We start from the raw sequence: 141,539 nt of genomic DNA on the forward strand, positions 1-141,539 counted from the left end.
TTAGGTGTGCAAGGTAAAGCAGAATCAGAGAGGTTGGGAGCCTGGCTCAAGGGCGCACAGCAAGGCCCAGCTCTGTGTTCTTTTCAGCCCCTAGTTTTCCCTGGGAGCAGGACCCAACCCACAGCACATTCTAAGCCAATTGCTCTCAAGTTCTAGAGAATTCTAGAGCATTCGAGAATCACCTGGGGAGCTCGTTAAAATGAGGATCCCAATCTCTCCCCAGCCCTACAGCATCAGAACCTCTGGGGTAGAAGCCAGGAATCTGCATTAACAAACTCCTGTGACTCTGATGCACATCTGCAGGGTGCACCTGGAAGACTGCTGCTGCCAGATGTTTTGGAATCACTTATCAAAATTCTAGTGCCCAGGCTCTACCTCAAACCAAGCAAATCATAATCTCCAAAGGCAGACCAGGATAGCAATATACTTTAAAAATTTACTTTATCATAGTATAATATACATCCATTAAAATGTACTTATTTTAAGTGGAAATTTTAACATATTTGACCCACGTAATCACCACTACAGTCAAGATACAGAACTGTTAAAGTATAGTTGATTTACAATGTTGTGTTAGTTTCTGGTGTACAGAATAGTGATTCAGTTATACATATATTCTTTTTCATATTCTTTATCATTATAGGTTATTACAAGATATTGAATATAGTTCCCTGTGCTAAAGTTGAGTAGGGCCTTGTTGTTTATCTATTTTGTATGTAGTAGTTAGTAAGATACAGAACATTTTCATGACCCTGAAAGATTCCTTTGTGCCTCTTTGCAGTTAATCTCCCACCCTAGGAAACTGCTGATTGGTCTTTTTTTTTTTTTTTTCCCAAAGATTAGATTTGTTTTTCTTAGCATTTCTTATCAGTAGAATCACACTGAATGCACTCTTTTAAGTACATTTTGAGCAGCCATTTCACTCAGGACAATGGTTTTGAAATTCAGCCCTTTTATTTCACCCCTTTTTATTGCCAATTAGAGTTGACCCTTGAACAGCTTGGGTTTGAACTGCATGGGTCTACTTCTACGTGGATTTTTTCAATAAACATACAAGAATATATGTGTAGAACGTCGCATGCCATTCTTATTTTGAAGTGCCTATCCTTACATAGGCATAAGGTGAATGATACTTAATATAAAATCAATGTGTTAGTTTTCTTACTGTTTTATGACTTTGCTTTCAAAGAATTGCATTACTGTGGAGTATGCCCTCCTCCCTCCCTCCCTTCCCGCCCCCCCAACCCATAATTGGAGAAACTGTGTCAGTCTATACTCACAGGTAAGTGATTTTTTTTTAAATGTGATGTTTCCAATACTGTATAGACTTGTATGCCATACACATTTATAGGCCAGGCTACCATGACACAATTATACTGGTTGCACTAGGCTACCTACCATAAAGCAGTCTTATTACTGCTGCTTCATTATCAGTGCATGGGTTGTTGTGGTTGTAAACAAGAAAGAATTTGTTTTGCACGTTATCTTTTCATTTTTGATGTTGAGTGTTGGTAATACGTATATAACATCTACAGTGTTTTGTATCACGTATTTGGGTAGGTACTTGCAGATGGTTCGTCTTGTAAATAGTGCAAACTTATGTACTGATAAATACAGGACAGTATTGTAAAAGGATTTTTTCTCTCTTCTGATTTTCTTACTAACACTTTCTTTAGCTTACTTTATTGTAAGAATACAGTATAATACATCTACTGTAGAGAATATGTGTTGGTCAAACTGTTTATGTTATCAGTGAGGCTTCCAGTCAACAGTAGGCTCTTAGTAGTTAAGTTTTGGGGGAGCCAGTTATATGTGGATTTTCGACTGCACAGGGGGTCTGTGCCTCTAGTCCCCACGTTGTTTGAGGGGCAGCTGTATTCCGCTATGCGGATGTACAGTGTACAGCTCACTTATCCCCTCATCAGTATTTGAAAGTCTCCCCAGGTTTTTCCAATGGATGAACAATATTAAGAAGCCTTGCTTTGAGCTTCAGGCTTTTAATATATAAGCCTACAATCCTGTAAACTCATGGTCTTCTAAATGTGATCCTGCCAACTTCACCTACTGAGTGTGAGAGAGACAGAGATGAGTGATGGGATCACGCCGTGCCTCCCACAGGGTGATTCTCCCAGCCAGTGTGCCTGCCTGGTGGTTTGGGGATCCCAATGAGGAGGCTACAGCCATGTCTTTGCCCCTGCTGTTCCCTTAGCCTGAAGCACCCTTCCCACTTTCTCCAAGTGTCTAAAGGATACGGACTGGTTGCTGCTCTCAGCGTCCAATTCCTCCCCCTGGATTGCTGGTCAGAACCCTAACAAGTATGGCCAAGGGACTAGTTAGTTCGGATAGTTCAGGATGTGCTGCCTGGGTCAGGGTGCCCTCTGCTCTTCTCTCAGCGGCTCAGAGCCCTCCTCCAGCTGGTCTCCCTATCCCTCCAGCTCCAGTCCATCCTCCACTTGCCACCAAATTCTTGTTGCTTGGCTGTGACCCTGTCACTTGGGCTGTAAGAGGAATTGTTATTATTCCACCCCCTCCTGCCCCACCCTGCCATTCTCTTCTCTTGAAGCTGATGCCAGTGGGGTGAGGATACACCCCCTCAATCTGGTTCTTATACCCCTTCTTCTTACCCCATGAGGATGTAGACCAAGATGCCACTGCCCTGCATAACTCTGTTGGATGTGCTCCAGGTGAATGATGCCTCCTGGTGGTGAAGGTGTGTATGTTGGGTGAGAACAATGGTATGATGGGTGTTTGTCCAGACAGGGGTAGGGGGGTTGGGTCTTCCATCTCTGGGGGTTACAGGAGTCCAGGGCCCCACTCCATTTACAGCTTCTGGGAACCACAGGAAAGCACTCACTGTGGCTGCCTCATGGGAAATTTGAGTTACTGATTAGCATCGGCTCCCAGCTGGGCAGGCAGGGACCTTGCCCTGGGTGAGGCTGGGATGGTTTCCTCTCTTGATAAGAAGGGACAGAGCTGGGCTCTAGCAGGAGATCAACAGCTCCTTGGCCTTATGCCTGCTCCCCAGGCTACCACCTGCCCTAGGTGAGCTACATCCACTGGCCCACTGATGAGTTTCTTTTTGGTGCAACCAGTTCTCTGAATACCTGTCAGGAAACTTCTCAGTTTAGAGAGCCTCTAAACTGGCTGAGGGTTCGGGATGCCTTCCATCTCTGCAGAAGAATAAGATTTTGGAAGAGATTCCCCTGGTATCCATGCCCCTTTCTTCCTTGGTAATACAAACATTGATTTTTAAATGGACAGATTGGCCCACCAAAAATTGTATTGTCTATGTTCCCCTCACCTAAGTGTTGCCATGTGACTACATTTTGGCCAATAGATAAATAGATTTGTTATCTGGGACTTCCAGGGATTGGCCTTAAAGAGCATTTTTTTTAAAACCCCTTCTTTCTTTGCACTACTGACTGGAATGTGGATATGATGGCTGGAGCTCCAGCAGCCATCTTGGATCACAAGTTATACTAAAGATGACAGAGCAATAATATGAAAGGAGGCTAAGTCCATGATTATGAAGCTGCCACATTAGCCCTGGGTGCCCTACCTCCAGATTCTGTTTATGTAAAAGCAAATTAAACTTTCAACTTATTTGGGTCATTTGATTTTGGGGTTTTCTGTTCCTTGCACCGGAACCTAGTCTTGACAAAATGCTCTCTCATGGAGGAGAAATCCAGGGTGCATCCTGTCAAGGCAGGAGTATTTCTTGAAATTCTTCTGGGTTTTCATGGCAGGAACCCAACTTGAAGTAGTTTAAGGAAGAAGGGAAATGTGCTGTAAGGGAATTTCAAGACAGTTGTGGAGCTGTGTCTCTAGGACACCTAGAACCATAGGCTCAAACCCTCAAAGGGATTTCTTCCTCTCTCTTTCATATCTGCCTCCCTCTGTGCCCTGGGTTTGCTCCTATCTCTTCTTACAGCCTGGCTTTCTCCACAGAGGCCAGAACATAGCTACTCATAGTCCCCAAGCTCTCCTCTCACAGTTTTGGCCACTGAGAGGGAGACAGATTCCCTCAAGCTCCCCTGACTTAGAATCCACAGTGAGCACAGATGCAGTTCCTTGTTTCAGCAGGGCCAGTGGTGTGCTGGAGGGGTGCTGACCCGAAGGCTCTGACCACTGGGAGGGTCCGAGCTTTCCCGCCTCTCAGCCTCCCAAGCCACACCCACTGTGACTTCCAGGATTTATCTCCCCCAAACCCCATTCTGTTTTGCCCGTTTCCCTTGTCCTGATTGTCCCAACTGGAAAAATCACTCAGTCACTAAAATCATTTTGGGCTTGATAAATAAATTGAACAATGTGAGGAAATGTTGGTGACATAATATGGACTGAAATAAAAGGGTGATAAAACCTTTCTGAAATCACTGAGCTCAGATTCTCAGTAAGATTCCATGATCTGAATTGAAATAAGGGTGGAGGATGGAGCCTGACCTGTGGGTGGTATAGCCCAGAGGTTGAGGGTGGGTGCCAGTCCTGCCTTCACCACCAGCCAGCTGTGAGCTCTCGATCTTTCTACCCACAGTTTCCCTACGTGTAAAAAGGCGGTAATGATAGAATCTACCTCTAGGGTCGTTAGAAATTAACAGTCCTTGGGTGGTGCCCCGTGGGCGGTGAGTGCTCAGTTCAGGAAGCTTCTGGGGCACAGCAGTCAAAGTATCAACACTTCCGCAGCATCACACCTGTCTTCTGGGTTCGAATCCCAGGCTCTCCACTTGCTGGTTGGTGGCTATGGCTTTGAGCAAAGCACCTGTTTGCATCTCCATTTTCCCCTTTGAGAGAAGGAAAGCGCATTGTGAGGGTGTGTTGCCAGTTAGACAGTGTTAGTGCTTGCCGGATGTTAATTAGCAGGGTTCTTAGTGCCACTCCTGCCAGCTGGGTTGAGCTGTTGAATATTCGGGAATACCCGCTAGTTGTTAAGCTACTAGAAGCTTAAAATTGGCCATGGTGGGAGTATGTGCGTCACAGAAATTGACAAGCATGACAAATCAGGGCTTTTATTCCACCAGAGAACTAGTTTACCAGCACACCATTGTCCCCTGCTCCGTGTTTCCCGAACACCCTTCTCTTGTGCCCACCTCCCTGCCGAGACCCCGAACAATCCATTCAGTTGTCTCCTGCAAGTTGCCATGTACAGACCCACAGGCTCCTCAAGCCCCATGCGGGAACTTGACTTTGTTACCTACCTCCATTCTGCCCTGCCCCCAGCACCTCCATGGAGACTGCATCACTGCTATTCACCTCGTCACCCTCAGCCCTCCCACATTTTGGAGTCACCCCCAGCTCCCCTCTGTCTCTCACACCCCCGTCCAATAGGTCACCAAGTCCTATTAGCTCTTCCTCCAGAATATTTCTCGTATCTCTGTTACCGAGTCCAAGCTTGTTCTGCTCCATGCATGACAGGCCAATAAATCGGGAGATGAGGTGTTGGGGCAAGGAATAACGACTTTATTCAGAAAGTGGGCAGACCGAGAAGATGGCAGACTAACCATCTTGATATTGATGGACATTTAGGTTGCTTCCATGTCTTGGCTATTGTAAATAGAGCTGCCATGAACATTGGGGTGCGTGTATCTGTTTGAATTAGAGTTTCCTCTGGATATATACCCAGGAATGCATGCACAGTAATTACCTTGTGCTGGATGGCCAGGGTGCAAATCCCAGTGTCACCAGTTGGCTGTTCGATCTTGTAAAATTACTAATATCTTCATCCTAAGGTTGATGTGAGAATAAAGTGACTTAATCCATAAAGCTCTTAAGACTGTGCCAGGCACACAGGAAGCACTCAGTAACTGTTCACTTTCATTATCCAGGTTTAAGGCTGAGCTGGTCTGCAGACAACACCTCCACCCACCCAAGGGAGGCAGGCTTCTGGGTCCTGAACTTCTGCTTCTAAGTCCTGGGTGCCTTCTCCTCATGACCAGCTTACCTTAAATTCAGCCCCTCTGAAATGTGTTTGCATCTGTCAGAGTGCTGTAAAATTCCACATTACATTTAACGAACAGTGAAAACCAAATTTAATTTTTGTTCTAGAAAGAAAAGGTGCTTCAGCAAATTGCCTCAAGCGTCCATGAAGTCTTTGCCAAAGTGGGTAAAACAGAATGAGAGAGGCACAGGTGTGTAAATGAATCCTATCCTTCCAAAGAGGCTGCAGATTTAGGGGGGAAAAGGTTTATTGTTAACACAAAATTAAACCCAAGTGCCCTTCACATTGTTTTTTAAATGATAACTTTCCAGCGAGCCCTGCCAGCTGCACCTGCTTCTGCCCTTTCCTGGGAGTTCATTCCCAAGGGAGCTTCAGGGCTGGGGATCTCTTCAAACTGAGCGCCAGCGGTTGCGTTTATCCGCGTTTTCATCTAGAAGGGAGGCCCAGAGAGCTTTCTGCTGATTCTCCAAGGAATCTTTAAGCCTCCGCCGGAGACGAACAATCTCACTAAATTTGCCCCAACAATATGGTGTGAGATTCATGCTGGTAGTTGCCTTTGGGGAGGAGGGTGGGCGTGGTGACTGGGAGGGGCGCAGGGCCGACTCTGTCTCAGGCTCTAGCTCATGCCTACGTGGGTGCTGGCTTTGAGAATCTGAGCTGTCTGTTTAGGTCTGGCATACTTTCCCTCTAAATGCATGAGAAAGATTTTGGAGTATGTTAAAGTCAATGTGGCAGAATGTTAATAATTTGTGAAATCTAGGTAAAGGGATATAGAGGGTCATTTAACTGCTCTTACTTTGTAGGTAGGTTTGAAATTCTTCATAATTAAAATTGGGTAGGATTACAAAGAAGCAAACACACAGGCACTAAAACTAAAACCAAAAAGCTTTCCCGAAGAAACAGGCAGGAGTCAGACCACATTCTATATATACCCTTTTGTGTGTCTGTCTTGTTTCTGGCTCTCAGGCTCATTCACAAAACTTCCATCCTCCCCTTTCAGGAAATCATTAAATCTGTCCCCTTCCCCAATCATCACCACCTACATCCCCGCAAAGTCTTCCCAGCGCTGCCTGAGCCTGGGAGCTTCAGTTTCCTAGGGAGGAAAACCCAGTCATAGACTCCAGTCTCAGTCCAGTTCCCAGCTCTGCCACTTTCTAGGTCTGTGTGTTATCTGTTGCTGTGCAAACAAATTGCCCCCAAGTGTAATGGCTTAAATAAGATGCCTGAAGGAGAGGCATAGCTGGGTGTACCAGCCTGAGGGATCCTAAGCCAGAACCACCCCCACGGAGCCCTTCCTGCCTTCCTGACCCATAGATATTGAGAAAGAGAATAATGCAGTTGTTTCAAATTGCTCAAAGTTGGGGCAATTTGTTATGCAACAGTAGTAACTGGGGCACTAAACTGGGACACCTTGAAATAGGAAGGAGTATGTCCTGGGACACAGTGCATGTTGTGAGAGGGTTCAGCCAGGTCTCAGAAGAGAAAGGAAACAGGGAGACAGAGTCAGAATTTCATCGAAGCCCCACACGACCTTGTTTCTGTGTCTCTGCTTGCCTTTCTTCTCCTCTCCTACAGGTCGGCCTCACCTGTCTTTCGGCGCCCAGCATGGGGAAAGGAGGCTGTCTCCAGCTCCCGTTTTCATATCCTCTCTTTAAGAGGCTGAGCCAGAATCTCTTGGTTTCAGTCCCCAATTTCCTGGGAAAGAGAATCTTGTCAGCCAGTGCCAGTCTGGTGTCTAGACTGGGATTCTGAAGTTGCACAAGGTGTGTTTGCCGCTGCCCCAAGTGATGCTGGAATCCAGCCCCTCCTCTCCCTTCCAGGCTGGGCATCTGGTCCAAGGCTGGAGGTAGGGGCCCTGGGTGAGTTCGGGGTCCCCAGAAGCAACTCTTGTTTCAGATCCTCTTCAGTAATAAAAGGCCCTGAAGCCACCTTTTGTCCCAAGAGCTGTCTCAGATCAGTAATAAGAGAATGCTGCACCATTTTACCATGTGAAAACTCAGAATGGTACCAAGATTCTGGCTTCCTACCAGTGAAGATGGCTTCAGGCTGGGAAGCTGAGGACAGAACAAAGTAGGTGGGAAATTCTCTATTTTCTCTGCTTGGGTGTCTGAGTCCCTCCCTCCCTCCCTCCTCACCCCTCTCCCTCTGTAGGGCTGAGCCATGGAGGCACCTGGAAAGTTCTCAATGGGCAGGTCCAGGCGGGGCAGGTCCCGGCGCTGCTCTTCTCCCCTCAGTGGGGACTTTTGTGCGCTGCAGCTGTACCCAGGCATCCGGCACCAGATGTGGCAGGCATCCGTGTGCCTGCATCCATATTATAATCGCAAGGATAAACAGTGTGCCAGGCACTCTTCTGAGCACTTTACATGAGTGTCTCAGGCTGGGTTCTCTGGAAAGCAGACACCGAGACTGAGTTAACAGTGCAAGAGGCTTGGTTCGGAGACACACCTGTGACAGCAAAGGAGAGGGGGACATAGACTGCGTGTCAACCTGATGAAGTCCCAGCCATGCAGGGAGGATCTCCAGAGCCAAGATGGCCCTCCTGTCTGTATGTTCGTGCATTGTTCATCACAGCCCCAGCTGTAAATAATCCAAATGTCCATCACCAGGTCAATGGACAAATCATGGGCCCCCTACACAGTGGAAGACCACCCAGCCATGAAACAACGAAGCTCTTGATCCACGCAGCAACTTGGATGAATCTCAGATGCGTGAAGCTGAGCAGAAGAGTCTGGATACGAAAGACCACATGTCACCTGATTCCATTTCTATGAATTTTCTAGAAAAAGAGGCCTCAAAATGTCCAAGAATGGGTGGCACCAGCAGGCTTCAGGGAGAAGTGGTGTCTGGGGCTTAAAACCAGAGAGTCGGGCGCCCCCTGGTGGCTCATTTTCAGAGACATAAAGTCCAGGACCGGTAGCTACCATTTACTCCCCTTGGTGGAGAGAGCTTGGGGGTGAGAGGATAATTGTTATTCATAACAATAAACATTATATGTAACACGTATTATTATATGTTATATCCATACATAATATATATACATATGCACCAACAAGCCCGAAGCCATGCTGTGGGCCAGGCAGAGTTCCCACAGGAAGCAAAGTTACCATTATCCCTCCAGGGCATGAGAACAAGACGAGGAAACGGAAGGTTGGAGGGGCCACACGACTGGAGGTCGCACAGCCTGTGAGTGGGATGTGAAGTGGGATATTGAACTTGGTCTGTCTGAGTTCAAGGAAATGGAACGATGCTGCTCTGAGGGTGTGGGGGTGCTGGCTGCTTGGGTCCACGAGACCGAGTCCCATCCTGTCTTTGATTTGGAGGCAGCCTTCGGTCTTCTGACAACGAACCCCTCTCCACTTGAATGACTTCACACCGGGCTTTCCGTTGAGGCCAGCAGGGCATTGGCAGTGCGTCCACGTCCTCGGGGGCCCCATGCCCTGACTTGCTTTGTGTGCCTGTGGCTGGGGGCGGTTTGCTTCATTTAATTTGGTGTCTGGTGGGAGTTTCCTGCTGAGACCCTCGGGAGTGGTTTGCCCCCCTTCTCATGTGGCCTCCTGGGGCCTCCTATGTTCACTGTCCTTTGATACCTAGTTCATGTCTCATGGCCAAGGGGGTGAGGTGAGTGTGACCCACAACACAAAAGCTCACGGCTGTCTTTGGGGATCCCTTCCCTCAGAAGGCTCAAGCAGCCTTGGCAGGCCCTAAGAGCTGGGGGGCTATGCCTTTGGCCACCCCAGCTGGATGTGACCACTCTCCTCCATGACTTCAGAATTCTTACTGAACCAAACTTGGGTCTGTTAACCTATGTGGTCTCCATCATTCCATCGGAGGAGTGACAAAGCATTTGCAGCCATTTTAATATCCTAACAACCTCATGCTGGACATAGTCATAATCTCCGCTTATCAGATGAGGAAATGGAGGCTCAGGGAGGTCTAGTCATTTGCCCAAGATCACTCAGCTAGAAAGCAGTGAGCCAGGATCCCAACCCAGAGCCCGTACGCTGAAGCATTGCCAGTTTGCTCTCTGAATCAGTGTGTTCAGAGCCTTCTGCTTCCACAAGCCAGGCTGTTGGCACCTCTTACCTTGTTTATTCCTTCCCTCCTAACCTAGATGTGGCCACGTGCCGATCACACATGATTCTGGTGTCAGTTCAGACCGACCTCAATTCCATGTGTATTTTCGGAGAACTCACACTACAGAATAAAGATGTAAGGGCTAATGGCATATAATACAGAGATGAATCACCGATTCCAGACAGCAGAGTAACTGAAGCAGACAGAACAAGAAGTAAAAATAAGCTTGATATCCTCTTAGTAGAGAGAAGAGGAGTGTGGAAGTAGGAAGCCCCAGGAACACATTATAAAGATGACCTCACCTTTGGGGTGATCAAAACCACTCCTCCACCAGGCTCGTCCCCCCAAACTGGACCCCACTATTACATTTTTTATATATATATATATATATATTGAAGTATAGTCAGTTTACAATGTGTCAGTTTCTGGTGTACAGCACAATGCTTCAGGTCATATATGAACATACATATATTTATTTTCATATTGCTTTTCAGAATAAGTTCCTTCATGATATTGAATATAGTTCCCTGTGCTATACAGTATGAACTTGTTGTTAACCTATTTTATATATATTAGTTAGTATCTGTAAATCTCGAACTCTCAGTTTATCCCTTCCCACCCTCTTCCTCCCCTGGTAACCATAGGTTTGTTTTCTGTGTCTGTAAGTCTGTTTCTGTTTTGTAAATAAGTTTGTTTATCTTTTTTTTTTCAGATTCCACATATAAGTGGTATCATGATATTTTTCTTTCTCTTTCTGTTTTACTTCACTTAGAATGACAATCTCCATGTCCATCCATGTTGCTGCAAATGGCATTATTTTATTAATTTTTTAAACATTTTTTATTCAGTTATAGTCATTTTACAATGTTGTGCCAAATTCCAGTGTAGAGCACAATTTTTTAGTTATACATGAACATACATATATTCATTGTCACTTTTTTTTTTCGCTGTGAGCTACCACAAGATCTTGTACATATTTCCCTATGCTATACAGTATAATCTTGTTTATCTAGTCTACATTTTGAAATCCCAGTCTGTCCCTTTCCACCCCCTACCTCCTTGGAAACCACAAGTTTGTATTCTATGTCTATGAGTCTGTTTCTGTTTTGTATTAATGGTCTTTTTTTTTTTTTTTTTTTTTTTTTTTTTTAGATTCCACATATGAGGGATCTCTTATGGCATTTTTCTTTCTCTTTCTGGCTTACTTCACTTAGAATGACATTCTCCAGGAACATCCATGTTGCTGCAAATGGCATTATGTTGTCGATTTTTATGGCTGAATAGTATTCCATTGTATAAATACACCACACCTTCTTTATCCAGTCATCTATTGATGGACATTTAGGCTGTTTCCATGTCTTGGCTATTGTAAATAGTGCTGCTATGAACATTGGGGTGCAGGTGTCTTTTTGAAGTAGGGTTCCTTCTGGATATATGCCCAGGAGCAGGATTCCTGGGTCAATTAGTTTATTACTTTTTATGGCTGAGTAGTATTCCATTGTATAAATATACCACAACTTCTTTATCCATTCATCTGTCGATGGACATCTAGGTTGTTTCCATGTCTTGGCTATTGTATATAGTGTTGCTAGGAACACTGGGGTGCATGTACATTCTTGAATTAAGGTTCCCTCTGGATGTATGCCCAGAAGCGGGACTGCTGAATCATATGGTAAGTCAACCTCTGGTCTTTTGAGGAATCTCCATATTGTTTTCCATAATGGCTGCACCAAACTACATTCCCACCAACAATGTAGGAGGGTTCCCTTTTCTCCACACCCTCTCCAGCATTTATCATTTGTGGACTTTTGAATGATGGCCATTCTGACTGGTGTGAGGTGATACCTCACTGCAGTTTTGATTTGCATTTTTCTGATAATTAGCAATATTGAGCGTTTTTCAGTTGCCTATTGGCCTTTTGTATGTCTTCATTGGAGAATTGCTTGTTTAGGTCTTCTGCCCATTTTTGGATTGAGTTGTTTGCTAAAGATATATTCAGGATGTTGTTCATATCCTGTTTCTGTCATGGATCAACCGTTTCTGGGGGGAGTCCTGGTTCCTTTCAGTAGGGAATGGTATTAGAAGCCAAGATCAGTGTGTACTCATTACTACTGGGATGTCTGTTTTTTAGGACCTTTCAGTGACCAGAGCTGGGGAATATATACACAGACACACACATACATCCACATATACACACCTATGCACGGACATTATATGAAAGTACATTTATGCATCATATACACATAATTATGCATATTTTCAAAATCATGAGTTTACACCAATGCTGCAAATTCCAGGTTCTCTCTTACTTTCCCCTGTTCCATTTTTGTATGTCTCTTCTTCCACAGTGAGGACACTGGCTCCCAACAACATTAACACATTCACTTATTTGCTTAATATATTTTTTTCATTATAATACATCTAAAATATTTCTGAATTGCTTCGCCTATACCACTACAAAAAATATCCTACTAAAAAGAGTTCAGAAATTATTTGCAGTTCCCCTGCATATAGTCAAATAATACGTTTGCAAATTACTTGGGTTGTCCCTTCCCTGCCCTCCCTCCCTCCCTTTCCCCTCAGTATGATTTTAATGCTAATTTTAAATACAGTTAGGTTTATTTGCTTTAGTCAGCTTTTCAGTTTTATTTCTTCCTTTTCCAATTCTTATTGATTTAATTGAAATTCTTGAATCTGTAGAAGAGTAACATGATTCCAGAAGTTAAAACTACACATAAAGATATATGCAGATAGAAATGTCCCTCCCAAAGCTCTTCCACCCTGTGGGTACCAACTTCAGTGCCTTCTGATTTATCCTCCCTATGTTTTCTTTTCTTTCTTTTTTTTTTTTTTTTTGGTAAAAATAAGTAGATATTTGTATGTTTTCTTATTGTCTCTTTTCCCGTTATTTTTTGTTGTCTCTTTTTTCTTAAACAACAGATAGCATACTGTAAACGCTCTTTGTATTTTGCAGAATGTCTGGAAAGTGATCACACATTAGTTCATAGAACTCTTCCTCATTCTTTTTTAATAGGTGCATAGTACTCCTTTGTGTAGAGGTACCATAATTTATTCAGTCCTAAATGGTTGGGCATTTAGGTAGTTTCCAATATTTCACAATAGCAGACAATGTTGTAACAAATAACCTTGTGCACATGTATTTTCACATTGTTGAAAGTGTTTCTTCAGGCTTACTTCCCTAGGAGTGGGATTGCTAGTTGGAAAAGTTAATGCAAAATAATGTGTTGATGAGGATGTGGAGAAAAGAGAACCCTGTGCACTGTTGGTGGGAATGTAAACTGATGCATCAACTATGGAAAATAATATGGAGGGTCCTAAAAAAATAAAAGTAGAACTACCATATGATCCAGTCATTCTATTTCTGGGTACTTATCTGAAGAAAATAAAAACACTAACTCAAAAAGATATATGCACCCCATGTTCATTGCAGCATTATTTATAGTAGCCAAGATATGGAAACAACCTAAGTGTCCATAGATGGTTGAATGAATAAAGAAAATGTGATATAAATGGAATATTACTCAGCTATAAAAAAGAAGGAAATCTTGCCATTTGTGACAACATGGATAGACCTTGGGAGCATTACACTAAGTGAAATAAATCAGACAGAGAAAGACAAGCACTGTATGATCTCATTTACATGTAGAATCTAAAAAAATTTTTTTAAATGAGCTCAAAGATATAGAGAACAGATTGGTGATTGCTAGAGGTGAGGGTTGGAGGAGGGCAAAATGGGTGAAGAGGGTCAAAAGGTACAAAATTCCAGTTCTAAAATAAATAAGTCAGAGGGAAGTAATGTACAGCATCATGACTCTAATTAATAATACTGCATTGCATATTTGAAAGTTGCTAAGAAAATCGATCTAAAAGTTCTCATCACAAGGAAAAAAATTTGCAACTACGTGTGGTGATGGATGTTAACTAGACCTACTGTGGTGATCACTTCACAATATTTGCAAATATCGATCATTAGGTTGTACACCTGAAACTAATATGATGTTACAAGTCAATTATACTTCAATTTTAAAAAAAGCAAATGCACACATAGATTGTCAGATATTGCCAAATTCCCCAGCATGGCGATTATACCATTTTGCATTCTTACCAGCAGTGTCAGAGAGTGTCTGTTTCCTACACTTTCTGTCACAAATAATTGTTGCTTGTCCCACTGCTTAGAGGTCCCCAGCCAGAAGAAGCTCTGTCCTCCTCACTTTCTTGCACCTTCAAGGTCATTCTCCCAGGAATGTCTTAGGAGATGCCAACCTCCCCATCACTGATGGGGGAACATGTAGCAGCTGGGAAAGCATCTCACAACCCTGGAAGATTTTTTTAAATGATTATGACCAAAACAAACCCCACAGTAATAATGTTCCTTGTAGAAAATACTCGTATGCAAAAAAGAGAAAAATTGCATGTACTCTCACCCCAGGATAAACATTTATTAACATTTTGTTATATTTTCTTTAAGGTTTCATTTTTTTATTGAAGTGTAGTTGATTTACAATGTTGTGTTACTTTCTGGTGTACAGCACAGTGATTCAGTTATACATATAGATATTCTTTTTCATACTCTTTGTCCTTGTAGGTCATTACAAGATATTGACTATAGTTCCCTGTGCTATACAGTAGGACCTTGTTGTTTATCTGTTTTGTGAATAGTTGTGTGTATAAGTTAATCCCAAACTCTTAATTTATCCCTCTCTCCCTTTTTCCCTTTTGGTAACCATAGTTTGTTTTCTATGTCTGTGAGTTTATATTCTGTTTTGTAAATAAGTTCACTTGTATCTTTTTTTTAGATTCCATATATAAGTGATATCATATGATAATTTGTCTTTCTCTGACCTACTTCACTTAGTGTGATAATCTCCGGGTCTATCCATGTTGCTGCAAATGGCATTATTTCATTCTTTTTATGGGTGAGTAGTATTCCAGTGTGTGTGTGTGTGTGTGTGTGTGTGTAAGTGTATGTGTGTGTGTGTGTATATATATATATATATATATATACACATACACACATATATGGACATTTAGGTTGCTTCCATGTGTCAGCTATTGTAAATAGTGCTGCTGTGAACACTGTATGTTTTCGAATTAGTTTTCTCCAGATAGATGCCCAGGAGTAGGATTAATGAACAGAGTTCATTTTTAAAATTTTCTTTTCTTTTTCTTTCTTATTTTGAAATAATTATGGATTAGCAGGAAGTTGCAAAGATACAGTATCATTGAAAAATCTCATGTATGCTTCATTCCACTTCCTCCAATGGGTACATCTTACATAACCATAGTGCAGAAGCAGGAATGTTGTCGGTATGATGTGTACGTAGAATTCTGTTCCAATTTATCACATGGTCATGTAAACACTACTGAAATCAAGATACAGAACTATTCTATCACCACAAAAATCTCCCTGGCGCTCTTTACATTCACACTCACCTCTCTCTTTCCTACCACCCCTAACCCCTGGCTACCACCAATTTGTTCTCCATCCCTATAATTTTGTCATGTGACCTTTTGAGAGGGGCTTCCCCCGCCACTCAACTACAATGCCCTTGAGATCCAATCTAAGTAGCTACATTTCAATAGTTTATTCCTTTTGATTACTGGTAGTATTCCACATTATGAACATACCATAGTTTATTTAATCATTCACTTATTGAAGAATGTTTGGTGGTTTCTAGTTTTTGGCTATTACAAATAAGGCTGCCACAAACATTCATTTACAGGTTTTTATGTGAACATAAGTTTTCATTTCTCTGGGATAAATGTCCAAGAGTGTAATTGCTGGGTCATATGGTCAGCGTCTGTTCAGTGTTCTAAAGAAACTGCCAGACTGTTTTCCGGAATGGCTCTTTCCACAGTGTATGAGAGAGCCATTTTCACTACATCCTTGTCAACGTTTGTGTTTTTTTTAAACACTTTGTGGTATAATTTATGTACAGTAAACTACATATATTTCAGATGTACAGTTTGATGAATTTTGATAGCTGTAAACACCTATGAAACCACCACCACAATCAAGATACCTAACATTTCCATCACTCCCCAAGAGGTACAAATTTCAAACTCCCAGTTTATCTCTTCCCACCCCTTCACCCCCTGGTAACCATAAATCTATCCTCTAAGTCTATGAGTCTGTTTCTGTTTTGTAAATAAGTTCAATTGTCAACATTTGATATTGTCACTATTACTATTGTTACAGTTGCTATGTCTTCTTGGTGGATTAACTCTTCTATTATTACATAATTTCCCTTTCTATGTAACTATTACAAAAAAATTTTTAGTTGTAATAAGTGTGTAGAAATATTTCATCATGATCTTAATTTGCATTTCCTTATAGCTAATGATGTTGAATATCTTTTCACGAGCTTATTTGCCATTTACATATCCTTTCCAGTGAAATATCTCTTCATATCTTTTGGCCATTTTCTAATTAGATTGTTTGTTTTTTACTGTTGAGTTGTGAGATATTCATATTCTAGATACAAGTTCCTTGTCAGATATGTGGTTTGTAGATATTTTCTCTCAGTCTTTAGCTTGTCTTTTTATATTCTTAACAGGGTCTTTTGCAGAGAAACATTTCAACATTTTGATAAATTATCACTTTTTCTGTTATGATTGTTCTTTTGGTGTCATGTCTAAGAAAAGAACTCCTCACCAAGCCCTAAGATCATAAAGATTTTCTCCTGTTTTCTTCTAAAAGTTCTATAGTTTTATGTTTTATACTTAAGTCTGTGATCTATTTTGAGTTAATTTTTATATAAGGTTTAGGTCAAGATTCACTTTTTGCTCATGGATATCTAACTGCTCAAGCACGATTTCTTGAAAAAGAGATCCTATTGAATTTTGTGAAATGTTCTTTGTGCATCAATTGACATGATCATGTGATTTTTTTTTCCTCATTAGCCTGTTAACATGGTGGATTACATTGATTGATTTTCAAATATTGAACCAGTCTTGGATCCTTGGAATAAACCCCACTTGATCATGGTGTATAATTCCTTTTATATATTGCTAAAGTCTGTTTGTTAATATTTTGTTAAGAATTTTTGTGTCTGAATTCATGTGGGGGTACTGGTCTATAGTCCTTCCTGCCTGCCTGCCTTTCTTCTTTCCTTCCTTCCTTCCTTCCTCTCCTCTTCCCTCTCCTCCTCCTCCTTCCCATCTTTGCTTGGTTTTGGTATCAGGGTAATATTGGCCTCATGAAATGAATTGGGAATTATTTCCTCCTCTTCCCTTTTCTGGAAGAGATTGTGTAAAATTGTTGCTGATTCTTTAAATAGCTGGTAGAATTCTCATGTAAAGCCTTCTGGGCCTGGAGGTTTCTCTTTTGGGAGTTTTAAAATTACAAAATCAATTTCCTTAATTGTCATAAGGCCATTCAAATGGTCTATTTCATATTGGGTTGATGGTGGTAGTTTGTGCTTTTTGAGGAATTGCTTCCTTTCATCTAAATTGTCAAATTTATGTGTGTAGAGTGGTCTGTCCTATTTCCTTATCCTTTTGTGGTCAGCAGGGCCTGTGATGATATTCACTGTTTCTTTCCTAACATCGGTAGTTGGTGATTTTCTGATAAATTAGTAATCAGTGGTTTCCCTCTTTTGTGCTTTGTCAGTAATAGCAGGGGTTCATCAATTTTATTGATAACTTGGAAGGTTTTTGTTTCATTGATTTTCTCTATTGGACAATGTCACTGATTTCTGCCTCTTTATTACTTTCTTTCTTCTTCTTGATATGGGTTGTTTATTCTTTTACTAATTTCTTGAGGAGGGAGCTTAGACTCTCTGAGACTTCCCCTCTTGTCCTGTGAAGGGTTTAGCGCTTTAATTTCTCCCACAGCACTGTTCTAGCTGCTTCTCACAACCTTTGATGTGTTGTATTTTCATTCTCTTTCAGTTCCATGTGTTTTGGTCCCCTCTTCCTCGAGACTGCCTCTTTGATCCATGGCTTATTTAGAAGTGTGCTGTTTCGTTTCCATATGTTTGGAAAGTTTGCTATTATCTTAGATATTTCTTTGATTCCATGTGTGAGAGAACACACTCTATATGGTTTTCAATTTTTTTTTTGCATTTGTTGAAGTTTGTTTTTTGGCTCACGATATGGTATATCTTGGTAAATGTTCCATGAATGTTTGAAAAGAGTGTGTATTTTGCTCTTGTGGGATGGAGTGCTCTATAAATATCAACAAGATCTTGTTGGTTGATGATGGTATTGAGTTCTTCCATATTCTTGCTGATTTTCTGCCTGGGTGGTCTATCAGTTGTTGATGGTGTTGCTGAAGTATCCAAATCATAATTGTGGACTTATCCATTTCTCATTTCAGTTCTGTCAACTTATCCTTCACATACTTTGCAGCTCTGTTGTTTAGTGTGTACACATTTACAGTTGCTATGTCTTCTTGGTGGATTAACTCTTTTATTATTACATAATGTCCTTTTCTGTCCCTGGTAATTTTGTTTACTCTGAAGTCCATTTTATTTGCTATTTATACAGCCATTCTTCCTTTCTTTTTTTCCTTGTGATAAGATTTGCTCTTAGAATTTACTCTCTTAGCAACTTTCATGCATAACATACAACAGTGTTAATTATATTTATTGTGTTGTACTTTACATCTCTGGTACTTATTGTACCACTGGAAGTTTGTTCCTTACTCCTGCTTTCTTTTGAATAAAATGTGCATGATTATTTTACTTTTTGGTGGTGGGGAGGTAATTAGGTTTATTTATTTATTTTTAGAGGGGGCACTGGGGATCGAACCCAGGACCTCCTGCATGTTAAGCATGCAATCTACCACTTGAGCTACACCCTCCCCAACATTTGCATGTTATATCCTCCATCTTTTGGGTTTTTTTAATTGAAGTGCAGTCAGTTACAATGTACAGGACAATGTCCCAGCATGCATAGACACCAGAATCCCTGGCCTGAGTTAGGCAAGTCATCACACCTGTATAACACCTTGGTGTTTTGTTTTTTTTTTAAGAAAAACATTTTTTAAAGTATTTACATTTCTTTTTTTATGATTTCTTTTTTTAAGAGGCAGAGGTGATTAGGTTTATTTATTTATTTAAAAAAATTTAAATGGAGTTACTGGGAATTGAACCCAGGACCTCGTGCACACTAAGCATACACTCTACCACAGAGCTGTACTCTCCCAACTAAACTCTGGTGTTCTTAACTATAAGATGGAATGATATGATCGCTTACCCTACTGTACTTTTCATTTTTCCATAGCATGTATCACCTTCTAATATCCCACATCATTTACCTATTTATTATGTTTATTGTTTATTGTCTCTTTCCTTACCAGAGCAGAGATTTCTGTCTGTTTTGTCCCTAGCTGACTCCATAGAGCAGGGGCAGTAGGAGCTCAGGAAATGTGTGTTGAATGACTGAGTGTATACCTTCCTCACAGGGGCTACTGTGTTACAACACATGACAGTCACGACACCTAGTGGAGATTCCCATGTATCGAGCACCGTCTCTGTGCCGGGCACTGTTCCCAGCACTCTCTCCCACCGTTAACTCATTTGATCCTCACGACCATCTTGCGAGGGGAGACTGTTGTTCATCCCCAGTCGGCTGGTGAGAACCTACACACACACACACGTGACCTACCTCTCCCCAAAAACCGCAGCTGGGGCGTGGAGAAGTTGGACAGCAGCCTCCAAAGAGGCAAAACTGGCACCATCTCCATCTCATAGCAGAGGAAAGTGACCATGAGAGAGGAGAACTGACGTGCCCAACGCCACACAGTGAGCAAGTGGAGGAGCCAGGATTGAACCCCTCCCTGCAGTTTGGATCCAGAGCCAGTTTGCTCAGCCCATGCTTCATTGGAGCAGAAACTTGGTGACTGTCCATGGCTCGAATGAGACCCAAACAGTGGCAGCAATTCGAGGCAGCTGGGCGAGCTGAGATCTCTTTCCTTGGATGCCAAGCTGCCCCTCACACCCTAAGTAATCATTTTAGAGTTTTCTCAGCCTTCTCTTGAATTACATCCCACCTCCTCTGTTCCGGAGCCACTTGAATTTCCTTTGAAAAGGAGAGGAATTAACTCTCATATACTGAACCTTTTTTTATGTTCTCCAGGTTTCAGCGCAGATGTCCTCTCTTCCAGGAAGCCTTCCCTGCCCCTTCCTCCTAGCTTGAGTCAGGCACCCTCTGGGGGTTCTCGCAGCCCAGCTCACTCTGTGCCTCTATGACCAGGAATCTGTATCACAAGCATCATTTCAGCTTATTTAATATTTCCAGGCTGTTCACGGTGAACTCAGCACTGGGTCTGTCTTGTCATTTTTTTATTTTATTGTTATAGCTGTTAACTGTTACGATCACAGTTCCTGGTCCCTTTAACTCTAAACTTCTTGAATTGTCCCTCCCTGGCACCATGTCTCCCTGGCTGCTCCCTCATCCTGGCAGAATGGTGGGGAGGGAGGCTTGGGGTGAGAGGAGGCATAATTCCCAAGGGGATCCAGGGCCAAAGGGCAGGGCTTTCTTTCTCCTTTCTCACCTTGAAGGAAACCCCAGGGTTCCTGGGGCTGCTGTTCTCTGTGCAGAGGAGGGAGGAAAGTGAGCCCTGGGGTGAAGGGACGGAGGGGCAGCCAAAGTTCCTCCCATGCCACCACCCCTGTCTGTTCCGGGAGCTGCTGTCTGCTGTCGTTGAAGTCCCTGTCAGTTTGCAGCAAGCCAGAGGGGAAGAGAAGGGAGCCCTCACAGCCGGAGTGAGGACAGTGCCTGCGTGTGCAAGCCGGGGACACTGTCAGCTTGGTGCTCTGAAGTCAGGCGTCAGGATCCATGGGGTCCACTGACCTACAGCAGCCCCACTGGGCAGGAATCCTGCTCTCAGGTGAGTGCTCTGCTCCCCTCAGATGGGGTGGGCGGTGCGGGGGGGCTGTGTGTGCGTGCACCTGTGCACAAAAGACACAGGTAGAGACAGAGAGAAATACAGACAGAGACAAAAATAAACACAAATACAAAAGAGACTGACAATGGGAGACAGAGGCAGAGACCAGAGAAAACAACATACATATGGAGAGAAAGAGGAGGGGGCGGATCAGAACTAGCGAACCAGAGAGACCCAGAGAGAGACAGAGACAGAGTGAAAATAGCAGTAGAAACTGCACCAGAGGGAGGGAGAGACAGAGAGGAGACAGGGAGACAGAGGATAAAGAGGCAGCAAGAAAACTGTTCAAAGACACACAGAAATAGAGACTACAAGGTCCTACGTACAGCACAGGGAGCTGTATTCAATAGCTTGTAATAACCTGTCGTGTGTACATAGATCTGTGCTGTACACCAGCAACCAACACAACGTTGTAAATCAACTATACTTCAATTAAAAAAAAAAGATTCAAGGGGAGTCAGGGTGGGGAGAGACAGAGACCCAGAGCTGGAGCAGAACAGAGAGGCGGGAGTGAGACAAGCAGAGGGAGGAGGCACCAGCCCTGAGTGGCCAGCTCACGCACCAGGACGGGGCATGGAGGTGAAATTTATGCTTAAAGGGCATCTGAGGCCAAATGGGAGAAACTAGAATATTTTGAAAAGAAAGGCGTTTTGGAGGCAAAGACATGATCTTGCCATGTGTGGTGTGCAGCAGTGAGGCTCAGCCTGGCTTTGCTGTGTGGTCCTGAGACTGGTTCTTCCCTCTGGCCGGAGCTGCCTGGCTGAACCTGGCAGGCTACAGGGGCTCCTGGTCCTCCCCGGGGGGCTGACGTATCAGCCACAACGTGTGTGGGGGCTTCCTCCCGGGGGGGACGGGAGGCAGGAGGAAAAGGTCCAGGTGGAGGCTTCGCACAGAGAGAACTTTCCTGTCTTGGATGGACACAGTGGAGCCCAATGCTGATGCTTCCGCTCACCTTATTTCATTTATCCTACGACAGTAACGAGGCAGGCACTACTGTTATCCCCATTTTACAAATAAGGAAACTGAGACTCAGACAGAGGACATCACTGGCCCAAACAGAGAAGCTGGGATCCAAAACCCAGGGAGTCAGGCACACAGCCTGTGGGCTTCACCTCTAATAACATTGGAGATAGGGAAATACAAGCGCAGGAAATAATAACAAGAGTAATAGTAACAGTAACAATAATAAAAGTGACTGCCACTTACTGTGGAATGTCACATTTGTTGTCTCCTCAGTCCTCACTATAACCTAATGAAGTAAGTTCTGCTATTCTCCCCATTTTGCAGTTGAAGAAACTGAGGCTCACAAAGAGAAAGCCCCTTGCCCATGATAACAGGGAAAGTAAGAATCAGAGTCCATATTTGCTCCCAAATATCCTGAGTCCGAGCCCTTAACCACTGATTGAGCGGAGAATGAGGCAGTGCTTGGGCTAAAATCGGGTCATTGGTGGGGTGGAGTCCAACTTCTGTTAACTGGGCTGATGGGAGGGGCGGGGGGTGTCAAGGTCAGCTGCTGGGGTTGGGGTTCCCCCACCTACGCCCACCATCTCTTTGAGTCTCCATTAAACTGCGCACAGAACAGCCAAATGGAAACTCCTTCCGCCTGGTTCCCTTTTCTTGCCCCATGCAAGGGAGGTCTCTGCCCGAGAGCAAGTGTGAGGGAGTACCAAGGGTTAATTCCTCCCATCAAAGTTAATAGAAGTTCCCCTTTATCGGGGATTGGTTCTGTGCCCATCCCTGGACCAGAGGAATTGTAGGGTGTTGACAGCACAGTCTTCAGGAGCTGGCGGGCCAGATTCAGCTCTAACTTCTGACACTCACTGTATGGTCTTGGAAAGTGACTTCACCAATCTGAGCTGAGTTTACCTCTCTGTGGAATGGGGAGGCTGATCATGCATCTCCCACAGAGTGAGCATCATTGGAGAGAGCTCAGTGATCCTCAGGGGATCCAGTTAAAGCTTGCCAATATTCATTACCACCCACCACAATTCTAGGAGGCAGATGATATTGTTCCCATTTTACACCTGGGGAAATTGAGGCTCAGAGAAGATAAAAACAGGCCTCAAGCCACACAACCAGTAAGTAAGTAGTGGGTAGGAGTCAGGCTGCTAGGGGTGGAGTGTCATATCCATGACCTCAGACTTCCCTCCACTTATGAAGACCATAACTGGACACCCCCAACACACCTCTCCGTCCCTGAACGCCTCCTCTCTCCTCCTGCAGCCTCACTTTTGACCGTGTGGAGTCTGCCAGCCGCAGCCCAGCTCTCCCGTGGTGCCAGCCTGCTTAAGACCATCCAAAGTGAGAAGGATGTTGTTCCATCTGTGTTTGAGACTCCCCTGGTCACCTCACGCTCATGGCAGATTCAGAGATGTGGGCACAGAAAACAAGGCTGTCATTCTGATCTCTGTCTCCACACCTCAAGCACCCATCAGGGTTCTATGTCCAAAGTTCCAACTGGACAAACCTGATTGGCTCAGCCAGGGTCTGACAACAACTGGTCTGATCAGTGGTGTTGGGGGCAAGGGTAAAGGTGTGGATTGCAGCTGTCATGGCTGTGGGTGGGGAAGGTTCGCTAAGAAGTGGGTAGGAGGAACCTAACTGTCAACCCTGCTACAAGCTTGATTTCTTTGCAGCTGATGTTAATTGACCCATTGTCATGTCCCAGACCCTCTGTTTTATTTGTACAGTCCCACTTAAGGGGGCTTGGAGAAGGGAAGTGAGTTGCCCGAGATCACACCTAGAATGAGAAGTAGATCCAGCGTTTGAGCCCAGTCATTGAGCTCCAGGGTGTCTGCATACAGTTCCAACCCATCCCTGCTCCTCTGGGTCCCTCTGTGACTATGTCTTCCTGGGTCTTCCTTTATCGTTTCTCTGCCTCTGTCTCCCTCCCCCCTCCCCGAAGAACCACTGGCCAAGCCCACCATTTCAGTCAGCCAAGGCACTGCCATAGAGCAGAGGGAAATGGTGACCTTCTACTGTGACACCAAGGACGTCAACATTACCATCCACTGGGTCTCCAACAGTCTTCCCCTGGTGTTCCACGAGCGCACGTGGCTGTCCACAGGATCGCAAGAACCTCACCATCCTCACTGTCCAGCGCGAGGACGCTGGGACTTACCAATGTGAAGTTTGGGGTGTCCTCCAAGCCCAGAGCAGTGACCCCACCTTCTTGGCCGTGAGCTGTAAGTCCTTCTCCATTCTCCCCAGCCCCTCACTGATAGCCACTTCCTTGGTGATCTCATTCGGTCTCACAGATTTCAATACCATCCCAACGTGGGCTTGTCCACCCCTGAACTCCAGGCGCATACCTGTGCGGCGTCTTCTCCTTGGATTCTACTGGAACAACCAACTTGACATCCCTAAAACTGAGCTCTTTAACTTTCAGATGTTTGATCCAAAATATTGTCTGGGTAGGGGTGAGGAAAGAGCATTTGCTGGAATGCTTAGCTGTGTCTTCCCACCTACCCAGGGAAGACATTTAATCACCACCAGGCTCTTGCGTCTTCTCTGTAATGGTCCCAGAGTTTGGGTGGGGAGAAAAGTTAGTATTTGTTGACTCCCCAGGTTCGCCCTAAGAGAGCTGTTACTGAAGCTGTTGTTCCTGCTACCACTGTTCTTGTCCCCTCAGATGGTCCTGACCCCGTCAAAATCAAGCTGAAGTCTGGTGTGGCCAACAGGGAGGCGGTTGAGGTGATAGAAGGCTCCAACGCGACCTTCTCAGTGGAGACTCAGTCTCACCCACGCCCCACCTATTTATGGTTTCTCCCCAATGACTCTCTGCCCATCGGGAGCTTGTTCCACACCACGAGCACACTCACCATCCATGCCATGTCAAGGGAACACGAGGGCACATACAGGTGCCTGGTGTCCAACAGTGCCACCAACCTGTCCCGCATGGGGGTTCTGAACGTCCGAGTCCTGGGTGAGTCTCTTTCCCCTGTTCCTCTCCTTTGTTTCTCCGAGAATCAGAGCTACACTGATATCCTACAGTTTGAGGAGGCCAGTGGAGTGGGGAGTTCCCGTGTGGTGGGTGGCAGATCATGGTTCTGAGCACAGGGGAGGACCTGGGTCCTGGTGTGGCACGTCTTCCACAAGGATTTGCTGGCTCTCAGTGGAGTGTCTATAATGTGATTCTCTGGAAGTGGAGGAGGTGAATCTCTATACATACAAACAGTAACACCACATTCAAACATCCCATCCTCACCTAGAGACACACACACAGGTGACAATCACACAGGAACAGCACACTCACGCATGTGCACCACAGACACACACACAACTCACACATAAGTGCACACAACACATGACAGTACAGAATACAACACAAACTCACACAAGACACATATCACATGCACACAACAGATATACACAATACGTGCAGCACACAGTACCTAACACAAACACACAACACATACACACACACCTACACCACGTACACACAATACACACACACATATGCATAGCACATAAACAGTACCCAGGACATACACACAAAACACAGACACACGTATCTCATGAATGCAACAAACAAGACCACAGACATGCAACATATCCTCCTATAAAAACATATACACACAAAACATAATATGTACAAAACAGACACACACAACACGGATACTCCACATCCTCACATACAACACAGAAAATGTGCTATGTATTCAACACCTCAACATGTGCACAATGACACAGAACACACACACAATGCATAAGCACACTACATGCCCAATACAGTGATATACACGCACAGTAAAACACATGCACATGACACACACACTACCACAGACACCAGCGTACTCAGCTACAGAGAATACATACACACACAATACGCACTTGCTCCCAAAGTCCCTGTGTTCACCACCCATACCTCACGGTCACAAAACATATACACACAACACACACAGATACAGCAGACACAAAACACACCCAAATACCACACGCTCTCCTTACACACAAAATTCATAACGCATTCACGTAATTGTCACACAAGACACACTCATACACAAAGGACTTAGATTTACCACCCTCACAGTACATTCAGATGCTAAGTGTGCACGCACGCACACACACATCCCTGGAAAATCCTGTAGGTTCCATATGTGCAGAAGACTGATGAAGGTCCCTGGGTCCCATCCTTGTGTCTCTGTGTGTTCCCAGAAAGACTGACCAAGCCTTGCATCACGCCCTCAAACCTGAGTCCTGTGGAGAACACCAGCCTGGTTGCCCTGACCTGTCAGACCACCCACAAGCAGGTTGGAGCCCAGTGGTTCCTGGGGGGTCAGCTCCTCCAGCCCAGTGAGCACCTGGTGCTGTCGGCTGACAACAGGACCCTGACCATCCACAGCCTCTGGCGAGACGACGCGGGGCCCTATGAGTGTGAGATCTGGAACTGGGGCTGCCGGGCGCGGAGCGACCCCCTCTGGCTGAACATCAGCTGTGAGTCACCAGCAGCCTGGACCTTCTCCCCTTCCCTTCCTCCTTCCCTTGCTTGAAGTTCTTCCTTCCATCCATTCACTCCATAATTATTGAATTCCTGCTCTGGGCCAGGCATGCTGGGCACCAGACAAGACAGCGCACCTGCCCTCATGGAGCTTACATTCTAGTGAGGCAGACAGACCATAAACAGTGAAGCAGGGGAGATACGTGGAGTGTCAGATGGGGCTGGAGGCAGCAAGGAAGACAGTCCAGGCTGGGAGGTTGGGAAGGTGTTGCAGTCCTGGCTGGGGTGGTCAGAGGTGGCCTCCTGGAGGAGGTGGTGTTTGTGCTGAAGGACCTGGGAGGGAGCCGTGCAGGTGGCCAAGGGAAGAGAGTTCCAGGGGAGGAAACAGCACATGAGGTGGGACTGTGCTTGGCATGTCAGAGGAATCCAAGGAGGCCAAGGTGACTGGAGAGGTGAATTATGGGGAGAGTAGAACAGAAGAGGTCGAGAGGGTGGGAGTGGACCACATAGGGTCCTGCGGGCCATGGTGAGGACACTGGGAGCCACAGAAGGCTCTGAGCAGAGGAAAGAGAGGATTAGACTTAGGTTTTCAGTGTCTCTCTGGCCTTTGTCTATGGAGTGGAAGCAGGGGAGAGAGAGGAATTTATAGAAAGAGTTTTATTTGTTTGGGTCCATGGAGAGGCAGGCCTCACAATGGGATTAAATGAGGTTATGCCTGCAAGGATTTTATTAAGGGAATACTCCTGTGCAGAAAAAGTAGGGAGAGAGCCTCGAAAGGCAGGGAGAGCCATCAGACTGAGATGCAAGTCTGACTTGGAGTGAGGGAGAAAGGGAGAGAGGGTTGGGCGGGCGTGTGTAGAACACCATGGAGTCTAAGGAACATCAAGACTGTCAGGGATCCCATGTCTCCCAGGAGGGGATCTCCCTTAGTTTCTCCAGCACACTCCGGTATTGGCAGGGTGTAGCCTGTGAGAAAGTTATGGATGCGTTTTCGGGTCCTGTAGCGCTGCCCTTGGTCAATTACACTCTTACCACTGGAGATCTTTGAGGCGCCCTCTGGTGGTGGTGATCACAATTACCCATCAAGAGATGATGGGGTTGAGCCAGGGTGGCAGCTGGGGGTGAAGAGATGGGGTCGGGTGATGAGATGGGGTCGGGCCGTAAATACATTTTAAATATCAGATTCACAGGATTTGCTTCTAATTGGCATGAAGCCAAAGAGAAATGGGAATGGAACAGGGTGGAATAGGACATCTTGCCAGTGGAGGATGGGTGCATAATGTTTGGCTCTGCATGCAGATGGCCCTGATCGAGTGGATATCACCAGGGGGTCAGCGTCCCAGGTGGTCAACATCATCAAGGCGGAGCTCAACTCCAGCCTGACCCTGCAGTGTCAGGCTGACTCCCAGCCGGATGCTGAGTTTCACTGGACCTCTGCACACTCCACCACTGTGTGTACGGGCGAGCAGCTGATAATCGAGGCCCTGACCTGGGAGCACCACGGGATCTACAACTGCATAGCTTTTAACTCTCTGACCCACCTGGCCCGCTCCACCTCTGTCCTGATCAGAGTGATAGGTGAGTCCTTCTGGTGCACCTTCTCCTTGGGGCCAAGTGACTTTTCCTAATGCTGGCCTCAGCCGTCTAGTCTTCCCTTACCATGGGCTGGGGTGTGGCAATGACAGTCCTGCATGGACAGGTTCCTAATCCGGAGCTGTTGAATCCCAACTGCTCACACTCAGGCGCTAGAATCTCTATTTCCTAACTGTGCGCCCTGGCACACTCCAGGCTGCTGTGAGCCTCAGTTTTCCTACCCATAAATGGGGTTTGTGATGCCTACCTTTCAGTTTAGAAGTACAATGAGTCAGGGAGATAACCAATGAGAGAAGGGGTGAGCTGATAAGGAAAGTCAGGAATCATATTATTCACAACCTGGATGTGACTGGCAGCGAACTACTATGTTTCTGTCTTGAGTCCTTGAGGGGGCAACACAGTGTTGCTGTTAGCCAGTCACTGTTCACGTTCTGGCTCCAGTGCTGTGTGACTTTGGGCATGCTACTTAACCTCTCTGGGCCTCAACTGCTTGTCTGTAAAACAAACATAACAATTGTGTTTATATTATAGGGTTGTTGGAGATTAACATTTGGAAAGTTATTATGTCAGTGCCTGGCATATTATGTTTGTTACATAAAATTATTCCTTATTGAGCCTGTGCTACACCCTAAAAGCAAGCCTTTCCACATATACTATCAACAGACATTTCGTGGATACTCTTGGCCAGCCAGCTCTGAGGCAGGCCTATTGGTGTCTCCATCATATGGGAGAGATTGAGATGCAGAGACTCAAGCCCCGTGACTAGGGTTTAAAACCAGGCTGGCCATCTCAAGAGCAGTGTTCTTAGTTGTCCACAAAGTAGAGGATCCCATTCAGCTTTCTAAATTACCTCACTGAATCTTCAGAATAACCCTCTGGTCTTGTTATGACCATTTGATGGAGAGAGAAACAGAGGCTCAGGAGGAGGAAGTAGTGAGTTCGGGTGATGCTCACAGGATGTTGTAGGATTTAAATGAGATCACGTATAAAGGGCTCCTGGAGCTTAGAGATTGGTAGATGGCAGCTTCTATCATCATCATCGCCTTTTATAAAGCACCTACTAAGTGTCAGGCACCATGCTGGTTCTTTCACATGTGATCTCATTTAATCTTCTCAAAAGCCTGTAAGGTTATGGATTACTATGCTTATTTGACATATAAAGAAATAGATACTCCGAGAATAAGACCAAGAACTCCTAAGGCATCCAGGAAGCCCCTTTCTGCCCGTCCGTCCAAAGCAGAGCCCTTTCCTCCTACCCCTGACCCTCGTGTGGCTGCCTTCCTAATTCTTGTGGCTGGACTTCACCCCTTCAAGAAAGGTTTTGGCAGAAGTGGGATGGGTAAGCAGTCGGCCAGTGTTCATGACAACAGCTGCTGTTTATTGATCAATCACCTGCTGGGTGCCCGGCATTAACATTCATGGTCTCATGTCACCTTGGCAACATACCTGTGCAGTAGGTACCACTTACTGCACTTTGCAGATGAAGAAATGAGACTCAGATAGAGAAGTCACTGTCCATGTTCACAGGGCCTCAGGAGGTCTAGGGTGACTCACTTGGGGGAAAGTTAGGTTTCTGGTTGCCAAAGCCCTTTCCTCTGAAGGCCGCATTTGATCCGTTATCCTAATCAGTGTCATAATCACACCAATGCTGACTGATCACTTTCCATGGTTCTAAATACTTTACCTGCATTAAACATATTGAGCATTACATATATTGGATATGAATACATATATGTTTAATCTTTCCAGCAACCATATGAAGTAGGCTTCATATTATCTCTGTTTTTACAGAAGAGACAGCTGAAACACAGAGAGGTTATATTGCATGGCCAAGGTCACACACCTGAGATGTGAACTTAGGCCATTTGACTCCAGAAATCATGTTATTACTACCATGAACTTCTCTCTCCCAGTGACTGGAAGACAAGCACTCATCAAATGACAGTGGAAATAAAGCTACAAGCTTGGGAATGGGCTGGGGACAGGGATGAGAGTGTGTCAGACCCAGGCCCTGATTCTCTCTCCTTGCCCAGGTCCCCAGTCGTCCCTGTCTGCAGGGGCCATCGCTGGTATTGCCATCGGGATCCTGGCTGTCATTGCCCTGGTCACAGGGCTGGGCTGTTTCCTCTACATCAGAAATGCCACAGGGTAAAGCTGGGAATGGGATTGGGGTGCTGGCCCGCAGGGGACCTGCCTGGCAGGAGTGTTGCTGACCATGGTGCTGAGCTGTATCCATGGCAGGTGGGGAAGTCAGAGGGTTTGGGACATTGCCCAAAAATGGACATGGGATATGGGCAAGGACTAGAGGCATAGAAGAATGAGAGTCTTGGGGTTTCAGGTCCTCAAGGGAAGCAGCAGAGGACTCCATCCATGAGGCCGTGACAACTATCTCTGAAAAGGATCAGCCTGCAGAGCCCGGTTGCAGTAAGTGACTCCATAGCTGATGCCCAGAGCAGCAATGAGATGTAGAGAAGAGACTGGTGCTAGGGCCCAGGCCTCTGCTCCAGCTTTGCCCCCAGGTCCCTATGATATCATGGGAAAACCCTGTACTCTCAGAACCTCCATGTCCGCATCTGGAAAGTGGACGAGGTCGGGATCAAGAACTCTGAGGAGTTTGCCTGTTCTAACAACCGTAACACAAATAGGGCAACGTGCTGCCATTCTCTTCTTCCTCACTTTCAGAAAGCTTTGTTAATTGATTATTGTAGACAGAATCAATCACAACACTCCTCCCTGTAAGTTCAAAACCAGGCTCACAGTCTCAACAGAGTGCCTCAGGCACCCTCTACTGATGGAGGGGAGTTGATCAAAGGCAAAACGAAACATCTTTGCCATGTCTGGCCTAAGATTCTGGTATGATCAGCCTTATGAAATGGAAGTTCTCTAGAGACTTGCTCAATCCAGTTCAATTTTACAGAGAAAAAACCAGGACCAGGAAGGGTATGTGATAAACCCAGGCTACAGAGGACCCTGGCCTAACTGGGGCTAGAACTTAGACTTCTGTCCTCAGCTAACTCAGATCTTGATTTCCAGGACACTCCCAGGTCAAGATCACTGGAGATGTGATGGGGAGTCCTAGGGAGAAAGGAAGGAAGGTTTCTGCCACACCCTTCCTGGGGATAGATGTTACCTGGACAAATAGCCCCTTCGCCCCATCCCCTCCTAACTCCAGCCCTGGGCTGGTGTTCACTTTCTCTAGGCTGGCCAATATATGCCAATGTACCAGACAGTCAAGGACAGGTCCAACTCAAAAAGGTAGGTAATGCTCCAAAGGGACCATCTCTGCTCCCCTGACTGTCTGGCCCTTCTCCAGCCCAGCAGGGCTGTTTCAGTCCCATCTCTTGGGGTTGAGGGTTCAGGCATGTTCTCTTGAGAATGCCCAGTGGAAGCTTGGGTCTCTCTGCATCTCCTCCCCTGATTTCTCTGGGGATCTCAAGACCTTCTGTGGCTTTTTCATCTCTTCTCCTTGTCTTCTTGCTCTTCCCTGGACACCCCCAGGGAATCAGAAGGGATGTAACTGTTTCTGAGGCCTAAGCGTTTTCCAAGAATTTCTTGGGGTGGCCTTCATCCCAAGCCCCATGATCTCTTCACTACTTTCTTTTCCCCCAGATACTGCCACTAGACCCTCCTGAGCAGTTCTATGAGGTAGGTTGGCCCTGCTTGATTTTATTAAAGAAGCTTCAAGGGAATACATGTTATATTTGATGAGTCTGAGAAACTGTCTTGTCTAGATCTTTCATTGAGCATTGGAGGGTCAAGAATGGGGGAGAAAGTGGCCCAAGGTCTCACAGGGAGGATCAGATTCTAGGCTCCTGTACTGAGCCGCTTCCAGTTCCAGGGCTTGGAATTGTATTGCAAGTGATGTGGCGTTGGCCTAGAACATGCTGGGTTGCAAAAGACTGTTTTAAAGTGGTGGTTGCAGAGGTCGCCAGGTGAAAAGGAAAAGTTCTGGGCCAGAGGGAGGGCCCTGGGTCCTAAATCTACTTCTGCTTCTGATACTTCGTAAGAACATGGTTAAACCTCTTCCTCTCTGGATCCCTGAAGAGTGTAAGTTGACTTTCTAGATGCTGTGATTCTAAGGCAGTCTCTGCCTGAGGGCTCTAACTCATCTTTGTTCACTTGCAGAAGGAATCACCTTCAGCAATGCCTGAGCGCTATTCTGATGGCCCCAGGAAGCCATCACCCAAGCTTGCGTTGCATCCATTGGTCCCAGCACTACCAAGAGAAAACACGGAGTCAAACTATGAGGTATTTTTATGCCATACTGAGTCTTTGGACAGATGCAGAGCTGTCACCAGTCTGCCTTTTCCTCCTTGCTGAAGAGTCTGTAGGATAAACTATCAAGAGATTTCCTTTCAAAAATCTTTTCGATTCCATTCCACCTGTTTCCATCCTATCACTTTCTGGTTCATTTCATTACATTCCCTCCAGTCCACTCCATTTTACTCCATTCCACAAGTCCATCACATTTATTTTCACTCCACCTATCTATTTCCTTTCTATTCATTTAATTTCATCTCCACTTTATCCCAACAATTTCTTCTCCATCCAGTTTAGTATTTTTTCCATTACATCCCACTCCATTTCTTTCCATAGAATTACTTTTATTTCCTTTCCATTCCTTTAATTCCTCTTATTTCTTCCTGTTCCATTCCTGGCCATCACTTCCCATCCACTCCACTCAATGCCATCCCTTTGCATTCAGTCCCACTCCACTCTGTTTCCTTGTGTTTCATTCATTTCTTTCTTCTTTCATTCATTTCCATACTTCCCAATTCTTCCTATTACATTTTGTTTATTTTTAATGTTTCCTTTTAATCCTACCCTATTCATTTCTTCCATAGTCCATTACCATCTATTTCATTCCTGTCTACTCCACTTCCATCCCATCAATTTATTTCATTTCCATTCTTTTCCTTCCGGTCCCATTTCATTCCTGTTCTTTCCATCCACATATTCAATCCATTCCATTCATTCTATTTCTTACCATTCCTCCCCTTCTAGTCAATGTCCCTATTCACATTCATGTCCATTTGATTAGCTTTCGTTTCATTCCACTGCATTCCATTTCTTCTCATTCTGTATATTTCTTTTACATTCACTTCATTTTCTTTCTGTTTCCTCCCTTCTTTTCTCTTCATTTCCTCTTCCTCATCCTTTCCCTTTCCATTCAATTCTGTTTCATTGTTTTCTATTCCTTTCATTCCATTCTCTTCCCTTCTGTTCCTCTTTAACCCACCCCACTCCATTGTATCCCATTCCATTCTACTCCATTATTCATTGGATGAACCATTCTCACAAGATGTGAATGTCTGTGTCTTAGGGATTTTTAAGAACTAAGACAAACACTTCAAAAGTAGTTCAGATAAAGTGGGGATTAATTGAGAGAACACTGGGGAATCTCAGATAACTCAGTTTTAGAAATTACTTTTGGGCCTCATGGGGACTAGAATGTTATCAGGAAGCTTCCTTCTCTTCTGTGGTTGCTCGTTTTTTCTGATCATGAATTCATTCCATTCTCCTCAGTTCACATGGAATTCCTATGTAAGTTCCCTGGTCACTACTCCTCTATAACTTCTGATTATATATGACAATGCCCTCTACTAATGTTTAAAAGTTTCTAGATTCACATTCTCCAGAGGAGAATCACACTTGCTCAGGCCATTGTATGGATTGTGCTGGTATCTATCAGCTCTCCAATTACCTATGAACTGGTACAAACATAGCTCCTAGGTCCCTCTCTTCATCAGGGTCAAAGGAAAGGAGTTACATCTGTTCCCTTTTATCAGTAGAGCAAAAGCTCTTCCTGGAAATCTCACCTAGTACACTTCGTCTTGTATCTCTTTGGGTAGGAGTGCAGTCACATGGTTTTTCTTGTTACAAGGAAGGCTGAGAAAGTGAGGTACTATCCTTCCCAGTCTCTTCAGTAGAAGCAGACAAGAGAGAAGATGTGAGGAAGAGTGTGAGGCCAGCCACCTGAGCATGTTATATCCTGAAGAGATGAGAAGGAGCAAACAATGCAAAGGGTCTGGAGTAGAACATTCTGAGTTGAGAGGCATCAAATGAAAAGGTCCTGAAGTGAATGTATTTGTTATCTGTTACTGCATAATGAAGTACCACAAACTTAGCAGCTTAATACAACACACATTCTTTATCTCAGTTTTTGGGGTCAGGAGTCCAGGCACTGCTCAGATGAGTCTTCTGCAAATAAAGGTGTTGGCCAAGTCTCAGGTCTCATCTGAGGCTCGTCTGGGGAAGGCTCCACTTCCAACCTCACATGGTTATTGGCAACATTCAGTTCCTTTCAGGCTGTCATAATGAGGGCCTCTGTTTCTTGCCATCAGTTGGAGTCTTCACTCAGTCTTTTGCCATGTAGCCCTCTCCCTAAGTGGCTCATGTATTTCATCTTGCTACTTCAAAGCCAAGCCAGATCTTATGCCCTGATCTTACGTAGCAGAATGACATACGTCTTGTCCCCTCTGCCATATTCTAATAGTTGGATGCAAGTCACAGATCTTACCCTCAAATGGAGGATTACATAAGGGCATGAATAGCAGGAGGTGAGGATTATAAGGGTCACCTTACCGTCTGCCCTCCGCAGTGGGGAAGTACATGGGCCATTCCAGGAACAGCGAGGTGCCAGTGTGGCTGAAGTACAGTGAGAAAGGAGGAAGACCTTTGGAATTTTCAAGGATGAGAAAGGAGAATGCCAGAGTGTTTGGGCCCCTTCAGCAAGTTGACCAGGAAGGCTCACCTAGAAATGGAACTCACTTTTTCTTTTTGTTTAATAGGTGCTTGTGAATCCAGAGCACAACATTTACTGCCAAATGAATTCCTCCACCTAACGGAAGCAGAGATCCTTTCTCCAGAAATCCTAGAGAAACCATGCTCAATCATATATTCAATGACATTTACTGTGTACATATTATGTCCTAGACATCGTCTTTGTAGACCATATGATGTTCTGTTTCAATGTGTTTTTCAGGCTCTGGACCCTAGCTCCCACCAAATCTTAGGCTTTTGACTCATGTTTCTTTTTTCCCCCATACTCACTGCTACACTATTTTATTTTAAAATGTGCCACAGTGAATGGATGTATCCATATTGGTTTTTAGAAATGTACTATATATATATATATATATATATATATATATACACACACACACACAAAGTACATATGTCATTGGTTAAAGAACTGTCCAAAAGAAGAAATAATTACCAGAAAGTTAATGTAGTGGGGAGGAAGGATATAGCTCAATGGTAGATCATGTGCTTGGCATGCATGAAGTCCTGGGTTCAATCCCCAGTACCTCCACTAAAATAAAATTTTAAAAACAATTTAAAAAACTGAATTACCTCCCCACTCAAGAAAGAAAGAAAGTTAATGTAGGTGTTTATACTTCATTTGACAATTACAACTTATTTGAACCTAGGTTTCAGTTTCCTAGTAATGACTGATAATAACAGTGACTGGCAATTACAGTGACCGAATAGAGAACTGTAAATTTCATTATTGTGCCTTTGGTCAAAATTTTCAATGATGGAAAATTTTCACCAAAATTCTGTGCTTTAGTTAACCTAAAAAATGATTATCCTTTACTGAAGAAATTTAATGGAATCCTAAAGCACAAATTTACTAACAATTATTCCTATAATGGGGTATATATTCAGAAGGAATAAATATCTGTGAGTCTTACCAAAAAACTATTCTGAGAGTGCAAAAAGTATAATCATAATAATAAATAATGAATAATAAATCATTCACATACAAGGGTCTCTTGTTTAGATGCCACTGCAGATTGACTATGCTAAACAGAAAGGCAGCACCTCATTTCTTACTCTTGTAAAGGAGGAAAAGCCTTTAAAAAAAACCTCTTTGAAGAAGTTTCAGTAGCTATGTTCAGTTGACTAATGTTTCTTTAAAAGCAACAGAAACAGGGCAAAAGCGACCTAGAGTTAAGAGGGCCAAGTTCTGATACCCAGAAGCTGGGGATGCCATAGTGTTTGCTGCATCACAAGGATGGACAAACACTGCTGGACACAGCAGCCAGGGAGAACTGTGAGTCTGAGTTCTAGAGATGAGCGTGGGATGTATGCAGGGGTCAGACAAGCAGTGTCTTTTCAAATCATGGTAGAGGATAAGGAACAAGGAGCTGTTAAGAGATAACAGGAGAAATCATAAAATGAAACATGGGGATGAGGCACATGAGGAGAAGTGGGCATGAGATGCTTAGAGTCCTGAGGAACTCAAGGGTGGAGATGTGAGAATGAGATTTGCTAAAGGTAAAGAGGAGTCAAGAACGACTTTTAGGTTTCTGGCCAGAGCAACTGGATGACTAGCAGGCCACCTTCTGAGGCAAAAATGGGGGAGGAGCATTTTGGGGATAGAGAGGGAAATCAAGAATTTGGTTTAGACATGTCAAGGATCAGTTGGAGCATTAAGCAGTTCATAGAAGTCTAGGCAAAGGAGGGCTGGAGATACACATTTGGGATTTGAAGTTATGGGGGTAGATGAGATCTTGTGTCAGGGGTTCCCAGGACCACCCTCAGGATCGAAGATTTGCTAAAAGGATTCACAGGACCTAGAAGTTCTTATACTCATTTTTATGGCTTATCACAACAAAAGGATAGAGGGTAAAATCAGCAAAGGGAGAAGGTGCCAATGGCAATGTCTGGAGGAAACCATGAATAAGCTCCCAGTGTCCCTTGTCTGTGGAGTCACATGGGGATTCCCACAATGTGTGACAACACATGTGAAGTGTTGCCAACTGGGGAGGCTCACCCTGAAATTGAATGTCCAAGGTTTTTAAAAGGGGGTCAGTCACTGAAGCTCCAGACTCCCAGAAGGGTAGCAGATGTTCACTATAGATCACATTGTTTGTATAACTATCTGGACAAATGGGTAGAGACACGCAAAAACACTTTTATCACTTAGAACATTACAAAAGCTCAGTTGCTAGAAGCGGACCAAGAACTAGTCATGGAGATAGGCCTTTTGTGGGGAATATGCAGGGTTTGAGCAACTCAGGCCTGCTAAGTTAACCCTTTCCTCTACAGATCCCAAAGAGAGTGGATGAAGACAGAGAAGGGTAGAGACTGACAAACTAAGCACTGGTCCCTTAAACATTTATAGTTTGAGACAGAGGATCAAGCAAAGGACAAGGACTGTCTTTTTTCTTTTTTTTCTGCCAAGAACCTCCTCCTTGCTTCCCCTTACCACCGAATATCCTAGGAACAGGTCACACTCTTCCTCTCCCTTATCTTTTGTCTTTAAAGCAAATGGATTCTCAACCTCCTTGCTCTTCAGATATTAAGCCCTCACCCAACTCCTGGCCAGTAGAACCTCAATATGAAAATTGGGTCACAGCCAATCCCCAGACAACTGAGAGATAAATCTCTGGATTAATTGGGCATCTTTGTAGAAGGAGCTCCTGTTCCTTAGTAGTAGCTGTTCCAAAGTCCCTATAATTCAGGTTAGGTCAGGGATTCAAGTGCTCCTGGAAGTAAACTTTACCATCTAGTTCATTTTGAAGGGGAAAAAAATGACCAAACAAAAGACAAAGTCAGTTTTAAATTACATATCACTTATGCTTTAATGTCTAAATATCTTAAAAAAAAAAAACAAAAACAACTGAACAGAAAAAAAGGAAGATGAGCTAACATTCAAAGCACCCATTGTGATTTTGTCATGTTTGTACTGAGTCTGTAAATCAATCTGCAAGATTTAACATTTTTACAACACAACAGTTATAAGGCAGCATTTGTATGTCCACACTATCTCAGTAGGGTTTTGAAGGTTTCCTCTAATGTCTCTACATATATTACTAAATTTATTTGTAGGACCTTTTTTTTTTTGGCTTCTGTTATGAATACATACAAAACTTTTCTCTGTCTTGTTTGCAAACTTTGTATTGATTATGTGTAAGAAAGATACTGAATTGTAGGCAAGGGGGGAATAATGTGAAAATTAAGAGCATCTACTCCAGAGTCAGTCTGCTTGAACTCAGATACCAGCTGTGCCCTTACAATACAATCTAAGGTAAGATACATAATCTTTCTGGGTTTCAGTTTTATCTTCCATAAAAGGAAATACCTGGTTAAAAATACTGGTAAGGAAGGGATAAAATTATTATCAGTAGATGACTGTCTCAGTAGAGAAGCCAAGAAAATCAAATGGAATACTATAAGAATTCATAAGAGTTCAGTAGGTTAGCCAAAAATAAATACTTTTTAAAAAAGCATCAAGCACAATAACCAATTATAAGAAACTTTGGGGGTAGAGATTACATTTCCAACAGCAATAATTTTTGTTGTTGAAAGTCAGAATTTGTGTGAGGAACACTACAGGAGTGCGTTGGCAGCATTAAAAGAAAAAACTTTAAGATACTCTATATTCATACAGCAGGGCTCCAATTTTCAGCTTCCTCCCTGGTGGGGTAGGAATAACCATGACAATTTCCTCACAGGGCAATTGTGTTGGTTAATGGGACATTGGGAGGGAGAATATAGCTTAGTGGTAGAGCACGTGCTTAGCATGCGCAAGGTCCTGGGTTCAATCCCAAGTACCTCCATTAAAATAAAATAAAATAAATAAATAAACCTAATTAGTGCACTCCCCCAATGTGATGTTAGATGTTAAAGTGTTAATATAGTTTAACATGAAATAAAACAAGTATTTTATTTACTCAAAACAAATGTTTACTGAGCAGCTATTATGTGCCACGTAATAAGTGCTGTGGATAGATATAAAGTAGATATAAATCCTTTCCCTTAAGGAGCTGACAGTCTAGTGGTGAAGGCTGATAGTCAATAGACCAAATAAATATCTAAAATATATAGTATATTAGAGAAAAGTTCTCAAGAGAAAAAAATAAAGATGGGGGAGGCAGGGATTACATGGGAAGTGAAGAGTTCGTTTGCAAGTTTACAACGGTTGGTGGGGGAAATGCCTCATGAGGTGACCTTTGCCTAAAAACCAAATGGTGGGAGAATCCTCATAGAGAAAGCCTGCCAAGCAGCATGAAGAGCGTATGCAAAGGTCCTGAGGTGGGAGCCTGCTTGAGTTTTTGGAGAAGGTGTAAAGGCCAGCGTGACTGCAACTAAGCCAGGAAAATGGTCAGGAGATGAAGTCACAGAGCAAGGGGTTGGGGCAGGGAATAGATTCTTAAGTCCTTATAGGTAGAAGAAAGAAAGAAAAAAAGACAACAATTTAAAAAAAAGGATTCTTGCTATTTTACTATTATTAACTACAAACATGTATCAGATTCTTGAAGAGCTTGCTAGAAGCTCCCTGAACTGTATAACGGGTTTGTAGCAACTATCTTTGCCCATGAGGACCAAAGGAGACTGTGCACAACCGTCTCACAAGGCAGAGAGGGATCCTCGCCGTTTCCAACCGGATCCCGTTTTCAGTCTTTTCTGGGCGCCAAACTGAGCCCAGGCCCAGCCTTTCCCAGGTCAGCTACTCCCCAGGCATCGGTGCCTTGGCCTGCGATCTGGCTCCCCGTCTCGGCGCCCCGCAAAAATACGGATATGCCCACTCTCAACACCCAGCCGGGACTCCAACCCGAACATTAGGCTTTGTGCAGCACCACCACCCGGGCCCGCCTCCCCTGAGGAGCTGGGTCCTCGCCCAATCGTCGCCCGCGCAGCCGAGGCTTCTGGGAATTGTAGTTCCAGCTCGCGGAGTCCACACGCACTTCCGGGTTCGGCCAGAAGGGCAGCCATTGTCCCGCGCGCAGAGGCTTGTTGTTTTCGCGCACCTCGGCCCTTCGGAGGTTAACCCAAGCGGCCTTGTGGATGCCGACTAGGGAAGGGGACAGAACTAGCTTAACCCAAGTCTGTCGCATGCAGAATCGGGGCAGAGAGTTGCTTAACCGAGCTCGTCCTGACGCAGAGCCGTGCTAGGGACTGAGACTGGGACGGGCCCTGCCTGGCCCTCGAACCTGTGGACGCCCAGGTTAGTGAGGGGCGGGGCAGCGCCGGCTCCTCCATGCGCGCATGCGCAGGGTCTAGGCCGGCCGCTGAGATCGGGACTGTGGGTGGGCGATTTGGAACCTGCGTGGGCGGTGCTTCACCCTCGGGTCACCAAAGTGGGTAGTGATACTAGAACAGCTGCAGATTCTGGGACTGTGCTCTGCGCGCGTGCGCGCGCGAGTGCCTGGTCAGGTGGTTCTCTTGGGATGCTTTGAGGATGCCCATGTTGGTGGAAGACAGGCTGTATGCTCGGATGTGGGAGCTATCCTGAGAGCCCCGCCTCCTCCTCATACTAGCCTGGGCCTGTTTAGTGGAGGACCTGAGGATGGCTGGAAAGTGCTCAGTTGCAGATTCTGATTCCTGACGGAGGGGGGCTCTGTCATTATTAGTATACTCTTGAGTAGTTGTTTGAGTAGAAAGCACGAGGTGGGAGGTTGGATTCTGGGCGGTTGGCTCTCGGATGCTGGAACAGACTGCTCTTTTTGCAGGCCTGGAGGCGCCCTGGGTAGTGGACAGACCAAGCTGGAGCTGCAGTTTCTTGTTTCAGGAGAGGGAGCACTGCTTTAGCGAGCCCTCCCTCCCCCGACGCCTATGGTGGGGATAGCTTACGGACTAGGTTGGCAGAGAGACCAGGGCCTAGAGGTAGGTTCGAGGCGGAGGGCTCTCTGCACACGTTGAAATGGACCCTTGTAAGATAGTGCAGAGTTCTAGGACATTCAAGTTTGGTGTAGACGGTGGGTGATAGCTACAGAATTGGAGCCCGGGAATGACAGAGCTGCACCAGTTGCCATTAAATCGACAGCTGTTTGGGGAGGAAGCAGGATGCTGCCTATATGATTGTGAAGTAGTTTTTCCCAGGACCTTTGCTCCGGCCACTTAGCTTGCAGGCATGAGAATGCCCCAGTTGGTAGAGGGACAGAGTCTGGGCTGCAGATTTGGACCCGGAAGGGGCTGTACTCTCGGTGGCAGCCAGGGTTCATGTTTGGGTTGGCGGAAGCAAAAGGACCCTGTTGCCATGGGAGCTGCTCTGCCATGAGCCTGAGAACCCCCAGGCTGGTGAGTGCCCAAGTCCTAGGCCTGATTCTGAAGTTCTCTGCTTAGACTACTGTTCGGGTGTTCTGAAGCTCTGGTGGTAAGCAGGCAGTGGGGCTGGGGACCCTAGAGTCCTCCCAGAGGCTAGTGGATGCTTTATGTATCCAGGGGAAGTTGAGGCACAGAGTGGGAGATGCAGCCTCTCATCTCAAGAGCGAGGACTTATGCCCCAGGCTGGTGGAGGGCCCAGGTTCTGGATGTAGAGTCTGGGTATGAGCCTGCTTTGTGTGTTCGGGTATGCCAGCAGGAGAAGGGAACCTAACTGGGTGGCCCCTGTGTGGTGGCTGCTGCAGTAGAGGCTAGGTTGGGAGGGCTGAATTTGGAGCTTCCAGTTCTGGACTGGGGAGGGCCAAGTCTGTGCTCTGCACATGCACTGGCATTTGGGCAGAATGTGGAGGCGTGGGCAGTCCTGGGGCCCTGGTACAGCCTGAGGATGTCCTGGTGGGTGCAGTAGAGGGAGCAGCCGCAGATTCTGGGCTGCAGAAGGGTAGGGTTGTGCCAGGTTCCCTCTGTGCACACACACATGTGTTTGGGTGAGACAAGGGCCCTGGGATCTTTGTGCACCTGGCTCCCTAATCACAGCTTGAGGATGCCCAGGTTGGGGGAAAGACAGCATCTCCCTGAGCTGCGGGTGCCCAGGAAGATGTTTGGGCAAGAATCTGGGCGGGTGCGACTCAAGTTGGGGCCTGCGGAGGTGGGTGGAGGAAACAGTATGGGTGCAGGCTCAGGGTACAGTTGCACCGGGAACTAATGCTATTACTGTTTGAGTGAGGATCCAGTGGGGCTGACCGGTGAGAGGGAGAGATGAGGTGGGGATGGGATGCGTAGGGTGGGATTTGCCAGGGGCTGTTCTAGTCTCAGACCCGGAAACAGTTGGTACCAAGGCAACTAGGGTACACATTCTGGGCCTGGAGGGGTTGGAGGTGGGATTCTGAGCTGGTGCACTTCTTGTAGGGGCCCACTGACCCCAGAATGGTGGAGGGACCAGGTCCTGGGTGCAGCTCAGCTCTGTGCGCATACTTGGCTATTTGAGCAGGAAGTGAGAGGCAGTCCACCCATGACAGGCACTGGAGGGGCAGGGGAAGGATGGGGTCCTGGGAGTGGTGGGGCTGTCATGAGCTTCATGCAATTAGTCATGGAGTTTAACTCTGGGCCATCAGTCTGGGCCTGTTGTTCACCCTAGAAGAGGTGCTGGTTTGGGGCTGCAGGGGGAGGGTGCACACTAGAGGATCCTCAGTGTGCTGGGTGTTTGTGGGGGTCCCCAGATCCAGTGGAAAAGAGAGGGACTGATTTGTGCTGCGGATCTTGGCGGTGGGCAGAAGGCTGTCTTTGGGCATGATGTGAGTTTCTGGGTAGGTGGCCCAGAGGCCCCAGGTAACAGAAACCAGGCTGGAGCTGCAGTCTTGGCCTGGGAGAGGAACTGAGGGACTGTAGGTGTGTGCACAGCTCTTCAGGCAGGAATCTATCGGGCAGGAACCTCTGGAAGCACAGTTGCCATAGTGACTGCATCCTGGAAGCAGAGACTAATCCAGGGATGGGGGAGCCACAGTGGACTTGCACAGGAATGCTTTTCTCAGGGCTTCTCCCCTTGCAGCTCAGGACGTCAGGCCCCTGCGTGTGCCTGGAGGAGAGCATGGAAGAGCGGGATGAGAAGCCCCCAGGGCCCCTGAGGGCCTGTGCGCAGGTGAGTGGAGCATCCCTTCCCCAGGGAGACCCGGAACTTCCCACCCACGCCCCACAGCCTGACCCTCTGGGCTTGAGAGGCTGTGTTTTGGGGCCCTCTGGTCCCTCCCAATCAGCAGGCATCTAACACACTGTACATTTCACGAGGCTCCTGGCATTTCCTCACCCTTTTAACCCAAATAACTCTTTCTGGAAGGAATTTGGCACCCTGCATCAAAAGCCCTTAGGGTACTGATTCCCCCTTGACCAGCAGCTCACAGCTGTGCTTGAGAATGAGCAGTTGGAAAGAATGAGAATGTGCAGTGCAGGAGGAGAGTTACGGGTTATGGTAAGACCATGAAATGAAATTCACTGTAGCCATTGATAGAGTAACGCATACTTACCAACATAAGATATTTATGATCTATGTTAAGTAAATAGCATTTCAAACTGATAAAAAAAAAAGGGGGGTGAAGTTTGTGTATGCATAGAAAATCTGTCCCAAATTGATCAGTTAACAAAGATTATCTGTAAGTTATATTCCAAGTGACTTTATGCTTTCATTTACTTATCTATATTTTTGTGCTTTTGCATGGTGGATTTTAAGGTTAAGAAATGAACAATTTAAAGCATTTTCCTACAGCAGCTATTCTTTAAGAATGTTTAATTTTTTTTAGTGGGTGAGACAAGGGCCCTGGGATCTTTGTGCACCTGGCTCCCTAATCACAGCTTGAGGATGCCCAGGTTGGGGGAAAGACAGCATCTCCCTGAGCTGCGGGTGCCCAGGAAGATGTTTGGGCAAGAATCTGGGCGGGTGCGACTCAAGTTGGGGCCTGCGGAGGTGGGTGGAGGAAACAGTATGGATGCAGGCTCAGGGTACAGCTGCACCGGGAACTAATGCTATTACTGTTTGAGTGAGGATCCAGTGGGGCTGACCGGTGAGAGGGAGAGCCCTTTTTTTAATGTTAAATTAAAATTTCACCTTTCTCCTCTTGAACAGTTCAGTCCTGAAGCTATTAGGTGGGGCAGAGCTAGGTCGGTGTCTGCAGTTGAGGGAGGGCTGCTTGCTGTGGAGTGTCACAGCCTGGGGGTGACAAGGGCTTCCATGTTGGGGGGCATCAGTGACCAAGTGGGGTGAAGACGATGGCACCAGGAGTCAGAGCCCAAGTGGAGTGAGCTATGTCTGTATGGGAGAGCGGGATCTGGTTTGGGGTGGCAGGGCCAGAACAGGGAAGAAGGGCAACCACAAAGGCGACACCCCAGAATTGGCAGTCAACATGTAGTCAGAGTCTCCACTCAGATGGTGGTCCAGCTTGGGGTGTCAGAGCCAGAGCAGGTGAGACGTGCACATGTTGGGGACAGGGGCACATCCCGGTGTGGCATGTCACAGCCTGAGCAGGCTGAGGGCATCTGCACACGAGGGTGGCCCCACGTGGAGTGTCAGCGCAAGCAGGAAGGCTAGGGCATCCACATGGAGTCCCCAGGCCAAGTGGCACGAGAGGAAGTCCACGAGGAGAGGCCGTCTGGCCTGTGGAATCAGAGCCCAGGCAGGGTGATGAGGAGAGGGTGGCCTCCTGTGGAGTGGCAGAGCCCAGGTGGGCTGAGGAGGGACAGGGAGTGGCAGGGGAAACGGGAAATTAGCTACTTATGGGGTTTGGGGGGGCTTGATCAGATGAGTAAATATCATAAGGATGATGAGAAGCAGGGTTCTCACCATCAGCTGTGGAGAGAGAGAGAACACTGGAATGAACTTGGCGGTGATCAGTGGAACTGGAGCTGTTGGTGTGGCTCATGGTTTTCAGTGTATGTAGGTGTAGAAATATGTAGAGGTGTCTGTGTGCCTCGATGTGTGTGTGCGTGTGTGTGTGCAGATGTCCACACATACATTCCCTGTCTCTGTCCACTGTGAGGATCTGGGGGCAGTGACATTTCCATGCCCGTGTGCACCCCTAGTGCCCAGATTTCAGCTTCTAAATATGCCATGGGTTTTATGAGTTTGCCGTTAATGGAGATTTGGTGTTCGGTTCTTTGCTGTTATGGATGGCACTGCTGTAAATGATTTTGCATGTGATTCCCTGTACACATGCGCAAGAGTGTAAGAGAGCGTTATGAACGTGTACATTTACATACATGCACATCCACGTCTTTGTCAAAAGCACAGGTAAAACGAGTTTGGGTGTGGCCATTGGTATTGTACTTTAAGCGAGTGACTTCGTGTGTTTTCTGGGAATCATAATGGTCCTTTTGCTATTCTCCTCTGTGTCATACAATGGAATTAGCAATCTACTCGCTAACAGTTTTGCTTCCATCACACATTTGTCGATTGCCTAGTCGGTGCGAGGCCCTGTGAGAGGTGCCAGGGAGAAAGATGACTTCGTTCTCATGGGCAGAAATGCGCTTCTCACACATTCTGAGCTACCTAGATAAAAACACCTTCCTTCTTGTCTTAGTTCTCTGTGGTTGCACACCGCAAACTTAGCAGCTTAAAACAACCAACATTTATTGTCTCTCGCGGTTTTTGAGGGTCAGGAATTGGGAGCGGCTTATCTGGATGTTTCTGGCGCTCAGGGTCTCTGACGAGGTTGCAGTAAGTTGTGGGCAGGAGCTGCCTTGGGAAGGCTTGACTGGCAGGGCCATCGTGGAGTGACTGCCCACTCCATAGCGAGCCCGTGTGCAGGTCAGTCCTAGGGCTGTTTGCTGCTGGCTCTCCCGAAAACAAAGGTGACCAAACAGACCCTTCCTAACTCGGAGGCTTCTTCTGGCAATAAAACAAAGCTTCCAGCCAAATCACAGAATTATTACTGAATTCAATTTTCAAAGCTTTTGTATTTGGGGTGTCCTGGCTGGAAACTCCTATATCTATAAGGAGGTTCAGAATCTTAACTCTGATAGGTGTCACACCAGGAGAATTGTCCCTCTTTGCTGTGTTCATTTCTTTTACTGCCTGCAGGAGACATAAGGCAGAGTTCACATTTCAGCTCAAGGGATGTGATATGCAGGGCCCATGTGGAGGTCCCAAAGTCTCTCTGTCTCTCTCTCTTTTTTTAAGTAGACTTGAGATAGAGCCCAGGCAACTGTATTTTTTTTTTTAACATCTTCACAAGTAGTTCAAATGCATAGCCAGATTAAAAACCACTGCTACACGTAACTGTAATCACAAAATGACAACAATTATACCTAAAGTCTATATAACGTAACATCTTATGATTCATTTTCGCATATATTATTCACCAAAGTTTCTTAATTACTAATTCAAGAGAGAGTAAAAGTAACCCCCACCCAAACTAGAAAGCTGAAGTTTCCCCTGCTTGAATTTCCCAGAGACCCTCCTCACCAGAGGGTCTCACTACTTCTCAGGCACAAGAAAATTCTCTCTCCCATCCCATCCCATCCTCTGTGAATAATTCGCAACTTTCCTCAAATATACAGAGAACAGACCCTCCACCACAGGTCATCAACTCACCAATCACCTGCCTGGCTCTGAATGTTGAGACTTGACAGGGGACAGACTGTTACTGAAGGCAAGTTCATGTGCTAAGACAGCTAAGAAATACTAAGGGAAGAAGAGATGAGACTGTGCTATCCAGGAACACTTCATGGAGGAGGTGGCATTTGATGTGGAACTTGAATGGTCAGATGTGGAGTGGAGCGGCAGGGCAGTGCAAAGGGGAGGAGTTCAGATCAGACAGTCGGTGTTTGGATCGTCACTGGTGAACTCCATGGACTTAAATGAGTTCACTAAATTTTATTACCATTAACTTCTGTGTTGGTGAGATAGATGTGTCATTGCTTTCCTCAAAAGAGTTTGGATAATCGGATGAGATATTCCATGTTGAAGTACTCTGTGCGTTATCAAACACTAGGCAAATGGTGGATGACATTACCTGAAGGACACTGCAGGAGCTAAGGTGTAAGTAACAGGAGATCTTCCCAAAATGGTCAGTGACCCAGAGTGGGTGGAAGGGGTGGCTGGGTGTTGATGTGTGTGTGTTCACTTTTGTGACAACATGGTTTTTGAGCCTTTAGTTCAAGACAGTAAGTTGGGGTGGGTTCTGGAGGTTGATCCTTTGAATTTTCTGAAAAGAAAGGGCACCTGACAGGGGAGTCTCGAGCTCAGCAATGATATGGTGCCTTCGGGGGCCAAAGGACAACTGCCAAGTCTCAGGTACACATTCTAGGTGGTGGTTTTACTGTCTACACACATTTATGAAGTGCCTACTATGTGTCAGTACAGTCGGCTCTCTGTATCTGCAGATTCAACCAACCTCCAATTGAACATATTTTTTTTAAAAAGTTCTAGAAAGTTCCAAAAGCACAACTTGAATTTTCTGCATGCCTGGCAACTATTTATGTAGCATTTACCTGGTACTTACAAGTATTTACATAGCATTGACATTGTATTAGGTATGATAAGTCATCTAGAGATGATTTAAAGTATCCAGGAGGGTAGGTATAGGTTATATGCAAATACTATGCCATTTTATATAAGGGACTTACATCTAAGAATTTGGGTATCTGGGGGTCCTGGAACCAATCCTTGGCAGACTTGGAGTGATGACTGTACTGATTTTTTTTTTGTTCGGGGGAGGTAATTAAGTTTTATTTATTTATATGTTTATTTTAATGGAGATACTGGGGATTGAACCCAGGACCTCATGCATGCTAAGCACGCGCTGTACCTCTGAGCTATCCCCCCCCCCGCCCCCATGCTGATTTAAGCACAATGAAACCATGGTAAATAGGAGAGAGGTGAGCTAAGCTCTTAAAGAACCCATTCTAGTGGAAGCTGTATTTTAAAAAAAACAACAAAAAACCCAAGGTATAAATAGATGTGTGATGTGAAGAAACGAAAGCAGGATCAAGTGCAGAACTGTCTGCTGGGGTAGGGGCCGGGAAGGACGTTGGATGCAGGATTGACTGTGAGCAGAACTGAGCTCCCTTTTGTTTCCTTGTGAAAACTTTTAAACCAAAAGGTGTTGAAACCAGTTTTGATTAAAGAGAAGGTGCACCCGTACTCCCCAAGTAAAACGATCTCAGCAGTTGTGAGATCAAGGACGTGGTGGAGTTTTGTCTCTGTCCTGTACCTGCGGAGTTAGAAACATGAAGTGTTCCAGTTCTGGGCCTTATTTCTTAACTGGTCTTAAATGTTAAAAAAGCAAAAAAAAAAAAAAATTGAAAGATTATGTAATAATTTAAAATACAGTCTAGTGTTTCTAAGTTTTCCTTCCTTGGGAAATGTCTCATTTCCCAGGTGCATTATTTATTTATCTATTTAACCCCTTTATTGTGGTGTGGTTCCTGTACAGTAAACTACACATACTTCAGATGTACACTTTGGTGAGTTTTGATAGATATATGCACCTGTGAGACCACCACCACCACAATCAAGATAGCTAACATTTCCATCACTCCCCAAGAGGTGCAATTTTTGAATTTCTAATTTATCCTTTTCTATCCACCCCCCAGGTACTTTTATTTATTTATTTATTTATTTTAACATTTTTTATTGATTTATAATCATTTTACAATGTTGTGTCAAATCCCAGTGTAGAGCACGATTTTTCAGTTATACATGAACATATATATATTCATTGTCACATTTTTTTCTCTGTGAGCTACCGTAAGATCCTGTGCTATACAGTATAATCTTGTTTATCTGTTCTACGATTTTGAAATCTCGTCTATCCCTTCCCACCCTCCACCCCCTTGGCAACCACAAGTTTGTATTCTGTGTCTATGAGTCTGTTTCTATTTTGTATTTATGCTTTGTTTGTTTGTTTTAGATTCCACATATGAGCGATCTCGTATGGCATTTTTCTCTCTCTTTCTGGCTTACTTCACTTAGAATGACATTCTCCAGGAGCATCCACGTTGCTGCAAATGGCATTATGTTGTCAGTTTTTATGGCTGAGTAGTATTCCATTGTGTACATATACCACTTCTTCTTTATCCAGTCATCCATTGATGGACATTTAGGCTTTTTCCATGTCTTGGCTATTGTAAATAGTGCTCCTATGAACATTGGGGTGCAGGTGTCATCCTGAAGTAGGGTTCCTTCTGGATATATGCCCAGGAGTGGGATTCCTGGGTCATACGGTTAAGACTATTCCTAGTCTTTTGAGGAATCTCCATGCTGTTTTCCACAGTGGCTGCACCAAACTGCATTCCCACCAGCATTGTATGAGGGTTCCCCTTTCTCCACAGCCTCTCCACCATTTGTCATTTGTGGATTTTTGAATGATGGTCATTCTGACTGGTGTGAGGTGATACCTCATTGTAGTTTTGATTTGCATTTCTCTGATAATTAGTGACATTGAGCATTTTTTCATGTGCCTATTGATCATTTGTATGTCTTCCTTGGAAAATTGCTTGTTTAGGTCTTTTGCCCATTTTTGGATTGGGTTGTTTGGTTGTTTCTTACTAAGTCGTATGAGCTGCTTGTATATTCTGGAGATCAAGCCTTTGTCGGTTTCATTTACAAAAATTTTCTCCCATTCCGTAGGTTGTCGTTTTGTTTTACTTATGGTTTCCTTTGCTGTGCAGAAGCTTGTAAGTTTCATTAGGTCCCATTTGTTTATTCTTGCTTTTATTTCTATTGCTTGGGTAGACTGCCCTAGGAGAACATTTTTGAGATGTATGTCAGATAATCTTTTGCCTGTATTTTCTTCTAGGACGTTTACTGTATCTTGTGTTATGTTTAAGTCTTTGATCCATTTTGAGTTTATTTTTGTGTATGGTGTAAGGGAGTGTTCTAGCTTCATTGTTTTACATGCTGCTGTCCAGTTTTCCCAACACCATTGGCTGAAGAGACTGTCTTTATTCCATTGTATATTCTTGCCTCCTTTGTCGAAGATTAGTTGACCAAAAGTTTGTGGGTTCATTTCTGGGCTCTCTGTTCTGTTCCATTGGTCTATATGTCTGTTTTTGTACCAGTACCATGCTGTCTTGATGACTGTAGCTTTATAGTATTGTCTGAAGTCTGGAGAGTTATTCCTCCAGCCTCTTTCTTTCTCTTCAGTAATGCTTTGGCAATTCTAGGTCTTCTGTGGTTCCATATAAATTTTATTATGATTTGTTCTAGTTCTGTGAAATATGTCCTGGGTAAGTTGATAGGGATTGCATTAAATCTGTAGATTGCCTTGGGCAGTGTGACCATTTTAACAATATTGATTCTTCCAACCCAAGAGCATGGGATATCTTTCCATTTTTTAAAGTCTTCTTTAATTTCCTTCATCAATGGTCTATAGTTTTCTGTGTATAATTCTTTCACCTCCTTGGTTAGATTTATTCCTAGGTATTTTATTACTTTGGGTGCTATTTTAAAGGGGATTTGTTTCTTTACTTTCTTTTTCTGTTGATTCATCGTTAGTGTAAAGAAATGCAACTGATTTTTGAACATTAATCTTGTAACCTGCTACCTTGCTGAATTCTTCAATCAGCTCTAGTAGTTTTTGTGTGGACCTTTTAGGGTTTTCTATATATAATAACATGTCATTGGCATGTAGTGACACTTTTACCTCTTCTTTTCCAATTTGGATCCCTTTTATTTCTCTCTCTTGCCTGATTGCTGTGGCTAGGACTTCCAAGACTGTGTTGAATAGGAGTGGTGATAGTGGGCATCCTTGTCTTGTCCCAGATTTTGGTGGGAAGCTTTTGAGTTTTTCCACCATTGAGTACTATGCTGGCTGTAGGTTTGTCATATATAGCTTTTATTATATTGAGATATGTTCCCTCTATACCCACTTTGGTGAGAGTTTTTATCATAAATGGGTGTTGAATTTTATCAAATGCTTTTTCTGCATCTATTGAGATGATCATGTGGTTTTTGTCCTTTCTCTTGTTGATGTGATGTATTACATTGATTGATTTGTGTATGTTGAACCACTCTTGTGTCCCTGGGATGAACCCACTTGGTCATGATGTATAATCTTTTTTATGTGTTGTTGGATTCTATTTGCTAATATTTTGATGAGGATTCTGGCATCTATGTTCATCAGTGATATTGGCCTATAATTCTCTTTTTTTGTAGTGTCTTTGCCTTTGGTATGGTGGCTTCATAGAATGAGTTTGGGAGTATTCCCTCCTTTTCAGTCTTCTGGAAGAGTTTGAGAAGGACTGGTATGAGTTCTTCTTTGTATATTTGGTAGAATTCCCCAATGAAGCTGTCCGGTCCTGGACTTTTATTTGTAGGGAGGTTTTTTATTACTATTTTGATTTCATTTCTAGTGATCGGTTTGTTCAAGTGGTCAGTTTCTTCTTAATTCAGTCTTGGTGGACTGTATGTTTCCAGAAACTTGTCCATCTCCTCTAGGTTATCCGGTTTGGTTCCGTATAATTTTTCACAATATTCTCGTATGATATTCTGTATTTCTATTTTATTTGTTGTAATTTCTCCATTTTCTTTTCTTATTTTGCTAATTTGTGCTCTCTCTTTTTTCTTCTTTGTGAATTTGGCCAGAGGTTTGTTGATTTTATTTACTTTTTCAAAAAACCAGCTTTTGGTTTGATTGATTTTTTTCTATGTTTTTTTAAATCTCTATTTTATTTATTTCCTCCCTGATCTTTATAACTTCCTTCCTTCTGCTGCCTTTTGGGGTTTTTTGTCCTTCTTTTTCTAGTTCTTTTAGTTGGTGGGTTAAATTCTTTTTTGAGGAAGGCCTGTATCACTATAAACTTCCCTCTTAGCACTGCCTTTGCTGTGTCCCATAAATTTTGTGTGGTTGTGCCCCAGGTACTTTTAAATTATAGGATGAATTAACTTCCGGCCCTTAAGTTATTAGAATTTAACAGCAACCGGTCTTGTAGCAAGGAAAGACACATTTGGTGTTGTCACACATTACGGTTGTGATTTCTCTTTGCAGCCCAGTTGCCACGATGTGGTTGAGTTCATTAGCAGTTTGGGGTCAAACCTTGTGGCTCTCCTGGACCATCTGTCGTTTAGTTGGTGTTACTTTGGCATTGTGAGCTAGGTTTGTTTTTGTTCCTTGGCTTTTGGAGCGATTTTGTAATGCCCACTTCTTCTTCTAGTTCTCTTGCTATTTTCACTCCATCTGCAGTTCCTTCCTCCAGTTCAAGAAGTCTTGAACTTCTCAAAGTCATTCATAAGGGTTAGAATCAGCTTCATCCAAATTCCTGTTAATGTTGGTATTTTGACCTCTTGTCACATGTTACAGATGTTCTTAATGGCATCTAGAATGGTGAGTCCTTTCTGGAAGGTCTTCCATTGACTTTGTCCAGATCCATCAGCAGCTATGTATGGCAACTATGGCCTGGCAAAATCTGTTTCTCAAATAATAAGACTTGAAAGGTGAAATAACTCCTCGCTCCATGGACTGCAGAGTGGATGTTGTGTTAGCAGGCATGAAAACAACATGAACCTCATTGTCCATCTCCATCGGAGTTCCCAGGTGAACAGTAGTATTTTGAAAAGAATCTTTTCTTCTGAGCAATAGGTGTCAACAGTGAGCTTAAAATACCCGGTAAACCATGTCATAAACAGATATGCTGTCATCCAGGCTGTGTTGTTCTGATTATAGAGCACAAGAAGAGTAGATTAGCATAATTCTTAAGGTATTTTCAGAAAGATTGTAAATGAGCATTGGCTTCAACTTAGTCACCAGCTGCATTAGCCCTAACAAGAGGGTCCTTTGAAGCTCTGAAGCTAGGCATTGACTTCTCCTCTCTAGCTATGAAAATCCTAGATTGCATCTTCTTCCAACATAAGGCTGTTTTGTCTACGTTGAAAAATCTCTTGATTAGTGTCGCCACCTTCGTTAATTACTTAGCTCCATCTCCTGGATAATGTGCTGCAGCTCCTACATCAGCACTGGCTGCTTCACCTTACACTTCTATGTCGTGGAGACGGCTTCTTTTCTTAAACCTTGTGAACCAACCTCTGCTGGCTTCAGACTTTTCTTCTACAGCTTCCTCACCTCTTTCAGCCTTCACAGCATTGAAGAGTTAGGCCCTTGCTCTGGATTAGGCTTTGGCTGAAGAGAATGTTGTGGCTGGTTTGATCTTCTGTCAAGACCACTCAGACTTTCTCCCTCTCAGCAGTAAAGCTGTTTTGCTTTCTTATCATCCATCTGTTCAGTGGAGTAGCACTTTTCATTTCCTTCAAGAACTTATGTTTTGAATTCATAACTTGGCCAACTGTTTGGCACAAGAGACCAAGCTTCTGGCCCATCTCAGCTTTCGACATGCCCTCCTCACTAAGCTTAATCCTTTCTAGCTTTTGATTTAAAGTGAGAGACGTGCAACTCTTCCTTTCACTTGAATACTCAGAGGCCACTGTAGGGTTATCAGTTGGCCTAATTCAATATTGTTGTGTCTCAGGGAACAGGGAGGCCTGAGGAGAGAGGGAGAAATGGAGGAAGGGCTGGTCAGTGGAGCAGTTAGAACATTCACAACATTTTTAGATTAAATTTGCCATCTTATGCGGACACAATTCACGATGCCCCAAAACAGTTACAATAGTAACATCAAAGGTCACTCATCACAGATCACCACGGCAAATATAGTAGTGATGACAAAGTTTGAAATACTGTGCAAATTACCAAAATGTGACACATAGACATGAAGTGAGCAAATGCTGTTGGGAAAATGGCACCAGTATACTTGTTTGATGCAGGGTTGCCACAAACATTCATTTTGTCAAGTGTAATAAAATGAAATATGCCTGTCCTCGAATGGACTATCATTTGACAGACTGACTGTACTCTGTAGGAGAAACTTCTGGAAGCCACAAAGAAATTATCTTATTTCAAAGAGATTTTGTCGGTTGTTTCCTAAATATTTAATTAAGGAAAATAAATGCCATTAAAAAATGAATACAGTGTTGAAATGTAGACTATGTACCTGCCCCTCAGTTCTACCTTTCCAAAAATAACTGCTTTCAATGCTTTTTTTTCTGTGCATGTTTATATTCTGAAAGGTTTATTCATAACCCACATATACTGTTCTTAATTTCATTCAACAATTATATTATAGACATCTTTCTGTTATTTATATGCATCAATCCATGCAAATTCATCTTTTCTTCTCTTGGCTGCTAAATAGTATTCAGTTATCTGGATAAAGCATAATTTATTTAACCAGGCACTTACTGATGGATACTTACTACCCCCCTCCCTTTTTTGCTATGATAATGTAACCCTTTAATGAGATTTCTTGTACCCGCATCTAAAGGTACTTTCTTTTATTTCCTAAGGACATGCTTTCAAGTAAACTTACTGAATATTACATTTTTTTTAATGTTGCCATTAAAAAAAAAGCAAATACTATATATAGAAATTGATGAAATCTGGATCAAGTCTGTACCTGCGTTAAAGATGTTGCACTGACACCAATTTCCTGGTTTTGACAATGCACTGTGGTTGCGTGTGATACTAGCATTGGGGGAAGGTGAGTGAAGGGTACACAGAAACTCTGTTGTATTTTTGCAATTTCTTGTGAGCTTCTTGAAATAGCATGAAGCTATTTCATAATAAAATATTATTTTAAAAAATATTGCTCATCCAGGAAGGTTGTATCTACTTAAATTTCCACAAAGAGTACATGAAGCTCTTGACTGGCAGGCCACCAGGGCAGGCGTCACTAGCAACAGTCCAAAGAAACACTCCATGTGGTTGGGATGTTGGTTACATACAGGGATTCGAGTAGTAAGTAAATATAAAGAGGATGAAGAAAGCCAGAGAAGAAGGGTACAAATACAGGAAGCCAGAAGGCTAGAATAAATGTGTTGTTGTGTTGTGATTGGAAGTATCAGTGTGAATTTATGGTCTCTAATGTACAGGGATAGTATAGAGAGAGAGATGTGATTCTGATTGAAAGAGGTAAGCATCTTTTTGTATATTCACTGACCATTTTCCTTCATAGTTGAGTTGCGTGTGCACTTTCCTTTATTCCTTTTTCTGTTGACACTACCTTTTCCTTACTGATTTAAGAAGAAATCATAACAATATAGATTCTTATTGATGGTGCCCTTATTGATGGCACTTTTTGCCAAAAATTTTATGAAGTTAATTTGTTGTTCTTTTTCTTGATCATTCTTTGGTCATGCTGTCTTCCATCTTACTTGCTTCCAATTCCATGATTGGGGAATTCAGGCAGGGCCCAGCTGGACAGTTCTTTTCTCCCATATAGTGTCTAGGGTTACTCAGCTCCATTCAGCTGGTAGCTGGGCTGGCCTGGAAGATGCCCAGAGACCTCATGCCATGTCTGGTGCTTCATTGCTCCTCCAGATGTCCCCTGTCTCTCCACATGGTTAGCTTTAGCTGACCAATGGGAGGGAGTTGGTAGGTGAGAGGTATTAAAGAAGGTGGTATGTCAAATCCTAGCCTACTCAAGGGGGAGTGTTGAGCGGTGATTTTCCTCCCTTTCCTCATCTGCTTTGCCTTCTCAAGACTCTCTCCTTCCCCAGGAGATTATCGTCAAGGTCGAGAGGGAAGATGCCGGTTCACTGGCCATCCCATCCCAGGTGAGTTGGACTTGATCTCTTTCTTTACATTGAGAAATGTGCATGGCTGCTGGGCAGCAGAAGCCAGACCGAAGTGAGCTGGGAAGTGAGTAGAGAGTGAGAAAATGAAGATCAGAGTGCACAGCTTTTTACAAAGATTTGGTTGTCATGTAAAAGATTGAACAGAGTGATATCTGCAGGGAAATTTGAGGTTGAGGGACTTTTCTTTCTTTCTTTCCTTCCCCTTAAATGATTGAAAAGATTTGGCTGTGTTTACGTGGTTACAGGAAGGAGAAAGTGGAGAAGTTACCGTTCAGGAAAGAGAGGAGATAAAACTGTAAAGCAGAGTCTCTGATTCGTGTCAGGGGAATTAATTCAGAGCGCATGTGAGCCCATTGGCTCTGTAGAGGAAGAAGGACTCATGTAAAAAGAATGAGATTGAGGGAATTTTTTGAAGGCTTGCATTTTTCTCTGTGAATAATCAGAGGAAGTTATCTGTGGAGCAAGAGGGAGGGAGTTGGAATGCAGAGATGTTTGCCAAGAGTGAAGAAGGTTTACAATAGTAATTTTGAATGATGAGAGCCACGCTGTTCCAGGAGGTAGAGTAGGGTTGCTGATCAGCCCAAAAGGTTCATTCTGAGATACTGACCATTCATAATACTCTATCCAGCTGCTCTTGTGGGTTTTCCTTCACAGTGGCACCCTGTAACCTCCTTTCCATAGATAGCAGATTGACATTCAGTTTTGTTTGGTCTTTGTAGCCAGGTACACACTTAGTGGAAGCCCCACAGGTCAAGGTAATATTTGCAAGAGGATTTTTGAGCATATCAAATAGAAAGATTAAAGTGAAGGATCCACAGACTCTCAACTGTGGAAAAGATGAAAAGATTAAGAGGATGCTAAACAAACAAACAAAAAGAATATAGGCCGGTAGGTAGGAATCATAGGTATTTCAATAAAGTAAAAGCCCCAAACCATCAAAGAATGAGATGAGTAAAGGACTGGTTAAGTAAAGGTGAGCAATCTGATATCGTAATCATAGTGAGTCATTCTGTATGTGTGACTTGAGCGGTAGCCTCCTTCATGGTGATTTCAAGATCTAGGGTCTCACCCTAAGAGTGAGGGGTTGGGCACTGGGCCGACCTTATGAACTGATGACTGAAAACACGGTCTTTGATGAGGCAAACTCGAGGTGGCATCCTAGTCACTAACCTTAGGCATATGTGTTAATTTCTCTAACCTTCTAGCTCTTCATCTGAAAAATGGTGTTGCTCATAGCATTTTCTCACAGGGACCTTGTGAAAATTAGATGAATGGTAATTTATGCCAATGCTTAGCACACTGCCTGATATCACACAGTAAGTGTTTATTAAAGTCAATTATTTTTATATTATTGTCAGAGAACTCTACGGGTGGATGCTATAGGCAGTGTAAGAGCAGGCAATACAGGTTCTTGAATTAGAGGATAAATCCTAGTATTATATCTCTTCAGTGGATGAGGGGGGTGGTGTTCAAGAGGTTGGTAGGACCAAGCTCCAAGACGTGAGGCAAGTGGCATGAGTTTCAGGGTAATTGGAAGGGCACACGCCCTCCTCCTTTGATGCCGAGACCCCCGGGATGGGAGAGCATGACCACCCTGAGCCTCTGAGGGCTGTGGAGGAGGGAGTCCTCGGGGAAGTGTAGGTTTCCATGTACACAGGGATATAGAGAGGATATTTAGTGACGATGTGAAGCTGTAAGATTTTGTTATTGTTGAAGAAGAGTTCCCAAGGGCACAGGTGAAGGGTTTGGGAAGGAATTTGGAGGAGTGGAGAGCAGGGGACAGGTGAGAGGAGGAGTAGAATAAGAGGGACTAAAAGTCCAGAAAAAGCAGTTTCCACCGGTTGGGGGGCTTTTTCAAATGGGTTTGTGATAGGCCTTGTGAGGTTCAGGGGAGGGAGGACTTAAATCAGAAATTGAACTAGGATTATTTTGGTATATTACCAAGTCCATTGGTACTGTTGATTCACTTATGGAAATTATTTACCAAATACATATTTTGTACGTACTATACACCAACACTGTACTAAGCACTGAAGTTAAATAAATACCTGTCCCTGCCCTCATGGATTTCAGCCTGGTGACAAAGATGACCATTCTGCAAATGATGAAAAAGCAGGGTGAGTCTTACAATAGAAACCCCTGGAACTTTGAGGACATATATTCTAGGGTGGAGTTGGGGGGCTCATCTAGTCTGCTATTATTTATTTGACATTTGAACAAGCTTGATATTAAAGGGACCGACAATAAACAGTGAAGGGGGGTGTTTATTAAGAACTGTAGATTGGAAGTTGAAAAACAGTACCTATAAATCCCATGTTCCTCACAAGTAACAGTTTGCAAATGATATTTCTGAATCCCATTTTGGGCTAATCAAGAAAACCTTTGAGATTTTAGTGAGATTTGTGGGCCACAACTTAGGAAAATGCAGGTACCAGCATGAAATTCAGGGACCTTGTGTCCTGTTCATGAACCACAGCTTAAGAACACCCGTTCTGCAGCAGGGGAAGGGGGTGGGAAGGGATAAACTGGGAGTTCGAGATTTGCAGATACTAACTACTGTATATAAAATAGATAAACAACAAGTTTCTACTGAATAGCACAGGAAACTATATTCAATATCTTGTAGTAACCTATAATGAAAAAGAATATGAAAAGGAATATATGTACATATATGTATGACTGAAACACGATGCTGTACACCAGAAATTGACACATGTAAACTGACTATGCTTCAATTAAAAAAAAAAAAAAAGGAATACCCCGTCTGTTTTTAAAGCCTTGGCAAGTGGCGTTCAACTTCTGTGGATTTTGCTGCCTTTGGGTAAGGACAGATCATCCCCAGCACTTTTTTGGATCAAAATTCCTGCCCAGTAGTCTTTCCTGCTTAGAGGAGCAGACCAAGAAACCCCCTTTACATGGCAGTAACGACAGGCCCTATGGTGCAGCTTGGCACGTGGGCAAAATAGAACTGTTCCTGAAGACTAAGAGTCCAGGATAAAGGTCGCATTGGCTGTCCCTTAATTTTTCAGGGTTCTCAAACCTAATAATCCTTATAATAATTGCCAGCCTTTTGTTGCTGTTGTTGTTCAGTAAACTCTAATTGCTTTCATATATCATTACAATCAATTCACTCAACAGCAGAATGAGTTGGGTGTGTGAAGCCTAATAAATAGAAATGGAATCAACTCACCATCAAAAGACAGATGGTCAGATCAGATGTATTTTTAAAAAATTTCAGACGCATGCTCTTAATAGATGAGAAAACTCAAGTCTCTTTTCCAAATCCAGTGCTCTTGACCTGTACATACAGCCTTTCATTGAGGCCTTCAGGCCATTTTCTGTCTGAAGCATCAGTCAAACCTGTGTGCCAAATCTGGCCCATCACCTGTTTTTATAAATAAAGCTTTATTGTAATACACCACACCCATTTGTTTATATATTTTCTGTGGCTGCTTTCTTCGCTATAGCAGCAGAACTAAGTAGTTGTAACAGAAACTGTGTATCTTGCAAAGCTTAAAATATTTACTATCTGACCTTTGATGGAAAAAGTTTGCTGACCCTGTGCTGTTTGGGAATTTGGAGGGAATTCCTAAGTAGGAATTCTGTATTCACCAATGCTAAAATCAGAATAAGCATTTTCTTTAAGGTGAACAAGAGCAAAAACAATTTATATGTCAGTTTTTATCTGGTGTTCCTCTTTGGGGTTATATAAACTGGTCCAGCATTCAAAACCCAAAGGGGCTCACCTAGAAGGTACTTGTACCTCTTGACTAGAATCCTTTGGACACTGACCATCTCAGGACAGTATCCAGGCCATCAGACTTTCCTTCTTCCATCTGTCAAACTTTTCTTTCTCGGTGAACACTGGAAGGAAATGATGCTCAGCTGAGCAGGAATGTGTGTCCTGTTTTAGGAAGGAGTAAACTTCAAAATAGTGACTGTGGACTTCACTCAGGAGGAAGAAGGCACATTGGATGCTGTTCAGAGGACCCCGGACAGAGATGTGATCCTGGAGGACCACAGGGACCTGGTCTCTTGGGGTAAGAATACAGTCCCCTTTAATGAAGTCCACATGTTGAAATGATTTCTCATTTCCATTGATCAAGACCTAGGGAGTTCAGAGGCCAGAATGATTTTGGCCACACATAGATTGTGTTTGTGCTTTTTACACTCCATTGAAGAGTTAATTTTAATTTGTAGGGTAGCAAAGGTACAGTTTCTTGTGTTTGAGCTTTTTCTGTCTTCTTGGTTCATAAAGGCCAAAGACTGGGACCAAATTCTGCATTGATTTTCTTTTGTCTCCAGGCCAAATACCCAAAGTTCTATATCTTTCCCTATCAGCCTTTCAAACCAGACACAATCTCCTGTTGGAACAAGGGGATAAGTATAAAAAGGATTTCCCAACACACATATCCAGGTGAGAAACAGACACTTAGGAGTCATTACAGGTATGGAGGATTTGTTTGGAAAATCCCCATAAGGCATGCCACATATTTCTCCATCTCACTCCTTTTTCCAGGGGTACTTTTTCTCTTGCTTGGCCTAGTAGACACCCAGGCATCTGCTTCTGAGCTAATCTCCATCCTCTGTCACTTGAAATCCAAGGGGCCATCTTAACTCCTAAGGCATTTAGGGACCCTCAGATAACAGTGCCCTAATTCTTTGCTCCTGGTTCACAAAGTAGTTTGCCCTTGTCTTACTAACACAGACTGTGCTAGCAAGTTTCATGCCTCCAGAAATTGTTAGAAATATAAACACTAATCTCTGTTTCAGTGAACATTTTTTCTAGCTCTAAGGGTAGAAAGGACCCTCTTTTTTGTGTGTGTGCCTATATATAAGGATTGCAAAATTGTTTTGTAATTTGAACATTCTGCATAGGTGATCTTATTTTGGAATGTGGAGATATTTGACATCTAAAGTCTTTTTATTCAACAACACTAAGATGGGAGTCATTTCATTTTAATGCCTTGTTATGCTATTGGACTGTGATAGTTCTCTGCTTACTGTTTCATCCCATTCTTTTGCTTTCTCAATTCAGGTTATAGATCCACTGTCTGCATAGCTTAAAACAAATCCACATAAATTTTGCATACTTTTCTTGTCAGCTTTTCCCCGCACTATTCCAGCTTTAACATTTTGGCACTAGGATGTTTTCTTTTGCTTTCTTTCAGACTCAGCAACTGCACTTGGAAGTAGAGAATCAACATCAAAGCAGAGCATTTTTCATGATGAACCATCCCTCGAAGTGAAGATAGAAAGGTTGACAAGAGATGACCCTTGGTTATCTTCATGTGAAGAAGTTCGGGATTGTAAGGACCAGTTGGAGAAGCAACAAGGAAAACAAGCGAGACTTTTGAAGGAAGTGACATTTACTCACAGAAAAGCTATGACTCATGAGAGAGTCTGCAAAAGTGATGACCTTGAGAAGGGTGATATGAATTCCAGTCTTCTTTCACCCCAGTTAATACCTGTAAGAAACCATTTTCATAAACATGCCTCACATGTTAAAAAATTGCATTGTAATTCTACAGTAAATACTCATCAGATGATTAATGACAGTGGGAAACACTGTGAAAATAATGAATGTGGAAACCTCCCCCAGAGCATTCATTTTATTCAGTTCACAAGAACTCAAACAGAAGATAAATCCTATGGATTTACTGACAGTATTCAATCATTTAGCCATGGTACACCCCTAAATATACATGAGAAAATACACACACAAGGAAAATACTTTGATTTTAAGGAACATGGGCAAGTTTTGAACCATAGCATATCCCATAATAAAAAACAGAGATTCCCTGTTGAAGGGAGTCAGTATAAGTGTAATAAAACCTCCCAGAGTTCATCATTTGCTCAAAACATGAGAAATCATTCTGAAGAGAAACCCTTCGAATGTAGTCAGTGTGGGAAATCCTTCAGCTGGAGCTCTCATCTTGTTGCACATCAGAGAACTCATACAGGGGAGAAACCTTATGAATGTAATGAATGTGGGAAATCGTTCAGCCGCAGCTCCCACCTTGTTTCCCATCAGAGAACTCATACAGGAGAGAAACCTTATAGATGTAATCAGTGTGGGAAATCCTTTAGCCAGAGCTATGTCCTTGTTGTGCATCAGAGAACTCATACTGGAGAGAAGCCTTATGAATGCAGTCAGTGTGGAAAGTCATTCAGGCAGAGCTACAAACTCATTGCACATCAAAGAACTCATACCGGAGAGAAGCCCTATGAATGTAATCAGTGTGGGAAATCATTTATCCAGAGCTATAAACTTATTGCACACCAAAGAATTCATACTGGAGAAAAGCCCTATGAATGCAGTCAGTGTGGAAAGTCCTTTAGTCAGAGTTACAAACTTGTTGCCCATCAGAGAACTCACACAGGAGAGAAACCCTTTGAATGTAATCAGTGTGGAAAATCCTTCAGCTGGAGCTCTCAACTTGTTGCACACCAAAGAACTCATACTGGAGAGAAACCCTATGAATGTAATGAGTGTGGGAAGTCTTTCAACCGCAGTTCTCACCTTGTCATGCATCAGAGAACTCATACTGGAGAAAAACCCTACGAATGTAATCAGTGTGGGAAGTCCTTCAGCCAGAGTTATGTTCTTGTTGTGCATCAGAGAACTCATACTGGAGAGAAGCCCTATGAGTGCAGTCAGTGTGGGAAATCCTTCAGGCAGAGTTCATGCCTTACTCAACATCAGAGAACTCATACTGGAGAGAAACCCTATGAATGTAATCAGTGTGGAAAAACATTCAGCTTGAGTGCTCGACTTATTGTACATCAGAGGACCCATACTGGAGAGAAACCCTTTACATGCAATCAGTGTGGGAAAGCTTTCATTAATAGCTCTAAACTTATTAGGCATCAGGCAACTCATAGTGAAGAGAAACCCTATGAATGTAACTAGTTTGGAAATCTTTTAGAGTATATGTATCTTCCTTCCTTCCTTCCTTCCTCCCTCCCTCCCTCCCTCCTTTGCTTCCACCCTTTCCCCCTCCTTCCATTCATCCAGGATTACATGTATTGGAGAGAACTAGCATGAAAACGATATGTGTGGAAAAGCTTTCAGTTAGCCTTCTGTTATTGTGTATTTGAAAATTTGTTCTAGAGAGGAAAGAGAGAAAGACTCTGAATCACATTTTACTTAATTCCACATAAGAAAATCAAACTTGGCCCTTATGAAACATTCCCATGAAAGTAATAAATACTGGCACTTTTCCTTGTAGAAAGCACTTCAACCTGAATCCAAGAGAATTACCATTAAATGGGCACTATTATGAGAAGTGACTGTCAGTGAAGTAGACCTCTTTTCCAATAAAGAATAAGTGAGAATGCTAGCACTGGTGGGCTTGTTGCCGAGAAGGTTGAAAACTTGCTGTGGTTGTTAGACTGGAAAGTGGCATTTCAGTGGATCCTTTTACAACATCATTTCCCCAGCAGCTACTTGGTAATAATCTCTTCCATATAGCACTTTTTTTTTTATGTGAAGATTTTGTAAAAATAGGAAAATGGCTCTGATATGAACTGAAAACTGCAGGACAAGAGTATAGAACACTCATGTGTAGAACCATCATGGTAAGATATTTGTGTATGATCAGAATGGAAAGGGATTCTAGGTGTATCTGTTTTAACTTTGGGTTGATGTCTGGTTTTCTTTCTTTGGGACATATGCTTTTTTATCATACTAATAAATAACATAATGGATAATAATTACCCATCCAAAAATGTCCATCTCCTTTGACCATTTAGGAAAGACGGGACAACCAGGTAGCAGAGATCCCTCAGGGTTCTGAGAGTCCCATTTGGATTAGCATGAGCAGGTCACTCCTTAGGACTTAGATTCCCAGGAATAGTTCTCATTGAAATAAAATATTTCCCTAGGAATGTGGAACTGGAAATTTAGGCCAGAGGGACTGAAAAATGCATGGGCAGTATGGAGGCAAATGGACTTTTTTTAAAACCCATATATCTAGAAGTGTGTTTTAATCAAGCAGTACTCTATTGTCATTGGTGACCATCTGGTATTTGTAATGGTATTTGCGTAAATGTATAATAGTTTAAAGGCTTTTTTTCATGCTATTGGGCTGGAGAGGATGTTACTGAGTTCAGACTCATTCTGCTCGCTGCACAACAGGCCAATAAATTGGGAGATGAGGTGTTGGGGCAAGGAATAGTGACTTTATTCAGAAAGCCGGCAGACAGAGGAGATGATAGACTCATCTCCTGGAGATATATCTTCCCCAAGTCAGAATTCAGGCTCCTTTTATACTAAAAATGGGAGAGGGTGTGGTTGGTTTTTGCAAACTTCTTGGTGCAGGAGTTCTTTGTTCTTGCAGGTGTCCACATGGGTCCCTATAAGCCTCCAACAAAACAAATGTTATTTTCTATTCTGCACTTGTTATCTTTATATGAATGCATAGGTGTTAATACCCTTAAAGGTCAGAGCCTTGAGAATAGGGTCCCCTGTGTATTTCAGGCTGTAGGCAACATTCTTTTACAAAAGGTACAGAGTTAGCAAGACTAAGTCTAGAAAACAGGGTGTAGGGCTAAAGCCAAAATAGCAGATATAATATGGAGTCAGGTTTGTTCTTTCCTATTACAATTCACTTCTGTCAATGTCCATTCCACAGTCTTGTGGGAAGAGGGGTGATGGCCGCTCTGGCTACTTCCTGCTGAACAGGGGCAATGAAGGGGTGATTATGGAATAGAATTGATCAGCCTCGTACAGGGAACATTTCTTAGAATCTTTAGTAAATAGTATAATTCTCTTTTTTTCTTTATTTACAGCCACTTGAACCATAGTACTTTGTTGAACTTGGAGTTTTGGTTCCAGTTCCCAGTACATATCTTTTAATGTTAACTTTCTTACTGTGCCATAATTACACTAGATTCCTGTGCTGTTCATTTAGGCAAGATTAAACAAATAGGTTGACCTTTTTTCAGCTACAGTGAAATTATAATCTCAATAGTTATCTTTTTTTAAAGAGTAACCTGAAGTCTTCTAAGGGTTCACAAAACCACTGTTCCCCAGGCCTCTCAGGAGTCGGGTTGTTTTCTGATTCCGACAATGGTGGTGCTGCTTTAATCTACGTGTGATGAATCCATGGCTTTACCCCAGCTAACTTGACAGACGAGTGCGAGGTAAGTAATATCACACGTGGTCCTGTCCGCTTTACAGTCAGCTGACTCTCAGGCCCTTGTTCCCTCCAGATTTTAAACAAGATTCAGTCTCTAAGTCGGAAAGGATGTAAGGCTACTTCAGTTGGATAAGCAGACCTGTTGGAGGCAAACTCATGAACAGAGGTTAGTAGAGTGCCCAAAGTTTTAACATAATTGACAACTGCTAGGACTTTAAGAGCATTTGTAGATTCTCCTGCCTGGGGGGATGCCTGGAATGGCCCACCATGTGATATTTTAAAGGGGCTTAATTTAAGCCTTCTTCTAGGAGCCACTCTGATCTGTAGCAGGGCAACTGGCAAGGCCTTTATCCCAAGTTAAATTAGTCTCAACATGTTTTAGCAATACTCCTTTTTAACGTATGATTTATTTTCTTGGTTTTTCCTGTTAATTGTGGTCTCTGGGATGAATGTCATTTCCAGTTAATTTGCAACATTTTAGACACTTGTTGGGTTATGCTAGAGACAAAAGCAGGCCTGTTATCACTTTGAAGAGTATTAGGCAGTCCAAATCAGGGGACAATTTCCTCAAGGAGGGCTTTAACCACTTCAGACTGTGTCCAGTATTTCTATAGCACATGTAACCTGCATAAGTGCTCATGAAACTCAACAAAAAAATCCTTTTTTATTAATAAAGTAAATCATTATTATAATTTCTTGAAAAAAGTTTAAAAATGTTCAGCCTTCATGTTAATGTAGGTTAGGCCACCCAAAAGACAAAGCAAAGAGTTAACATGAAGTTATGGTCCAGGGTTCCACTAAGGAGAAACAAATACAAGACTTACGGGACTTGATAAGCAAAGACCACCAAGTAAACTATTTCAAGTTTGTTTATATAAAAAACATATTAAAGATCGCTTTAAAATAGTGTCCACCTTTTAAAAAAAGTGGCATGGACTCGTGTGCAATGATGTACAAATATAATAAACTCAACTAATAGTTTTCTTAAGCTTTTAAAACAAATACAATTCCTGTTTTACGCAACCCAACAAAATAATATAAAGTGAAGCTGTTAGAAAAATAGACTTTTCTGAATCAATACTGCATTTTTATTTTAAGTTGGAGAAGACTGTTCAGATCATATGAAACATGAATTTCAAGTTTGCAGATTAACTGTATCCTACAAAATATTAGCTATGGTCCTTATTTTGGCTGAAATGCAAAAATATGATTAATTTCTCAATAACAGATTAGTTAAAAATACTTTCCCTTGACAGCAGTGCCAGTCTTGGAATAAAATATAAGCGAAAGGTTATTTGTAAGTCCTTTGTCTTTTCAGTGCCCCACGTATGCAGATCCTAACACTAATCCCTTAATATGCATCTGCAAGAGGCCCAAAAGGAAAGCTCACATGTCTGAGAAACTATAATTTAAACAATTCTGTAAATAGTCAAAATTTGCTTTCAAAACTCAAGTAAACTTCGCATATTTGATTTAAACTAAACTTACAGTTTAATTAACTTATGACGCATTATAGTTACTAAATATGTAAAAGGATTTTTAAAAACCATCCATATGCAAACGTGAAACTAAACTGAGCGGTGCATGCGGAGTAACCACTCGCTGCAGCTGCTCCTGAGTTTGGCACAGTGACAGAGGTCAGACGCCTCGGGTGCAGAATATTCAACTACACACCCAGGTAAAGCCAAGTCTCCTGTCTACTTTGTTTTTGATGGCAATGGCAAGACCTGAAATTTAACTTTATTTTCCTTAAATAGCATCACAATTATTCAAGTGTTTCAAGGACCAGAGACAGTACTAATAAATTTGATAAGGCTTTATTTTGGCTATTTTTTCCCAAAGAGTTAATAGCACTACTCAATACCAGTTGAAATACCAAAGAGGCAGCCTTTTTTGGATTCTCATACCATTGGCCCGCCCACTGTCAAAGGTACCCGGGGCTCCTGTGGGGAAACTGGAATTGGGGGCCTCAAGTCCAAGGGAGCCCTTGAGCCTCTTCATTCATCAGTGTTCCTCTCTTTTTACCATGTAAGAGGCTCCCACCTTTTTAATTATTTTCCTGGATCAGACTCATAATTATGCAAAATGCACATGTTGATGGTAGAACTATGTATCCCAGAAAAATAGAAGGCACTGCATAGGCAAAGGATTGGTACAAGAAGCCACCAAAAGGAAGCCCTAGCATTAGTCCCAGTCCAGAAAAAGTGTCAAGACTTCCCAATACTGTCGCCACATCATTTGGACACGTCTTTGTAAGGATAGAAGATGCAGTCGTTGCTGCAGCAAAAAACTTATTGCTCCAGCTTTTCTCATTAGAAAACGCATAGCAATAAACACTGGTCCTTTTAAGCCTTGTTCCCATACACCAAAGAGAACTGTAATTCCTCCTGAGACAAACTTTCTTATTACGAACAAATTGTGCTCCAATATGTACATGATTTTTTCCAAAAACCAAAGGTGCCCCCAAATCCGACAAAGCATAACATCCAGCGATCATACCAATAACTGTACTGCTGGTTCCTTTCTTTTCAGGCTCCTTGGGAAAAAGGGCCCAAGGCTAGAATAGCACATCATGGAACCTAACTTAATGGAAGCTGCTGATATCAATACAAAAATCTGTTCTCTTGAAAGCCGCCTGGGTGTCTCACCTTCTGGAGGGCCATCACCTCTTAATGTGCAAGACTGGGACAGGCTCTAAGAACATGCAGCACCCTGCTGTGACTGAGTTTCCAAAACTCAGAAACCATTTCTTGAGATGTGGCATTTTATCACTGATAAAATGGCCCAGTGGTGGTGAAGAACTGGCATAGGACACTGCCAAACATGAGTCAGTCCCACATATCCAGCTGGTGAACTTCTCTAAAACAAAGAGGGACAGTGTAGGATCAAGGAAGCCAAAACATGAGCTGAGTGAGGTGGTGATGGATATAAGGACAATCTTGGGTAAAGTGATGAGTTTCTAGAATGAGTGTTTCCCTGTTATGTTAAAAGCAACACCTACCAATTGTGAAGGGTTTATTCCAAATACATCATCTGAATTTTTGCAGTTTTCTCATATTTAGCATTCTAGCATTTTCAGGGACCTTGGGATCTGCTATAAACCTGATAAATCCTTTCCAAAAGTTCAAAGGGGTCTTTATTTATTTTTTGTTGGATTTCTTTAATTTTGTCAAACCCATACTACTGGCTATTTGCACTTAGGTCCCCTATGGGATAATGGTGTAGAAGAAATTGTCCTGTTCCCAGAGTGGCTCCTGGCCCAAACCAGGTGCCCTGTCAGGTCTTAGATGGCAATACCAGACCAGGTCCCTGTGCCCCAGGAACTAACATAGCACCTCTCAAATTACGTGCTTTTCTTAAAATGTGACTTTAACTTTCCTTCCATTGAGAGGTTGGGGGAAGGGGATTGATCTTCTTCGTCCTTGAGCATGAGCAGGCTTGTGACAATGACAGTGACACTATATGTGACTTTTGATGCTAAGTCATAGAAAGTGATGCAGCTTTCCCTTGTTCTCCTGCGGCGCTCGCACTTGGAACACAGCCACCCTGCTGTGAAGCAGCCCAGGAAACCACATGGAAAGGCCATGTGTAGGTACTGGAGTTGACAGCCCCAGCTGAGGTCCCAGCCGACCATTGCCATCAACTTCCAGTCTTGTGATTCCACTCCCCAGCTGTCAAGTTGCCACCAGCCTGTGGGTCTTCCCAGCTGAGGCTCCAGACATCACAGAACAGAGAAAAGCCATCCCTGCTGTGCCTTTTCTAAATTCCTGACCCAGAGAACCCCTGAGCATAATGAAGTAGTTGTTTTAAGCCACTAAGTTTGTGGTCTTTTGTTAGGCTACCTTCCACAGAAATCGCTAATGATGTCTCAGGTTCTTTTACCAGGCAATCAAGTATATACAGGAGGGCGAGAAGTCCTCTGTGAGGGATTTCAGCAAGGAGTTCAGACGTTTATTTTTAGTCACTCAGGATTTTTAAAAGGTGACCATATGAACTTATTTACAAAACAGGAACAGATTCACAGGCTTAGAAAGCAAACTTATGGTTACCACAGGGGACAGGGGAGGGATAAATTAGGAGTTTGGGATTAGCAGATATAAATGACTATATATAAAACAGATAAACAACAAAGTCCTACTGTATAGAAGAGGAAATTATGTTCAGTATCTTGTAATAACCTATAATGAAAAAGAATATTAAAAAAAATTGTGTGTATAACTGAATCAGTATGCTGTACATCAGAAACTAACACAACATTGTAAATCAACTACACATCAATAAGTAAATGAAAGGTGACCGTGTTTACTTAGAGCAAATACAAAGACAGGGAAAGACAAATGTTGCATGACCTCACTTGCATGTGAAGTCTAAAAAATGGAACTCATAGAGACAGAATAGATTGGCGGTTGTGAGGGGTTAGGGGATGAGGGAAACGGGAAGATACTGTCCAAAGAGTACAAACTTTCAGTTACAAGATAAATAAGTTCTGGGGCTCTAATGTATATAGCAGGTTGACTAAAGTTAACAATATTGTAGTGTATACTTGAAATATGCTAAGACAGTAAGTCTTACATATTCTCATCACAAAAAGCAGGGTAACTATATGAGATGATAGATGTGTTCGCTAACCTTGTGTATCACAGTATATACATATACCAAATCATCATGTTTTATACCTTAAATTTACACAATGTTGTCAATTATATCTCAATAAAGCTGGTTCAATCAATCAATCAGTCAATCAATAGGCAGCCCCAACCAAAAAAATTTCAAGTCAAGAGCACTAAATAGGAAAAGGAAATCAATGTGTACTTTAAAAAATTACCAACCATCATGCTTATATAAATATGATAAAAAGTCATGGATGGCTAGTGATACAGAGGGAATGGGGGAACCGCACCTCTTGCATTCAGTAGAAAAATTAAATACACATAGGAACTGACCCACATATTGAGTTGTCTTCATACAATAACATAATGGATAAAATGATAGAGCTTCAGCATGTGATACCTTATATTGAAATACATATGGCTCATTTACAGTTTGGGCTTATGTAGACCAGAGCTTCCCAAAACAGCTAATTTCAAATTTTCCTGGACTGTCTAAAATGATGCTATTTCCTGAGCCCTAGCTTAGATTCATGATTTAGTAGGTTAAGAGTAGAATGTTGGGCTGGAAATACATGTTTGATTTCTCTGGAAATTCAAATAAGCAGATTGGAGTGTGACCTACTATCTGTGACCAAAAAAAGAAATGAGAAAACAAAATCTTAAATTGCAACATACACATACATATATATGTATATATACATACAACAACACAGAAATCATTCAGATAAAATTTTTACATGTCAAGAAGCTAAAACAGAAAATAATTACAACCATCACTTGTGAGAATAAAATCTCCTACTCTTTAATCATGGTTTATAAGGGAATTTAAACTCACAATTAAAAGCTGTTCAGTTAGGGTAGAGGAAAGCAGTGATCTAAACATGAAATATTAAAATTTTATAGTTTGCAGAAATCTTTGGGAGTTTGCATAACCTTAAACTCTTGTTATCACAATAGCAAAATATAACCGACACATGAATCATAGAACTCAAACCGGGAAATGGAATGAAAAATAATTGAGTATTAAGAAATCAGTAGAAATGTAGTTAATATGAAAGTGGGATAAACCTATGGGGAAAACAAAACAGAAAAAAAGAAACAACTTGAAACTTCCAAACAGCTGGAATAACCCCTAGAAGAAAACAGAGCCTGCAGAACGCACATTTGAGCATGAACTATATAATTAGCATTTGACATGGTAACATTTCAAATCAGTTATGAAGACTGGGCAAAGGATATAAATAAGCAATTCACTCACCACTTATATATCATTACCTATTGAACATCTCCGTAAAGAGACAGTATGTTTTGCTTATCAAATTGGGAAAAATTCAAGAAAGTTATTATCTCTAGTTTTGATACACTTAAGATTGGAACCATTAACTTCATTGGCGGACAAGGTTGTGGCATCGATAACTAAAAAATCCTGAGCAACCACATAAATGATTTCATTATTTAGTAACATGGAAAAAGCTACCCATGAGACATAAAGTGGGAGAAAAAAAAATAGTTCCAAAATATTATGATGGCAGTTTTCTGGGGAGAAAAAATTTAAATATTATTTGAAATTCTTCTCACACAGAAGATCAGGAAGTAAACAGGCTAAGATATTGATCATTGTTTCTAAGTGCTAGGATTACAGAGGACTTCAATTTCGTCCTTTTTTTCTTACATGTTCTCCCCTTTTTTCTTGCTTAACATTCTTTTTCTTCTTTTGCTTACTTTGCTTAATATTGGCCATGGATTACTTTTGGAATAAATAATATATATAATATATTTGTGTATATACATATATTATATATATTTGTATTTGTATTTTATATATATTTGTGTGTATATATATACAAATCCACTATATATAATGTATACAATATATACACACAATGCATACAAATCCACTATATATGTAGTTTATATATTATATATAGCTTATATATTTATATATAAATTGTAAATTTTATAAATTTATAATGTATATAAAATGTAAATTTACATATATAAAATTTACACCAAGACATCAATAATGCCTTATATCTTCTGTGAGGCATTGTGTTTGTTTTTATTGTTTGTTTTGGAGGAGGTAATTAGGCTTATGTATTTAATGGAGGTACTGGGGATTGAACCCAGGACCTTATTGTATGCTAAGTACACGTTCTACCACTGAGCTCTCCCCTCCCCCCTGTGAGGGATTGTGGATTTGAGAACATTGTCAGACTTTCTACAACATGAACATATTAGTACTAAGGAATCTTTTTTTTTTTTTTTAAGGAAAGGAGAGTATAGCGGTGCCTGAAAGCTGAGTGCCAGAACATCCCGTGCCCTTTCGGGATACCCGCATTGTGCTCCCCCACCCTCCGCCAGATTTCTGCCAGGGCTCCAGCTTGGCGCTTACTTCCATCACTACCTGGATCCAAAATAAGGCCTCGCGCCGCAGAGGATTCTGGGAACTGTAGTCCGGACACGTCAGAGTCACCCGCTTCCGCTTCCGGCCAGGGCACAATTGCCGTAGCCTCTTTTGCGACGGTCCAAAAAGCCCCGAGTCTTTTTGGAGGGCTTCGTTCCGGCCGCAGGCTTGGGGGCCAGATCTCTGGGACCGTGAGGATGAAAGAGCAGCGTATGACGGAGGGTCGGAACCGGGGGATTTCAACGAGCTCGGTTTGGCGGAGGACGGGTTTGAGGAGGCCGATCCCCGCGCATCCTGGGTTGGGATGTGGGGTGGGCCCGGGCGGGCAACCCTTGGCACCCCCAGGCTCTGAAGGAGCTCTCGAAGGCCCGCAGCTCCGGCTTTACGACGGGCATCTCGTGTTTGAGAGACCCCAGTCCAGGCAGTCGTGAATTGATTTTTTGGATTCTATCACAGTAACTGCCCGCCCACTTCTGTACTAACTTCAGTTTCCTGTCTGTGAAGGCATCTCTGTAAAAAGCTGTAGAAGTTGGGAGCTTCCTGTTCTGTATGTTTTCCTCTGAGAATTTTTAAGCACCGTACGAGCTGTCAGCGAGGTTTTGCTGAGGTGTTGTTGCTGGCTCTGCTTTTGGTAGCGTCTGAGGCACACACTGGTTGAATGCCACGCTCAATGTCAGGTAGCAGGTGCAAATCATGGCTCTGAATTCCCATCTTGGGACTGTCCTGATTCTCCTCATCTCCTGGGAGCTGCAGTGAGCGTAGCTCACTGTAGTCAGCACCCAAAGCAACTGGTGCGGGTCCTTCATTCTGAGTCCTGTAGGGAGAGAGGTCTCCTTCCAGGATTCCTGAAGGAACTAGTAGGGCAGGAAGGATAAATTAAAGGAAGGGGTACAATACTTCCAGCTGGTGCTGACAGGTATCTCCCTGTGGTGTCGGGAATTGCGATAAAATCATGTTATCTCACGGATCATTTTTCTTCCACAGCACTGGCTTCTTGGGACTGCTCCTTGCTGAAAGGAACTGCATAGAAAAGGAAGGTCTCGACGTTAGAGCTGCAGGTGAGTAGAACTTTGGCTTCTTGTTGTGGTTTTATGGCAGTGCCAGCTCTCTTCCCAGAGGTTTGCTTCCCTGACCTCATTCTTCATCCCGTGGTTTTGACAAATGTCTATTCAGGCTGCTCAGCCACAGCTGCCTCTGCCTAGAAATGGGTTTCTTCTAAGGCTGAGGAAATCCCTGGTGTCTATTTAGTGTCTTCTCTCCCTGGCTTCTAGTAGTGGTCAGTAAATCACTCTGGCTTATATTGTTTCAGTCCTGTGCAAAATACAGGAAAGAGATCATGATGGTAGCTATAATGATATGCATTAATTAACTGCTTATTATATGCCAGTTTCTATGTTGAGAGCTTTCACTGCTGTATCCCTGGTGCCTGAAATAGTGCCTGGCATCTGTAACCTGTCAATAAATATTAGAATGAGTAAATATATTTAATTTGCTCAGCAACTTTGCACATCAGATAATATGAGTCCCCTGTTACAGGCAAGAATAACCAAGGTTCAGAAAGGTTAAGAAGCTTAAGGAATGTCATTTGGCCAGGAGATTTTTTTTTTCTTTTTTGAGGGAGGGAGGGGAGCGAGAGGTAATTAGGTTTATTTTCACTTACTTATTTATTTTAATGGAGGCACTGGGAATTGAACCCAGGACCTTGTGCATGCTAAGGATGCATCCTATCACTGAGGTATCCCCTCCCCACCAGCCAGGAGATGTTTTAACCAGAAGTCAGGGCCTTTGCACAGGCACTTGCCTCTGTGCTCGCCTCATCCTGGGTCTTTGCACAGCTGATTTATGTTCATGCTGGTCTCAGCCACTGTCCGTGACAACCTGATTGATTGTTGCCCTCCCACACTTGCCATCATGTTTTATCTGAAAGAAGTTCCAGGCTAGTTGGTGAGCAAGAATCTATCATGCTTGTTTTCTCTTCTTCCTTGCCGTTTTTGTAATCAGAGGTCACCTTCGTTGTAGACTTGTTTACCCATGAGAATGGAAGCGCCGTAAGAACAAGTACCTTGCCCGTCCTGTTTCCTGCTGCATCCCCAGTGTTTGTTATAGCATCCAAGATGTAGTTAGACACCAAGGTACATTTGTTAAATGGACGGGTGCCTGTACTTTTGGGTCAGTGCTGGGGATGAATGGATAACGGCAATGATAATAGTTTATTGAGGATTTTCTCTGTGCCACGTATTGAACTGGGAGCTTTATTCAAGTATGTATGCATGTGAACGTGTGTAAGAGAGAAAGAATTCTTTCCAGGTTAGTCGTTCATCTAGAGTCAATAGAGCTACAAAGTGACTGAGCCAGACTTTGGACCCAAACCAGTTCACAGCTCTGATGCTCAGAGACCAGCACTGCAGCTTCCAAAACTTTACTCCCCCTTTTGTCTGGATGAAAATGTCATCATTCACTCACTTTCCTCAAACTTCAGTCCCTGACTCATGTTTGACTTCTCCTCCTTTTCATCCCCACACATACTTACTCATCTAGTCCTGGTATTTCTACCTTTGCAGTTTCTATTCCTGTTACCCCTTTTTTTCTTTCCTATTCTTTCTTTTTTTTTTTTTTTTCTTAAATTGAAGTTTAGTTGATTTCCAATGTCGTGTTAGTTTTTGGTGTACAGCATAGTGGTTCAGATATATATATGTTCTTTTTCATTATAGGTTATTACAAGATATTGAATATAGTCCCCCAGGCTCATCAGTAGGGCCTTGTATCCATCCGAATCTCCTGGTCAGAGATTAGAGAGACTCAAGAATGAAGAACCGCTGGCTTTTCTGCTTCTCCAGTTTGGGACGATCAGAGGATAAATTCAATTGCTGCTGCTCCCGAAACCTAGGAGAGGAGACCATGGAGAGTCGGACCTCAAGGCATGAGGAAGGAGGTGAGAGTTAGCAAAGGGTGGGGACGGGAGAAGCCGAGCGGGCCTGGAGAGAGAGGAAGGGAGGTGGATGAGGACTTGCGTCTGGTGAAGAGAAGCCAGGTCTGGAAGGCAGCAGCTCTTCCTGGGGCCCAGGAAGGAGTGGCCGAGGCCAGGCAGGCCCTACCCTTCTCCAGGGGTCTTTTTCCTCCTACAGGGTCGCGTCCTCCAGCCTCAGCCCTTTCCCAGGACGGGGAGGATGAGACCAAGTTTCAGGTGGGTTGCTTTCTTTTCTCTCCAGAAACACCACTTCAGGCATCAGAGGGTAAACATACCTCCCTCCCTTGGTAAAGGACAAAGAGGGGGAATAAACCAGCATGTTAGGTGAATACATTACATTACTCAGTGCATTTATCCCCAAACTAGCTGGGTAAGAGAGGTGGTACGACCCTATTTCAGAGGCGAAGAAACAAGTGGTGAATCCCGGATTTGAACCCAGGATAGTAGGACCCGTGTAATTTGCCTTTTTGCTCCACGTGTCACGTGTCAGTAAGAGTTTCATCTAAGGGACTGAGCCCGTATTATGTGGAGAGATGCCCCTCCAAATAAGGAATCCTCCTCCACTGCCCACGTTTGCCTCCTCGTGGGGCATTTCTCTTATTCGTTTCTTGATGTTGTATTTTCCAATTAATACACCCGACCAAAAAACTATACCATGAACAGTGTTCAGAGTCAGCGTATTGGGTGAAAAAAGGTTCATGGACCACAAACTTTTAATAACCTTATGTTAAAAAGAGGGATTGGGAATAAAAACCTAAGCATTCGTGTTTAGGGAGGGAGAAAAGAAGAAAAACAAATGACCAGTAATCGTATGAAAAGATGATCAGCCTCTAGTCAGAGTGATGCAGATTGAAAGAAGTTACGGTTCTTTTTCTCGATGACCAGAGATTTGAAAGATCACTGTTAGTCAACACATGGAGAAATCCACACAATTGCAGGGGCCTTTCAGCCTTTCTGGAAGTTCTGCAAACCTCTGCACCAGTATGTCCCATTCCAAGAATTTATTCTGAATCAGAGCAGGTGTTCAAAGAATGATCATTGCAGTGTTGTTCATAACAGAAAAAAAAAAAAATGGTGGCGTGGACTCCGTGACCATCCATTGAATTGATGTTGCACTGCTGGATTATTATGGTTTCATTTGTCCTCGTATCTAGGTCCTATGCTGCTATCAAGTAAGATAAAGTGGGTGAAAGTATTAGGGCATGAGAATATATTCTCTCTCTCTCAGTACATACATGTATATGTGTTAATGTGTCTTTAAATTGGGGAAAAGCAGTTGCAGAATTTTAAGGACTTTTTTCAAGACATGATATTTTATAAAGCTTTCTCTTATGAAAAGAGATTACGGGAAAAAAATTTGAAAGTTTGATTCACTTGCTTTAATTTTAAATCTTATCGGTGAGCTCCCTGAAATGAGAGCTGAAGATAGATTTTTTACTTCCCACCACCTCCTGATGTTGTATTATTACTGTCGTTGTTCCCTTCTGATGTGCCTCCCCTGATTCCCGCTGTTGGCGTGTCTCAGTTCTAGGTGTGTAAGTCATTGCTCACCACTTGTCCTTTACTACTGTTCCTTCAGGCCTGACTCTGTGGTGATTTATCTTTGGGTTGGCTTAATTTCATCCACAGCTTGATTTTTTTCCAAAGAAGATTCATGGCATGGATGCTGTATCCTCTGAGTTTTTCCTTGCTTAAGAATGTTGGCTGTGTGGGGAGGGTATTGCTCAGTGGTAGAGCGCGTGCTTAGTATGCACAAGGTCCTGGGATAAATCCCAAGTACCGCCATTAAAAATAATTACCCCGCTGCCCCCACAATAAAAGAACAGAAGGTGCAGTGCATGTTAAAAAAAAAAAAAAGTCTTTGTTGCCTTTATGCTCCAATGGCAAACTGTCTGGGCTTAAAATTCTTACATTCACTTGCGGAACTTTGCGTAAGTTGCTTCATTTTCTCTAGGCATGAAATGCCGTGCTGGTCTTTGCATCCTGCCTTCTCCATTCATCTTCCAGTGAGCCACGTGTATTCTGGTCATTTTTCCCAGAAAGGTCTGTCAAGCTTATACTTGACAAAGGCTTGGCTGAGTGTCACTTTCAAGGATCTTTGAAAATCCGTGACCCTTGTTCTTTATTGTGCTTGTTCTGTGGTCTTCTGGCGCTGATTAGTGCATTTTCTGCCTGGATGTCTGTTGTTACTGGTATTTTATTCATTTGGCCCTCCTGGAACTCCTGTGGTAAGTGGTTTAACTTCTGGGTCCCATCTTCCCTATTCTTTAACTTTTATTCTCTTCTTCGCTGTTCCCTACCATGTTCCAGGGCCTGATCGGTTTTCCAGTTCACTGGCTTATTCTTCACTGGAGTTCATTCTGCTGTTTAGCTCATCTCTTGAGGTTTTGGGTTTTTTTTGTTTTATTTTCCAATCATAGTGATTTTTTTTTTTACAATTCAAGAATTCTGTTTTTTTGTTTTTTCCTAGCGAGGTTTTCCCCTTCACAAAAAAAAGAAAACATCTAGTGAATGTACTTTTTGAGTTCGAGTAGTTAAGACTATATTTTTAACTTCTCCCAAAACCATTGTGACTTACAGTTATGAGACTTTCCTCCTGGTGACCCCAGCTTTTATCCACATAAAAGGGATACCGTGGACTACCATGGAGATATTTTTGGATTGTCCATCTTACTAACTCATAGTATTAAGCCTGTGCAGCTTGGCCATGTGAATAATTCCAGTGTACATATATTTTATTATAATCTTCAAAGTAAAATTTCATACAAGTCAGATAATACCAAGATCTGTAAGAAAAAAACTTAAGCTCCCCCTTCCAGTTCTGCCCTCCCTGAGATGCCCAACATTAACAAAAGGATGTGTACCCATCAGCATATTTCTCGGGTGAAAAAATATTTATGAGGAAAAAATGAATAATGTTAAAATTAAAGTTTGGCTAAAACTTAATTGTAATGTTTTCCAAACCAGGTGCTCTTTTTCATGGTAGATCTCAAACGACTTTTTCCAGTTATTTGTGTGGTTATTGGTCTGTTCATGTTTCCTTTCATTTATTCATTCAGCAAATATTTATTGAACACCTACTGTGGACATTCTTCTGAGCACTGGTGGGATATCAAAGAACAAATCAGACAACATCCTGGCCTTCATGGGGCTAACAAGACAATGGCTTTCAAGTACTTTAAGGGACGGGCTGAGCTGAGGAAAAGTATCTGCATCATTAAGCAAAGGATAACGATGAGTCAGACTAGAGAGATGGAAGCAGAGATGGGGCAAACTGGGTAGGTTTGAAGGGTATTTGGGGATCATAATTGGCAGACTTTTTTTATGAATAGTGTGAGAAATGAGGAAAAGGGAAGAATTCAGGATAACTTTAAGGTAGATGGTACTGTTTACTCCCATGGGGTAAGGAGAGATCAGTTTGGGAGGAAAGAATCAATTCTTTTTTTTTTTTTTTTTTTTTTTAATAGGAGGTACTGGGGATTGAACCTGGGGTTTCGTGCATGCTGAGCATGCTACTCTACCACTGAGCTATGCCCTCCCCTCTCAAAGACTTAATTCTAATGAGGCTTTTTTTGGCTCGATACACCTTTTAGACACCCAAGTGGTGGCTGGATTTGGCAGGAATCTGCTCTGGAAGGCCGGGCTGCTATAAAGATTCGGAAGTTAGTGGCCTGGTCCACATCTGCTGAATGAATTGCTAACCTGACTGCCTCCGCCCCAAGCTTCCTCCCCCTCACGCTGGCTCTAGTCTTGAAACTGATCTCAGATTCTGCTGGGAAGTGTGCTCTGCTGGTGACACTCCTTCTCCAAACCAGAAACGTGGGCTCCTCTGCTCTGTGCTCCTCTGATCTCCCTAGGGCAGTGGGGCAGCAGGGTGGTTACAGGGTGGTTACCGCGTGGTTAGTCAGGCTGCCCAGGTTCAGTCCTGACTCTATGCTTAACAGGTGTGTGTTCATGGACAAACAGTGCTCGCCTTTCTGAGACCCCACTTTGCTCATCTGTGAATAGCGACTGCCTTGTGAGTAGTTACTGACCCAACCAAGACAATAGAGCATTGCCAGCATTCCAGAAAGTTCTCACCTGCTGTGAGTTCTGTGAGCATAAAATGAAATAAGGTGTATAAAAGTACTTAGCCTTGGAGGGGCGGGGAGGGTATAATAGCTCAGGGGTAGATCATGTGCTTAGCATGCACAGGGTCCTGGGTTCAATCCCCAGTACCTCCATTAAAATAAGTAAATAAATAAACTAACGTAATTATCTCCCCCCACCAAATAAATAGAAATAAAGTTCGTTAAAAAAAAAAGTACGTAGGCTCGTACCTACCTTACAGTGGGTGTGCTGTAAATATAAGGTGTTGGTGTTATCTGCTTTCTGCTCTCATTTTTTTCAGCTTTTATTGAGTCATAGTTAATGTATAATGTTATATGAGTTTCAGGTGTGAGTCTAGTAACTGAGTGTTTTTTATACATCATGAAGTGGTCACCTGAGTGAGACCATTACCCCCTGTCACCAGAGTTGTTCCGGTACTGTTGACTGGATCCCCGGCGTGCTCACCATGACCCCCGCACCCCTGGGATGTGTTCACCTCATAGCCAGAAGTTTCTTTTCATTGTCTTATCCCCTGGGAACACACATCTTGGCTTTTATAGGAAAGTTGTTAAAATACAGTGGCTCTGAAAAAAAGGAAAGGAAAAGAAAGGAGGAAGAAGAAGCCTAGTGGTCTAGAACAAGGCTGCACGCAGGCCCTGGCCCCGTCGCTGCTGTGTGGCCCAGGCCAGGACTGTCACTATGTTTCAAAATATATCACTACTGGGTTTTTTTCCCTCACTGGACTGAAGCAATTCACTTAAAAAACAGGCCGTAGTTCATAGCTGTGGATGACATGGTATGATTTAAATTCCCCAGTTTGAACCGCTGCTCTGGAGGTCTCACCCGGCTGGGAGGTTGTTGCTGTCACACACATTGGCTGCCCGTCAAATGCCGACAAAGAAGCTTCTAGAAGCTGTGTGTGTGGAGGGGGCAGGGGCTGTTTGCCTCACTGCTGACAGAGGGGTGAGGGGCTGGCAGTCAGAAAACAGCCATTCTGGGGGGCTGGTCATTTTGGGGGTGTGTGCAGACATGGCTACTCTGAAATTAGGCACCATTGGAATTGTCCATTTTCATGGTATTTTTGGAGGAAGAGTTGGTCATCTACATGTTAGAGTAAAATTATAAAACGTGCAGACCCTGTGCTTCAGCCACTCCAGTCCCAGGAAAGGCCCTCAGAAGTGCTCGCAGTTGAGCAAAGGATGCTCCTTGCTCTGCTCCTTTGGATAACCGTGGAAGATCAATTGGTTAGAATTGAAATTATTGGCACCAAACATTAATAAAACTTGATTTAACTTGCCATGCCAAACAACTTTCTGTTTTCCTGTCTGCTTTTGTTAGTGATGCCAAGTTGACTTTTCATCTAGTGGGTGTTGGTGTTAATGGCAGCATCACATTTTAGGAGCCGTTGACCTTCAAGGATGTGGCCGTGGTCTTCACCAAGGAGGAGATGGGGCTGCTGGACTCCTGTCCAGAGGGAGCTGTACTGAGATGTGATGCTGGAGAACTTCCTGGAACCTAGTCTCTGTGGGTGAGGGGAACTTCTGGGTAATTGAAACTTAACTCATCGGAGTGTTCTTGTTCCCTGAAGAGAGGATATTTTTGGTCTTGGTATGCAGGTTAAATCCTTTTTTTCTAGAACTGTTGAAAAATAGTTTCATTTAACCAGTCGTGAATCTTTTCCTTATCTGTCTTTCAAACGCCTGAAAGTCATGGGATTAGGGCTGCATTTTCAGATTCTTTTTTTATACCTCAAAAGCAAGTCTTAGCTTTGCATTTTCTTGCGATTTCAGGGCAACAACCTTTCAAACCTGATAAAATATGCTGTTTGGAACGAGACAGAGAGACCTGGGTGAAAGAGAGAGAAACTCCAAGAGATGCACATCCAGGTGAGGACCACGGAGTCTAGAATCCAGGCCAGGTAGTGCGCCGGTGAGCTGGCCACACAGAGGCCCTTCCCCACCCTCGGCCTTGCCGGTGGACACGGCGGGTCCCAAAGTAGGTGATTGTTGTGCAGCCTCATTTCTGTTCCTCAGTCCCTGCCTTCTCATGGTTCCTTCATGCTTCCCAGAGAATGACAGACCCAGAGGGAGTGTGGGATCTCTGGACTTTCGTCCCTCTGATAGAACAGGCAGTGTAAGACCAGCAAGCCAGTGGCAGAGAGACTGTTCCAGAAGGCTGAGACCTCTGATGGATTTCTCACTTCTGTATCCTACAAGTCCCTGGTTATAAACAGGTTCCTGTTACGTCAGCCTTAAAAGATAAAAATGGCCAATAAAGAACATCAGAAAGTGTGGGCACATTTTTAAAAGCATGTGGAACTCTGTGGCAAACATGACAGTGTGGTGGCCCGCCGTCAGTAGTGGAGAGGTTTTATGTCTCCACACCTTGTCCGTATCACCTGGCTCCCTGTGATATGCCACAGAAGACGCAGACACGGCTGGTGCACTTTGGCAGGTTGGTTGCTTTGTTCCTTGCCCACGTTTGGCTCACACACACCCAGAGCCAGAGTCCTCTGGGAGGCAGTGTGGTGAGAGTGTCCACTCAGTGTGGGCTCTGAAGCCAGACTTGTATGTGGGAATCCCAGTTCAGCCCTCCCTCACAGCACGGTGCAGTGACCTGACTAGGTTCCTCTCTCTGTGCCTTGGTTTTCCTCATCTGTAAGATGAAAATAATAGTCCCTACCTCCATGTATCCTGAGCATTAAATAAATTAATATATGTATATCTTTGGCACATAGGAACTGTTTTAATAGTGTTAGATACTATTAATATTATTATTATTAGCAACAACAGCATTATTAAGTGAAGAAATAAAATTTGGGGGGTAAAATCCTGTTCAGAATTTATTTTTTGCTTGGCAGCTCTATGATGAGACTAGTTTGTTACTAACAGGATTATATTAACATTGAGCTTCCAAGTTTATCAATAGAAGCCTCTTCCTTTTTTCAAACATAAAAAGAAGCACCATGACAGTTGTGATACATAAACCTGAAGTTTCCTCTAGGGACATTATTGGTCCCGGTCTGAGAGCCTGATGTCCCTGAGCCAGTCTTGCACTTCTTCTCACAAGTCACCTTTACCCCTTTAGGAGACAAGTATGAGGAGGATATGGAGGATACTCCAGAAAAAGAATTCAGATTTCTTTCACACAGAGAGCTCCCCTGCTGGAAAATCTGGGAGCAGGTGGCTGGTGAATTAACTGCGAGTCAAGACCACAGAGCAAGCTCTTCCAGGGGCAGATTTCTGGTCCTCAGAAGATGCTTCTCTCTGTCAAGGCAGGAAATTAGTATCTGCTGAGGATTCTCAGATTGGAAATTTGGTAGACAGTCTTCAACGGGATGGGTCCATCAATTTGGAAAATCACGAGTTTCCAGCCTGGCCTGTGAGACCAGTCTCCTTTCAGGAATCTTGGATAAAAGCCTCTGTGAATGAGACAAGGAATGTTCAAGAAAGATGGAAAAAACTCAACATGGAAGATATAATATATAAATGTGGCTGGGATGATGACGGCTTTAGCTGGCTATCACATTATCGTGATGACCACGGGAAACCTGGAAGAGAGAAACCATGTAATTGTGATAAAGGCAGAAAAGACTGCATTAAAAAGTCAATACTTCAATGCCCTAACCCTGGAGAGAATGGCTTTAAAAGAAATGAAAGTGAAAATGGCTGCCAGGATGATTCAGACCTGCCCACTCATCCAAGAGTGCCCTTGAAAGAGAAACCCTATCAATATCATAAGTTTGTTAAGGGCTTGGGGCAGAGCGCCTGTCTGGAGAGACATCTAAGAACTCCCCCAGGAGAGAAATCCTTTCAAAGTAACGAGCATAGTTGGGGCTCCGGGCAGAACACACGCATTCATGGCCGTGCCAGGGTCCCGGCAGGAGACTCGTCCTACACATGCAAGGTATGCGGGAAGGGGTTCAGGTACAAATCAGTTGTTCTCATCCATCAGGGCGTGCACACAGGAAAGAAACCTTATAAGTGCGAGGAGTGCGGGAAGGCCTTTGGGCAGAGCTCCAACCTGCTGGTCCATCAGAGGGTCCACACCAGAGAGAAGCCATACAAATGCAGTGAGTGTGGGAAGGGCTTCAGCTACAGCTCGGTGCTTGAGGTCCATCAGCGGCTGCACATGGGGGAGAAGCCCTACACGTGCAGCGAGTGCGGCAAAGGGTTCTGCGCCAGGTCCGCGTTACATAAGCATCAGCACGTCCACCCCGGGGAGAAACCCTACAGCTGTGCGGAACGCGGCAGGGGATTCAGCTGTAGCTCCCACCTCAGCAGTCATCAGACAACGCCCGCCGGAGAGAAACCCGACCAGTGCGACAAGGGTTTCAGTCACAGCTTGTACCTGCAGGCTCACCTGAGGGCTCACGCGGGGCAGCGCCTCTGTGACTGTGGCGTGTGCAGGAAGAGCTTCAGTTACAGCTCAGGGCTCCTCACGCATCAGAGACTGCACACAGGGAGAGAAGCCCTACAAGTGTGAGTGCGGGAAGGGCTTTGGCCGAAGCTCAGACCTCCACGTCCACCAGAGGGTCCACACGGGAGAGAAGCCCTACAGATGCACCGAGTGTGGGAAAGGCTTCTGGCGGAATTCCGACCTTCACAGCCACCGGCGGGTCCACACGGGAGAGAGGCCCTACATCTGCGCCACGTGTGGGAAGGGCTTCGTTTACAGCTCCGACCTCCTCATCCACCAGAGGGCCCACACGGGAGAAGCCGTATAAATGCGCGGAGTGTGGGAAAGGCTTCAGTCACAGCTCCGGACTCCTTATCCACTGGAGGGTCCACACGGGCAAGAAACTTCACAGGTGTGAAGAGTGTGGAAAGGGCTTTCGGTGCACCTCAAGTCTTCACAAACATCAGCGAGTCCACATGGGGAGGAAGCCCTGCAGGTGTGATCGGTGCAGCAGGGGGTGCAGCTATGGCTCAAATCTTCGCACCCACCAGAGACTGCACACCAGCGAGAAACCCTACATTTGTTACGAATGTGGAAAGGGCTTCCGGTACGGCTCAGGTCTCCTCAGTCATAAGAGAGTGCACACGGGGGAGAAACCGTACAGATGTGACGTGTGTGGGAAGGGCTACAGTCAGAGCTCACACCTTCAAGGTCATCAGCGGGTCCACACTGGCGAGAAACCCTACAAATGTGAGGAATGCGGGAAGGGCTTTGGTCGAAGCTCCTGTCTTCACGTTCATCAGAGGGTCCACACTGGAGAGAAGCCCTACAAGTGCACGGAGTGTGGGAAAGGCTTCAGCTATAGCTCAGGTCTGCGGAATCATCAGCGAGTGCACTTAAGCGAGAAACCTTGTAAGCAGGTGTGAGTGGAGATCTCCAGGTAGACCTCAGAACTTTCTGTTCATCCAGAGCCAACACAGGAGAAAATTGATACAGACATGATGTGTTGGGAGGGCTGCAGTAGAGGCTGGTCTGCACAGGAAGGAAGATCTGGAAGTTTGGTAAACAGGGAAAGCACTCAGGCACAAACTTCACAAACTCCAGTCTTCCAGAGTCTCTTGCACAGCGGAATAGTCCCTAAGGAAATGATGTGGCAATGGTTTCAGGGAAAAAGAGAAACATCACATTCATCACAGGTGGCCCAGGCAGGGAGTTTTTACAAATGCTAGGACTAGTAAGAATATATCAAAGGGGCAGATTATGGACACAGATTCCGTGTCGGGAGAAATACCTACAAACGGGACAAGTGTAGGAAAAAACTGTCCCCTTACTCAAAGCAATATTGTACATACCTTTTAGAAAGCAGTTTTATAAAAATTAAAAGATGATACTAACATTCACTGAGGCAAGTCACTTTTAGGCCATGGATGGTTTCAGGGAAAGATGCTCTCTTGGCAGGTCTGGGTAACGTGTCTCCAACACACTATCATCGTGTTTCTGTGATTGTATTTTATCTCCTAGAGAGAAACTGCTGTCAGAGAGAGGTTATGTAAACTGCAGGAGTATTTTATCATTTTAAACAAAATCTGGGCTCTTAATTGGCATTGCATTGAATTTATAGGTTAATTTGGGAAGAACTTGCATCATTGAAATTCTGATTTTTTTTCCATTTGAAGATGCTGTTTGTTTCTACTTACTAAAGTATTTTAAATGAGCCTTCAGAAATATTATTTTAGAGATTTGAAAATTAGCTTCTGAATATTCTTAAGTATATTTCTAGGATTTTGTTTTATTGCTATCATGAATACAGTATTTTTACCATTTCATTTCATACTGGGGTTTTTTTTTTAACCTATAAGACAAATATTATAACATTTAAAAAAATCAGAAATACCATTTCTAACTCGTCAATATAGCAGTGGTAAACAGATTCACCAAAGCCACATCAGTGCGGATCTGTGGAAACATGAGCTCTTATGCACTTATTGGTGAGACTGAAAATAGGTTGTCTTTTTTGAAAATTTGTCAGTGTGTCAAGTTCAATTTGTATAACCTCTACTTCGAAGTAGCAGTCAGTGTGTAGTAATTTATACTTGGGAGATAGTTGTACATGTGGGAGAAGATGTATGTAGATGGCCAGGTTTAATAGCATCGTCTTACTCCAGCAAAAACCCACAAATCTTGATGCTCCAGTTTTAATCAGTTAAAGCACATGTAAACAAGGAGAAACCACTAAAAATATTTAGGTATACCTGTAATGACATTGAAGGTTGCTCACAAACTAGTGAACCAGGAATTTGTAAAACAGTAATTATACTACAACCCCATTTCGTTAATGTGTGTGTGTGTTTATAAAGAGAGAGAAAGGAAAAGATGTGTGAAAGGTCAGTATTATAACTGCTTATTTCTAGCAGATGGAATACTGTGTTTGCAGTGCATTCATGTACTTTTACATATTTTTATTATAAAGAGCATATATCAATTTTATAACAATAGTAAAGCTACCTATTTTTTAAAAATTAGTCTGCTGGGACGATCTTTTTTTGGTCAAAGATCTATGTTATAACCTCTATGTATTTTTTGCTTTTTCTACCATTCACTTAGCCCCTAGTACCAAAATACAAGGTATACACGAACTATGAAATTTGTGATTTAGATACTTTCAGAGGCTGCATCATTTTTGCTGGCTGGTAGGAGATGAGGTGGTCTGGATAATTGGGAGGACCAATTTGGCACTCCTGTGCTACACTCTGGCCCCTGGGACCAGTGAGCCCACAAGCCTAGCTTTGTGGAGGACAGTGGACCATGATTGCAGTCTGACTGCTGCACGTGGGTGACTCGTGACCCAAGGCACGGCCTGGGCTGAGTTCCCTTCTGCTGCCTAGGGCTGCCAGAAAAAGAGTCTAAGTTATAAGCAGACCTTGGAAATACTGCAGGTTTAATTCCAAATCAGTGCAATAAAGCAAATATAATAAAGCAAGTCACTCAATTTTTTTTTTTGGTTTCCCAGTGTGTATAAAAGTGATGTTTATATTGCAGTCTATTAAGTGCAGTAGTAGTATGTCTAAAAGACAATGTACACACCTTAATTTCACAATACTTCATTGCTACAAAAAAAATGCTAACCATCATCTGAGCCTTCAGCGAGTTGTAATCTTTTTGCAATAGTTACATCAAGGATCACTGGTCACAGATCACCATGACAAGTAGAGTAATAATGAAAAAGTTTGAAATATTGCTAGAATTACCAACATGTGACAGAGAGACACGAAGTGAGCAAATGCCGTTGGAAAAATGGCATCAATAGACTTAATGCAGGGTTGCCACAAACCTCCAATTTGTAAAAAACAACACAAACAAAAAACCCTGCAACATCTGTGAAGGGCAATAAAAAAATAAATAAAACGAGGTATGCCTGTATTTTAGAAGGTGATATGTACCAAGAAGCGAAAGGGAAGGTGGAGTAAGGCAGGTGGAGAATTACTAGGGGCCTTTGCACTTTTAAATGGGAGTGCCATAGACCTCACTGAGAGTGACATTTGAGCAAAGAATAAAGACAGTTAAGTTACCTTTGGGGCCTTTGGGGAAAAGAACATACCAGCAGGGGGAACAGCGATCAGGTTTGACAGCACAAAGCCCAGTGTGCTTGGACCAGAATGGGCAAGGGAGAAAGTAATAGAAGATGAGATCAGAGAAGAGGGGCTCAAAGAGAATAAATTGACTCCAAGGTAGAGGATCTAGGTATTTATTACAGATGTTACCGAGGCACATTAAAACATCCTCCTCCCTATCCCATAAAATAAACTGTTAGGATCTGCCAAAATCAAGGATGACTCTCATCTCTGTGGCAGAGTTTACTAGATTTTTTTTTTAAATCACGGTGAAATTGAAATGTCGAGGCATCAAAAGACAAGAGACAGGCCAAAAGCATTTTACTGTTCCCTCTATATGCCCCAAGTTGCAATGTCAAACTATAGTTAGATATTATTACTCCAGCTCCTGCCAACCGTTTGCAGATGAGGGTCTTTAATTATCTGTCTAGCCTAGGTCTAGAGTTGCCAGAGATTGTTCTCATCCATTTTGTTTGTTTGTTTGTTTTTGGTGCTTTCCTTATAGGCTAGAATTATAGGGCTCTAGTGTAATCTTTATTCGGTTTTAGGGCCCAATTCAATTTGAATCCCCATTTAAATCTAGGGCATCAAAAAGATGTTTTCTGTAATAGGAATCTTAAACTGCGAAAAAAGCATAAGTCCCAAGAGAGACTTCTCAAAGAGAATCTGAAAACTTCCCAATTTTTCGAAATTTGTTGAAACATGCCTCTTTAAAGAGAACGCCAGGCTCGTAGTATTCCCTTATAATAAAGCAGCTACTTGCTAGTTGTTACTTCTTTCTGCTTCTCCAAAGGGGAAAAAATCCTGTTTACAGGGTTATGTCAGTTCTCAAGTCCCCTGCAATGGAAACAAACCGCGAAAAAAAAATAAGTAAGTAAATTTTCATTGACAATTTGCATGCTTATATAACTAAAGGACGCGTCTACAGAAGAATCTGCAAAGATTTCCACCAATATGGTAACGAGTTCATTTCCAAGTAGTAAGATACTGACTGTGCTCTTTCCTTTTTCATTACGGGTAGAGAGTGATTTTTTAAAAATTTGTTATTAACATTTCACTATTGTTTTATCGCTATTGTCATTGTTATTATTATTTTAGAAAGGCAGAGTCCGGGTGGCCCCAGCGGCACCGTGCACCCCTGGGCAACCTGGCGTGGCCGCCGCTGCCGCGCAGGGGCTTCTGGGGATTGTAGGCACACGTTTCCTTGCGCATGCGCAATGGTCCCGGACGCATGCAGTGGGCGGCATTGTTTCTGGCGCTGAGGTAAGTTTAGCGTGGACCGCGCCCCTTCCGAGGTGTCGCGGGGGATGGAGGTGAAGGGTGTGCAGCTATATCCCGGCCCTGTGGACTGGAGTAGGAGGAGTTGGAAGCGGGGACTGGTGACTGATGAAAGGGCTCCTTGGCGGGGTGGGGCGGTGAGGGGTCCCGCCCGGCCTCCGTGGGATGGGGTGTGGAGCGCTTGCACTAGGTTTGCAAGGACTGATTCAGGTGGTGCCTCTGCAGGTTTCGGGGTAATGGCATGGACAATGTGTGCAGCCGCGGGTCGGGACTGGTGTCGGTCTTGGCACGCGCATCTCGGGACCCAGGCCGGGGTAGGGGGGGCTTTGACTCAGATTTTGGAGATACTGGTTTGAGCCTTGCTTCCCTGAGTGGAGAGAGGAATTAGTTCATCTCCAATCTGGGGGACGGCTCGGACTGCTCAGTTCCTCTCCCTAGTAATAAATCTGGAGTATGTCTCTGAATACAATTCGAAAAGAACTGCTCTAAATTACTAACCCGTATTCACCTCGCGTGCTGTGAGCCAGGAAGTGTAATCTTTGAGGATTATAAAACACATAGCAAATTGTAAATTGTTAAATTGCAGTTAACAAATTTGAACATTGACTCTGCCTTGGATAAAATTAAAGGATTAATGTTAGTTATTTGAGGTGTGATATTAGCATTTTTTAAACTGTTTCCTTCTCTTGGAGCTACTTAATGAAATATTTATGGACGAAATAATATGACGTCAGGGATTTGCTTCAAAATAGTATGTGAGTATGTGGGGAACAGGGAGAGGGATAGTTGAAACAAGAGTGACCACGTGTTAATTGTTTAAGCCCTGTGATTGGTGCATGGGGGTTCATTAAACTATTCTGTCTACCTCTGTGCGGTAGAAATTTCCATAATAAAATATTTGTGAAACAATTTTCCAGTTAACTATCTAGGAAGTGCCTGAAGCATAGAAAGATTGGGTGTTACTCTTAGTTGCGCATAGTATGCGGGGCCAGACCTTGGGAATTCTCCCTCAGACTAGACCTCTATGCCTGGGGAGACACTATGAGCTCCAAAGTGCAGTCAGGGCTTAAGGCCTTTCAATAAAATTCTGTAATTTTCTTCCTTAATGAAATTGTTTCGTAGGTAATTTATGTCTTTTATGTCTTTTGTGTCTTTTGACTGGGATAATTTTTTTCTTCTTTCTCTATAAATATAGGTGTATTTTTCAACATCTCAAACCTGATATTTCTAAAACTGAGCTCTTGAACCTCCCCTCCAAAACCTGCCCCTCCTCTGGTCTTCCCCCACCTCTGTAAATGGCAACTCCATCCTTCCAGTCACTGAGGCAAAGCTTCCTTTCTTGGCTGTCTTTCCCAGCCCACATGTAACAGTCAGCAGATCCTGTTAGCTGTATCACCAGTATAAATGCAGAACCCAACAACTCACTACTTCTGTTTCTAGTGCCCTGCTCCAGGGCACCAGCATCCCTGGCTGGGCTTCTGTGATAATCTCTGAACTGCTCTTCCTGCTCCCTCTCTTGCCACTGTTTGTCCATTCTTCTTTTCTTTTCTTTTTTTCCTTTTCTTTCTTTCTTTTTTTTTTTTTATAATTGAAATATAGCCAGTTTACAATGTGTCAAATTACAATGTGTACAGCATAATGTTTTAATCATATATATATATATATATATATATATATATATATACACATTTGTTTTTTATTATAGGTTACCACAAGATATTGAATATAGCTCCCTGTGCTTGCTATACAGTAGAAACTTGTTTATCTATTTTATATGTAATAGTATCTGCAAATCTCAAACTCTCAATTTATCCCTTCCTACTCCCTTTCCCCCTGGTAACCATATGTTTGTTTTCTATGTGAGTCTGTTTCTGTTCTGTAAATAAGTTCATTTTTGTCATTTTTTAAGATTCCACACATAAGTGATAGCATATGATAGTTGTCTTTCTCTGTCTGACTTAGTATGATAATCTCTAGGTTCAACCATGTTGCTGCAAATGGCATTATTTCATTTTTTATGGCTGAGTAGTATCCCATCATGTGTGTATATATATATATATATATATATATATATATATATATACACACACACACACCACAATTTCTTTATGCAGTCATTTGTCGGTGGACATTTAGATTGTCTCCATGTCTTGGCTATTGTAAATAGTGCTGCTATGAACAATTGGGTGCACATATCTTTTCGAATTAGAGTTTCCTCTGGATATTTGCCCAGGAATGGAACTGCTGGATCATATAGTGATTCTATTTTTAATTTTTCAAGGACTCTCCATACTGTTTTCAAGAGTGGGTGCACTAAATTACAGTCCCACCCACAGTGTCGGAGGTTCTGAAAAGCAAGGGTCTGGAGGCATCATGTGCTGCGTATCTTTGGCTTCCCACCTCCAGATCCACTCTCCACTTTCCACCTGCTACCTGAGAGGCCGCCATTGCCCTCTGGCCTTGCTTGTCTTTGGCCAATGGGCAGTCACAACAGGAGAACTTGGAGAGAGGGAGACAAGTGACCTGGGGTGTCCTGTCCCCCAGTTCTCTCTCAGCTGGGTTGCCCCAGGTTGGCTGCGCTTCTCAACAAAAAGTTACAGCTCCTCAGGTAGCCTTGTCCACGCAGCCCTCTGTTCCAGTCTCCCCTTGCCCCTTCAGACCCAGGTGCAGTCGTAGCATCTTCCTGTCACTTCCAGGGCAGTGCCTTATCCCCTGTGATTTCCTGACACCCAGCCCACAGCAATGTAAGTCATCTGTTAAACTCCTCTCTAATCTGGACATGCCATCTTGTTCCTACCAGGACTCTGACTTTAAGGCAGGGAGGGCCCGAATCCAGAAGTCCAGGAAACCAAACCCCCTCCCACATAGGTGTATGTGGGTGCATGTGTGTATATGTGGGCGTGTCAATCAACCTGCCCCACTGCTGGCTCTCAGGAGAGAGCAGATTCTGGAAGAGGGGAGCCTGGCGTGTTTGCGCACGTACCTAGTGTATGAGAGCGATTCCTTTTATGCATTTTTTAATGTCAAGAAACGTTGGTGCCTGTTTGAGAAATAGTGGGATCTTCACCAGTTAAAGCAGCTAAAAGACTAAGCCTTGGTTATTCCTTCAGGACTTAGGGTCTCTTGACAGGGTTAGGGAGAAATAATTCTTGGTAGATTTTAACTATTATAAAACAATGTGACTCGCACTGACCTGAGGAGTTGAAGAGATCTTTGTTGAAGCCCAGAGTAAGGGTGATTCATGCTGTCTCTTAAAGGCAGGAAAGGAGGGGAAAGAGTCCAAGGACTGGCCAAGGGTTGGGATATTTCATATCCCATTAACCTGAATCTGTCACCCTGGGCGGTACTCGAGGCTTCAAAGGGTGGCCAGCAAACCGGTGCCAGTCAGAGAATTAACTGTTAGCAGTCTGTGACCAGATCATTTCAGAACTTCAGTGTAAACCTTTAAAAATCTATGTAGCAATTCCAGTCACTGTATGATTGATTAAACCAGTAATTTAAAAATTGGACTTCTAATTTGTATGCCTTTTTGCTTCCTTTTTCTAAAAATTTCTTTTTCACTCTATTTTACCAAAAGATTAGTCCGTGACAGGCTGGAAATAAAAATGAAAATAACATGAAACAGGTTCTTTACCCCAGGAGGTTGAAGAAGCACCATCTGAGAGGACAGAGACATAGTTTTTGGTTTTGAATCTCTTAATCTTGGGAGTTTCCACAGCGCCCAAAGCAGCAACTGTGTACAGTAAGTTTCCCCTCAAAGGCCAGAGGTCACTGGATTTACAGGGTTTATCAGACAGGAGATAAACAGCCCAGTCAAATGGGGTAACTTGAGTGAGAAAAATGTCCAGATCAGAAGGAACCAATATTCATCCACAACTTGGGAAACCCTTGGTCTCATGGGTTCTTTCTCCTTTGCAGTTCTGCTGCCTTCTCTGGCCCCTGCCCTTTCTAAGAAGACAGTATGATTAAGTTCCAGGTGAGTTTAAGTTTCCTTCCTTTCTCTTAAATGCCACATCCATTCTGAGGAGCTGGATTATCTCTGTTTTCATAATGGAAGTCAGAAATTTTTGAGCGACTACTACGTGGTAGGCACTTTACCTTCCTTATAACAAGCTGTGAGAGGCAGTGTTTGGAGAAACGAAGAAACAGGCTCAAGGATGTCAGGATGTCTGGTTCAGTGCTGCTCCAAGTGCAGTTTGCATTCCAGTGCCAGTCAGTGAGCTGCTTGTCACTGGTCCATGAGAGGCAAGTACAGAAATCAAGAGTGAGCGGTCAGAAACTCTTAGAGCGATTTGGTATTGCCCCAGCATCAGAGGGCATGGTCAGTGTACTTGAGCACGCTCTGCGTAGTCAGGTGTGAGTGGGTTTGTATCAGTCGGGGTTCAACCAGTGAATCAGAATCAGTAGGAGATCAAGATTAAGAGATTTGTTATAAGGAATTGGCTGATGCAATTGTGGGGGCTGGGAAAGTCAGAAATGCTGTCCGGCAGCCCCTTAGGAAGGGCACGTGGGAACTCTTGACCCAATGAAACTGCTGTGGGCAAGTGGAATTTCTTCTTCTCTGAGGGAAACCCCAGTTCCGCTCTCAAGGACTTTCAGCTGATTGAAGCAGGCCCACCCTGATTATCTAGAATAACCTCCCTTAAAATCAACTGATTATGGACTTTAATCACATCCACGAAATATCTGCACAGCAACGCCTTGATTAATGTTTGATTCAATAACTGGGGACTGTAGTCTAGCCAAGTTGGATACATCAAAAAGACCATCACAGAGTGGAGCAAGGATTGTTTTTTTAATCATGAACAATGTTTTAATTATGAAAATACACAAAAAGAGGAAATAGTCCTATGACCCTCTGTATCTAACACCTGTCGTGCAGTTTCAACAGTTAACGTGTTGCCACATTTGCTTAATTTGTCTCTTTCTCCCTTTTCTTGATGCTTTCCCAAAGCATCTTGAGAGAATTTTAAAGAATAATGCAAGGAACATGTTATTTAATAGTGTGCTTTTTTTTTCTTTCCTGAATGTATCACTTTCTTAAAAGTACCTGATTATATGAGCTAAAATAAATGAGCTCACACTTTCACTCTCTGCCTGGAAACTGTCTTTCTCAAGCTAACAAATTCATTGGGGGCACCCTCCATCTTCTGTGTCACTGCCAGAAACAGTTTTATAAAATGTCTCATGGCTGCATCACCCAGGTAACCATTTTCCCAGCCTCTTCTATAGTTTCCTCAGCTCTTGCAGCCTGACCCCAAAGCCAATGCCATAGGTATTTGGTGGCACTCCGCTCGTGGTAAGGCTTTGTCCTGGTTAATCTCGGATGTGTTGGACGTTGGCAGAGAGGCAAGAGAGCAAGCAGAAACATACAAGACCCCTTAAGTTCTCCACTGAGAATTAGAACAAGTCATGTGGCCAAATCCAAAGTCAAGGGGGCAAGGAAGTAGTCAGGTCCTTTAGTGGAACTGGGAGCATGAGAGAGAATATTTCAAAATAGCAATCTCATTTACCACACACTCCTATATATTACAGTATGTATTTCTACAAACAGAAATGGACCAGTGAGATTACCAGTAATTCTTTGGTATCATCTAAAACCCAGACAATAATAGAATTTCCCCCCGATGATCCCCAAAACGCTTCTTTTTGGTGTCCTTCAATGTGTTCCTCTTTCCACAGTATTTCCCGTAAGTGGAGGCACTCGATGCTTGAGTAGATTCAGGTTCAAGCTCTTACAAGGGCACTTCATTGATGGTGCTGTGTGCTAAGGAAAGAATTTGAAGATTTTTGCTTTCATATTTATTGGTCTGTAAATTGCTTTTGTTACTATTTTTGAACTGTCCTTGTACCTGAACCCTATGGCAGTCTCTGCATAGGATCCTGGCAAGGGATCCACCAACCTGCAAGGGTGGTAGGGAACTGGGTGTTTTATTTTCCCCAGACTCTGTAGTTGCGGCCAAGAAGGGGAAAGGGGGATCGCTGGGACAAGTTTCCACTCCTCCTTGCTACAGCGTCTGTGCCATCCAGGCTGTAGGGCATCCGTGTGTATTTCCTGGCTCGCTAGCTCCAGCTCCATGTCCTCCCCTAGCTTTGCAGAATCCCTCCAGCACTCTGCAGTGTCTGGGCCTAACATCTAGCTAGTTGTCAAATTTGAAGCGTGATTCGCAGTCCCAGCTCTCACATTACAAGATGTGGTTTAAAAGTGAAGGATTGGAACAGAAAGACAGCAACTTCACGACTGGCACAGTTTCCAACTTTGCTCGCCTTCCAGGGGTCATCTGCGTGGATGATGAGTGTGGCATGTGCTTGATGTTTTAGAAACCGTGACCTTCAAAGACGTGGCTGTGGTCTTTACCGAGGAAGAGCTGGCACTCTTGGACAAGGCCCAGATAAACCTGTACCAAGATGTGATGCTGGAGAACTTCCAGAACCTTGTCTCAGTGGGTGAGGACAACGACCCCCTGTAACTAAGCCTCAGACCCCTGGTCCTGTTTGCTCAAGCGATCAGCTTCCAACCAGATAGAATATATTCCAGTTGGAACACAAAGGGAAACTCTGGCCACCAAAGAGAAAACTCCTAAGAGGTGCAGGGTCTCATGTGCAGATGACACCCTGCAGTTAATGAGTTTTAGCAGATAAACGTGAGCAGGTGGCCCCTTGCGAAGTGTTGGTGAGGGAGCTCTCCTTGACTCTGCAGGCCCTGGTCCATGGGCATCTGATGCAGGCGGCGAGCCTAATCTGACCTCCTCATACGTTTAAGCTCTCATTCTTTCCTCTTGTTACTCTGAATGAGATTGAGAAAGTTCACACGTTCCCAAGGCCATGTCCCTTGGTTGCTTTTGGAAAGAAACCAAAGTTCTGAACAAACTCGTGTTAAAGGAACCAAATTAGGATCTGGTCTGTAGTGAGTGCAATATACATGCCAGCTCAGGTGCTGACTTGCTATTATTGCCTCCCTTTTACAAAGGAAGCAGTTGAGGCACAGAGTAGACAGGTGACTGGCCTAGGAGCATGTAAGAAGAACTAGAATTTAAACCTTCCCAGTCTGGCTCTAGACCCTGGGCTTTCTTTCAATAACCATGTGACGCTAAGTACCGCTATGACTAGAGATTACAGACACAGCACTCCTTGGTCTAAATCTGCAGGATGCAACCCCATTGGTGAGTCCTGAAATCCAGTTACTGTGTCTTAACTAGCAGTTTTTAAAAAGCAAAATAGATTAACGGACTAGGGGGTAAGGTGAAGCTCAAGTTGGTAGAGTGCATGGTTAGCATGCACGAGGTCCAGGGTCCAATACCCAGTACCTCCATTAAATAAATAATTACATAAACCTAATTACTGCCTCCCCCCCTAAAAAATAGAGAGTTGACAGAATAGATCAATGGACTAGAACACGAAAGAATTTGTCAGAATATGTGGCACCCAGTAAGGTAAGTATCAGTTGATAAACCTGTTTCAGTTTCTGGCCTGTGTCGATGTGTACGTACTGGGTGACAGTATAAATGCTTTTCTTAACTGTGGGCACCATCAGAATAGTTGAAAAACTCCCATTTTAAGCCTGTTCCCTTCTTCTCTGACACCACTTTATGAACTCACGTCACTCAATAAAATGACTCACAAGCTACTTTGAACCAGAGGCGGTGTCCAAATGGTCTTGACCGTAGTATTTGTGACATTTTGAAGCCTATTTTGGGTGCCCAGGGTGTGACCATCCTCTTCTGCCTCGACCCCCTGTTTGTTATGACCCCTTTAGTACAATCTCACTTCCCTGGGTACCAGGCCATTGACAGTTCCACACAGCCCATTCTCGTAGCCATGGCTGTTTGAGACTCTGCAGTAACCTTGAAGAGGAGAAGTTAAAGGAATTGGAGTGCAGGATCTTGGTGGACTCTATCTCTTCCTGAAGCTAGAGAACCTCAGGGAAGATAAACAAGAAGTCTCATATTTCACTGTATTATCCCCATTTCAACCTCCACTGCTGCTTTTGGCCCACCACGTACAGTTGTGCAGGTTGTACACAAACCTACAGATAGTTCTAACCCTATCGAACAGTGATGTAAAGGAAGGGACATTGTCAGGGGACAGGAGTTGTTGCTTGTTTCCACAACCTTCTACGGTATCCTGGAAGGTCCTCGTGATTCTCTGTCTCTCACCACGTCCAGGACTCCATTATTACATACATTACATGAATCATATGGGAGCCTTCCCCCTCCCTTTTGTAGCAAAACGATTAAAGGCTTTTTACCGACTACTTTTATAGCAGAGAGGTGAATTTCTTCCTTCATAAATTGTATCCAAGATTTCTTTGAATTCCAGGATTTCCCTGCAAAACCTGGTTTTTAACTAGCAGCTCACAAATCAGAATTACTGGGTTTCTAATTGTTTCATATATGACTAGAAGCCAGTGGCAACTTCTCACGCCATCCCACGTCACTTCCTCACAGCCTTTGTATAGATGGTTTACTCGTTCGCTTAGCCAAATTCTCTTTCTTCTCACAGGAGACAGGATTAAAAACAACATTTCGAATCTTCAGGAAAAAGGGTTGAGTTACCTCTCACAAGAAGTGCTGTACTTTTGGCAGATTTGGAAACAAAGGATCAGTGAATTCACTGTGAGTCAGGATTACGTCTTGAATCTTCAAGGAGGTCATCCCCAGTATTTAGAAAGAGATATTTCCCTCCGTGAAGAGTGGGCAGGAGTGTCTTTTCAGGTTTCTGAACGTGACAACTATGTAATAAATGCCATTAGTTTAGAAAATCAAGACATTACAGCTTGGAAAGGCCTGACACAGGCCCTTACCCCAGATTCTTGGAAGAAAGCCAACATGATGACTGAACCCCAGAACTCTCAGGGGAAATATAAGAGAATTCCTACAGAAGAGGAATTGTGTGGATGTGCTCGGTGTGATGAAGGCTTCATTCAGACCTCAGATAATTGTGATGATTCCCGAGAATGTAAAGAAGAGGGAGCTTATAGATACATCTCTGACTGTGGGGAGAACTTGGTCATTAAGTCAGCAATCAAACACAGTAACGTGGTCCACGCGATGCAGCTTTTCAGCTGTAATAACTGTACAGTGGGCTTTGTAGATGAAGCAGATGCTCGTGTTCATCACAGCGCCCACAGAGGAGAAACATCTAAATGTGACCAGCATGGAAAGGACTTTAGTCCTAGCTCAGATCTTATTGTTCATCATAAACCCCATTCAGGTGAGAGACCTGGTGAATGGCAGGCATGCGCTAAGAGCTGCAGACAGAGCTCAGACATTCCCGGGAGTCAGAAAGGCTCCTCGGGAGACAAACCCTATAAATGCATCGAATGCGGCAAAGGCTTTCGGCGCAACTCCTCTCTTCACAACCATCACCGAGTCCTCACGGGGGACATGCCCTACCCATGTGACGTGTGCGGGAAGGGATTTGGGTTCAGGTCCCTCCTGCGTATCCATCAGGGAGTCCACACAGGGAAGAAGCCCTATAAATGCCAAGAGTGTGGGAAGGGCTTCGATCAGAGCTCCAACCTCCTTGTCCACCAGAGAGTCCACACTGGAGAGAAACCCTACAAGTGCAGCGAGTGCGGGAAGTGCTTCAGTTCAAGCTCCGTCCTCCAGGTCCACTGGAGACTGCACACGGGGGAGAAGCCCTACAGGTGCGGTGAGTGCGGGAAGGGCTTCAGCCAAAGCACACACCTGCACATTCACCAGCGGGTCCACACCGGGGAGAAACCCTACCAATGCAGCGTGTGCGGGAAGGCGTTTGCCTACAGTTCGGTGCTGCACACCCATCAGAGAGTTCACACGGGAGAAAAGCCTTACACCTGCCAAGTGTGCGGGAAGGGCTTCAGTTACAGCTCCTATTTTCACTTGCATCAGAGAGATCACAGCAGGGAGAAACCACACAAATGCAAGGCGTGTGGGAAGGGCTTCAGTCGGAACTCAGACCTTCACGTTCATCTCAGAGTCCACACCGGAGAGAGGCCCTACCAGTGTAAAGAATGCGGCAAGGGCTTCAGTCGGAACTTTTACCTTCTTGCCCATCAGAGAGCGCACAGGGAGGAGATGGGACATAACGTGTCACGAGCTTGGCCAGGCTCAGGAAATACATTGCTCGGACCATCTCACTCATCCAAGGCTACACAAGAGGACAGAAACATTATAAATGTAGAGAGTCCAGGTTCCATCAGGAAAACAGGAGCCACTTGATGTTTTCCAGATGATGGAGGCTTACTCGGCCAGTAAGAGGGCAGGGGAGGAGCAACGAATGGGGACACTGCCACTCGTGATGTCAGCTGGCAGCACTGAAGGAGGTGGTCCTTAAGAGCATTCCAGCAGGGGGAGGGTATGGCTCAGTGGTAGAGCACGTGCTTAGCATCCACAAGGTCCTGGGTTCAATCCCCGGTACCTCCATTAAACAAACAAACAAACCTATCTAACCCCTCTGAAAAAAAAGATCATTTGTTTAAAAAAAAAAAAAAAAAAGAGCATTCCCGGAAACTCCTGTGGATCTCAGCGAGTGCCCAGAAGCTCCCATCAACGGTCATGTGCCGTGGTGGCAAAGACAGTTATTCTTGATAGAGGGACAATTTGTGGCAGTGGCAATAGTTAGAGGTCAAATGTCTATGAATAGGTGAGCCCGGGCAGGAAATTCTAATTGGGGTGAGGATAGCAAGAGCTTCAGTCCAGCCATGATCTTTAGGTGTTTTAGTTTTTGTTTGCTTTTAAAGAGTCCCCACTAGAAAAATACTCTCTGTGAAGAATATTCAAAAAGCGTGCTCAGAAACGAAACCTAGTCTACCAGCGTGGTAAGAATTAGTCCATACTCATGTTTTCAAAACCGTAAGATTCTCCACACAGGAGAGAAGCTCTACAGACGTGATATTTTAAGGATGTGGCAGAGACAGAGATAAGTATTCATCGGACTTGCTCTGTTTCCTGGGCCCAAAGGGAGACCCCGTTTCCTAGGAATCCTGGCAAGGGATTATGCAAGGGCCCACGTGATTTGAGTTCCAACCAATGGAGTGTAAGCAAAAGTGATAAAAGATGCTTCCAGGCCTGCCCCGTACAGACATCTTGTGAGGTCCCCCAGGCTTCTCTTCCCTGTCACATTGTAGGCTGTTTGTCCCAGTCTGGAATGATGGAATCTGACCTGTGTAGGACTTTTTTTTTTTTTCAAGTGAGAAATAAACATTTCTTGTGTTAACACTACTCAGACTTTGGCAGTTTATTTGTTACTAACATTGCCTAGGCCATGCTGACTAATACAGAGGGATTTAATAGCAACGTATTTCACGTTCCCTGGAATCCACATAAGAAAGCAACCTTATAATTCAGAGTTCAGAATTTTTCGATATTTAAGGCTCTCTGTGGCAGTGCAGGCATTTAAATGGTGTAGATAGAACTTCTTCAGGGAGAATCTTCATTCATTGGTGTGTACATAAAAAGGAAGTATTCCAGACAATATGCACTTAGTACAGCTTTATCAAAAATGCAGTCTATCAACATAAGAAATCCCGTGCAGCTGAAAAACTCTACAATGTATAGTGAAAAAGTTTGTCAGCGCACATGTTAAATGCAACTAACAAATGGTGTCCTACAAATCGTCTTAATAAAATTAAGTAAAAATAACATTTACTGAAGTGAGTAACAACTTACAGAAGGCCAAGGTGGGGGGTGGGGCTTAAAAAAAAAGGCAAAAGTGTTCACTGGCAGACTCGGACACCACTGTTTGTCAACAGTGTTGTTTAATAATGTTTTTAGAAGTTTTTAGAAGGTGCTCATTTTGTCAAGTTTCCACCAAAATTGTGATTTAGTTTGGGATTATAGTTGGATTTGGGAGGAGATACCTTTACAGTATCTTTATTCATCTTCAATAATAATGTCTCTTTTTTTTTGTATCTTAGTTTATTTGTAAATTTCTTCATTTGGATCATGTTTTATTCCTAGTTTTTCGTACATTACATTTTCATACTAGTTATGGTTTGTAAACGGAACAACCATTCAGATGCAAATAAAACCGTCCCTGAAGTGTTACCTTCTTACTGACCCAGGTGGGCAGTAGTGAACAATGAACAAAACTCAGTGTCAGTAAGGGAGTAGTAAAAATTCAGCTTTCTTACATAAGTTGATGGGGGAGAAAAAAACAGGTATAACATTTCTGGAGAGAACTTTGTCTATATGTATCAAAGCGTATAATTAGCATTGCCTTTGAATCACTAATCCTGCTTCAAATTTATCTTTAACACATAATTGCACAAGTTGGAAAAGATGGTTTAAATAGGGAACATCTAAGAATATTTGCAATAATAAAAATTACGATCAACTAAAGGTTCAGGAATAAGAGATTGAGCAAATTATGGTATCCCCATATAATGGAATAACATACACCATTAAAAATGACCTAGACCTATAAAATTTTCACATATTGTTTGGAGAAAAAAAATCAAGTTTTAAAATATAAAAGTATGACCCATGATTGATACACAAGATTTTTAGAATGCAGAGCAGCACTGGGAAGCACCTCCCTCCCCCACTCTACACTTCACTTTTCAGTGTTGTTTGAAGAGTTGTTCAGAGGATTGAACCCATATGGGGAGACGCCTAACATGGGAAATGCTGTCCCGGGGCTATTTTCCCTTCACATGCTTGAGGTAACAATTTTGTTATTAGACACTCAGCAACTCTTATACAGTGTTTTGTTTTGTTTAGTTTTTTCCCCATGATAGATTGCCAGTAGAACTCAGGCTGGAGAGGGTGAGTTGTTTGGGGAAAGCAACTCAAGTAATGGAGGATTTGCTTTAGAGAGAGGCTGCTGGAGATGGAAGGCAATGGGCTTGATCCATCACTGGATGGTGGCTGTAGTTAGCTCCTTGCATGGGTAATTACTACAGATGGGCCAATAGGAGAGCCAGTTGTCCTCTCACTAGATGGCCTTCCTTGTGTCTGTCTGCTCATCATGCTATGTTTCAGGCCAGTCCTTGGCTTGCTGAACCTTATCCTTGACGCCTATATAACCTAAAGTTTCCTGAGCTACTGACCTCAGCTGGGACTTCAGGAGTGGCAGTGGTTGCAGTTAAGTCCAGGGGCAGTATCCCAGTTACTAATTCATTGTCTTTCAGCTCCAAATTCACCCTTCAGTACATACTCTGTGATAATGAAAGAAATTGCTCTGAGCATTTCTCCTTTGCAGTAAATGATGTTAAGCTTTCAGTAGAGGGTGTCAGAAGAAAGCCGCGGGAGGAAGAGGTCTCCTGCTGTTTGTAGCAGCTGCTCAGTGGGTCGGTACAGTGGGTGCGAGGACATCTTCCCCTGGACCTCTGGACTTGGGCCTTGCACACTCCAGGCTTTCTACCCACACATGCACAACCATTCCCTCTACACATCCACGTACGTAGTCACTGGCTGTGGTTCCTCTGTTCCCCAAATGGATGATGCTGTTGGCACCACCCCTCCTCCTGCACACCCGTGCATCCCACCACTAGTTGCAGCTTGCCTACGAACCACCTACATCCTGGAATATTGCTTCCTCCTTGACCCACAACTAGGGACCAACTCTGACTTGGGCAAAACAGAAAACTTCTCTGCCATCCAGTAGGCTGCAGCTATATCTTCATAAAGTCTGAACTCCAGCCTTTGGGAGAGGGTGTCCCTTCCAAGCTAAGTGCTCCCTCTGATACTCTCTCTCAGCATCAGGGTACTATATAGAGTTTTAAAATATTGTATAGTTTCTCTTCAAAATTTAATAATTCCTTCTATTAGACTTCTTTTTAAATCATTGTGTGGTTTCTGTCTCCTTATTGGACACAGACTGATCCGGTGACAACTGTAATAGCCATTTCAGTGGGAGTGTGGGGTCAAAGAGGACAGTGAGTTTCATGTCATTCAATAGTATGAGGGAGAAAGTTCTAGAAATATATTCTTTGACAGTCAGCCTTTTGCAGGATAGTTGTAGTTGTAGATAGTTGTAGACATTAAGGGCTTGGAAGAGTGGCCTCAACACCCAGAGGCAAACTGGAAGATGTGATCAGAAACCTGGTGTGGGAGATCTTGGTAAACAGGTTTCTTACACCTGATGTGGACAGATTGCTATTCTAGGGGATAAATTTTCAGCTGGATGAGATTACCTACTATCAATAAGGCAATATAAATATAGTAAAAGAGTACGTGAGAGGTGAAATTCAGAGTAATCATGGTTTAATATTTACAGGGAAAAAATATATATACACCTTTTCATTATAGGCCATTACAAGGTATTGAATATAGTTCCCAGTGCTATACAGTAAGACCTTGTTGTTTATCCATTTTATATACAGTAGTTCATATCTGCAAATTCCGAACTCCCAATTTATCACTTACCACCCCCTTTCCCCCTAGTAACCATAAGTTTGTTTTCTATGTCTGTAAGTCTGTTTCTATTTGGTAAGTAGGTTCATTTGCGTCTTTTTTTTTTTTTAAGATTCCACATATAAGTGATATCATATGGCATTTTTCTTTCTCTTTCTGGCTACTTAGTGTGACGATCTCCAGGTCCATCCATGTTGCTGCAAATGGCATTTTTTTTTCTTTTATGGCTGAGTAGTATTCCATTGTATAAATATACCACATTTTTTTTTAGCTTTTAAAATATTGACTTTTATTATTGTTTTTATTTATATTCAACTGTTCCACACCTGCTTTTGAACACCTTAACTGAAGTTTGCTTTTATACCACATTTTCTTTATCTTGTCATCTGTCAGTGGACATTTAGGTTGCTTCCATGTCTTGGCTATTGTAAATAGTGCTGCTGTGAACACTGGGGTGCATATATCTCTTTGAATTAGAGTTTACTCCAGATATGTGCCCAGGAGTGGGATTGCTGGATCTTAAAGTAAGTCTGTCTTCAGTTTTTAAAAGAATCTCCATACTGTTCTCCATAATGGCTGCAGCAATATTACACTCCTACCAACAGCATAGGAAGTTTCCTTTTTTCCCACACTCTCCTCTTCTTTTTTCATATTTCAAGCCTCTCTAGTCTCTATTTATGGGGTAGTTTCTTGGAATGGGTAGGTGGGTAGGTAAACAGAATTTGCTTTGGTTGAGTTTGCTTTGTTTATATCACGTTTGAAAGAAAAAAAAGAAAGAAAAAAGGGAGAGGGCCAAGCTCGACTAACAGTATAGAGTTGATTTATACTGACTATCCTAAAGACAATACTGCTTATCCAAATACTTACTACCGAAAAGGGAAAGGGCTGCCCCGCAGGAGATTCAGGAATTGTAGTTCAGAAGATTCAAAGCATCAGACAGTTGCGCTCCAAAAAGACACCTTTAATGCATGTTCTGCTGGAGAAAACACATAAGTATATGGTAGAGCGCTCTATGTTTGGAAGCATTTCGGCTCCAGTAAGGCTGGGTTTCGGAATTCATTCCGCACCAGGAGGCTGTGAAATACAGTCAAGACTGAGTACAGCAGCCAGCCCTTCCGCCCTAGGAAGGCGACGAACTGCCTGGGAATTCTGGGAAGTGTAGTCCGGGAACACCGTAGTTGGGTAACTTCCGCTACAGGCGGCCGAGGCTGTGTCCCTGCTCCCTACTGGTATTCTGGGAAGCGTAGTCCAGGAGGTCTCTGTAGCCAGAGTCACTTCCGGCCCAGGTACGCGAGGCCGCGGCCTTCGTTCCTCTCTGAAAGGTGAGCCCTCCCTTCGCCGGGCCTTTTCCCCCGACGTCCACACTGACCTTTCTTCGCTTTGTTGTGGGCCCATAGCTACCCAGCCCTCAAGCTTGGGGAAGGAATCCGCCTGCGGCAAAGGGCGGGTTGATGCTCCCTTTGAATGAGCCTGTTGGAGCGTGGGGCGGTTGGAGCATCCCGGGTTTAGGGCCCGGGCCGGGGCCGTACGTCGCTGGGGTTGAGGGGCTCCTGGGTTCTGTACTTTCCCGACTCTTAACCCGACCACCAGCCCGCGCTGCTGCTTCCTAACAGTGCAGTATTCGGCGAGTATCTAAATGTCTCTGCCTCTGTTTACTCTTCTTTAAAGTTGGCGTTAAATGTGTCTGCCTAATAAGGCTATTTTGTGAGTTAAATGATAAGATACAGGAAAAGACTTAGAACAGGGGCTTGCTTGTGGTTAAGAAATACGCCTCTTGTTACTAGTATTTTTTAATTTCCCAAGAAGCGCTCAATTCCCTGAAAGCTTCTGGAAACTTGGGATGGGGTCAGACCTCCTGCCGCAGTGTGCCTGGCGCATCTCAGATTCCCTGAAGGAAGCGGGGCTGTACCCTAATACCTAATGATTTTTTTTTTATTTAAATTTTAAGTTTTGGAGGAGGTGACTCCTAGCTGTTGTCTGGGGCGTCCACAGTAATTTATGCGGGAATGCTGATGAAGTTCTGATTTCTCCCAGCCTCCTTTCCTTTCCCAGCCTTGACTTCTTGAAAAAGGCTGCAGCGAGAAGGGGAATGACCCTTTGGCTCCAGGCAGCAGAGCCTCACCTGAGTAGGACTTAGCATCCTTCTTCCTCTTATGTCACCTCTTCTCAGGGGAGAAGATACTCCTTCACTCCTGGGCAAATGCTTCTGCTACAAAGTTGCCCTGTTATTTATTGGATAAATGCAGGAAGGGATGGGGGAGTACTTGGGCATAAGTAATAATGATAATATTTAAACATTTAGTGGAAACATTATTCTAGGAGTTTTGTATGACTGAAACATATTTAGTCCTCACAAGAGCCCTGTGGGAGCTGGGGATACTGTTATTCCCATGTTGAAGATGAGGAAACTGAGTCAAAGACAGCATAAGTTGTTTATCCTGGGTCACACAGCTGGTAACAGGCTTAGCTGGGATTTAAATTTAGGTAGTTTCAATCTGCTGCTTTAGTTCTTAATGTGTTTAATGTCAGGTTGAGAATGCATGTTTGGATTTTTGTAGAGGCTTTGAAAACTGAGTTTTTGTTGACTTTTTTTTTTAGCCATTTGCAATTTAATTGTATTCCACCATCTCTCAGATTACTGAAATGCTTATGAACAATTATTTTCATGATCTAAGACAAAGTTCCTAAGAAACACATTGATGGGAATGATAATAATTAACATTTATTGTTACTTGTGTTTTACAACTAGGCAGTGTTTCCAGTGATTTACAGTTATTAATCTATTTCTCATTAGCAAACCTATCACTACCCTCATTTTATAAATGAGAAGCAGTTTTTTTTTAAACCAATTATCATTCAGTAAAATTGACTGATTTTTTCCTTTTGTGGGTACAGTTCTATTAATTTTACCACAGGTAAGGATTTGTATGATCACCACTGTTGTCAGGTACAGAACAGTTCCATCACCCCCAAAATTCCCCTTCTATTTTCCTTTTATAATCATCCCTCACTGCAACCACTATAACCCTGTAGGTTTGTCTTTTCGAAAATGTCATGTAAGTGGACTTGTACCGTCTGTTATCTTCTAAGACTGGGTTCTTTCACTCAGCATAATGCCTTTGACATTCTTCCAAGTTGTTGTGTGTATCAGTACTTCATTTGTTTTATTTTTGTTTGGGGAGGTAATTAGATTTGTATATTTATTTGTTTGTTAATTTTTTAATGGAGGTACTGAGGATTGAACTCAAGACGTCATATATGCTAAGCATGTGCTCTAACAACTGAACCACCCTCCCCCCTGTACTTCATTTGTTTTTATTACTGGTTAATATTACATTATGGATATACCATAGTTTATCCATTCACCTGTTGAAGAATATTTCACGTTTCTAGTTTTTAGCAGTTATGAATAAGCTGCTGTAAACATTTGTGTATAAGATTTTGTATTTATTTCTCTGGTTAATTCGTAACTAGGAATGGGATTGCTGAGTCATATGGAAAATACCTGTTTCACTTTGTAAGAAGCAGCCAAACTGTTCTCTAGGGGATCTACCCTTTTGCATTCCCATTAATGGTACATGAGACTTGCACTTGCTCCATATCCTTGTCAGCATGTAGTATTGCCTTTTTAAAAAATTTTAGCCATTATAGTAGGCATGTGTTGGTATCTCATTGTGACTTTAATTTAAAAGATGTTCAAGAGATGTATCTTTTCTTCAGCTTAATTGACTTTGCTAAGTTGTTTGTTTATATGTTTGGCCCAGTTTTAAATTGGGTAATTGGGTTGTGTTTTCCTTATTGTTGATTTTTGAGAGTTGTTCATATATTCTGGATATTAGTCCTTTATCAGATACGTGATTTGTAGATATTTCTTCTCAGCTTATAGCTTGTCTTTTCATTCTCTTAACAGTGTCTTTTGCAGAGCAAAAGATTGTAATTTCAATGAAGTTTTATTTGTCAGTGTTTTCTTTTATGAATTCTGCTTTTCATATCTAGGAACTCTGCCTAACTCCAAATCAGGAAGATTTTCTCTTATATTTCCTACTGGAAGTAGTGATATCTACTCTTTCATTCCTAATATTGGTAACTTTTGTTATCTCTCTTTTGTCCTTTGCCATTCTTGCTAGAGTTTTTGTTATTGTAAAAAAAATTAAAAACTTCAATTTCATTGATTTCTACTTTTACCATTATTATTTCCTTTCTTTTGTTTGACTTGGGTTTATTTCGCTTCTGTCTTCTAGTATCTTAAGTGTACATTAGAAGTTTCTTCTAATAAGTTGAACAAATCCAAAACAGGATAAACTCAAAGCAATCCAAGCCCAGGCACATCATAATCAAACCACTGAAAACTAAAGACAAAGAAAGAAACTAGAAAGCAGTCAGAGAAAAAGAATGCATTACCTTTGTGCTCTAGTTGTTATATTTTTCATGTTTACACTTTGAAAACCCTATTGGTGTTTTAATTTTTGCTTCCAACAGCAAAATATATTGCAAAGAACTCAAGAGAAATGTCATATTTTCCTGAACATTTACTGTTCTGTTGCTCCTCCTTCCTGATAATGCAAATATCTTTCTCTCATTTCCTTTGAAAATTTTCCTTTACTAGTCCTTTTAGAGCAAGTCTGCTCCCTATGAATTCTTAGTTCATCTGAGAATATCATTATTTCACGTTCATTCCTGAATATTTTTCTAAACTATGTCCTTAGTATACAATTCTGCTTTGACAATTCTTTTCTTTCACTACTTTAAAAGTATAATGCTGTTTTCTTCTTGTCTCCATGGTTTCTAATGAGAAATATGGATTCATTCAAGTCATTGTACCCCTGTAGGTAATGCATTGTTTTTCTCTGGCTACTTTCAAGCCGCATCAGCAATTGGGAGCTGTATATAAAGGCAGATCCTTGGATCTAGTCCCAAACCAAATTATTTAGAATTTTGAGGGGGTGGGATCAAGGATCTTCCTTTTAATGGAAACCAGGTGATCATTATGCACTTTAAGTTTGGACAAGTGCTCGTTAAACAGCCTCACTTAATTTTTCAACATTTGTTGTTTAACCTGTATGCAGAAGTATTTTTAGTGTAAAATGCTGTGAGTTTTGGCAGTTGTGTCATCACACTACAAATTCGTATGGGACCAGAAATCTTCCTTGTTTTAACTTTTGACCTCAGTGGAAATTTATAAAGTAGTTTAGCATTACTTGTGATTCAAACAAAATCAGCTGTTATTGAAATGACTTTACTACAGTATAAGTGCTCTTTTTGCCTTCTACTTGTAGGTTGAATTCATTAAGAAAGGTCGTGAAGCTGGGAGCTAAAGCTAATTTCCAAAGCCATTCAGTATCTGATAATAGTGGTGGAGGCAGCTTTCTCATTCAGAGACCCTGAGATTTAAAACATCACAATAAAACTTTACTGCCACTCAGCCACTGAACTGCTGCGTGGTAAGGCAAGTCAGGATATTCAGCTTCTGTTTCTGACACAGATTCATGAAACTGATGATGATGAAGTCCATGAGAGAAGGTGAAGTTCACTGATGATGCTGCTACTTCACTAGTACGTGATATATTAAAATATTTTCTGCAGAGTATCTGCTGATGAGTAATACAGTGAATAACCATAGGCTTTAAACACTTACATTGTTACAAGCTTTATAAATTTGTAATCAGTTTTAACACATTCCAGAAGATTACACTTCAGGTTGTACTGAATTAGTATCTTTTCAACTTCTTTGAAAATATTTTCACTTGTCGTTGTTCCAGCTCAGACTATTCCTAGAGGCTTTTTAATTAGTCACTTCAAATTGGCATTGAATCCTTAAATAAACAGTTACTGAGCAACACTTGTGACATATGTTGAATTATCAAGAGCCCCCCCCAATTTATCAGAATTATTTCCCTTGTATTTTAATTGACTATAATGTTGTTCCCATTGTATTCAACTCTTTGAGCAACCATTGTTGCCCAAAGTCTAATAATCTTAAAAGAGTTTATTGTCTCTGGACATATTTCTTTGGCTGCTACAATCAAGCATGATTTAATTAACTAGTAAATTGCTTTATTTGCTGGGGTCAGAAATAGAAGCTGAATATTTGAATACCCAATACTTACATTGGTTGCAGCTTCATTTTTTTTTATTTTTTTGAAGAATTTCTGTTCTAATGAGACATTTCATTATAAATTTTCTAATTTTTCTGCCCAGTGCTTTCCTGTGAATTGAGCATATTTGTGATGAATGTTTAGTCTGATAATGTTGACACATACTGTATTCTTTTAGCAGAGCTGTGTTGTTATTGAATAACAAGCAAAAGGCTTTGCCATCTAATTCAGTAACAAAATATTTTGCTTCCAATGTGCCTTGAAAGTGCAACATTTGAAGTCTGTTTTTCTCTTCTCATTTTGACATGATGAGTATGTGCTAGTAATAAAAAAAATCAAAATGTTGTGGTATATCAATACATGTGATACTTGTCAATATATGTGGTACTTGAAGCACCCTTGAGCTGCAGCTGGGTCACTGTGATTTGTATTCTGCTTAGCCACAGTACAGAGAAATGAGAGGGGCACACACTGTCTCTGTTGCAACTACACAACTCTGCTGCTGTAGTGTGAAAGCAACTAGAGGCAGTACATAAACAAATGAGCATGGCAGTGTTCCAGTAAAACTTTATGAACACTGACATTTGAATTTCATGTAATTTTCTTGTGTCATAAAATAATATTCTTAAGACTTTTTTTTTCCCCAACCATTAAAAAAAATCAGTGTTACTTCATCTCAAAGAATGGTAAAAATCATTATTAGTTCACAGCCTATACAGAAATAACCAGCGGACGTGTATAGTGGCCATATTTTGCCAATCCTGATTTTGTCTGTTGTTTTTGTATTTTCAATTACATTGTTTTATGTTTCATGTCTATTTTGGATTTATTGATTTCTGTCATGTTTATTATTTCCTTTTTTTCTGTTTGTTTTAGGTTTACTTTATTTGCCCTTTCTTTCCTAGTTCTTAGCTTAGATGATGGACTTAAGACCCTTCTTCTTTTTTAACATATAAGTCATTGGATGTATTTTTTCTAAAATATCTGTTTGGGCTGCATCTCATACATTTTGATATGTTGCCTCTTCATTTTGAGTCCATTCAACATATGCTCTAGAGTGACTTGGTCCACTGGTTCCTAGAAGTATGCTGTTTAATTTCTAAAAGTTTGGAGATTGTCCATGTAGCTTTTGGTAGTCATTTCTCGTTTAATTCTATTATAGTTGAGAAAAATACTTAAAATTCTTATAAATTAATGTTTGTTTAATGAAAAATGCAATGCCTGAGATAAAAAGTTAATTTGGTGGGCTCAATAGCAGACTGGAGATGACGAATGAAAGAATCAATGAACTTGAAGATAAATGATTATAAATAGTGCAATCTGAACAACAGAGAGAAAAAAAACATTGAAAAAAGTGGGTGGAGCCTTAAGGATTTGTGAGATAATATTAAAAGTCTAATATGCATGTTATTGGAGTCTCAGGAGGAGAGGAGAGGAATATTTATGTGGAAGTCATGCTAAAAACTCCCCAAATTTGGTGAGAGATGTACATTTACAGATTCAGGAAGCTCAGTGAATACCAAATATAGCCAATTCAAACAAAATTATTTCTGGATACGTCATAATCAAGCTTCTGAAAATTAAAGGTAAAGATTCTTGAGCATACCTAGAGTACACAGTGGTCTCTTTTAGTCTAGTCATTTGGTTTCATTTCAGCCACTGAGCACTTTGGGCTGCTACTTCTAAGTAGATGAAGAGATTGACTTGCAGATGTTACAACCTTTCCACTCCTGGAAATGACACATTATATATGGTAGAACAGTGATTCATATGTCTGCAGATTTCTCATTGGAAACTATGAAGATCAGGAAACACTGGAACAACATCTTTGGTGTTCTTAAAGGAATTGTCAACTCAAAGTATGTATCCACTGAAAATTTCCTTCAGGAATGAAGGGGTAAAAATGTCCTACCTATGCAAAACTGGAGTGCCAAAGGAAATTCTTTAGGCTTGGTGCCAAATGGAAACTAGGAACTTCAGAAATGAAGAAGGAACAACAGAAATAATAAGGTTTTTGGTACGTGCAAAATAATGTTTTTCTCCTTTTAAAAATGCAATTGTTTAAAGTAAAAATTATAACTTCCTGGCTAGAGTATTGTATATAGAGTAATACATACAATAAGTAATACATAAAGGGGGAATTGGTAACGTAATAACAGTAAGTACACTGTGAAAGATTAGATATGTATATTGCAACCCTAGAGGAAAAAAAAACCAACTCGGGTGATAATAGCCAAAAACTAATAGATAAATTAAAATGAATTGAATACTTAAAAAAAAACCTAAAAGAAGGCAGGAAAAAGTAATAGAAGAAGAAAATTAGGAAGGAAAAAGAGGGAAAAAAATAATAAAATGGTAGACTTAAATCCAGCCATATTAAAAATTACGTGACAGCTGGGTGGTTTTCCCACCTCTGTGTATGAAGATAAAAATTACATGAAATGCTAGTGACCTGCATAGATTAATTAAAAGATTATATGATCAGATAAAGAACAAAAACCGAGTATATGCTGTCTAAAGGAACCCCACTTTGGATATGCTTACATCAGGGATATAGATAGGTGGAAAGTTAAAAAGATTTTTTTTAAAAAAAAGGTACCAGGCAACCACCAATCAGAAGAAAGCTGGAGTGACTATGTGAGTATCAGGTAAAGTAGACTTCAGAACAAGGACTATCACCATGGGTAAATAGGGACACTACACCAAGGGTCAACTCACCAAGTATACACGACAGTCCTAAATATGCATCCTGAAAACAACAGAACTTCAAACTACGTGAAGAAGACCTGACGACTGAAAGAATAGAGAAATCCGCAGTTACATATGGAGATTGCAACTCTCTTCCAGTCCGTGGAGCAAGCAGACCGAAACTCAGTGAGAATACAAAACTGATCATTCTTACCTGAACAATACTGTTAACCAACTCGACCTCATCAACATTTCTAGAACATGCCATCAAAAGCCAATGAAATGCACATGATTTTCATGAGCTTCAATTTTAGCAATTTCTGTTGACCTGTCTTTGAGTTCACTGGAATTTCTGCTCCCTCTTTCTGGTCTGTCTCCTACTCAGTTGCAGGTTTCTGGTAGTAGGGACTAGGTCAAGTTCTCATTGTGCTTATTGCAAGTATAGGGATTAGCAGGAAGGATCTGTGTGCTGCTGGTGTAGCTTTCCAACACGCATCGGGAAGTAGGAACCTTCCGCAATGTGAGATTATATTCAAATTTTCTGAAAATGGATGTAGGAGACTAAATACTACAGATATTCCCTGTCCTTTATCTCAGTCAGTTTTGGTGGGATGCTGAAGCGACCAGCTTTTTCAGAATATTCAAAAGGTGATAAACACCTATTGATAATTACTACCCAAAATAAGTATACTTAGAAAGAAACCAGGGCTAATATGTGGCTTCTGTATATTTCATGGTGACAATGAGGATGATCCTAGTAATAGCTAATATTTATTGGGTGTTTCTTACGAATCACACTGGCTTTCGAATGCTTTGATGCATTAACTTATCTATTCTTCATAATAACTCTTTGTATTTCCATTTTACAGATGAAGAAATAGAGGCATCAAGAGGTTAATTAACTTGCAAAAGTTTACTCTGCCAGTAAGTGGCAGAATCAAGATTGAAGCTTGGTGGTCCGATTCTATAGCCTGGGCTCTTGGCCAAAACATTGCTTTCTGGCAAAAATGGACTGGCAAAGTGGGTTTTAGTAACTGATAAGGCTGCAGCCAAACCTGTTAAAAGGTATCCTGGAGCAGCTGAGTGTTAAAATCTAAGAGACTGGAGGATGCAGGTGGGCAAACTACTCCCCATGGCCATGGTTTTTGTAAATCTCTTACTCCCCTGCTGAGAATGGCTTTTACGTTTAAAAGGCTGTAAAAGAATAAGAACAGTATTGGAGAGAAACAGAATATGGCCACAAAGCCTAAAAGATACACTATCTGTCCCGTTACATACATTAAAAAAAAAAAAAGTTTACCAACCTCTGATCTAGGTAAAAAGGGAAGAAGGTCAGAGGAATAGCACATGCAAAGGCCTGGGGGGTTTCCTGAGATCAAGCAGTTTACAGGCTGGAGATTACAGGGGAAGAGAGGGTTTGGAGAAAAAAATGAGCAAATGGATGTGGAAGATTCCTCTCTGTGTGTCTTGCATGGAATCCAGACTTTATCTAAGGGTATTGGCTACCATGCACATGTTTTATAACCAAGAAAGGAACATAATCAGACTTTGACTCTAGCAAACATATAAAGAAACAAGAACATTCTGTAGGATGACCACTGTTTGTTTAAATGCCTACTTAATATGAATTGCCTTATATTCTGAATTTTCAAGGTCCTGAGGATGAATAGTGACCCGCCTATTGCTTGAGAAAGCTGTTCAGGCGGGTTTAAACTGGAAGCCTGTCTTCATGCTAAGTCTTCCTGCAAAGACATCCACAACTCAGAGTGGAGACGGCTTCAGGAACTTTTGGGGACCAGGGAATCAGAAGGCCTGGGTCCCAGGCCCTGCTCTGCTCCTGGCTTGTATATTCTCCAGTGATGTCCTGTACTCACTGAGAGGCTGAATGACCTAGTGTTAATTGCATGGGCTTAGCTTCCAGACTGCCTCTTACTCATCTCACAGTCTGTGGTTTGCATCCCTCTCTGCAAACTGTAGTCATCCATGGAAACTCTTCCTACAGATGCTGATTTATAGATTCTAGACTGGCTTGGCTGAGCATTGGTTTTGTTGGCTTTTTTTTTTTTTTTTTTTTTTTACCCCCCAGTGATACCAGTGAGTAAGTTGGCAGATTGAGATCCACTGACCTAGTAATTAAGAACACAGACTCTGGGCTAATAACTCTGGCTGCTCTGCTGACTAAATAGATAATCACAAGCAAAATCTTAAAGTCTCAGTGTTTTGATATTCTCAACTGCAAAAATTGTCCCAACCTCTCTGGTCGTTGTGAGGATTAAATGAGGCAATTTTTCTAAAGCACATGATCAGGCTCTTGACTTCTCACAACCTTTTCTGCCTCCTCATTTGTCCCAGTTGCCCTCTGACCCTCATTCCGTGTCAGTACTCGGATTAGCTGGAAGTGGCTAATACAGCTCTGTCATCCTCCAGGGCTGATATCAGGCCTCATTTTTTCTGTTGAGCCCTTCCGGCCCTCCCCCTTATCCACCCTGAGTTTGGGGTCCTTTCCATTCTCTCCCAGAGGACCTTGTCTAAACTCTGCTCTGGCATCTTATTGTTGTAGAGTATAGTTGCTGATTTCTTAATTGGTCCCCTACACTAGGCTCCTTGCAAATAGAGATCTGGGAACTAAATCTGTCCCTTTTAGAAGGTGATCCATCAGTGTTAAATCAGTGAAAGAAAACTCAGCTCTTCCACTTCTAGTCATGCAGCCAAGTTATTCCTTGTTCCTGGGAGTTGTGCATACATTCTGTGGCTTCTCCAGCAGTGGCCTCGGTGGGCAGGGACTTGGGAAGGGCTGGGTACTCTACCAGAGCCACAGAAAACCTTGCTAGCATGGTGCTAAAAGGCTCTGTCTTATTCGTAGCCCGTGATTAGCACCCCCCCCTTCTTTTTTGAGTTCTTTTTCTTCCACAGATGACCTTGAAGTTGCTTGGGAATAATAAATAAGGGAAGTAACAATAAATAAGTGTTGAGAACAGTAAATAACGTTGAGAAAGAGTCCATGAAATTAAACTCCTGGTCTCCAAATCCCCCCAGGGGTCAAGCACTGAGTGCTTTACACAGATAAAGTAGCATCACGGGCTTCTGTAATCTTTATTATATCCACATGGGAAGAGGAATGGACCATTTGAGCTTCCTCCAGCTTCAGAAGAATGTTTGCCAGCTGTTAAACTTTCATAAGGGTGGTCTCAATGTCTCAACAAATATCATTATCAGGGCAACAAGTTATTAAGTAAAAAGCCATAATCTCTGCCACCCAGATTTCTTACAACCCATTTGCAAGGATAGTTTAATGATGGAGAATAGCATCTGCTTCTCTGCAGCTACAAGATAATAGAAAGCATTGATGTGGTTGCAACAGTTTTCCACTACTCACTGTATAATCCTAAGCAAACTCATAATGTTGGTACTATTACAATTCTAATGTTGCAGATTGCAGAAATGAACCATATAAAGATAATTCATTTAACTGTGGTTAGAAATATATATAGCAAATATACAGCAGTGCCAATACAGAGCAAATGTACAGCAAATATATAGCAATGCCATATTTTGGAAATGAATTGTCCCCAGAGTCCACCTTTAACCAGTACCTCTCCTCTCCCACATAACTGTCTCTCATTTCTCACCTTCCCCAGAATCAGAATGAATATCTGGGGAGCCTCAAAGTGTGTGAGGACTGCTGGAAATAGTGGTGCAGGCTGTCCCATGCACATGGGCATCTTGCCAGGATAGTCTAGTGGCAGCTGGACCCCAGCCCACACTCTGCCCATGAAGGTGTATGTGGCTGTGTCTGGGAGAAGGGGATGCCTTTTTTTTTGATTTGCACAGACATGCATTTCCCTTTCCCTCATGGCTTCTTTCTTGTTACCTTTTGTACCTTTTCAGGTCTCTGCCTTTTCCCAGGAAAAAGAGGAGAAAATGATCAAGTTTCAAGTGAGTTGGATTTTTATTTCTGTCACTTAACAGGTTATTGCTCAGTAAGTAGACCCTTTTTTTCTCTTCCTTGCCAAGAATAAAGAATGGCAGCAGACATTTAATTCCATTTATGTGCCACACTTTTGTTTTGTTCTTTAAAAATTTCCTTTCAGTTCTTTCTATTTTTCTATTTTATGTATGCATTTTATTTTTTAACTTTATTTTCTAAATTTTTTATTTTTATACAGTTTTTAAAGGTTACTTTCCATTTACAGTTATTACAAAATATTGGCTATGTTCCCTGTGTTGTGTGATACATCCTTGAGCCTGTCTTACACCCAATAGTTTGTACCTCCCATTCTGCCATCCTCATATTGCTCCTTTTGGTTTTTATTATCATTTTATTTCACAAATAATAGTGTAAAAGAGAATAGAAATTTTTTAAATGGGAAAACCTACACATCATTACCCTGCTTACAAATTGCGTTTTTTCTATGCTTTTTTCTCATGTGCATTCATAACTATGCTTGCAATAATAGATACAATTTTGAATTTTTTTTTTACTTAAATTTATAGCACTTAATTTTTCTCATCTAATATTCAGTGAACTGTTGTACACCCTCCCCCATTTTTTAACTATTCTTCATTCACAAGCTTTTAAATTCATGAAGATTTTCGCAGTTTTACACAACAGTATCAGTTTCTCTTCATATGATCTTTACTTGAAAAGCAATTTTGAGGGAATTCTCATATTATTTGTCCTTACGTTCTATGGACTCAAAACTTAAAAAAATGTTTTTTTTCCTAAGTGGTACCTCACATACTTTGTAAAAAGAGTATCTAAAAGATAATTTTGTTTAACAGGATCATACTGAAGCTGGACTCAGAAAAAATAGTGTTAGCTGTTTTCATACAAAAGGAGCTACATTCTTTCTTTCCAGGACATGAAAGCTTTCTTTGTGTGTCTGTGTATATTTGTGTGTCTTTGTGTGTTATACTGTTCATGAGTTAATTTATTTTACAGAGCATTAGAGGTACTTAATTTAAAATTTGTAGTCATACTATAAGGCACACAGGTCCTTCCCATCTGTCACTCTAGTCACTGCTCTGAGAGGGACTTGGAATCATCTTCATTGTCAACATGGAGATAAGAGGTTTGTGTAATTTGAAGTCCTGTTCAATTTCTACAGTAAGCAAGTGTCAAGACTTGATCTTCTAAATCAAAAGTATCAGGCATACCATCTGGGTGAAAAGGGAGGCAAAAAATCAAAACAAAACACACACACACAAGCAAACAAAATAAAACCAAAATTCTTATTCAGAGACCACAACCTACGATTGAGAAGTTTGGAGCCCCAGCAAGAACAAATGTAGTTTTGAACAGGTCTTTATATAGAAATTTTAAATTTCCCTATAGCAAAAAGTTAAAAGACAAATAGCATGGTAGAATGAAAAATATTTACAACAAGGCCTTAATGTCCCCAAGATGAAAATTATTACAAAACAAGAAATAGAGATGACCGCCAAACATACAAAAAGAGAATGATTTTCATTACTAATCAACTTTGTGAAAATATTTTGAAATAATTGGTTTTTACATCCCAAACTGACCCCTGAGATTATCAGTTTTTTTGTCAAGTCTTCATGTCCATTTTTGGCCAGGGTAAAGAGGTTTAGGGATCTGTACTTTCTTGGAAGAAGAATAAGTTAGAAAAACCTTTTTAGAGGAAACACACGCCATTATGGTTTCATTAACTTTAAAGTTTGTCATTCTTCAGCATTACCATTTCTACTTTTTTAAATTGATTTTAAGGAGATAATCAACAGAGTTCTGGGGACTAAGGTCTACGTGGAAAGATTTTTCTTTTGCAACATTGTTTATAATGGATAATCTAAAACTGAGTAAGCATGCATTATTTGGATCAGTTCATTATATTCCCAATCATCAATTCCTTGAATTACCACACAGCCATGAAATGGGATTCCAGAGATGACGATGATGATAGTAATAATCATAAGAATAGTTGACATTTATTGGGTACTTGCTGTGTACCAGACACTCTTCCTAAGTGATTTACCTATAGTCACTCATTTTATCACCAGTACCCTAAGGTACAGATATCCACATGCAAATGAAGAGAGGGTGAGGAACGGGTCCAGCGTCACAAAGCAGAGCATTCTGCCGTGAACACAGGCAGTCAGGCTCCAGAGCTGTGCCCGCAGCATGACGCCATAAATGCTGCACAGTCTACGTGGGGCGCGGAGGATGAGCTACATACTCGGACAGGAAGGGTGACTGGTGCCCTGTAAGTCAGGCAAATTGAGTAAGTAGTGGAAGCGTGTACAAGAGGGAAGGCAGACTCCATCACATGCTGTTGGAACTAAAGCTTTTCTAGTAGCCCAGGATGCTGCAGAGGCCTGGGACTTACCTATAGGAATGCTAACAAAAGGCAGCAATTTAAAGTACAAGGATGTCTTTTCCTGCAGCCCTTTTGGTGGATGGAGTTGGCAGTGTGAAAGGCAATCAGAAGGCAGCTACTTAAATTTGACTCGATCCCTCAGAATCCTGAACAGCTTCCCATCCTGGACACTTTCTCAGTACTGCCCCTCTTCCATAAACACAGTCTGTGTGTGTTTGGTGTTGTAGGAGCCAGTGTTGTTCAAGGACGTGGCCGTGGTTTTTACTGAGGAGGAGCTGGGGCTGCTGGACCCTGCCCAGAGGGAGCTGTACCGAGACGTGATGCTGGAGAACTTCCGGAACCTGCTGTCAGTGGGTGAGGACGGGTGCCCTCTGTGACTCAGTGTCAGCCTCCCGGGGTGTCTTCATGCGCTTAGTTGTTTGAAGCTCTGGGGTTCCTGAAATCATTTTCTGACCTTGGGTACCTACGAATCCCGATAATCTCTGTGCAACAGAGACAAGATGTTTCTGATGTTTCTGTCCAGGAAAAAAAATCTGTCCTATGAACTAAACGGGCAGCTGTGATCCTACTCCACTGGTTTGTCATGAAATCAGTTTAGTGAGTTGCTCCAGCTTTTTTGTGTTTCAGGATGCGAGTAACTGTAGCTGTTTATTAACTTGATTTTTAGGAGGTATTTTGTTTTTTGCTTTAACAGTGTATTTGTAAATAACATCCAACTTACAGAAAATTTGCAAAAGTATAGAACAAGAACACCCATATAGCTTTTACCTACATTTACCTATAGTAACATTTTACCTTATTTATTTATTTATTTATTTATTTATTTATTTATTTATTTATTATTTATTTACACTGAGATATAGTCAGCTTACAATGTAGTGTCAATTTTACCCCATTTATTTTATCATTTATGTACATGTTCTTTCTCTATAAATGTTTATATATATATATATGAAAACATATGTGTATTCATAATTTTCTGAACCATTTGAGAGTAATTTCCATACACTATGGACCTTTATCTCTAAATGCTTCAGTGTATATGCAGAGTCCGGGAGTCCCCAGGACTGTCCTCACTCTGACACCAGTTGCAAGTTCAAGGGTCTCCCAGATAACCCTGAGCCTCAGTAATTTGCTAGGAGGACCCTCAGAGCTCACTGAAAGCTGTTATACTCATGGTTACGCTTTATTACATGTTAAGGATACAGAATAAAATCAGCCAAGGGAGGAGACAACTGGGGCAGAGTCCAGGGGTGTTTCCAGCACGAACTTCCGATTGCTCCCTCCCAGTGGAGTCGTGGGCAGCACTCACTCTTCCCATCAGTGATGGCTGACAGTACACGTGGCGCATTACCAACCAGGGAGGCTCACACAAACCTTGCCGCCAGAGCTTTAATTGCGGCTGGATCATGTAGACTTGCTCGGACACCTGTGTGGCTGACTTTAGTTTCCAGCCCATCTGGAGATCAAGCTGATAAACATAGCTCAAAGGCCCCACCGTAAATCACATTGCTAAACTCTCTGGTGTGGCCCAAGGCCTCCAGGTAAAAAAAGACTCTCTTATCAGGTAGTACATTGCGAGTACATAGAGATCACCTCCCAAGAGCTGAGGGCAAAAGCCAGACCTCTCTTTGGGCCAAGTTAATTCTTCACTGAACAGTGTATTTCCTGGAAGTAGGATTATTCTCTTACATATCCCCAGTGCAGATACAATCCTTTTATCCATCTATCATTTGTGCTCTGATTTTATCAGTAGAGCCAGTTATTTTTAAAGCATATTTGTCTCTCCCCAGAGCAAGATTTAGCCTAGAGTCTAGTCTAGCTGTCAGTGTCTTTCTTAGCCTCCTTTAACTTTGGAACATTTTCACAGCATTTCTGTGTCTTTTGTAACAGTGACATTTTAAAAGAATACCACCACTCCCTCCCCTTATTTTCAATAGAACATTCCTAGTATTTCCTCATAATTCAATTCAGATGGTCCATTCTGGATGGAACTCTACAGTTAGTATTGGGGTGTCCTTTTGAGGGTATCACATCTAGAGACACACCAACTGTCCCTTATTGAAAATGTCTAGTTTTCATCACCTAGTCAAGATGTCCAATTTCTCCACTATAAAATCACTGCTTTGCTTCCTCTGCAATCATAGGGCAACACTTTCTAAGACAACACAAATATTTCCCTATAAACAGCATCAAATGATAATTTTCTGACTCAGTACTTCCTTCACATTTAGCATTCAGCGCTTGGCGTTCTGGAGTAAGCAAGAGCCCCTCTCTCTTAACCATTTATAAATTTATTATTTGTAGGGAGTTGTGAATTATTTTTTAAAAATGGTTTATAATTTATTACTGTAGTAGTTTTCTTGCTAAAATTGTCCCAAATTTGGACCCTTTAAGCTGACTCCTGTGCCCTTATAATATGCCCCCACCCTTTTTTTTGAGCACTTCCTTATTTTGTGGCTTAGCATGCTATCTTTGGCTCATCTTTTATTTTGCCCCAGCTCTGGAATCCTCCATTTCATTTATTGGGGAATGGTATTTAACACCAAGGTCTGGATGCCAGAGATTATCATTGCCACCATGGTGTCTTTGTTTCCTGGCCTCAGGGCTTAGAGCTAGGAGGTGTGTCTGTGTGTGGACACAAATTCATATACACACATGCACATTATATAAATATGTATACATATGAATAGTTATTCAGTTTCATTCAAAATAAGAGAGATTAATTCAAATTATACTGAAACACCATTTCTCACCCATGAGATAAGCAAAAATTCAAAAACTTGACACTGTATTTTTTGGGGCAGTAACTTTAGAATAAAACATTTTCATGCCTTGAAAGTAGGAATGCAGAGGGGAGATTATAGCTCAGTGGTAGAGTGTGTGCCTAGCATGTTCGAGGTCCTGGGTTCAATCCCCAGTATACCTCCATTAATAAATAAACAAACAAACAAACAAACCTAATGCCCCCCCCAAAAAAAGCAGAAAAAGAAAGAAAGTAGGAATGCAACATGATACCACCCCTAAGGAGAGAAATTTGATGATATTTGACAAAACTATAGATTTACCCTTTCCCAGCTATTCACTTGTAGGAATCTTCCCTAAAGATGACAAAGTACAAAAGAGCATTAATAGTACACTACAATTTGAATAAGGAAGAAAGGAAAATAAGTAAATATATGTATATCTGCTGATCTTTATAGAAGAATCACAAGAAGGATTAATCAGGAAATCATGACGTTAGTTTCTTGTAAGTGAGTGGGAGGTGATAGTATGGAAGGAATGTTCGAGAGAGTCATACTTATCTGAGTATACTTTTTTGTCTAGTTTGGACTTTTGAAAATATGTCATTTCAACACATTCTAAAACTTAAATGAGAATGCAAGGGATAGGAGGAGGGTATAGCTCAGTGGTAGAATGCTTGCCTAGCATGCATGAGATCCTGGGTTCAATCCTCAGTACTTCCATTAAAATAAATAAATAAACCTAATTACCTCCCCACCAAAAAAAAAAAAAAAAAAAATTAAAGAGAAAAAGAATACAAGAGATGATAATCTGAAACTAAAATAAAAATGAAAAAAACAAATGAACTCAACTATACTCAAATACTTTAACCACATCAAAGAGAAAAGAAAAAGAATTCACAGAAGCAGCTAAGGAACACAGCATATAACTATATACCAACACAGTATATAACTGCATACCCTTAGTTTTAGGTACAGTGGGAGGGGGATGGGACAAAGAACTGCAATCCTGAACACTTTTTAGTGGATTTGTTTATTGTAGTGATACGGAATAAGCAATTCTGAAATTATTTTAGGTGTACTGCAGGTGCCAAGGCAATTTGATGGAGAAAGTATGGTCTTTTCAACAGGTGGTGTGGAAACATTTAGACTTCTGTATGCATATATTTACATGCCTCACACCTATTAAAAAATTAACTCAGAATGGATTGGAGACGTTATGTAAAATGTAGAAGTATGAAACTTCTAGAAAGAGACACAGGAGAAGATCTTCATGACCTTGAGTTAGGCAAACAGTTCTTAGATACAGTACCAAAAACATGATTCAGAAAAGAAAAATAAAATAAGTTGGACTCAGTCAAAATTTAAGACATGTGCTCTCCTTGCCTTTTTACAGGGAAGCAGCTCTTCAAACCAGAGCTTATATTCCATTTGGAGAGAGAAGAGCTTTTGATGATGGAGACAGAAACCCAGAGAGATGGGTGTTCAGGTGAGAACCATCCAGCAGTGACCCAGCAGCCAGAGAGCCCCTCATAAAACACAAGTCGGCACCTGTCAGGCCTTAAGGTGTCTGTCACCTCATCCCCTCTAGCTTATTCGTTCTGTTCCAGCTGCACTGCCCCATCAGACCTGTCATAATTATGCTTCTGCTTCAGGTTACTTGGCTTGCTTTTCTCTTTGCCTTGAATGAGTGAATTGGTTAATACGTGCATGGTCTTCACTGTCTCCAGTCCTTGAGACAAAAGGTATAGGAGTCTAATAGGTATAGAATAAATCAGTATAACGGAAGGATACTCCAGAATGTTGTCTGTCATCAGTGACTGCCTGTCCTAATTCTAACTGTTCAAGGTGTCCTTGAGTATTCATAGATAGGTAGCCATTATTCCAAAGATTAAAAATGGCCAGTCAACTAAAGTAATGATCAAGAATGATCAAAGCCAACACTATAATTGACCCTTCTCAGGCAGCAATTTCAAGTGATACATTCTTACATTAACTTCCTCATTCAAATCCCCATTCTGTCCTCTCTTCTTACCCTCCCATCCTCTGACTCCCGAACAGTTTCTTGATCTGCTTTCACTTGTTGGCATTTTTTAAAAATTTTTATTCAGTTTACTTAAACTGAAAAAAAAAAAAAAATTCACCTATTTCTCCCATCCCCCAAATTCTGTTTCATGTAACCACCTATCTGTTCACTATATTTATGACCTTGGTTGTTTTGTGTGTGTGTGTGTGTGTGTGTGTGTGTGTGTGTGTGTGTGTGTGTTAGATTCCACACATAAAAGAGATCAGAGGATATTTGTCTTTCTCTGTCTGACTTATGCCCTCAAAGTCTATCCATGTTGTTACAAATGGCAAGATTTCATTCTTGTTTATGGCTGAATAGTATTCCACTGTATATGTATATGCCATATTTTCTTTATCCATTCCTTATCTTGACTATAGTAAATAGTGCTGCAGTGAACATGGGGGTACATATATTTCTTCAAATAAATACCCAGAAGTGGAATTGCTGAATCATATGTTCTGTTTTTAATTTTTTGAGGAAACCCTAGACTGATATCCATGGTGGCTGCACCAACTTACATTCCCACCAGTGGTGCACAAGGGTTCCCTTTTCTCCACATCCTCACCAACATTTGTTGTCTCTTGTCTTTCTTTTTTATAATAGCCATTCTAACAGATGGGAGGTGATATCTCATTGTGGTTTTGATTTGCATTTCCCTGATGATTAATGTTCTTGACCATCTTTTTATGTACCTGTTGGCCATCTGTATGTCTTTGAGAAAATTTCTATTCAGTTCTTCTGCGCATTTTTAAAGTCAGATTGTTTGGTTTTTGCTGTTGAGTTGTATGAGTTCTTTATATATTTTAGATATTAGCCCCTTATCAAATATATGATTTGTAGTTATTTTCTCCCATTCAGTAGTTTACCTGTTTGATTTGTTGATCATTTCCTTTGCTCTGCTGAAGCTTTTTAGTTTGATGCAGTCCTCCTTGTTTCTTTTTGCTTTTGGTGTCAGATTCAAAAAAATCATCACCAAAACCTATGTCAAAGAGCTCTACCCCATTTTCTTCTAGCAGTTTTATGGTTTCGGGTCTTACATTCAAGTCTTTAATCAGTTTTGAGTTAACTTTTGTGTATGGTGTAAGATAGTGGTCCTGTTTCATTCTTTTGCATGTGACTGTCCAATTTTCCCAATACCATTTATTGAAGACCCTTCCCCATTGTATTCCTGGCTCCTCTGCCATAAATTAGTTGACTGTATGTTTATGGGTTTCTCTTTTCTGTTCCATTGATCTATGTGTCTTTTTTTTAATGCCTGTACCATAATGTTTTAATCACTATAGCTTTTAATGTAGTTTGAAAACAAGGAACATGGTTCCTCCAGCTTTGTTCTTCTTTTTCAAGATTGCTTTGGCTATTTTGAGTCTTTTGTGGTTCCATACAAATTTTAGGATTCTTTGTTCTATTTCTGTGAAAAATACAATTGGAATTTTTATAGGGATTGCTTTGAGTCTGTATATTGCTTTGGGTATAATGGACATTTTAACAAAATTAAGTCTTCCAATCCATGAGCATCCATTTATTTGTGTATTCAATTTTTTTCATTAATGTCTTGTAGTTTTCAATATACAGGTCTTTCACGTCCTTGGTTAAAGTTATTCCTAAGTATTTTTTTTTATGCAATTGTAAATGGGACCATTTTCTTAATTTCTGTTTCTGATAGTTTGTTATTAGTGTAAAGAAATACAACAGATTTTTTTTTCTGTGTTTTGATTTTGTATCCTACAGCTTTAGTGAATTTGTTTATTACTTCTAGTAATTTTTTGATGGCATCTTTAAGGTTTTCTATATATAACATTATGTCATCTGAAAATAGTGACAGTTTTATTTCTTCTTTTCCAATTTGGATGCTTTTTATTTCTTTTTCTTGTATAATTTCTCTGGTTAGGACTTTCATTCTTTGTTGAATAAAAGTGACAAGAATAGGCATCCTTGTTCCTGATCTCAGAAGAAAGATTTCCAGCTTTTCATAGTTGAGTATGATGCTAGCTGTGGGCTTGTCAAAAATGGCCTTTATTACATTGAGATATATTCCCTGTATACCCAATTTGTCGAGAGTTTTTATCATAAATGGATGTTGCATTTGATGAAATATTTTTTCTGCATCTATTGAGATGATTACATGACTTTTAGCCTTCATTTTGTTAATGTGGTGTATCACACTGACTGATTTGCAGACATTGAGCCATCCATGCATCCCTAGAATAATAAATCCCACTTGATCATGGTATGTGATCCTTTTTGATGTACTGTTGAATTCAGTTTGCTAATATTTTGTTGAGGATTTTTGCATCTATGTTCCTGACAGATATTGGCCTGTAATTTTCTTTTAGAAATACAGTTTCCAAATTGTACTTTCATGTGAGTGCAAGCATTTTAGTAATATTTCTTGAGTCCTCATCTGATGTCAAAGGCATTGTCACAACTGGATACCTAAGGATGCTCCTGGGTAGGAAAAAGTTAGTCAATTAAAAATTTCAAAACAAATTACTTCACTTCTATAATTTTTTGTTGCCATCTCCGTTAAGATTCAGGGTCATCTAGGCAATACACTCTTTAGAGCAGGTGTCAGAAAACTTTTTCTGTAAGGTCCAGATGTGAATATTTTAGGCTTTGCTGGCCACACATGGTCTCTATCACATATTCTTCTTTGTTTTTTCTTACACGATTTTTAAAACTGTAAAAACTATTCTTGCTCCTAGGCTATACAAAACAGCTATTTCCTCTGATAATTTGAATTCCATTATGGCTTAATTAGATTATCAGACATCACTGTTAAGAGCTGCCAAAATTGTAACTTAACTTTGTATGTTAACTTTAAGCAAACCTTAAGTTTTAATGCAACCTCTCATAAATATCTTGTGACATCTTACACATGCCAGTCATGCTGATCTAGCATTACAATTGCTTGCCAGAATTTCCTTTTTAATAGAAAAACTTACTACATTTGCTTTAACTAACTGCAGGCATAAAGTGGACTATGGATAAAATGGCATGTTGCTAATATGACACATATGTTTTTAAAATTACACATATATTTAATTAATTTTTTCTTATAATTTTTAGATTACTTTTTCAATCATTAACAGTGGTCACATCTGATCACGGGCTGTGATAGGCTGGCCATTTTTGTGCTATAATACAAAAAGTAGTCTTTGTTTTCTGCATTTCACTCCTTCTGCCCTCACTCCACATAACCCTCTTCTTGTTTTCATACATTACACAAGCATACCTTGGAGATACTGCAGGTTCAGTTCCAGACCACCACAATAAAGCAAATGTCACAATAAAGTGAGTCACGCATTTTTTGTTTTTCCTAGTGCATATGTAAGTTATGGCTATCCCATAGTGTGGTCTATTAAGTTTGCAATAACATTATGCCAAAAAACAATGTACATACCCTAATTTAACAATGCATTATTGCTAAAAAATGCAAACTATCATCTGAGCCTTCAGTGAGCCTCAATAGTAACATCAAAGATTACAGAAAACCATGACAAACATAATAATAATGAAAAACCTTGAAATATTATGAGAATTACCAAAGTGTGACACAGAAACACAAAATGAGCAAATTCTATTAGAAATAGTGTCAATAGACTTGCTCGACACAGAGTTGCCTTCAATTTATGAAAAACTCAGTATCTATAAAGCACAGTAAAGCAAAGCACAATAAAACAAGGTATGGAATATGTTTTTCCTGTGGACAGAGTTAAAACTGATTCTAAAATGGTAGCTTTGTGGCATGGAATTGGTTGTTGGAACCATTGTTAATGTAGATGATTAGAAAGAAAGAACTTTTCGTCTCAAGCTCACATGGAATGTTCACCAAGACAGACCATATTCTTGGCCATAAAACACACTTTAACAAGTTTAAAAGCATGCAATGTCTGTTCTTATAGCACTGTGGAATTGAATTAGAAGTCAATAAATTAAATAACTGGAAAATCACAAATGGAGATTAAACAACACACTTCCAGATAATATGTGGGTCAAAGAAGAAATCTCAAGTTTTCAAATATTTTAAACTACATGAAAATGAAAATACAACTTATCAAAATTTTTAGGAAGCAGCAAAAGCAGTGCTTAGAGGAAAATTTATAGTATTGAATACATGTATTAGGAAAGAAGATCCAAAATCAATCAGCTAAACTTCGACCTTAGGAAACTAGAAAAAGAAGAGCAAGTTAAATCCAAAGTAAGTAGAAGAAAAAAATAAGAATTGGAAGTAGAAAATTAGTAGAGAAAGTCAGTGAAACCAAAAGCTGATTCTTTGAAAAGATGCATAAAATTTATAAGCTTCTTAGCTAGGCTAACTGAGAAAAAAAGAGAGCATATAAATTACTAATATCAGAAATGAAAGAAGGGACATGACTACAGAACCTGTGGGCATGAAAGGGATAATAAAGGAATACAGTGAACAAACTGCCCACAAATTTGATAACCTAAATGAAATGGACCAATTCCTTGAAAGACACAATTTGCCAAAACTTACACAAGAAGAAATACACAATTTGAATAGACCTATATCTGGTAAAGAAATTGAATAAATAATTATCTTCCAAACAGGAAGCCAGAATTCATTCAGTTGTGAGGAAAAGAAGTAGAGATGGACAGGAAGTCCTCTAAAGGTTAAGTATACTCTGGGAGGATGAAACAGGTGAAGAGGATTAAGAGGTACAAGCCTCCAGTTATAAAATAAAGAAGTCATAGGGGTGTAATATACAGCATAAGGAATATGGGCAATAATATTATAATAACCGTGTATGGGGACAGGTGGTTACTAGACTTAATATGGTGATCATTTTATAATGTATGCAAATGTCAAATCACTATGTAAACTAACAATATTTTACATCAACTGTATTTCAATTTTTTTTTAAAAAGATCAATACTTTGTTAGAGAGAGGTAAGCCTCAGGTATGGTCAAGAGATTAGCCAGCACAGCAGGTTAAGTATGAGTCTATAATCAAGACATTATTGTTACTGTATCTGATACTGTCCAGAAAATGCCTTGGTTTCTCTTACTATCTATAAATGTAGTAAGAATAAGAATGCAGGGTGACATCAGCCTGGGTTGCCTGAGTTGATATTTCTTGAGTAGCTTCTATTGAAGAAGAGAAAAAGAAAATATAAAGAGATTTTTTTTCTGTTAATGCATTATGGATAAGCATTAAATTTAAAAGAATTATTTGGTATTTATGATAAATATAACATCTTTGTTGTTGAATTAATTGATACAGGATGTTGGAATGATTAAACTTTCCCAAACTCTAAAGCAGAATTACTAAGGAGATTAAGTAAATTCTTATCCTTGTTACTCCGAGTGAGGTCGGTCAGTGCTCTCTGCAGTGCATATTTTCTCCATCTTATGATGTTCTTTTATAAACTTAATACAGTTTATCATCAACACGCTACCACTGATATTAAAATAGAACTTAACTGCTGATATATGGAGAGAAAATGACAAATAAGTTGTTTCAGTATGTACCACTAAGGGTATAATAAAAATTAACGTTGTTAAATGTATGATCTCTTCCATAAGACGCTGAAACTAAGTTTCACCTTAGTGAAACTTTTATTTTCCTTTCTCTGTCCCTTTAACATTAAAACCACTGGTCAGAAAGAAATTTTAATCTTTATGTATTTGAGAGATTCTTATGTTATAAATTACGTGTGTACAAATTTGTATTGAAACAGGTGCTTCGTAAGAAATTGGGCTTTGACTAGCAAGCTTCTTTCATGTTCTCAAGCCACCACATCAGTCCCAAAAGACATGACATATTAAACTGTATCTTCTTGAATGTATATTGAGTGTTTTTGACGATACCAAGACTAAACTATAAGCATTATTATTAACTCTAGCTGGAAGCCCAAACTGCTCACATATAAGTTATTTATTTAACATTCCTTCTGTAGTATGTCCCTTCATTTCATTTTTAGGTGATAAAATATTAATATAGTGGCTGAAAGCTTTGCATTTGAGAAGCCAGAGACATTGCTGAACATTTTTTTAAGTACTAAGATGAGTACTTACGGGCATGCTGTAAAGTGTCACCCTGCAGTCAATGCCCTGCCCCAGAGCCTCATGCCACACAATCATCAGTGGAACCTTTTATTTTTTTCCTTTTTTTTTTTTAAGCTGTAAGATTTTGTGGAGAAAAACCTACATTTCAAAGGTAATTTTGAAAATTAAAAAAGACAGAACCCACAAGATTCTTTTAACCTTTGCTTTTCTCAACAGCAGGTGATACCCCTGAGTGTAGCCCTACTTCTCATACAGCCTCTCAGCTTTGCAGTAAAACTGCCATCACCAGTCCTTTCCCATGAAAAATAACTTTCACATACGCGCCCTTTTAGTTCTGTGAGTGAGAGTGACTCAAACTGTGATCTATTCATTATATGCTTTTTGAACAACTGCTGTTCGCTAGAAGTGTTGTAGGCAGTGAGGGTAATGCAGTGCACACAACAGAGTGCTTGTCCTTGTGGGTAAATATTCCATTGTGGAGATAGAAAAACACAAATAGATAAGGAAGAATTATGTTTGAGGATAATATTCATGTTATGAAAAAGTCCTCTTTTACTAGGTCTTTGTTTTGTTTTGTTTTTTTGGATGCTGAAAGAGGATGTACTGCCAGGCGTTAGGGGAGTACATGTTATTGCTTCAACCCTGTTGGACCAGTTGCCCTCAGGGGGGATACTTCTCACCAGGATATGAAGATTTGCTGCCTGCTGAGAATCTGAGCTTTAATAACTAACAGATAAACCATTTCCACCCAAACATGCCCATCTTCAACTCTTCTTGTGCCTCAAATTTCCTAAACATTGAAGTAATCATCCCACAAAATGATGCAAGCCAAAGTCAGCGTTTCGTTGAGTTTTGTTTGCTTAATGAGTTGCCTCAGAGGACACCTAACAGGTGACATGAAACTTCCCTGTGCTTCCTTCTGTCAGCCTCCATTTTTTTCTAATGTCTTTGGAGTTGAATTCTGTCACAGTGTTTCACATTCTGACCTGCACCATGGTCCTTGATAATTGCAAAATATCTTTTGGAAGGAGTAAAACTGATAATGGCTTACAGTGACTTAGAAGAGCTTATTATTCTCATGAAGATAATAACTCATTAAAGATAAGCCTTCTGATGCCTCAAGCACAGATTAAAGGTCTTTGTTTACCTTCATCTGCACAGCATTTAACACACGATCTTCTTAAAAACAAACAATAATATGCTCATGTGCCAGAGAAAAAAGAAAAGGCAAAAGCATTTGTCCACTTGAAAGTATATTCTTTCCAATTTGAGACTACCCTCTGCTGTTTTCTCCTTGGGAACTCCAGGCAACCCATCATAAACCCATGCTCATATGTGTTTGGTTTAACTAGGCCTTTTGAACAGAGCCACTATCCTTAATGTCCAGATTGTGTTGCAGATCCCTGACTTTGAATTGAAATACCCTGAATTCTGTGGCTCCTACTTATGTTATTGGTGTAGCCAAAGATGAGCCATTTTCTAAGTACTGTCAGAGGTAATAACATGAATTTTCCTCTACTTTATTGAAGTGTCATGATCTAAGTGCAAAATCTTGAAATCTCTGAATAAAAGCATCCACCAAGCACATGTTTAAATTCTCTTTATTCTTATAGGAACCAAGAGTCAACATAATATGGAAAGTATTCAAGAAGCGGGATTAAGCTGCCTTTCCCCCAAAGAGCTTTCCACCTGGCAGACCTGGCAACAAAGTGGAGGAGGGTCAACCAGGTGTCAAGATTCCATGAAAGATTTTCAAGGGAACATTTCTCAGTTGCAAAAACAAGGTGATTCCCCCTGTCAGGTTTGGGCAGGAATACCAATTCAGGTTTCTGAAGATGAGAACTATCTATTGACTCATTTAGGAGATGGTTCCAGTTACATAAAAAATGAAGAATTTCCCTCTGGGAGAGCCCAGTATTCTTGGAGGAAAATGTATCTGATGGAGTCACGAAATTATCAGTGTAGATGTCAGCAAGTTTCCATGAAAAATGATTTCTGTAAGTCTGACAGCATCAATTGGATTTCACATCACAATGATAATCGGGGTGTACACAGAGCAGAGAAAAACTATAGCTGCCATGACTGTGGAGAAGATGTCACGAAGGTTTCATCGCTTAATCAAGGCTTAATTCAAACAGGGCAGAAGCCCCACCCTGGCAATGAGTACAGGAAAGCCGTCAGTGATGACTCTAGCTCTGAAGTTCACCAGCAGTTACAGTTAGAAGGGAAGCTCCGTTCATACAGTCCATGTGGAAGGGGCTGTAGTTACAGTTCAGTTCTTCATATTCATCAAAGCGTTCATAGAGGAGATGACTGTGTTTTTGAGGATTCACCTCTGCAATCCCATCGGAAAGTACACGCAGAGGAGAAGCCATGTAAATGTGAATATGGTGAGAACTTCAACCAGTGTTCCTCTCATAACAGTTATGAAATTACTCACACCGGAGAGATGCCCTATAGATGCACCATTTATGAGAAAGGTTTCAGTCATACCTTAGAACTTAATGGTATTTGCAGGGTCCATACTGAGGGGAAATCCCATGAATATGAGGAGAATGGGAATGTCTTTACTCGAAGTTCTTGTCTTCAAGCCCATCAGAAAATCCACACTGAAGAGAAACTATACACAGATGTGGATTGTGAGAAGGGTTTCATTTGTAACTCAGATCTTAACATTCAGCACAGAGTTCATGTAGAACAGATTCCCTATAATTCTGAGGAGTGTGGTAATGGCTTCAGTCTGGCCTCACATTTTCAGGACCTTCAGATAGTCCACACTAGGGAGCAACCATATAAACATTATGCATGTCATAACAGCTTCGCCCAAAATTCGTATCTTCAAGGCCATCATAAAATTCACATTGGAGAGAAACCTTATAAAGAGTGTGGAAATGGCTTCAATTGGAATTCAAAATTTAAAGATCATCAGAGAGTCCACACTGGAGAGAAGCCATACAAATGCAATGCATGTGGTAAAGGATTCAGTCATAGATCAGTTCTTAATGTTCACCAGAGAGTCCACACAGGAGAGAAACCTTATAAATGTGAGGAGTGTGATAAGGGCTTCAGTCGGAGTTCATACCTTCAAGCCCATCAGAGAGTCCACAGTGGAGAAAAACCATACAAATGTGAGGAGTGTGGAAAGGGCTTTAGTCGCAATTCGTACCTTCAAGGCCATCAGAGAGTTCACACTGGAGAGAAACCGTACAAGTGTGAGGAGTGTGGGAAGGGATTCAGTCGGAGTTCACACCTTCAAGGCCATCAGAGAGTCCACACTGGAGAAAAACCATTCAAATGTGAAGAGTGTGGGAAGGGATTCAGTTGGAGCTTTAATCTTCAAATTCATCAGAGGGTTCACACAGGAGAGAAACCTTATAAATGTGGAGAGTGTGATAAGGGCTTCAGTAAGGCCTCAACTCTTCTGGCCCATCAAAGAGTCCACACGGGAGAAAAACCATACCAGTGTGATGAGTGTGGTAAGAGCTTCGGTCAGAGGTCATACCTTCAAAGCCACCAGAGTGTCCACACTGGAGAGAGACCGTATATCTGTGAGGTATGTGGGAAGGGCTTCAGTCAGAGAGCATATCTTCAAGGTCATCAGAGAGTCCACACTAGAGTGAAGCCATATAAATGTGAGATGTGTGCGAAGGGCTTTAGTCAGAGTTCACGCCTTGAAGCACATCGGAGGGTCCACACAGGAGGGAAACCATACAAATGTGAGGTGTGCACGAAGGGTTTTAGTGAGAGTTCACGTCTTCAAGCACATCAGAGAGTCCACGCAGAAGGGAGGCCCTATAAATGTGAACAATGTGGTAAGGGTTTCAGTGGGTTTTCAAGTCTTCAAGCCCATCACAGAGTCCATACTGGAGAGAAACCATACAAATGTGAGGTATGTGGAAAGGGCTTCAGTCAGAGATCAAACCTTCAGGCTCATCAGAGAGTCCACACAGGAGAGAAACCATACAAATGTGATGCGTGTGGTAAGGGTTTCCGTTGGAGCTCAGGTCTTCTAATTCATCAAAGAGTCCACAGTGGTGATAAATTCTATAAAAGTGAAGAGTATGGTAAAGCTTATCCTTCATCAGAGAATCCATACAGAAATGAGATTCTGTAAAATGGTGTCCTCTTTTGAAGTCCTCAAATGGGAGTGGAAATTTTCCATTCACTATAGAGTTCATAAAGTAGAAAAAGAATTTTTCATGAAATGTAATATTTCTGCCCAACATCAACATTCACAGTAGTCAGGAGACCACACAGCAGAGACATCTAACAAGAGGGGTTCCATGTGGGATTTTGTGAGAACTTAAACATCAGTCATTGCATGTGACTTTAACCAGTTGTTTCAGTAGGGCTTATAAAAGATAAGAGTATGGTCAGGGCTTTAAGAAAAGTACAAGGATGAGCGTACCTAAATCCACGTCCACTGGACTGAAAGCTTAGTGAGAGAAGGGGCTTCACTCATTGCTAAGTCTGTGAAACCATGACATTGCACAACTCAGTGTAGGTGCTCAGGACTTTTTGCTAAATGACTAAAAGTGTGTAAAGGTATCATGTTTGAAAATTTTAATTTCCCCCCAAAAAATCATTTAAAAGTGTATTTGGAGGAGGACCCCTGCAGGTAACCTTAATATAAGCACTTCAAGCAAATAAATATTATTTGAAATGTAGAACATCAGCGAAATTGCAACCTGAAATTACATGAATTTGGTTGTAACCCAACTAGGACTGGTTTGCATCCTTTGTCCCTCATAAGCAGGGATGAGCTGAGTGTCTTACCATTTGGTCTGTTACAATATGGTATACAACCATTTAAGTTTAGCTGTGTGTGTGTGTATGTATGTACACCTATGTGCACTTTAAATGATGCATAAGCTGATAAACAATGTTTCTGGTTAACACTGCAAAAATGGAACACTGCATTTTACATAATTGAATTTTTACTCCTGCCCTGTGTGTTAAGGCAGAGTTTTACTGTAATATTTGGAAAGTGTCAGAAATTATTACTGATGAAAAATACTTTCTTAATAAATGTCAAAATTACAATACTTGGTTTTTTAATTTCCATGTTTCCATCAAGGTCCTTTTGATCTGACTGATTTTTAAGACCTGATTTTTAATCCAAACCTCCTCGGGCAGGATCTGTGGCAAGTTTGGAGGACTTTAATTTTGTTAAGTTTTCCATCTCCATACTCCTTCCACTCACACAACGAAAGGAAAACTTTTGACTTTTTCTAAACATTTTGCTGATTATTAGGATTTTCTCTAAACCAATCTCTGTTGTCAAGAACAAAGCATTTTGTTGGAGGGAATGAAAAGTACAAGTCGGTTAGAGAAGAGTCATGACAATATACGTCAAAATTTAAAGTGTACATACTCATCTGGAAATCATAGAATAATAATTTAGGATAAAGCGGTTTTAAAGAAATGATGTATACGTAAGGGTAATTTTTAAACAGGAAATTAATATGAGTTTGGTTAAATTTCTCTACATTCCTGTAATATAGAGCTATGGAAAGTATGAGATCAATCTAAAATGACAGGAAAGAATCATGCATATTGTTTAGTAAAAATGTGGATTGTACCTTCATAATATCCAGTTACCTTAAGTCTATATACATGTCTGTTCAAATACATGTTTAATAGATTATCTGTGAAAGATTTCTCACTGTCGTGTATACCGTGGTTTTATGTGACAAGCAAAATTTTGGTTTACTCTTTTTTGTACTTTATTTTTTTAATTCACAATTAACATTTACTAATTTTACCAAAACAATAAACTACTGAGACATTGTCCCTTATAGTTAAGAATTCATAACATGATTGCTCTATTTCCTTAGATGGCATTATGGCCAAAATTAAAGAATAAAACCCCTGAAGTTAATTTTCAAAAGTCTCCAGAGGATACAGATAAATTAGGTGTTGGCAACCTTACCTTTCTGTAAATTTCTTTAGGTCTCAAAGCCCATGCAGCCTACGATGTCCTAGTACAATTCAGTAGTACTATAAATTAGCAAACTATTTTCTGTCAGATTTCTCCCTGTTGGATGAAAAGGGTGACCAAGGCACTGGCTTAACCAGGCTTCCAAGGTGCTAACTCAGGTTTCACAGTATGATTAGAAATCCAGGGCTTTTAATGCATTTCTTTACTACCCTCACTTCCAAGGGAAGGTCATATGAGCTAATGGTGGTTTTATCAGTTAGGATGCTCTTAGTTGTAGGTAACAAAATCTAACTCGAGTTGCTTGAACCAAATATATTTCTCAGTTCATATAAGTGAAAAGATACAAGGAGGATAGGATCTGGGTCCAGGTCAGTCAAGCTTTTCTTTAATTCTCTTAACTTCTGTCATTTTATGTCTTGTCTTCAGTTTGCTCACAGTCACCTGCTTTTTTTGTTCACAGCTTGAGAGGGGAGAGAGCTTGTCTTGTTTTTTGAGTTTATCAGGTCCTAGCTCCCCAAAATGCATAAGGTCTCTGACCCCTTCAATCCCTATTCAAGACTGTGACTAAGCCCAGACAATAAAGAATGTCCCTGGTCCCCATAAATAGGCTGGCTTACTCCTAGTGACATGTCATAGCAAGCTGCCTTGGGAAAAGGGCAAGAACATGGACAGAGAATCCTTCTGTGGCACAAGTGCACAGGGATAGCCAAAAGCTGAAGGTGGAGCAGGAGCATTGAGAAAAATCCATCAGCACTCCAACCCCTACCCTAAGCACAAGGTAACATTAGAAACATTTGAAGCAGTGTACTGAAGACAACTGTTGCAATAACAGAATCCAGTTTCAACTTAATACCTGACCAGACTGATTCAACGCCCCACGCTAACGTCCTAGCAGAACAAGTGCCCAGTTCCAGGCAAAAGTACTGTTTACTTCAGTGTCTACTGTTTGATACATGGGATCTGGCATTCAATCAAAAATTACAAGATTAAAAAAAAGAACAGACAACACCCTGTCAGGAGACAGCAGACCAATCAATAGAACCACACTTAGAGACGACCGTATTTCTGAAATACCAGACAGAATTTTATGTGACTGGCTGGTGTGTTAAATGCTTTCATGGAAAAGGCAGACAATATACATGAACAGTTGGGGCGATTTTTGGTGGAAATTAGTGAAGAATCAAATGGGAAATACTAGAAAAGAATTTATGACCAAGGATGATTTTGAAGGACTCATAAGTAAGTTATACACAGCTGAGAAACATGTCAGAGAACTTGAATAAAGGCCAATTGAAGTCACCCAAACTGAAACACAAAAAATGTGAAGAAAACTGAAAAATTGTGCTCTACACTGGAATTTGACACAACATTGTAAAATGACTATAACTCAATAAAAAAAAAAGTTTTTAAAAAAGTGTGAAGAAAACAGAATAGAGAACCCAAGAACTGTGGGGAAATTTTTGTGGTCTAATTTATGTATAATTGGAAACCCAGGGGGGAAGGAGAGACAAAATGAGAAGAAAAGTATTTGAAGAGAGAATAGCTGAGAATGTTTTTAAATAGTAAAAGACTTCACCCAAACCAAGAACTTCAGAATACACAAGCAGGATTTTAAAAAACAACAACAACAAACAAAAACAAAAAGCAAGGCACATTATTGCCAGAAAGCTGAAAATGAACAATGCAAAGGAAACACTGACAGAAAAAGGCCGCATTACATATAAAGAACAGAGGTGAGAAAAAGAGGAAACTTCTCATCAAAAACCATGCATGCCAGAAGACAATGGAGTAGCATCTTTAATTCTAAAACAAAGTACTGTGAATCAGAAATTCCATCCCAATGAAAAAAATCTTCCAAAAAAGTATGCAAAATAAATATACTTTCATATGAACAAAAGCTAATAGAATATACTGCCAGCACTACAAGAAATACTAAAGGAATCTTCTACAGGCTGGAAGAATATCATACCAGAAATAGACTTGGATCTCCCAAAAGAAACAATGAATTTTGAAAATGGTTAAAATGGAAGTAAATATAAAATAAGTTTTCTTATTTTTAATCACTAGAAAATATAATTCACTAGAGCAAAAATAGGAGAAAGGTTTTGTGAGTTTATAGCATATATAAAAGTAAAATGTGTTGTAACAAACAATACCATAAAACAGGGCAGAAAACAATTGGAAGTAGCTGTTGTGCACTATGTGAATTGGTGTAATATTATTAGAAGGTAGACTGAAAAATTATAGATGTACATTATAAGCCCGAGAGCACCCACTGAAAAAGTTTTAAGTGGCACATAACTAATAAACCAGTAGTAGATGTAAAATGGAATTCTAAAAAATAACCCAAAGCAGACAGTAAAATTGAGTGAACACATGGTACATATAGGAAACAGTTAGCATGATGCTAGGTTAAAACCAGTGATATCAATAATTACATTAAATTAAACGTAAGTTAAATGTAAAATAAACTCATCACTTAAAACAGAGATTGTCCCATTGGATAAAAAAGCAAGACCCAACTATATGCTATATGTTTCCTAAAAGAAACTCTTAAATATAAATAAATTAGATTAAAAGACTAAGATGGGAAAAGGTATGTCATGCTAAAACTAGTCAAAAGAAAGCTGGGCTAGCTATATTAATATCAGCGAAGAATTGGTACAAGGAATATTGTCAGGGATACACCAGGACGATGTGCAGTGCTAAATATGTATGCATCCAAAAACAGCTTCAAGATTCATGAAGCAAAACCTGATAGAAAACCAGAAATATTTTGAAACCTTAGTAGTTCTCTTAGTAATTGATAAAAACAAGGTGACAGGACAGCAGTAAGGATATAGAAGACTTCAACAATACTGCTGTCCAATTTGACTTATTTGCCACTCAGAGAACACTTCATCCAACAGTGGTCGAATACGCCTTCCTTTCAAGTGCTTTTGGAACACTCACCAAGATAAATCCATACTCTAGTTCATAAAACAAACCATGCAACTTTAAAAGAAGTAAAATCACGCAATGTTCTCTGATCCAAATGGAATTAGACTATATTGAGCAAGTGATGCCTGTTGCCTCCCACCAGGAGCAGCAGCCCCAGAGTGTCCACACACTGCATGGTTTGTAGGTGATGAGGTCCCCATGAATGTTAGGAACACCTTTATGCCTATAAACTTGACAATTTAAGCAAAAGGTACAAGATCTTTGAAAGACACAAATTACCCATGCATATACAAGAAGTAGACAATCTGAATACTCCTATATCTCCCCAAAAAGCTGAATTTACAGATTAAAAACTTCTAACAAAGAAAATCTAGGGGCAGATGGTGTTACTGTAAAATTTAGTGAAACATACAAGGAAAAAAACGATTCTAATTTTACAAAAAAATTTTCTTACAGAAATAGAAGAAAAAACTTTCTAAGTCATTTTATGAAGCTAGCATTATCCTGATTACAAAATCCAACAGTGACATTATAAGAACAGAAAACTTGACCAATATCCATGAACATATACACAAAATCCTCAAGATATTATCATAGCATATTCAGCAATTTATAAAAAGCATAATGCATTATAACAAAGTGGTATAGATTCTGGCAATGCAAATTGTTTCAATATACAAAAGTCAAACTGCCTAATTCACTGTATCCACAGGGGAAAAAAAAAGAGGAAACAGATGCAGGAAAAGCATTTGACAAAATTGAACATCCATTCATGACAATATGGTACTAATAAAAGGCTAACTACGTACAACAGTAGAACATAATAGAGTCCAGAAATAGACTCACAAATGTGGTCAGTTGATTTTCGAAAAACATGCCAAGGCAATTCAATGAGAGACACAGTCTTTCATTAAAGTGTGCAGGAATAATTAAACATCCATGTGCAAAAGAATAAATCTCAACCTATACATCACACCAAATAAAAATTAACTCAAAATGGATTTTAGACCTAAATGTAAATCCTAAACAATAGAAGTCTTTGAGGAAAAGATGGGACAATTTTCTTTGTCATCTTGAGTAGGCAAGGACTTTTTAGTATAATACATATAAGGAAGTTTGATAAGTTGGGTTTTATCAAAGTTTAAAACCTCTGCTTTTCAAAATGCACTTAGGAAAATAGAAAGAGAAACTACTGGCTGGAAGAAAATGTTTCTGAAACATACATTAAAAGGAATTTGTGTTCCAAATATATAAAGAACCCTCAAAACTCAGTACTAAGAAAACAGCCCACTTTTTTTTAACATATAAGTAAAAGTTTTCAACAGGCACTTCACCAAAGAACATATATAGTTGTGAAATAAGGACATGATATTAGGGTCAACATCACTAGTCATTAGAGAAATTCAAGTTAAAACCACAATGAGATAGAATTAGACACCTATTAGAATGAATTTGTTCTTCAAACGAAAAAAAAAAAAGACAATACCAAGTGCAGAAAATGATGAAGAGCAACTGGAGCTCTCAGACATTGCTATAGAAATACAAAACACTACAGCCACTTTGAAATACAGTGTGGCAATTTCTTATAAAGAACATTCACGTGGCATACATCACAGCAATACCATGAAAACAAGTTCGTGCAAATACCTGAATGCAAAAGTTTATAGCAGCATTACTATAACTGAAAAACCTCAAAACAACCCAAATATCCTTTACCTGGAGAATGGGAAAAATAAACTATGTTATATCCATACAATGGAGTGCTGCTCGACAGTAAAAATAAACTACTAATACAACAACATGGATGAATCTCACATGCAATATGGTTTGGAGTGATGAACATGTTCCATATCTTGATTTTGGTGTATATGTTGTTCAAAATTCATAGAACTATATTCTAAAAGGAGTAAATATTATAATATATAAATGAGACCTCAATAGACTGATTTGAAATCAATTCCTGAACATTGCAAATAAAATTCTACAGAAAAACTCAATGTGTAAGTGAAATTATTTGAAATTCAAACTCACCACTCAGTTACATACTGTAAATACTTTGGTCTACTATGCCTCATGTGACGTAGGCAAACACCTCTGTATAATATTTTTTCAAAACTGGGATTATACCATGCAACTATTTTCTAACTTTTTTACTTATCAGTATGTTAAAAAAAATTTACCCTATCAACAAATTCATTTGCCACATCCTCTTATGGTCTGCACAGTACTCTACTATGTTTATGTATTAATTATTACTCAACTTATTTCCTGCTGAAGAATGTTTGCCACTCTTCTAAAGATGTTTGTGAAAAATTGAGAACTACAAAATTCATATTCTTTCAATTTTCCTATTAACTCCTGTGCTAAAACAAAGTAATCAATTGTCATGGCAGAATCACATGAATTATAGTTATTCCACAGCAGATACTATTAATGATTCAAAGGATATAAGCAAAAATCACACAGATACAGCTTTTCCTTTCAGGTGGGGATAGACTGACTGCTGTAAACCAACCCCCACATCTCAGGGGCTTAACACGATAGAACTTTACTTCAGGCTTATGAGTTCCCTGGGGAGCACCTGATTAATGGGCAGCTTCCACCATCAGTCAGGGACCCAGGCTCTGTCTGTCCTGCTGCAGTAATTTGAGCTTTACTTCCAAGCTAGACAACGTGCCTTTAATGCAATATGTTTGTAGTCAGTGTTTCCAGAGCAAAGGGACAACCTGAGAATTGAATTTTTAGTGGAGACTGTTGAAAGCCAAGATTTAAGATTTCAGCTAATTTAAAGCTTCTCCTCAGGCCGTGGGACTGCTAGAATAATAGTAGAGTTCTAGAATATGAAAGCAGGAAATGACACCACTCCTTGTTAATGAGAATTTTCCCTGAGATATCTCCAAAAAAGCAATTCTGTAGCCTCCTGTTCAAGTTGTTTAGGACCTAATGTCATTGCATTCAGGAAATTAAGAAAAGGGAAAGAAAGAACATGGCCCAAAAGCCTCAGTAGCAAGTGAGAGTCATGTGAGAGTCCAAGACATGGGAAGGTGAGAGAAGAGGAAAGAACAACTTGGGAAGAAGGATGTGTGAAGAAATCATACAGGTAAGAGGGACCCAATAGTACCAGCTAGTTAAATCCTACCTGTGTAGGCGCCACCTAACTGCCCTGGGTGAGGCAGGAAACAGTGATGTCATGGGTTTTTCCTTCTCCCTCAACTATGCCTTGTTAGTACGCTGATTTTCTTCAAAAATAGGATATGTTATCAAGTTTCAGGTAATTGGGGATTTGGGTTATTTCTCCTAAATACAGTATTCCTATTCTCATGTAGCAGATACATCCTGACTGCAGAAATGAAAAATAAATTCAAAAACAGGCTGAGGGAGGTTAATATGGCTGCTTTATTTCACAAAAACAGCAGAATTTAAACTAATTGGACTATGATTACTTTTGGAGGCTTTGCTATAAAATTGACCAATACTCAAAAAGAGTAGTAAAGTGGACTCCCCTGTTCCCATCAGATTCCACAATAAATATTTTCCCACACTTGCTTAATTTATCCCTTTCTTTCTTCCTTTTTTCCTTTCTTTTCCTTTTATTTTTTGAGGCACTTTAAGTCCCTTTTTCCAGCTCCATCATCTCTCAAATCCTCCTCCCACTTTCTAGTTGGGATGGGGTAGGGTGCTGACTTTCATTCAGTGCACGTGTGGGATGTGAGGGGTAGTCCACAGGGCTCCGCCTCACAGTCTCCAAAATTCCTAGTTGGAAGAGGGCCGTAGCCTCTCATTAGTGCAGGGCTGGAATGGACGACAAGGCTCTGCCCACAGTCTGCAGGACGTGGGACTGAATGAAAAGGGGAAGGAGCTCAGCTCTTTGTGGTATTACCTGAAGGAGAATGGACTCAGTCAAAAAGGTTCTGTCCTGTAAAGGGTGTGTGCAAACACACACACGCACACACACCAGGGAACTCACCTTCAGGTTACTCCTCAAGTCCTGATGTCCCTAGCCAGTCTGCCATCTTGTTTCAACCTGTCAGAATTTTATTAGTTTCCCTATGTTTTTTGTGTAGGGGTTTTACTTGTAAATAGCAGGAGGAATGGGGTAGAATATGCTTAGTCCATCTTGTTCAGAATTGGAGGTCCACTGCTATCCTTATAATTATTATTATTACTATTACTATTATTATTATTATTATTATTATTATTATTATTATTATTATTATTATTATTATTATTTTAATGGTGGTACTGGAGATTGAATCCAGTGCTAAGCACACGCTCTACTACTGAGCTATACCCCACCCCCATCCTTTTTAATCTTCATGAGATTGATGTGTCTCTTACTGATTTTCAGCATTTATTTCCTAGTATATGTATTTAATAATTTATATTTCCCTTAAAGTGTGGTTTTGGTTGCATCTAATAAACGTTGATACGTATTTTTATTGCACCCAGCTACAAATATATTACAGATTCCCCTGAGCCCATCCATTGAGCTTTCGTGCATCCATGGTTAAGATTCTTAATTTACAGATAAGCTACAATTGTCTAGTAAGGATTTATTACTGATTTCTAGCTTTATTGTACCTCACTGAGAATATATATTATTGAAATGTTTTGAAATTTGCTGTTTATGCTTTATGGTCCAGCATGTGGTCAAATTTTGTAAACGTTCTATGT

General features: G+C 41.7%; 5 protein-coding genes across 9 annotated transcripts; all 5 read left to right on the forward strand.

Annotated features, from left to right (window-relative positions):
- The first annotated feature begins 1,431 nt into the window (after positions 1–1,431).
- Positions 1,432–35,725, forward strand: CEACAM20 (CEA cell adhesion molecule 20). Its single transcript, XM_014550899.2, is given in 19 exon segments — positions 1,432–2,710; positions 6,040–6,122; positions 6,244–6,461; positions 7,508–7,695; positions 7,829–8,002; positions 8,084–9,115; positions 19,437–20,864; positions 23,145–23,222; positions 23,827–23,984; positions 23,986–24,106; positions 24,553–24,846; positions 26,079–26,357; positions 27,661–27,939; positions 29,988–30,102; positions 30,293–30,378; positions 31,154–31,209; positions 31,564–31,599; positions 32,080–32,202; positions 34,746–35,725. Coding segments are annotated over 13 exon segments (1,731 nt in total). The 5' UTR covers positions 1,432–2,710; positions 6,040–6,122; positions 6,244–6,461; positions 7,508–7,695; positions 7,829–8,002; positions 8,084–9,115; positions 19,437–20,812; the 3' UTR covers positions 34,800–35,725.
- A 3,908-nt stretch (positions 35,726–39,633) lies between these two features.
- On the forward strand, positions 39,634–64,214 carry ZNF180 (zinc finger protein 180). Of its 3 annotated transcripts, none has more exons than XM_014550902.2 (5): positions 39,634–39,913; positions 42,617–42,706; positions 55,106–55,162; positions 59,097–59,223; positions 60,355–64,214. In XM_014550902.2, the coding sequence occupies exons 2-5, from the start codon at positions 42,656–42,658 to the stop codon at positions 62,094–62,096; spliced, it is 1,977 nt and encodes a 658-aa protein (XP_014406388.1). In that variant the 5' UTR covers positions 39,634–39,913; positions 42,617–42,655; the 3' UTR covers positions 62,097–64,214. The 3 variants fall into 3 exon arrangements, with proteins under 3 accessions (XP_014406388.1, XP_014406389.1, XP_032341763.1); XM_014550903.2 differs by having other exon boundaries at positions 59,139–59,223; XM_032485872.1 differs by lacking the exon at positions 55,106–55,162.
- Positions 64,215–76,682: 12,468 nt separating this feature from the next.
- On the forward strand, positions 76,683–87,432 carry ZNF229 (zinc finger protein 229). Its single transcript, XM_032485871.1, is given in 6 exon segments — positions 76,683–79,921; positions 80,188–80,283; positions 81,485–81,621; positions 81,623–82,858; positions 82,860–83,110; positions 83,112–87,432. Coding segments are annotated over 6 exon segments (2,361 nt in total). The 5' UTR covers positions 76,683–79,890; the 3' UTR covers positions 83,722–87,432.
- A 2,464-nt stretch (positions 87,433–89,896) lies between these two features.
- Positions 89,897–98,888, forward strand: ZNF285 (zinc finger protein 285). Of its 3 annotated transcripts, XM_032485874.1 has the most exons (4): positions 89,897–91,426; positions 91,603–91,660; positions 94,006–94,131; positions 96,187–98,888. In XM_032485874.1, exons 3-4 carry the CDS (start codon positions 94,098–94,100, stop codon positions 97,884–97,886), a joined length of 1,734 nt encoding a protein of 577 aa, XP_032341765.1. In that variant the 5' UTR covers positions 89,897–91,426; positions 91,603–91,660; positions 94,006–94,097; the 3' UTR covers positions 97,887–98,888. The 3 variants fall into 3 exon arrangements, with proteins under 3 accessions (XP_032341765.1, XP_032341764.1, XP_014406391.2); XM_032485873.1 differs by having other exon boundaries at positions 89,897–91,660; XM_014550905.2 differs by lacking the exons at positions 89,897–91,426; positions 91,603–91,660 and having other exon boundaries at positions 93,985–94,131.
- Positions 98,889–103,241: 4,353 nt separating this feature from the next.
- On the forward strand, positions 103,242–134,529 carry ZNF112 (zinc finger protein 112). Its single transcript, XM_032485870.1, has 5 exons — positions 103,242–103,345; positions 114,695–114,742; positions 117,372–117,498; positions 121,285–121,377; positions 129,598–134,529. The coding sequence occupies exons 2-5, from the start codon at positions 114,728–114,730 to the stop codon at positions 132,096–132,098; spliced, it is 2,736 nt and encodes a 911-aa protein (XP_032341761.1). The 5' UTR covers positions 103,242–103,345; positions 114,695–114,727; the 3' UTR covers positions 132,099–134,529.
- The last annotated feature ends 7,010 nt before the right edge of the window (positions 134,530–141,539 follow it).

The sequence above is a fragment of the Camelus ferus genome, chromosome 9 (assembly GCF_009834535.1).
Source record: "Camelus ferus isolate YT-003-E chromosome 9, BCGSAC_Cfer_1.0, whole genome shotgun sequence".
In the NCBI taxonomy this organism is placed as follows: domain Eukaryota; kingdom Metazoa; phylum Chordata; class Mammalia; order Artiodactyla; family Camelidae; genus Camelus; species Camelus ferus.

Coding starts and splice junctions, on each gene's coding strand:
- ZNF285 (XM_032485873.1), top strand. CDS start 94,098: ATGCTGGAGAACTTCCAGAACCTTGTCTCAGTGG. Junction 94,132..96,186: donor CCAGAACCTTGTCTCAGTGG/GTGAGGACAACG, acceptor TTCTTCTCACAG/GAGACAGGATTAAAAACAAC.
- ZNF180 (XM_014550902.2), top strand. CDS start 42,656: ATGGAAGAGCGGGATGAGAAGCCCCCAGGGCCCCTGAGGGCCTGTGCG. Junction 55,163..59,096: donor CACTGGCCATCCCATCCCAG/GTGAGTTGGACT, acceptor GTCCTGTTTTAG/GAAGGAGTAAACTTCAAAAT. Junction 59,224..60,354: donor CAGGGACCTGGTCTCTTGGG/GTAAGAATACAG, acceptor GCTTTCTTTCAG/ACTCAGCAACTGCACTTGGA.
- ZNF112 (XM_032485870.1), top strand. Junction 117,499..121,284: donor CCGGAACCTGCTGTCAGTGG/GTGAGGACGGGT, acceptor GCCTTTTTACAG/GGAAGCAGCTCTTCAAACCA. Junction 121,378..129,597: donor CCAGAGAGATGGGTGTTCAG/GTGAGAACCATC, acceptor TTATTCTTATAG/GAACCAAGAGTCAACATAAT.